General features: G+C 37.8%; 3 protein-coding genes and 1 long non-coding RNA gene across 4 annotated transcripts; 2 read left to right on the top strand and 2 right to left on the bottom strand.

Annotated features, from left to right (window-relative positions):
* Nucleotides 1-2,894: 2,894 nt before the first annotated feature.
* acvr1bb (activin A receptor type 1Bb) lies at nucleotides 2,895-44,267 on the top strand. Its single transcript, XM_067458854.1, has 9 exons — nucleotides 2,895-3,073; nucleotides 37,121-37,366; nucleotides 37,468-37,716; nucleotides 38,105-38,335; nucleotides 38,424-38,591; nucleotides 39,230-39,386; nucleotides 39,827-39,951; nucleotides 40,074-40,204; nucleotides 41,262-44,267. Exons 1-9 carry the CDS (start codon nucleotides 3,010-3,012, stop codon nucleotides 41,385-41,387), a joined length of 1,497 nt encoding a protein of 498 aa, XP_067314955.1. The 5' UTR covers nucleotides 2,895-3,009; the 3' UTR covers nucleotides 41,388-44,267.
* A 3,529-nt stretch (nucleotides 44,268-47,796) lies between these two features.
* prkag1 (protein kinase, AMP-activated, gamma 1 non-catalytic subunit) lies at nucleotides 47,797-57,255 on the bottom strand. The gene is made up of 13 exons (XM_067458855.1): nucleotides 57,068-57,255; nucleotides 55,999-56,050; nucleotides 55,608-55,708; nucleotides 54,910-54,991; nucleotides 54,078-54,136; nucleotides 53,919-53,964; nucleotides 53,789-53,843; nucleotides 53,579-53,705; nucleotides 53,193-53,358; nucleotides 53,044-53,081; nucleotides 52,562-52,708; nucleotides 49,848-49,947; nucleotides 47,797-49,027 (listed from the first exon to the last, which is right to left on the bottom strand). Exons 1-13 carry the CDS (start codon nucleotides 57,074-57,076, stop codon nucleotides 49,017-49,019), a joined length of 993 nt encoding a protein of 330 aa, XP_067314956.1. The 5' UTR covers nucleotides 57,077-57,255; the 3' UTR covers nucleotides 47,797-49,016.
* A 349-nt stretch (nucleotides 57,256-57,604) lies between these two features.
* Nucleotides 57,605-77,930, top strand: LOC137093762 (regulator of G-protein signaling protein-like). The gene is made up of 20 exons (XM_067458608.1): nucleotides 57,605-57,658; nucleotides 57,804-57,886; nucleotides 57,976-58,050; nucleotides 59,031-59,157; nucleotides 59,375-59,476; nucleotides 59,726-59,884; nucleotides 62,407-63,290; nucleotides 64,418-64,480; nucleotides 64,560-64,770; nucleotides 65,293-65,352; nucleotides 66,353-66,440; nucleotides 66,572-66,759; nucleotides 69,567-69,684; nucleotides 72,510-72,594; nucleotides 72,681-72,813; nucleotides 72,898-73,045; nucleotides 73,151-73,289; nucleotides 76,713-76,837; nucleotides 77,592-77,722; nucleotides 77,814-77,930. The coding sequence occupies exons 1-20, from the start codon at nucleotides 57,616-57,618 to the stop codon at nucleotides 77,909-77,911; spliced, it is 3,060 nt and encodes a 1,019-aa protein (XP_067314709.1). The 5' UTR covers nucleotides 57,605-57,615; the 3' UTR covers nucleotides 77,912-77,930.
* A 37,036-nt stretch (nucleotides 77,931-114,966) lies between these two features.
* Nucleotides 114,967-123,433, bottom strand: LOC137093432 (uncharacterized). Its single transcript, XR_010908451.1, has 3 exons — nucleotides 123,342-123,433; nucleotides 123,112-123,202; nucleotides 114,967-115,476 (listed from the first exon to the last, which is right to left on the bottom strand). It is a non-coding gene; the product is annotated as an uncharacterized lncRNA (long non-coding RNA).
* Between the last annotated feature and the right edge of the window lie 11,869 nt (nucleotides 123,434-135,302).

Genomic DNA, 135,302 nt, shown 5'->3' on the forward strand with positions numbered 1-135,302 from the left:
AATTTTTTGTTTGTTAAATTAAAGTTTATATAGGCAAGACAATTCAAGAGTTGTATTCAATGTAACTAAGAATTCAATGTAACTAATAAAGTAACTTGTAATCTAACTTAGTTACTTTTAAAATCAAGTAATCTGTAAAGTAACTAAGTTACTTTTTAAAGGAGTAATCAGTAATCAGTAATCAGATTACTTTTTCAAAGTAACTGTGGCAACACTGATAGTAACTTATGCTCCACGGCTAACCTGCTCTGGGGCAGGTTATGTTCTGGATAAGAGATCTCAAACTGAAACTGGACCAATCAGCTGTGAGTAAAGTAACACATCCCTGATGCAATAAAGCCACTCCCCCTGTTTCTGCTCCAAATTAAAGGTCACAACATAGCAATGCTTATTTATAAAAATTATAATTTTGAATGATTTAGAAAATGTATGTAATTATTATACCCTTAATCAATTACACATGTATCATTTTAGTTTAATCAATCATTAATAGGCACTTTGTTAAAATTAATATAAATAGCCTACATAAAATCATATAAATAAGCTTTAAAATCAATAAATAAAACTTTAAAAAAGAAGCTTAGCTTAAATGTTCAATTTTCTCTATATCAACTAAACTAACTAACATAACATAACTAACATAACTTTTACTTGCATACTATTTACTTGCATACAATTTTTTCTTTAAGTTGTCCTATTTCATAGACAACTTTTCTTCTTGCTGTGTTTTTTTAAAATTCTTAATATTTTTAAATCATGAAATATTCTACAGAAGAGAGAAATTAATCTCACTTCTTGTCTCGCGAGAAGTGAATCTCAGTTCCACAGCGTATGATTGGCTGTTCACTGCTGATGTCACAGCTAAACTCCTGAACTCAGGATCAAAGCCTGAGTTGACAGAGAAAGCTGATGATCAGCATCATGGGACCAACAAAGCCTGAATACAATGGTTTGGTTTTGTCAACTCAAAACTAATCCTGTAACCCTGAGATTGTTAAACTACCATCATGACAGGTCCCTGGAGGAAGACTGAGCTACTCCAGGATTAACGATCATGTTTTTAAATGTAATTTATTCCTGTGATCAAAGCTGCATTTTAAGCATTTCTCCAGTCTTCAGTGTCACATGATCCTTCAGAAATCATTCTGATATGATACTGCTCAAGAAACATTTATGATTATTATCAGTGTTGAAACAGTTGTCATATTTTTTAAGATTCTTTGATGAATAGAAAATTCAAAAGAACAGTATTTGTCTGATATAAAAAAGCTTTTTTTGATAGATTCTAATAACATAAATGCAGCCTTGGTGAGCAGGAGAGACTTCTTTAAAAACATTTAAAAATGTTCACCGTCTAAAACTCTCTCTCTCTCTCTCTCTCTCTCTCTCTCTCTCTCTCTCTCTCTCTCTCTCTCTCTCTCTCTCTCTCCTCTCTCTCTCTCTCTCTCTCTCTCTCTCTCTCTCTCTCTCTCTCTCTCTCTCTCTCTCTCTCTCTCTCTCTCTCTCTCTCTCTCTCTCTCTCTCTCTCTCTCTCCTCTCTCTCTCTCTCTATCTGACACTATAGAGACCCACAATATTTCTGTAAACGCAAAGTTTCTTGGGGGAATCATTTGTGAGAGAATCTATCTATCTATCTATCTATCTATCTATCTATCTATCTATCTATCTATCTATCTATCTATCTATCTATCTATCTATCTATCTATCTATCTATCTATCTATCTATCTATCTATCTATCTATCTATCTATCTGTCTGTCTGTCTGTCTGTCTGTCTGTCTGTCTGTCTGTCTATCTATCTATCTATCTATCTGCCAGGATTCTGAGCAGAACCAGAAAATATGACCATATCACACCAGTCCTCAGGTCTTTACACTGGTTTCCAGTTACATCTAGGATCGATTTTAAAGTTCTACTACTTGTTTATAAATCTCCCAATGACCTAGGACCTCAATACATCGCAGATATGCTGATTAAATACAACCCAACAGATCACTCAGATCAGCAGGATCAGGTCAGTTAGAAATACCAAGAGTTCACTCAAAGCAAGAGAGTCTGCCTTTAGCTATTATGCCAGCCGTAGTTGGAACCAGCTTCCTGACAGATCAGATGTGCTCCAACAGTCGCCACATTCAAATCCAGACTCAAAACACATCTGTTCAGCTGTGCATTTACTGAATGAGCACTGTGCCACTGTACGTCCGACTGATTGCACCTTATCTATGCATCATTTTTTAAATAATTTTTTATAACTGTTTTAGTTTACCTGTTCTTTTCTTTGGTATCATCTTTTTATTATTTTTAATTCTCTTTACATTGTATTCTTTTTCTTATGCATTTTTTAGCCCTATTTTAATTCCTTTCTATGTAAAGCACTTTGAATTGCCATTGTGTATGAAATGTGCTATATAAATAAACTTGCCTTGCCTATCTATCTATCTATCTATCTATCTATCTATCTATCTATCTATCTATCTATCTATCTATCTATCTATCTATCTTTCTATCTATCTATCTATCTATCTATCTATCTATCTATCTATCTATCTATCTATCTATCTATCTATCTGTCTTTCTGTCAAATGTCAAATTGCTTTAATGGCATCTACGGCACTATGTTTGTTGAGTCACACCTGTCATTCGGATGCTAACTTTTACATTTAGCTCACTCATGTTATAACTTTAGGCCTGTATTTGGTAGTCTTTCCATCCATCCATCATCCATCCATCCATCCATCCATCCATCCATCCATCCATCCATCCATCCATCCATCCATCCAGTAGCCTTCTAATAATTCTGAAGACACGATTAGCTGGTTCAGTGTGTTTTGATTAGGGTTGAGCTAAACTCTGCAGGACAGTGGGCAGTGGAACGCCCCTGATCTCTCTGACTGGGTATTGCGCGTGCTCTGTGGCGCTGGCCAGAGCGCGCGCTCTCTCGTCTAGTCATTGGCGCGCGAGCGACAGCAGAGTTCACGCGCATTCTCAGTGCAATGGGAGTCCTGTGAGGATGGACCCACGGCAAATACTGCGACTGTTGATCGTTTTATCGGGATTGAACAGAGCGTGTGATGGTAAGAATACACTGTTTGTGTATGCGAGCGTTGTTTTGTTTACAGGTGTGTGTCAGTTTGCTTCTTTTAATTGTGTTTTAGTCGCTGAACGTTTGGCGTTTAATACAACAACAACAACATGGCGCTGGGATTTAACGACTGGTCCCTTAAACTCTCAGTGCTTTCTTACTGGTTCATTAGCATTCTCTGTCAGTAACATGGATATATGAGGTTACATTTTATATATGTGAGCAGTTTAAAGGGCAATAATTCAGCTGGATGGCAGTGTTTATGGAATCTCATAAAGGTGAAGGGCTAGCATGCTAACCGGCTAACTTAGTACTTTACGTGGCTGTAACTTCAGATAAAAACTTTAGTAAAAATGTAAGATTTAAGTTCCATTTATTTAAGCTGATATGAGCCTGACTATGATTGTTGAACGACACAAAGTTAAAAGACTTCATACAATCTGAAGCTCCATATTTGGCACATTCAGTGGGGGTTAATTCTGTTTAAATTGTTTAAAAGTTTTTTTTTTTTTGTCTCGATTAGGTATTTATAGGTATTTATATTATATTTTATAATTAACATGACCACGAGTGTAACCAAGTCCTTCCAAATATTTGGTCTACGCTTTATATTGAGTTTTCATTGTAACAGTGTAACTATATTTATCTACCTAATATTAATTAAATGCAACATGCATTTACTGCATGATTAGGGTTATTTAATTATTTTTGGTTGAGGGTTAATTTATATGCATGTAATTAGGGCTGGGCGATATGGAGCAAAAAATATATCTTGATATATTTTGCTATATCTCAATACACAATATATATCTCGATATCTTTACAGGAAAAAGAACCCACTCCAAAAACTATTGCAAAAATGAATATGCCAAATATTATAAAGTCTTTTTTTTATTGAAGTGCAAAGAGGTAGTTAGTTCATGTAGGAAAAAGTGCTTTTGACATTAAAAAAACAAACTCCCTGATTACATAAATAATAACAATTTAACTGTAAAATAAAATAAATAATACATATAGCCTTCTTTTCATTCATTTCATGCTTTCAAAAGATGAATCAAAGACTCCTCTTTACTTTTTTACATTTAAAGTAAACAGTAAGCATTTTGCAGAAAGTTTGGGGCATGACTGAGATATAAATAAACTGATTTTGTCATAACACCAGTTCCTGTTAAATTTGTATCAAAATTCAAACAGTAGGCTATATGTCGTGCTCTTTACTAAAGCGTCACTGAGCGCCTCATCATGCGGATCATGTAGGCTACCCATGAGGCAAGCTTCCCTTCTTTTTCACTTACAGAACAAAATATGAACGTCAGAAGGTAGGCTATATGATACAGTACAACTTACAGAAGAGCACTGTGTCTCAGGATGTCGCGTTTTTCCCTCTTGGTTAAAACATGAATAGACCTATTCATCATAATCCCGTGATAAAGCTGACAAAATAATAATAATGATATTGCAATCATTTTTACATGTTTTCAAATAATATGCGATCAGTTAGACACGAATCATAAACTGACATGATTGCGAGTGCGTCTCTCACCAATAGTGTCATCACCTGACTGTGGGTGAAACTTGCGATTTGAACTATGATGAACATTAATATTTCATTATGAATTTTAGCAAGCAGTTGTGTTTAGAAGGAAAATCATGGTCTCTAAACTAAGTCTTAAACAACGCACACGCTTGTCAACATGATAACTAATCCTAACCTGGTTGTGGACGCCGCCGTGTTCAATGAGACGACACGCAAGGGGAGGGGGAACTAAAGCAAGGAGACGGGAGGCGCGTGAGCACAGCACAGAGAAGGCAAACATGCAAAGTGGCGGAATCAGAATTAAATATAAACAATATATCGATATATAAGATATGTCAAAATATCTTGATATATTTTAAATATCGAGATATCGCCCACCCCTACATGTAATTATGCATAATCTACTGTTGTTAGGATGGGAAACGTGTAATGTATAAACAATGAAAAAATGAAGGGTAATGTAATTTGTTTTTTAATAATGTAATATCACGTTTATTGTTTTTATGAAGTATAAGGACAGGAATAGACTGCATACATCTATTATATGTTGCTTATGTAGGCTAAGTAGTGGGGAGAGGCTCTTAGGGTCTGTACAGTGGAAAATCAAGTATTGAAATGACAGAAAGAAAGGTGTGTGTAGTCTGCAGCTTAAAGTATAGGTCTGCAGCTTTCCTTTGAATGATGATATGGTTTCAAGTAACAATAACCTCTGAGCACAGGTTATGATAATGGTTGGGTAATGGAGCCCCTTATGAACTCCTTCAGGAGATTGTGAGTTATATGAGTGGGTTAAATCATAGTTCATTGTGAAGAGGGACAAAATAAGGATATGACCGAACAGTGACCCCATTTCTCATGTCTGTGTGACTCTCTCCACGTCATATAGAAATAATACAGTTAGTCTTTGTCTCCGTTTGGTTTGATATGGGTAGCTCATAGCCTGAGGGATTTCTTTATTACTGTTAAAGTTTGTCCTTAACCCGCTGTAAAAAGGCCCTTAATGTTTTCTGCATATTAAAGGGATAGAAAGGGATAACTATCCCTTTAAAGGCTTGCAGGACACACACCGTTTTAAGAGCTCTGCTTCCCCTAAAGGTACAATAAAGTACATCTATCTCTCTGTTGATCAATAAGCCTGTTGAGAGAAGGATAAGCTCATTGGCCCTCATTTATCAAAAGTGCGTACACCAAATTTCCAGCGTACACCTTGCGTACACCCAAACCCACGGTGACTTTGAGATTTATCAATATGGACGTTGGCGTACGGCACGCTCAAATCCTACGCCAGCTCAGGAGGTGGTGTACGCACGTTTGAGTTAGTGGGAAAATGCGCAGAAAAACCATTCCTAACACCACAAAACGCACTGACAAGATATGCTATATGACCCACTGTTAAAAAACACAACAACAACATTTAGTGTTTATTTTTTGTGTAACATGAACGTCAATGTTTAATTTGTGTGACTTTACCAAAGTGTTTGGTAGGCATATGTATTCCTCCAGTCGCGAGCCTGTGCGCTTTATCTGACGTTTCAGGCCCACGCCTGGCCCAGCAGCTGCGCACGGACTGGGACTAAAATAATTCAGACTGACAAAATAATAAAAATGGCCTTCTTCTTTTAAATAATAATAAAATCTAAAAAAATATTATTATTATAAATATTAAAATTAATAAAAAAAATAAAAAAGAAGAATCTTACAAATTGTCATGTAATTATTAATGTGAATGAATCTTACTCCACATCACATCATCATCACTATTGTACACCCAATACATGTGCCGTGATACGAAATTAAATGCTAATTGTTTCAAAACGTGCTGTAAAATAATGCATTGTGATGGTAATTTATCATCCAAACAGCTATTTAAACTGCTGGAGTGCGCTTTCTCAACCCCCACACTAACAGTAGCTACTCGTAATTTGGGTCCATATTTTGTTTTTTGTGAGCGCCTTTAATCCCACTCTTTAAACTCCCAAAATAAAACAATTTCGTTTTTTTTTCCACTTCCCGGTGATGGTCTCGATGGGCGCATCTCAATCATCTCAATAGTTCAGTAGTCAGAGCACTGATCAGGGAGTCAGCCCGTTGACTTATGTCCTAATCAGTGCCCTGACTAAATAGACTATAGATGATTGAGCGCGCCCGATCTCCACGTCGGAGAAGTTTCGTTTCTTTGTCGTCTTCTGTTTGTCCATGGCGTAAAATGAGGGCGTGCGGGAGGCAGAGACTTGAATATATAGGGGCGTGTTATTCTAATGACGATCGTTTTCAGCCGCGGGATTTATCAAGGGCAAGTATTGCGTACACCTGAATTGCAGAGGTGCGCCACAGCTTCATAAATCAGGCGGTGAGAGGAGTGTAAGCATAATCTTACGCCAACATATACACCCGTTTCTACGCAAGATTGATAAATGAGGGCCATTGTGTTTGCTAGTTGCAATAAACTTTGCTGGGCATGTATAATACTTTTAATGTTGGTATATAGTGCTTTAAAATATGATGATGATAATGCTGATGCATAGCAACACTGTTTAGAAACTGTAGGGCTGTGCTGTATGACAATATATGTATATTGGATGGATGAAATAAAATGTCTGTTGTATCATTATATTATGATACACATCCAATGGTCTAAAATCGCTTGAATGTCTAAATCGGCAAGCCTTAAAACATACAGTTGACAAAGTTTAGTGAAGACACAAGTGAATGTGATCTGGCTTCAGGGCCCGTGGGTTGTCAGAGACGCGACTCGGCTCTCTGTATCACAGAAAAACAGCGTGCGAGCACTGAACTGAAGTGCCATGTTTTCCATACTGATGTTATTGAATGTTGTAAAATCACTTGAATGTTCGAACTGGCAAGCCTTTAAACGCATACGATTGACCCTTTCGTTAGGACGCTGTCTGCATGTATTGACTCTGTGTTTGAGTTTGCCTCTTGCTTCCTTGCCACTGAATGGACGGGGCCATTTAATAAAATGTTTTTAATGGGATATTAACCTTAATTAAAAGCCAAAACAACCGATATGGGGAAATTACATTGGTTAGAGGTTATGAATTTCGATTTTGATTACTTTGATTTAAATAAAAATTTCAAAAATGCTACAAATAAACCAGAGTAATACATTAGAGCAGTCTTTTGCCCACAGCAATACATATAACAGAGGTGAGTGAAGACGTCAATGTCTCATTCATCACGACTTGTTTAGTTATTGGATTGAATAAACTTTTGTGAATAAATATTTTATTGTTATATCAGTGATAAAAACTTCTAAATAAGGGAGAAAAATAATCACGTGAATGAGTACATTTGAGTATATCCTTTAAAAATTTAAAAATAGAAAATGGTCCATCCATGTGGTCTATATATATATATATATATATATATATATTATATATATATATATATATATATATATATATATATATATATATATATATATATATATAATATATGCCTATAAACTATTAATTGATTAAATTTACAGAAAATATACTATATCCTTATATATATTATCGGAATATGACATGACTTGCATAGTGATGAGATTTTGGTCATATCGCCCAGTCCTATTGTGATGAATTTTCAGTATATATATTTATATATATTTTTTTTATATTAATATTTGGTTGATTTATGTTTTGGTTTCTCTAAGAAATCCACAACAAACCCTTTATTCTGCACCTGCAGTTTGTTTCTGCAACATTTCCCTCTGCCTTTAATAAAGTTAATAAAGTCAGAGGGAACTTTGTTGCTCACCCAGTTTGCAGCAACATGGATTGGATAACATTAGAAATCCCCAGACAGCAGCTAATGCTTTTTAAATGTAACTTTTAACGGAGCAAACAGAGAATGTGTATCATATTTAATGAGAGAAGTGAAAATCATATCTTAAAACACAACTGAATCATGCAAGGGATTTCTCTGCTTGAAATAAATCAAGAATAATGAGCAAATAAAAAAAAAAAGTGTGGTACAGAATTAGTTTTGGTCTCATCTGCCAATGGCAGGCAAATATAATGTAAATATTTATAATATCAATTTGTAACAAAACGTCAAATATCACGGTATAAAAAATACAGCAATGTATCGTTATTGTAAACGATATGATTCGCAATTATAGATTTTGTTTTTTCCACAGCTAGCTTACTGTATTTAAGGTATAAAGGTATATAATTCTGTTATCTCCATGTTGTTTCAAACCTATACGATTTTCATTTAATTTCAAAACACAAATTAAGATATCTTTTAAGAAAGAAGAGAAAGATTTATGTCCATTCCCCTCAAACTTAAGATCCAAAAAATTATATAATCATTGGACTGGTCTAAACCAAATCCAAGTCTTCTGGAGAGACGCAATGGTTTCATATAATGAACAGATTTACAATGACCCACATGAGAGAGAGAGAGAGAGAGAGAGAGAGAGAGAGAGAGAGGAGAGAGAGAGAGAGAGAGAGAGAGAGAGAGAGAGAGAGAGAGAGAGAGAGAGAGAGAGAGAGAGAGAGAGAGAGAGAGAGAGAGAGAGAGAGAGAGAGAGAGAGAGAGAGAGAGAGAGAGAGAGAGAGAGAGAGAGAGAGAGAGAGAGAGAGAGAGAGAGAGAGAGGTAAGTAAATGCAGAACTAACCATTTTTAGTTTGGAAATAGTCATTTTGACATGCCTTCTGCGATCTGATTTTGACGTCTGAATAATCTCATATAAACGTATGCGCTAGACAAACAAGCATGCCGCTATCTTTTGAATTTTGTGTTTTGAATGTTTTTGCAGTAGCTCTGTATATTTCTATGGCATCACTGTCAAACAGTATTTAGCTGGTAAAGTTGATTTACTTACTGTGGAGTTAGTGTAAGTTGTCATGAGCATTGATATGTTTGATGCGGATGTCATAAATGTCAGTGGAACGGGAATATTTTAAAAGGAGTGGTTGTAGATTAAGACTCAGGCGTATTATTTACACCAAACAAAGTACGTATTACAGTTCGAAACTGTAATTGGCAGATACAGGAAGATGTGGTTGCATCTGAAAGTCATTTGAGTTTCCGTATCTTGCGTTATAAATAAGACATTCGCCGTCATTGATAGTGTAGCACTGCCAAAGTCATCTGTCATTTTATTTCAGATGGACAGGGAAAATAAAGTGGCCAGAGTTTTGCAAAAGGAAAAAAAAATCAGCAAAGGATGTCCATTAAATGAATGTGTGTCACACTGTGCTGCGCCAGGCACTTCCAGTGTAGAACACTTTGTTTTAGATCACTTATAACCCAACTGAGTTGTTTTCCTGACAAACCTTATCTAAGGACATTATCTGACCTCCACAGCAACTGGATTTAGCAGGTCCTGGTTGTAGATAAGCAAGTTTAAAGATGCCAGAGCAGAGACAATTTCACTGGGCCAGAACTGCCTTTTCTTTGGTGCAACTGGGCTAGTCTACCATAAAAACAGTATAGCTGGTGGTTGCTATAGGGAAAACACTTTTCTCCAAGAAAAGTAACATTACTGCATAACCATTTGCATAAGACCACCTGGATGTTTCACAGCACTGCTGATAACAACTTTCTTTATCTAGATGAGGCAATATGTCCTGGTTAATCAAACACTGCACCAAAATCTCAACAGTACAAGAGGAGTATGTTTAGGCGATTCCTGGGCAGCACTGCAGGCAGTGAATATCAATAAATACACAGTTTGATCATAACATTAAAAAGATTAAATATGTTGAAATTGAAATGTCTTTTGATATGATGCATTATGCACTGGTGCAATTTATTGACAATATCTGTCCTTTCAAATAATCTTTTTAGCAGCATGACAACTCATTTATTGTCAACAGAATTATAGGTTGACCACATGTGGCATATAATCAAATCACTGATGATGTGAATGGGGATTTGGACACATTTTTGTTTTAGTCATATGTTCTTCATGGTTGGCAAGTATACCGTGTGCTGAAAGGAGGACATTGTGAAAAGTCATAGCTGTTTTCTTCAGAGGAAAAGTGTAAACTTCAGATTTATGCCATGATAAAACAGTCATAAGACCGCATATGACATTTGTGTGAGTATAGTTTAGAAACCCGGCTTGCAGTGCAGCATGACTTCTCTTGCTCTACTTTTGGTTGTTACTGGACAATGTGAGGAACCCCATGGTCTTCTGTATTGTTGTTCTGGAGATATATATAGATATGTATGTATGTATATATATAATATAATATAGTTCTGTTGACTAGCAAGACGTAACTTTTGGTGCTGTGGCTGAACAGAACCGCATCAGAACCGCATGCGGACGAACATTGCAGCCGGATCTTCTTCTCTCTGTTTGTGTCTATGGGAGTCTCGCAGATATGGTGCTAATCCGCAGCGGGAAAATAAACACTTGATTCTGGATAAGACAAAAACACGGTTTGGAAAAAATCTTCATGATATACTTGCTCATTAAATACATTAAGTATTTTTTTAAATGGCATGTGTTAGGGCTGCACGTTTTCAAGTTTTTCATTAACCGTTAACCGAGGCCCTTAGCGGTTAATACTTGGTTAACCATAGTGTGCGCCAGGGTTATTATTTTTAGTTTATTAAAGGGTCATGAAACCCCCCTGCTGCAGCTGTGTTTTTTCACACCTTCGATTTGAAAAGGCTTGTTAAAAGGGGAGTGGTCGACTGTGAAAAGGTGGGATGGTATTGTGTGGAAAGAGGGAATGGTTTGCATAAATAGGGGAGTGTCAGTAGGTGCATTAAGATTAGTGATACCAACAGTTACAGCGGTTCTGAGACATGTTCTTGGTTCTCCTTGGCATACCACAGTGAGATTAAATGAGGGATGAGTACAGCGAATGAGAGAGCTATGAGTGGCGTGCAGCAGAGATCGCTAATCATGCAGCTCTTCAAACCAGCATAATTCAGTGAGAAATGAAAATAAATGTTATTCTGCATGACGAAATATTTTGCAAACGTGATAAAACTATATTTGTCCAAATATGCACGCTGTTTGGCAAGTTGAACAACGCGCCGACGTGATAAGAGAACGTGAACCACCCAACATGCGATGCGACAGAGATGTGTAATTCTAGATCGGGGTAAAAGCGAAGGGATTTGAGGCTTCATAGTCTCGACCGCGCATCTGAAGCACAGAGCGACGCGCGCTGGGTTGCCGTGACGATCCGCGCGGTCACTCGGCAGCTAAATCTATATTTGTCCAAATATGCATCACACTGTTTCACTAAGAGCCCGATCACATGCGGTTTAGTGCATGGCTGTGACCACAAATAAAACGGAGAGGAAGTGGCTTTTGTTCATTGGCCTACAGATTGGTTATTTTGCACTCCTGACATAAATTAGATAGTCAACACTTGCAGGTTCGGTGTGCGATTCCTCAGGTTCATTTTACTTTACCGAGCCTTTGTAGCAAAGGCTTCCACAGACGGCGCCGGTTACAGCTCGCTCGGCGCCCTTTACGTTATTTCGTATCAGCACAACGCCTAGCTTTCCTCCGTGACTTTTCCGCACGCTGCTTCCAAAACTTCCCCACCATGTCTCTACAATAATGATGGAAGACGAGCCTGACAGAAGTGACTGTCTCATGTATATTAACTAAATTATCTTGTATGCATACTACAGCGCAGGGATTGGACTGAATGAGCTTTATGTCATGAATATATATCGAGAATCGCTCTGAGCGGTCAACGTCAGCATGTGCCCAGCAGCCCATACTTGGGCCGAAAAGGCATTTGTGGCATTTGCGCCGCCGTCAGCATTTGTGACATTGCTTTGACTAAGCTTTTCAAACCGGAAGACAGAAATCGCTCTGAAAAATGCAAAAATAACTATTTTCACATATGAATACCATTAATGACTACCCTTAGTGTTTTCAATGATGTGCAGCCTATACATATCTGTTTACATCTCAAAAAAAGTGTTTTGGGGTTTCATGATCCTTTAAGTTGATGACGCCATCTCCGTAGTGAACGCGCATATAGAGAGAAATGCACATCATGGATTACATAATCAGAGAGTAGCCTATTTCTTTTCGTTTTAAATTGTTAAAAGACATTTCAAACTTTCTTAAGATATATTTCATGTCTGTGAGGCCTAAGCTGAGTTTCGTTAAATTAACTAGGATGAGATGCGCTCCAGTTCACGAGCAATGCAAGTGCAACGCCTCTCTAATGATGCCCGGGTGTTGGCTGTTTAGATGGGACTATCAGTCGCACTTTTTTCATAGTTTGGCTGGTCCTGCGACTTATAGTGAGGTGCGACTTATATATCAAATTTAATTCATACAAGAATAAACATATAGCCGCGAGAGAGGGCTCTATGCTGCTCCTGTAGCCTACCCTTGAAAAAGAAAATAACTGAAAACAGAAAAAAGCTCTTGTGACCGAGCGTTCGTGGAGTGTTCGCCTTAAATACTTTGTCATAAGAAAAACAATAAACGACAGCCGTCTGAACATTCCTTCCTTTATTCTCCGTCGCACATGTAAATCACCAACCTGAAAAACCCCAAAACCCGCGACACTCCAGTACCAAACAAGTGTGCATGCTCTAACCTATCTACGGCAAGCCCCAAGGGGAAAAGTACATTGCACACATACATAACGAGCACCAGTCCGTACCAAATGAATACATTATGCGAGATCAAATAAAGTCTGTTACACTCTAAACTGAAATATTAACTTAAAGACAACAACTTAGAAAGACTGAACACAAACAAAATGCCCCCATAAAGAAAATCCAATTCTGCAAATTACAAACTGCATGTAGTAAAATATGCAGCCGAGAACGATTCACACAGCGCGGCTGAGCCTCTCCCGGCAGAGTTCAAGCATCTGTGGACTCGTCCCTTCAGCTCTGTCCATCTTGCTTTCAGTCCGCAATTCGCTTTTTTTTTCTTTCTTCATTACAGTTAAAGTAATCTTCTGCCCTAATACGATTAATAATGCTAATTATTTATAGTCCAGTGCGACTTATAGGCCTATATGTTATTTTCCTCTTCATGACGCATTTTTTGACTGATGCGACTTATACTCCGGAGCGATTTAGAGCCTGAAAAATACAGTAAGCACTGCATTGCAATACTTGCATTTTGTCCCGTCACTCTCAATTTTAATGTTCTCCCAGGCTGTACTTTTCTTTGACTGCTTCATGTTAGAAAACTGGTCATGACTTCTTGTGGATATTACAAATGTCTGGGAGCGCTCTGGCGGTCTCTAGTAGTAATTAAATATATTACAACTAAATTCAAAGCACGTCATTGACGCCACTTAACCGAGCAAAATGTTTCACTCGGTTACACAATTTTTAACGGTTAATCGGATAACCATGGACACCCCTAGCATGTGTGATTTAAAGATTAAATTCAAGGGCTTTTTAAATGGATTATTAATAAATAATTTTTTGATGGCATTTATGCCTCAAGCATCCACTAATTTCTGAGCTTGTTTATGATAATCCAAATGTGATATTTCCATTTTGATATGGCCGTAAATCATCAGCGTGAGGTGTCTGGTAAAGTGCGCATGGCTGTGTCGTCACACCCGCTTCACCTCGTAAACAATCGTTGTTCAAGAAGTGTAGTCTGTTGATCGCACACGATTTTGCACTTATTATGCTGCCTGAAGGCATGAAAAGCAGTTGATTGCAGTAGGAAACGTAGCCTAACAGTTTCTCAGTGTTGATGCATTTTGGGAGTTGTAGTTTTTATTCCGATTGTATTACACATCCATTCATGAGAATCGATCGGGTCACTCGCACCTGTGCGCCTAAATATTTTTTCACAGTCGCACGCAGTAATTTTCAGGCGTAAATGCGCCCAAAATGGGTGCTATGTAGAGCCCTGAGTGGCCTTGCTCAGCTCCACAACACTCGTTCCTGCTCTTTTCATTCTCATTCATGAACATAATTTCTGCCCAAATCCTATCCCAATTATTTTCCACCGGCTGTGAAGTGAAGACCACATGTGCCAAGGTCTGAGCTCAAACTTGGCTTCATCAAACTATGCCTTTGTTTTGAATAGCGGACGGATAAGTTACATAATGCACCTTTAATTACATATAAAAAGGGGAAAATACACTAGTTTTACAATAGTTAAAGCTAATAATTGGATAATACTAATACTAAATACAATAGTTTTGCTCCCAATTGTGCAAAAATGTTACCAAAACAGTGTAGTTTTCGATTATTAGTATGAGCTGATTATATGAGTGAGTTAGTTGTTATTGTCATTTAGCATTCTGCCCCCGCAGTTCTTATCAGGACAGACCTGTGATTCATGGCTTATAAACCTCTGTCAGTGACTGTCATCAACTGCCACATCAACCACAATGGCAATGTCATAACATCTATTATGGTATATAAGTGGTTTCACTCAGTTATAGCCCAAGGGGAAGATACCAAAGTGATAGCATATCTTTTTGCATTTTCTGAAATATTATATTATAAATAACAGGAAATCCCGTTCACAAACCAATATGCCACTACACTTGCAATCTGATGTGATGAAACATCTTCAGTGGAAAGCCAAGCCAACATATGCTGAATTTAAAAACTTCTACAAAAACCTACATGCATGCTAACTTTGTCAAACTGTAAAGAATTGTTATTAAGCTCTTAGGTGCTAATAATACCCGGTGGCAACCACCAAAGATTGTCCGATCAGAACAATTAAATGATGTCCGTTTAGGATGAGTTAGATCCACACACCACTCATAGACCACTCATTCCAAAGCTGAACAGTGTTTAATTAAAGGTAGGGTAGGACGGTTTGATCTAAAACACTTTTGTCCAAATTTGTTTAAACTTTCTTTTTATATCAATACATAATTATAATGTAAGTACTCTGAAAAGGAGAGTATAAAAACCGAGTGACTCTAGACTTTTTAATCTGTAATAAACACCGCTCATTATTTTCGTTCAGGACGAAACAAATGATTGGCTTGGGCGACTGTCACTCTCTCTCGCTACCATGGCGACCACCGCTTTCGCTACACGATCCGCTCACATGCGCGCGCTCGTTTGATTTGCGCAGTTTAAGAGGCAAGAAACCTAGGCAAAATAAAGGCAGAGAAAGAGCTTTCAAAATTCACAGTGCAGGGTTCTGCAGTAAGCGAAGGCAAGCAATGCAAAAAAGGAAGACCGTACGAGAAAAGGCAATGCACAGAAAGTCTTTGGATAAACAAAGAAATCAAACGCGAGTAAATATCTGCGTGGCTTTTCAACGATGGTGAGAACTGAGGGACCTGAAAAACGCCTCATTGCTGCTGTATTTCTGCTGGACAGGTAATCTTTCGTTTTGATTATACATTTATTTGGTTTATGTTTTCATGAAGCATGTATCAAGAGCACATGAAACTGCCTAATATAGCTAACATAACATTACTTAGCATAAAGTTACAATATTATACACTTAGCCATTAGTAGAGATGATAAATACTCAATATGCTTAGCTCAAGTTGATTACTGTTGTGTTGAATTTCGCAAAATTAACTTTAGATGACAAAATGCATGTGTAAAAGCTAGTACACCGCATCCAGGAACTTTTTTTAGAGCTAAGTTAGCTTTAGCTACAGCTAATCAACAATGCTTTCATCATGGAAACTCTTACATGCAAAACACAGTATATGTTATAATTCTTACCCGAAATTCTTCATCACAGTATAACTGATGTTATTGGGAAAAACATGATGCTACCCGTTTTCTTTGCCTTATAAATATAACTAGCTCGTTACCAAATCAAACAAAAATATATTTTAAACTTTACCATTCTAGCTTGATAGTGAGTACTAAAAGACATCTTATTTGTTTATATTCATACTGATAGTTCGTTTTTTTTTTAAAAATTTTTTTTATTACATGTGATTGTGACATGTTGTCACTACATGCACACCGCTCGTCTGAGGTAAATAATGCGTCTTCCAGCTGAGCGGCCGGTGTAGCGCGTTCATGTATTTTGGGGGCGTGGCTTTGGAAAGAGCCCAGAAGGGAGAAGGTGGAGTGAATGGAAATAATGAGCTGTCTTTAAAACAGTCGTGAGAGGTCTACAGACACTAAATTTTTATACTTTCTTTTTCAGAGTACTTACATTTTAATTATGTATTGCTATATAAAGAAAGTTTAAACAAGCTTGGAAAAAAAAAGTTTTTTAACCAATTCCTACCTTTCCTACCGTTCCTCCTCTGGGTCCTAACAATAGACGCATGACTGACGCCTGACTAAATACTAACAATGAATTAACTATTGCTCGTATAAATTAACTGCATATGTATATGACTGTAAATGACTGGACCTTTAGTACACGTTTGGAACATTTATAAGCAAACTGGCTAATACTGCAAGACTATACTGTAAAACCAGATTCTCTTAAAGGGGGGGTGATCTTTTTACACTGTTAAAGACATGGAATCCCATACTAAACATGTACAAAGTTTCAAAAGTTAAGGTGGACGTTTGATGGGAGTATTTCTTTGTCAAAAATACTACTTCCGGTTAGTCATAAGTTTCGGCACGTTTTTTGCGATCATGCGTCCCCTTTGACGTTAATGGGGGCGGAATTTCCTTGTATGGGCCTTACGGACAATTCTACCGGAAGAGCGTGAGAGAGAGAGAGGGAGAGAGCGAAAGTAACAGGCTACGCCCATCAAAGCGCTGGCTGCCTGGCTCGTAGGCTGCGCTGCACAGGTGATGTGCACAATTAACAATGACATCAAAAAGTGCGTTTTTGGTTGCCAGACCAAGACAGTCCTGCACAGATTCCCCAAAAACTCGGTAAGGCAACAGTGGATGGAATTTGCTTTTCCGGATCAGCAACTGAGTTGCGCGAATGTTTATATCTGTTCGCTGCATTTCGGTGCCGACTGTTTCATAAACAAGGCCCAGCTCGACACAGGATTTTCCGATCGCCTAATGCTGAATGATGGAGCAGTCCCAACGATAAAGGTCCCAACATTAGTACCGCAGGCTGTGAGTAAGACTGCTTCAAATGTCTGTGTTTTTGCCTATGCTCATCAAGTAGCCCAAACATGATCACGTATAGTTACTATATATATTACTATATATAGAAATTGATCAATGGAGCATGCGATGTGTAGAGCGTGTACATTTGTTTAGCTGGCCACTATATGTGTAACTTTATGTTTGTGTATTGTAAAAGCACTCCAAACAACAATACACAAAGAGGGGGGAAATATGTTGAACTAAATAAGCGCGCTTCTTCATTCAAATGTGCTACTATTCCGTGTCTTTCTATGTAAACACTAGCCTGCGGTGCAAAACCAGTCCGCTTACTAACGTTACAATTGTCTACACAAACCACGCGTAAACACACACACACACACACACATGCACAACTGCACTTCTCACATGTACACCTTCAAAGACAAAAATACGACAATATAATTCAAGTATAAATATGTAAATAACACAAGCCGCTAAGCATATTATATAGTTAGTGTATAACTTGTACCACATACAGACGTCCTGCTCTAGTCGTTTTTGCTGCTGCTCCTGTTCAACTGCAGCCTCTGGGTCTGATTCCGGATCATAGATGTATGGCTGTATCTGATTAAAAGCCATATTTTTATTTTGAATAAAGTTTTTTCCCGCTGTTAGGGATGGCACAGCTTTACGACGCACTCGATTCAACACAATAGCAGCAGCGCGCACTCGTCATTATTTAGCTCCGCTCACACGATACGCCCCCACCCGCTCGGCTTTTTTCGGAAAGACTCGGAACAGCGCATCTTTCTTATATAATTATTAAAAAAATAAAGACTTTTCGGAGATATGCAGGATGCAATGCTACTCTATAGGTACTCAAGATTGACATGACACTGACTGAAACTGAGTGTTTCACCGCCCTTTTAATGTGAATTGATCAAGGCTTGATTTGTTTAATCCCTCCGTGCTTTGGCTTGAAATGAGTCCTGTTGGCATGAGCTGGAGCGGTGTTCAGTCACGCTATGAACGCAGCCTGCATTCAGCGCTGTCAAAACCAAGCTGTGCCAAGAAGACTTTTGACAAAAGCGCAGGAATTTATTTACAGGTTTTTTTGTGTCAAATTTCACTTCACACTTTCTAATTATCCATATATCATTTTTTTTTTTTATAATGACATTGTGTAAGAGCTTTACCACAAACTGAATCAAGTGCCAAATGATTGTTGCACATCAGCGATTTGCATAAAAGCTTTTCACATTTTTATTACATGACTTGTAGGACTGCTAGTAATTAGAGCAGCCCAGTTCTGTAGAATTTTTATTTTTCCCAAGGAAAACTAATGAAAGTCATGGTTTCCTGTTGCAAGACACTTACCGACCGTCTAACCCTTGTAATAGAACAGCCTGCAGTATTTTTTTAAAGTAAATCTGTTGTGATTTATAAAATGTGATTTTATAAATGTAATATTTTTTTATTTTTCAGTGCAGGACAGATATGCTGAAAATAAATAGGTGTTATGTAAATGTTGTGGTCGATTTAAAAAATAAAATAAAAAATAAATGTCCAATATATGTACAGTAACGGTGTTTCCCATACATTGATTTATTTGTGGCGCTCTGGCCCCACCACTACAATATCAACATTGAACGCAACCATGACTGTAGACCTCTATGAGGTAACCAAGGTCCGGACCTCTGTTTTTTTCCGAGATGTATATAATAAAGGTTGTGAAATAATTGCCTAATATAGTATTATTAACTATACTTTAGTGCTGCACGGATATTGCACCTCACCAAGATTGTCTTTTGCAGAGCTGTCTCAGTGGTCTGTCAGTGTCATAATATTTGAGATGCAGTGGTGGAGGAAGTACTGAATCTCAGTACTTAAGTTAAAGTACAAATAACCAGAGCCATATTTACTTAAGTAAAAGTAGAAGTACTACAACGACAATCCTACTTAAGTAAAATTGATTTTAAATGTACTTTTAGTATTAAAAGTAAAAGTAAGTGTTTAAAGGGGTACTTCAGTGCTGGGAAGATGAATCTGTATTTAAACTGGGTCATTAATGTAGTAATGTGAAATTATTTTTGAATTTGGTGCTTTCTAGACTGAGAAAAGACAGAAAATGTATTTTTGTCTCATTGGGATGAAAGACTACAATTCCCAGAATGCTTCGCTGCCCTGTGAGGCCATTCCCAAAGCCACCGCTACTGGATTACAGTGACTGAGTTCAGAAGTACAATTAAATACTGCACTTTATCTTGCTGGTGTTTATTGCTGTAAGTCGTGTTACTTTCTCCCGGGTGTCTGTTAGAGCACAACACTGGACTAGAGATTGTATTGTTCTTCACTAGGGCTGAACGATATTCTGTTTTAACATCGACATCGCGATGTGCGCGTGTGCGATAGTCACATCGCCGGAACATGCGATGTGAAGGGTAGTAGTATTTTTTTTTTTTACGGTCTATGGTAGTAGCCCATGGTGTATTAAGGAAGCACACAGTAAACACGAGTTTGTTGCTGGCACAGTGATTGGTTCGCTGTGCCGCTGCTTACCGCTCACGGCCAAACATTCACTGCTAAAATGCGCAACGAAGAGGATCCGAATAGGGGGAAAAAAGGTTCGTACCAGAAATAAGCTTTTTAGGACTATTTTGGCTACATAAAGGAGGATGTTGAACAAAAAGAGGTACTTTGCATGGAGTGTCTTGTGGCCACAAAACAAGAAAACACCACCAATTTGTCTGATCACTTAAAACGGCACCACAAAGCTCTATACGATGAATACAAAGCAGGGCTCGACATTAACGCTTGTCCAGGACATGTGGGTGTTTTGAAGGGACAAGTGAAAGAGAATTTTACTTGACTGACGGACAAGAGCCTGATTAAAACAAAAAATAACTAGCGAATCACCAAAATGCAAGAATGTTTGTGCATTTATTTAGTGTAAGTGGCGATCGATTGTGGATAATAATATATAATGAACTGATGATAATAAGGTCGCGCTGTTGACGCTCGTGCAGCCTCTCGAGGAGAAATCACAACACTAGAGCGTTTTCCTGAATACCATAACCACTGTAAATGACACTGATTTCATATGACAGCTCCATAAACAACTAATTAACATTCACTTAGTCACTTACGTTTTAGATGCAATATTTAGTGTTTTGTTCTATTTCAGCAGTGAAAATCGTTCATAGCAGACCCGTAACACGTCTCACTCATAGCAACAAGTGTGAACGATTCAGCGTTCGAATGAATCGTTTGAATGAACGACTCAGTGACTCACTTGTTAAGACGGTCACCTGCTGCTACCTACTGGAGGTTTAGTTTCATGTTTACACATTTTCCAACATTTCTTTTTGTCACTTGTAATGAAGCTTGCTTATTAGTGAAATTATTAATATCACAGAATGGTAATTATTGACTTTAGCCTGGATTGATGGCTCTCAATATCGCAATATATTTCGTTGAGGGGAAAAATATCGCAATGTAATTTTTTTCCAATATCGTGCAGGCCTATTCTTCACACACAGTAACTGAAATGTTAAACTGTTAAAAGAAACGGCCTATAAGAATACTGCACAGATATCTACGTGTTGATATATCTTGTTTTGAACTTCTCAATGCGGACGGAGCGTGGCGCGCTGAGAGCATGTGACTCCGTGTTGCTTCAAGCCCATCATCCTGTGCACGGGTTGCGCATATGCGCTTTGTGCCCCTCTGTATTATAATACTTTTGCGCTATGAAAGCCTTTTTTTAGCCTTAATAATTCCTTGTTCTGCCCTATCTATAATATGGTGCTGCCTCATTAAATAGATGTGCTGTGCATTTCAAATAAATGTAATTTCTTAGTGTATATATACGAAGTAAACATATTTAAATATGTATAAAAAAAACATATTTACTTGTTTTGCATTAATATATTTTGTAACATTTTACCAGATTTACAACCACACATTCACTTTTGTGGTTTACTTTTTTTTCCCACTGTTTATATTTTATACAATTGTGCACTCGTGATTTTGTAACTTTTGCTGCTGAATTATCCACTAATCTAATTTATACACTTATTAATTTATTATCTATAGTAGTATTTTTGTCATAGATTGTGATTATATATATTTTTTTAATTTAGTTGTTTTTCATTATAATGTTGTTTGTATTTAGTTGATTGTGTTTAACTCACAAAAGCAATTTATCAATTCAACACACTAAGAAAATTCGATATAGAATTTTTAAACATAACTGCATTGGTATCGGTTTGGTATCGGTTTCGACCTATACTCAGATTTTTTTATATCCGATCGGTTCTAAAAAAATGGTATCGGTGCATCCCTAGTATGTATATATGTATATATCAGTGGTTTTTTTTTTTTTTATCAATATGATCAAATAATTTAGCATGAATGTGAGTGGATGTTCCTTCATGTGTAATGTGCAAGTCTCTGTTTTATTTTAGCAATACACAGAAATGCCAAATTATTTAATTGTCCTTTGAATGGAAAATAATGACCTTAAAAGCTCTGCATGGGTCTGTAAGTGGGGATATACAACCTCAATCAAACCTGTTTATTTCCCTTTTGGAGAATGATACTGTGTGCAATAATCAAACTAATCCAATTTCACTACCTCTAAAGTTCCTAATTATCCCCCTAGGGCTGCATGATTAAAAAAGAACAGCTACAGATTACACTGGCTAATATTTCAATAGGGATTCGAATGGTTTCCTGTTACCAACCCGTAAAGTCCCATATTTCCTTGCCAACTGGTATTATATCATATTTAGTTAAAGCAATTTTCAAGCTGACTATGAGGACCAAAGACTATATCTGTTGCAGGTAATTTCAGATATCCTGTGCAAGATTAAATATAGTGTTCACGTTTTCTCATTTACTTCTCCTATCGTTCCAAATCTAAATGACATTCTTTGTAGCAATGGTATTTTATCTTGTGCTGTTTAAAGGTCACATATCAAGTCACAAGCCCTGGCCACATGACTTTAAATTAGTGTCTCATATTTACTAAACATGCTGTTTATGGTTGTTCAGTTATATCCGTCTTGTTAGCAGGTCTATTTGGACCGCATTGGTCCGTCAAAAAAAGATGTATTGGTCATTGAACATGCTTCAAGATTTTCAGTGTAGACCATTATAATAGACTATTATGTGTTTTGACGCAATTTTATGTTCTCGTTATTCCTTGTGGGGAAAAAAAACATGTTTTCAAAGAAGTAGCCTATTATGCAATATTTAATCATACTATTTAAAAAAAAATTTTTTTTATTACTGTTGAGTTGTCCAGTATTGATACATTTTAGTTGATCAGTGAGTAAAAATCTGGTTGTAATGGAAGACCAGTGTTGTGTGTACTAGAATACTGCACAATACAAACAACAGTATTTGTAGATTGCTTTCACTAGGGATGCACCGATACCGGTATCTGGTATCGGCCTCGATACCACATTTTCGAAAGTACTCGTACTCGTTAAAAGTCCCCCGATACCGGGGACGATACCATGGTCTGAGAAATGTCTATGCTTGAGCGGCGTGTAAGGGGTTAATCACAGGTGCCGAGTGCCCGCCCCCAGGCCCGGCTACAGCTCAGAGCGGGGAGAAGACGAGACGAGATACGTTAGCAGTGTGGAACTATTTCAAAGTGCATGAATACGACTAAACAAAGGCGGACTGCAAATTGTGCTCAGCGAAATTGTCCAGAGGAGGCTCAAAAGGTAGTGTATTTAGTACAAAGTAATGAGTACAAAGAGTTTACCCACGCTTCTAAACCAACACAACCCACACATCAGCAAACTCTTGCAAGACGAGAGAAAATGTCCAGAGACAATCCACGTGCTGTGAAAATAACACAGGCAATCATCGAGTAACCCGTGTCACTAATTAGCCCAACCTCCCAGTGGATAGACGAGAGTTTCACGCTGCAACAAGCCATATTACATGCGAAACAATTCCGCAGAATATATATACTTTTATGAAAAAAATACTTGAGTTGCACTGTCACTGTTTAATTTTTAAAAAATAATTATTTATTCTGTAATATGTTGCATACAACATGCTTTTCATTTTAAATAAATGTTCTTGATTCCAAACTAGTCCCTTGTTTTTAAAGTAAAGCCGTTACCTGTAAATTTAAATCATGCTTTTTTTTAAGTACTCTGTATCGGTATCGGTAAGTACTGAAATCCAAGTACTCGTACTTGTACTCGTTTTCCAAAAAAGTGGTATCGGTGCATCCCTAGCTTTCACTTGACTTTACCATTTTGCATGTTTAATTCAGCAAGTGACATCTATTCTGGAAAATAAAGGTTTATTGTTAACCTAATTTTGCTTAAACATCAGGGACTTTAGTTTGGAAATGTATTAGCATTTTACCTCTGTACATGTGCAAGTACAAACAAGTTCATGTCAGTTTGAGGATTTGGCATTGTGAAGCCAGAGTTAAGCAGTGAGATCATTCTCATGAGATTACACATCTGTTTTACTATCAGATTTACTGTACTTTTATTTACTAAATGGATTTGTTTTCTTTGTTCTTTGATGTGTTTTTTTGTTGTTTTGAAATTGGTCTAGAATGAATAGAAACATGAAAGGATTTTATGGCCTAATAGTGCTCAAATTAGCTTTCAGAAGCAAGCAAATTTCATTTATTACATTTGTAGAGGCATTTTTTTGACCATGCAAAATAATTAAAGGTGCACCATGTGACTGGCATAATAAAAGAGGAGTGTTGTGTTCATCTTATTAACAATCGGTCTAGTAGCCTTGTTTAGCTCCACAACACTCGTTCCTGCTCTTTCATATTACAGTAATGTTACTAATTGCATCCATGAACATAATTTCTGCCCAAATCCTATCCCAATTATTTTCCACCGGCTGTGAAGTGAAGACCACATGTGCCAAGGTCTGAGCTCAAACTTGGCTTCATCAAACTATGCCTTTGTTTTGAATAGCGGACGGATAAGTTACATAATGCACCTTTAATTACATATAAAAAGGGGAAGATACACTAGTTTTACAATAGTTAAAGCTAATAATTGGATAATACTAACACTAAATACAGTAGTTTTGCTCCCAATTGTGCAAAAATGTTACTTAAACAGTGTAGTTTTCGATTATTAGTATGAGCTGATTATATGAGTTAGTGAGTTAGTTGTTATTGGCATTTAGCATTCTGCCCCCGCAGTTCTTATCAGGACAGACCTGTGATTCATGGCTTATAAACCTCTGTCATAGACTGTCATCAACTGCCACATCAACCACAATGGCAATGTCATAACATCTATTATGGTATATAAGTGGTTTCACTCAGTTATAGCCCAAGGGGAAGATACCAAAGTGATAGCATACACTGTAAAACATTTCAAGTCTGTTAAACTTAGAAACGAAAGTTCACCTGCTGCCTTAAAAACGTGAGTCAACTGAACTTAAAGACATTCTTTGTTTCAGCTCAAAATGTTATGTTTAACAAGTTATATAACTAATGAAAATTTGTTGTTTCAACTTGATCCTCTGAGTTAAGACAACTTACTTTTATATGTTAATCAAACGTTGATAGTTGTTTCAACTTGATTCTCTGAGTTAAGACAACTTACTTTTATACGTTAATCAAACGTTGATAGTTGTTTCAACTTGATTCTCTGAGTTAAGACAACTTACTTTTATACATTAATCAAACGTTGATAGTTGTTTCAACTTGATTCTCTGAGTTAAGACAACTTACTTTGATACATTAATCAAACGTTGAGTTGTTTCAACTTGATTCCTTGAGTTAAAACAACTTTGTTAAATGATTGAAAACTCACATCAGCTCATAATGAATCAACATAACTGGTCTGCTCAAAAATAATTCAATTTTATTGAAACAAGTTCAATGTTGCACAAACTTTAACATTGTTTTAGAATACAATTCATGAAAAAATTGCTCATTAGAACCTGTTAAGAACAAAGGTGCTTCTATTTCATCAACATGAGTTTCTCCAATATGCAGAACAAAGATGAATGGTATAAAAGAGGTTTAGAAAAAGTACGGGAGGGGAGTAGAAAAAAGACATGAATTGTGGAAATATATATAGAGTGGTGGGCCATGTAATGACAAAATAACTGCTTGTCAATTATTTTTAAAGAATATGAGTGTACACTGTATGAACAAGTTGATACATTTTTGACCTTGGAATGATTTGAGCAATACTTGGTCATTGACTTAATTTACATTTTTGGGTGAACTAACCCTTTATGTCATTAAAGGACAACTCCGGTGAGAAATGACCCTAGGGGTAATTAACAGATGGTTACCGAGTAGATCGTTCTCTGGGATGCGTTTTCTTGAAAATCGAATGTAAAGAGTTTCATCTCTAAAAACAGATTAGCTTACAACACTAGTCTATGGGGCACAGTGTAGACACAGGGTGGTAAAATTAAACCGCTAGTTAATACCACTAACAAGGCTCAAAATAGCCTCACACTAACACGGCAGCATAATGATGGTCCCTATATGCAAACCGAAGCATTGAGAACTTTGTAAGTGTACAAACAGTTTAATAAGAAGATACGTTATAAACATAGTGCCTTACGCGTTCACGGACGGGCACCGTCTCGAAAAACAGTCTCGATGAATTGATCTACGAGCGCTGTTCTGAGCTGGTCGATAGGAATTAAGTTTGTGAAATGTAATAACATGGACATTTTTAATATGGACCCTGTCGCGTTCAGTGTTTTCTTCCGGAAACAACGGACCATATGAGATTCCAAGTCACAGTTCATCACTTAGCAGAGCTCTCGTCGCTCGATGAGTCGAGACTGTTTTCCAAGATGGCGCCTGTTCGTGAATGCGTAATGCGCTGTGTTTATAAAGTGTCTTCTTATTAAACTGTTTGTACTCTTACAAAGTTCTCAATGCTTCGGTTTGCATGTAGGGACCCTCATTATGCCACCGTGTTAGTGTGAGGCTATTTTTAGCCTTGTTAGTGGTATTAACTAGCGATTTAATTTCACTACTCTGTGCCCCATAGACTAGTGTTGTAAGCTAATCTGTTTTTAAAGATAAAACTCTTTACATTCGATTTCCATGAAAACGCATCCCAGAGAACGATCTACTCTGTGACCATCTGTTAATTACCCCTAGGTTCATTTCTCACCGGAGTTGTCCTTTAATGACTCACTCTAATGACGTTCCACACCGTTAAGACCTTCGTTCTCCATTGAAAACGTATGCACAGTATACTGTCCATGTCCAGAAACGAATAAAAACATTATCAAAGTAGTCCATATGAGACATCTGTGGGTTAGTTAGAATCTCTTGAAGCATCAAAAATACATTTTGGTCCCAAAATATCAAAAACTACATTTTTATTCAGCATTGTCTTCTCTTCCGTGTTTGTTTTCAATCCGCGTTTGCGACTCCACAGTCTCCCTCAGACTACAAACGAAGCTTGCGCGCACCAGATAACACATCAGCAGCGTCACTGCGCAGTCGCGAACACGGATTGAAAACAAACACGGGAGACAATGCAGATTAAAGTCAAAGGTTTTGTTACTTTGGGACCAAAATTTATTTTCGATGCTTCAGGAGACTCTAACTAACCCACTGATGTCAGATATGAACTACTTTGATGATGTTTTTATTACCTTTCTGGTCCTTCTGGAAAGGGACAGTATACTGTGCATACGTTTTCAATGAAGAGACAGAAAGCTCACAAACTAAATATAAAATATCTTAAACTGTGTTCCGAAGGTGAGCGGAGGTCTTACGTGTGTGGAACGACATCTTTATCCTTTTTACATCTTTGAGGTCATGAAGAACATCTTCTCCTCTACCCCCACAGCCACATTAAATACATCAGAAGGAAAAGCATCATGCAGGACACCTTCATGTCCAATAAGAAGTCCAACATGCACTCCCTTCATAATGACATCTAGGGTTTCACCATGAACCTAAAACAAAAAGCACAGTTTCAATCCTAATTTAAAAGACATGTAATAGATTTGGTCTATAAAATATGGAAGCCCGTTTCCGCCACTAAATAAAAAAAATAAAAAGAGTAATTACGACTTTTTATCTCACAATTCTGACTTTTTTCTCAGTCAAAATTCTGACTTTATATCACAGCAATTGCGAGTTTATATCCCAGAATTGTGACTTTATAACTTGCAATTGTGAGAAAAATAACGTCAGAATTCTGAGATAAAGTCGCAATTACCCTTTTTATTTATTTTTTATTTAGTGGAAACGGGCTTCCATAATAATAAAATGATAGAAACGGTCCAATAATACTTGATTCGAAAAAATGTCACTATGAAAAATGACAATAATAAGCAGCAGACAGTCTACAATCGACTGACGTTTTTGCAGTGCGCGCCAGACTAAAGGGGGTCGGCCGCGCCACGTCTTTAAAATTCAAAAACATTGTTTTCAAACCGCAGTAAAGATAGCTTGCGGTTCGATATTCAGATTTAGTTTGGCCATTAACCCCCCGTGCGCAGTCGTAGACATGCAAAATAATAGTTGTTGTCATAGTTCATGATTTGTGAATTCTAGTGATGCGGTCCTCCGGTCCGAAACTGCTTTTTTTTCCACAATGACTATTCATTCGTATATCTCCAAAAGTTGGTCACTTAGAAGACTGAAACCAGTGTCATCTTGATCTTCTTGGTTTGTGAATTTTTTCACAACAAAGCACTTGACCGTAAATACGTTGGCGAGTCTGCTATGCCGAATTTTCAATGCGTTTTCACACCGGCGGCGGCATTCGGCGCCTGTCCGCGGCGACTCAGCAAGTTGTTCAAAATCCTGCCGCACCACAGAGCTCCATTTCAGTTTAATATTAAATGTATATTATATTTTCCTCATATCGTCAATGTACATAACGTTACTGATTTCACCCTGTGCTACAAGATTCACCCATCGTGCAGCTCTCCTGTTAGAAGTCGATTCAAAATTGAGCTCGCGCGTATAACGTTATATAACGTTAATGTGCGAGTGTCTGAGACACGGGGCTGATCTTCGGTCCGGTGTGCGACCCACTTTAACTCAGACTGGCTGTGGAAGAGCAAGAGAATGAATAACGCGGCGAAACTAAAACAAATTAAGCGAGTGAAAGATGAGAAATAAACCCGTATTTTCGGATTGTTAATCCTTTTAAGTCCTACAATAACGTACAATTATCAAACACCCTGCAGATCATCACCGTGTGCTTTATAAACTTTGTTCAAAGGAAAACAGCGACTTTTCGCTCCAGTAACGTTATATACATTTATAATAACCATCAAACACTAAAATACTATGTATAAGCTGTGAACCAAAGCGATATATTAAATTTATTTTAGCATCTGGCAGTGAACTGGTGAGGGAAACCCAGGTGGTGTTAAATTCGCGGAGCACGATCAATGTGCTACTTACATGAATTAAATGGCAACATTATCAATTTATAATTACAGATAATGATAATAACTCACCTTCCAAGTATATTTTTCTGTTTCTCAACACGAATTCATGTAAGAACCCCAGCTGGCAGCTGGGTAACTCGAATGGCGATAACTGCTCTCTATTTCGCGGTCTTTGCTCTGTATCACCCCTCCCCCAATGTTTAACTTACAGACACGAGTTAAATGAACACTGACAAACCAGACAAAACTCACAAGGAGTCAACACAGTGGCGTAACTTACTAATGATGGGCCCCAGTGCAGGCTATGTAGTTAGCCAATGCCCCCCCCCCCCCCCCCCCCCCCCCCCCTAAACCAAGCATATGTAACACTTTAGGGTCAGGTTTCATTTCTATATCAGGATATCGGTTGTTTATTATTATTTACAAATCAAATATTAATGGCTTATTCTGTGTCACCGTAGGGCCTACATCCCTTAATCGTAAAAAAGACACTCTTTTATAATCAGTAAGATTCCAAATGTGAGTTATTTAGGGGGGTTCGGGGGCATGCTCCCCCGAGAAAATTTAGATTTCTAGGATCTACATATGTGTATTTTAAGATGTTCTGAAGGCCAAAAAAAGTAGATAACAATATTACTAGAGACTCATCAAGATGGACATGTTGACATAGGCTACTTTTTTTGTGAGTTTGTCCGTTCAAACGCAAGACTTGAAAGAGAACTCTATTTGCTCGCTGTGAGACTGCGCGCTTTCGGATGAGTGCACAGAGACAGATGTTCTCATTCGCGTCTTCTGGCACTACACGCGGGTGATGATGGTGAAAATCAGGGGCGTTTCTATGATTATCATTTTAGGGGGGCTCAGCCCCCAGTGAGGATAGGCCTGTAGAAAAAATGTTAACACTATTTAGTTTAGGGTCCAAATTGCGCTATTAACTAATAGCTTACAAACATGCATACCCCTAAGATATTGGCTGTTTATCATTATTTATAAAGCAAATATTAACACCTTACTGCATGGCCATACTGTACATGCATTAATCATACCCAATAATGTAGGCAGGTTTATAATCACCAAGATCCCAAATGTTAGGGGGTTCTAACATGCTCCCCCGAGAAAATTTTGATTTCTATGATCTACATATGAGCATTTTAAGATGTTCTTTTAAAATAATCTACTTACTTAATTTACTATTTATCAAAGTTTTAAGTTTATTAAAATCACAATATGAACACATTCAATACTAATCTTAAGCCCAATACAGGCTGAAAAAGCTGAGTTTAAAAAAATTAATAATTCTTATTTACTGAATGTTAAAAATAGAATTATATTTATTTACAATATATACACATTTATTATTAATCTTATGCCTAATCTGATGAAAATGGCTTTGTTAATATTTCTTGTTCGTTAATTAGGCCTACATTATGAATCACATAGGCATATTTCCAGTTAAAAATGTCTAAAAATTAGACACAACAAGTTTATTCATTCGCCTAAATATTTTTTTCTTTTGATTAACATTTCTGACTTAAAGCAGCAGCTGTCAAACATGAATGTTTAGTTTAGCTGCATTTATCTTACTTGACGTCGAGTTGCGCTCCTAAAAAAAAAATTGCCCTCAGCCTCAGCATTTTCTGTGTGCCCATAAAGCCCGCCTTCTCTGATTTGATTGGTTTTATCAAATATTTTGACATTGACGAGCGGTGACAGACCAATGACGCTCAGATTCACACACACACACACACACACACACCTCTGCTTCTGACGTGCGCTGCGCTCAGAGCCGCTACGGATTGGAGAGACAGGCTAAAAAACGGGACGAAGCCCACATTTCGGACGTATTGTTTCGGTGATGAAAGTCTTTCGGCCAAGAATGCACCGAGAGAATGCACATGGTCCATTTTCGCCCGAATATTTGATGCATCCCTAATTAAAATAATTAATAATAATAATAATAAATTATATTATGGGCTATTATTTAAACATAAATATGAAACTAAATAGGCTACGGTTTCTTTAACCCTCTGGCTGAAGAACGCACGTACCGGCTGTTTTTTCCCCCTCACGAGTCATGACAGGGGATAGCCTATAACTCGCAATACTCCGTAATTTTTGGCCATACAGATAAATGTGAGACATAATTATAAATATTAATTGTCCACTTTTATTTGTGTATACTCACATAACAACAAAACTTTGTGCTTTAGTAAAATAAATAAAAAAGGTGCGCTTTCTATCTGCGAGAATCTGAAACTCGGTGAATACATGACATAAACATAAACACATACGCCTAAAGAAAACTTGAAATCGCTAGATTTAAATCAAATAATTCACATTTTATAGTGAATTGTGGAGCTCACTGGCATAGAGCGGAATATCTAGCGGAGCGTCACGCAACTGTGCTCCGCTCACATGCTGAAAAAGGTGGTCATAGCCTATCCTAAGCGTGACGGTAGAGCGCGACAGCCGTGTGAAATCTGAAACCAGTGCTTTTCATTTGAAATGTGAGTGTCACAATATTCTGCGGAGTCACTTTGTCGCCATGGGCCCGTTTGCAATGTGGGCATGGGCCCGTGTGGGCTGCGGGCCCCCCTGCCGCACGGGCCCCAGTGCGGCTGCACTGCCTGCACTGTCTGTAGTTACGCCCCTGAGTCAACATAATGTATTACTGTAAGTTTAATTATTGAAAACTTATACACTTGAGTTAAATTTCCAAAACTTATCATGACAATTGGAGTTAAAGACAAAAAGTAAGTTCATATAACTTAACATGGCTATCATGTTTTACAGTGTATCTTTTTGCATTTTCTGAAATATTATATTATAAATAACAGGAAATCCTGTTCACAAACCAATATGCCACTACACTTGCAATTAGGGATGCACCGAAATGAAATTCTTGGCCGAAACCGAATAATAATGAAATGCTTGGCCGAAGGCCGAATACAGACCGCGGTGTTTCGCATTTTTTCCCCCCATTTATTTGGGAATTTTTTTTACCATTACAATAATTAAATAGCAAAAATGTGCTTTTTACTATGTTGTGTTGCTTTTCAGAAAAATAAATCAAATAACAAATACAATTTCAAAATATTTATTTAACATTGAACATTTTTTTAACATTCCAGCAGATATTATACAAACTAAGCACAACATAACTTTAAATAAGTTAGTAAAATAAAAAATATATTTTTATTTGGCCATCTTTGAAGCCCCCTTCTTGAATAGCCTATGTTAGGCCTATGACTGACTGCTGAAAGAATGCAACTCTTTATGTCTACAACAACAGATGTGCATTGACTAGTGCAAAAAATGTGGATGAACCCACAACAAATAAATAACTGTCCTTTACATAAGCCTACTTAGCCTACTTCTTCAGGAAAAGTGGAAGGTTCTTCATGAAAAGTAGCTTTTCTGCTTTCTTACATGAAAGTCGGTTCCTCTTCTCATCGATGACATGAGATGCAGCACTAAACAGTGCTTCCACACTGCTGACATGTTTGCTGCATAAAGCACGCGCCTCTCACTCTACGTGGGTTACTATTTGATCGCGTCATTAAAAACGTCACTGTTTGGCAAAAAATATTTCGGTTGCCGAACATTCGGTGCATCCCTACTTGCAATCTGATGTGATGAAACATCTTCAGTGGAAAACCACGCCAACATATGCTGAATTTAAAAACTTCTACAAAAACCTACATGCATGCTAACTTTGACAAACACTTTGATTCAATAAATTCGAAATCTTCCATACTGTGCTTATCTGTTGCTGAAATCGGAACATTTATAAACAACCTGGCTACTACTGCAAGAGTATACTGTAAAACCAGATTCTCTTAATGTGAATTGATCAAGGGTTAATTTGTTTAATCCCTCCGTGCTTTGGCTTGAAATGAGTCCTGTTGGCATGAGCTGGAGCGGTGTTCAGTCACGCTATGAACGCAGTCTGCATTCAGCGCTGTCAAAACCAAGCTGTGTCAAGAAGACTTTTGACAAAAGCGCAGGAATTTATTTACACTTCACACTTTCTAATTATCCATATATCATTTTTTTTTTTTTTTTATAATATTGTGTAAGAGCTTTACCACAAACTGAATCAAGTGCCAAATGATTGTTGCACATCAGCGATTTGCATAAAAGCTTTTCACATTTTTATTACATGACTTGTAGGACTGCCAGTAATTAGAGCAGCCCAGTTCTGTAGAATTTTTATTTTTCCCAAGGAAAACTCTAATGAAAGTCATGGTTTCCTGTTGCAAGACACTTACCGACCGTCTAACCCTTGTAATAGAACAGCCTGCAGTATTTTTTTTAAGTAAATCTGTTGTGAGTTTTATAAATGTAATATTTTTTGATTGTTCAGTGCAGGACAGATATGCTGAAAATAATGTAAATAAATGTAAATGTTGTGGTCGATATAAAAAATAAATAAATGTCCAATATATGTACAGTAACGGTGTTTCCCATACATTGATTTATTTGTGGCGCTCTGGCCCCACCACTACAATATCAACATTGAACGCAACCATGACTGTAGACCTCTATGAGGTAACCAAGGTCCGGACCTCTGTTTTTTTCCGAGATGTATATAATAAAGGTTGTGAAATAATTGCCTAATATAGTATTATTAACTATACTTTAGTGCTGCACCTCACCAAGATTGTCTTTTGCAGAGCTGTCTCAGTGGTCTGTCAGTGTCATAATATTTGAGATGCAGTGGTGGAGGAAGTACTGAATCTCAGTACTTAAGTAAAAGTACAAATAACCAGAGCCATATTTACTTAAGTAGGATTGTCGTTGTAGTACTTCTACTTTTACTTAAGTAAAATTGATTTTAAATGTACTTTTAGTATTAAAAGTAAAAGTACTTGTTTAACAATTTATTCTCTCGTCTATATTCTAATGATTAAAAAGAAGAAAACAGTATGGGCTGTGGCGTTTTAATTAAGTTAGTTTTGGGTTAATGTAGGCTATTTGTCCGTATCTGTTACCCAGTTTACATTCTGACTCACAATATCAGGGTGATCTGCAGAGTTAAATATCAATATTCAGAAGTAACATTTTCATGAGCTTTGATGTATTTAAATCTTCATATTTATGAGGATTACTCTTAAATATAGGATATGCTTCAGCTTTCCTTTAATATTCTTAAATTTAATCAATAAATTAAATTAGAATAACGCTATATGGTTGTCAAATTAAATATTTTACACTGACAAATTACAACTGCATTAAATAATGTTATGAGATTGTTTTAACTATATTTTTAATACAATAAGGAACGTTGGAAAAAATGTTTAAACATGAAACTAAACTACCAGTAGGTGTCGGCAGGTCTCAATGTGTGAGTCATTGAGTCGGTTCGTTCAAACGGCTGATTCGTTCATGAATGAGGCAGTCATTTACGAACAGGTCATTGAATCTTTAATTCAACCGATTCATTCATTAACACACTATTGCTGTGAGATGCGTTGTGGTTCTGATGTGGAAATATGATCTGATCTTGGAAATATTTTCGCTGCTGTAATGGAACAAAAGCAGTTTATATTGCATCTAAAATGTAAGTGACTAATTTTAATTAATTGTTTATGGAACTGTCATGAAATCAGTGTCACATTTTCAGTCGTGATGGTATTCAGGAAAACGGCACTCTTGGTCGTGTCGTGATGTTTTTTTACTGTATTATACGTTTTAAACCTTCACATTTTGAATATTTACTGCAGTATTACTGAGTTTCTCTGTACGAGCGGATGGTTTGTTTCCATTTCTCCTCCAGAGGCTGAGCGATTGTCAACAGCACAACTGTCAGTTCATACATTAGCCTATTATAATCCATTAATTATCCGAATAAACCTTAATCTCGAGCCCTGAAACTGATCCGAAAATGTAACGAAAATTTGTAGAAATGTAGTGGAGTAGAAAGTAAAATATTTGCTGCAAAATGTAACAAAGTAAAAAGTATGCACTATTGATTCTACTTAATTAAAGTACAGATACGTGAAAAATGTAGTTAAGTAAAGTAACGAAGTATTTGTACTTCGTTGCATTCCACCACTGTTGAGATGACCTATCAAGTTAAAGTAGACGGACTCGTGTTTACAGAAGCTGCTGAGCGCGAATTGCAGCGGGACTCTACTGCCCACTGACAAGGTTTCAAAGCTATTATCATCATCATCCAAATTTTAGCCTTCAAATGTCTTCATGCACATGTAGATCAGAGAAATCCACATGGCCCATGGGCGTGCTGATCTGAAAACGAGGTGTGTTCAGGCACATTGTTGGTGCATTGCTATTTTAAGGAAATGAAAATGACTGCGACATTGACAAACAAAACAATTCCGCCATGGTGCAAGCACAACTGGCTTTTAAAGGGAATGGGAGAATAGACTGATTGGTTTATTGTACGTTACACCCATTACTCATCACGAGACTAGGCACAGCCCTTTTAGACCTTGCGCTGGGCACTGTGGTTGTTTTTTTCCTTTGTTAAACTAGCAAAAGTGGATTCAGACATGCCTTAAGTGCACTTGCGCTATGCACTTTATACCATGTGCTCAGATCGTGAAAATAGGGCCCACAATCACAGCTAAAAGAGGGTTGAGGCATGGCCCCGGACGCCCCTAGAGGGACTAGAGTATCTTTAGCTGCAGTTTGGATACACTACTTCTTGGAAAGAAGTTTTTAGCATGCAACAGTAGCTTTTGGACTTGCATTAAAAACCATTTCTGAGAAGTTGGGTGTAAAAATTCTAGCCTGGATGCCAGCCGAACTCAACCCCGTCCACAACATTTGAGCTCGGGCGGTTCGGTCTGGACTCGATCCATAGAGGAGTAATTATGCCTGAACAGAAACTGTTCGGACCAATGAAATTATCAGGGCGGGCTTAAGACGATGACGGACAGATGATCAACAGAAACGTAATCATGCACGTCATTGCTTGGATTATATTTGTTCTAATCCTAAATGGAGAGCTTGTTCGAATATGCATTCACCTTCACTATTTCTCTCTGAAATGATCATGTTGGTAAGTATCTGTGTATCCTTGAAATCTGATTTTTTTTATTTTATTATTTTATTATTATAACACCAGCAAAGGTCGTTTATTCCAGCGCGTGTGCAGACAGTGTTGTCAAGTTTTTACGACACAACGCGCCAACTACTAGCCCTAAACAATAGCTTCTCAGGGGGGGTTCTCTGGAAAAAAAAAATGGTGTTTGGGGGGTAAAATGTGTGTTATTTTGGCAAGGTTGCCTGCTAAAGTTCGCATTCATGGGTCTATATATCACATAATAGTCACTTCAACAAGCGGACATGGAAAACAACCTGCAGGGGAAAAAACGCGGACTTGGCAACACAGTGCAGTTGAGTTTTGTTGACATTTGACAACTACCGGGATGCATCGCTCCCTTGCTCTGATTGGTTGTAGCTCTATTCAATTGATGTCTTTCCTGGTTGGGTTGAAACACGCCCCATAATCACAGCCCAATGGAGCAGTTTCAGACTTATATTCTGACTAGAATTGAGTATGACCACGTCAGGCTATAAAAATTCACCCTTCTTAATGCACATGTTTACAGATGGATGTATTTGTATGCTGGGGGTGTTTTCTTTTTCATCTTGCGCGATGAACGCAGAAAATGAAATGTCAAATTTAAAGTTCCAATTTGTAAAATCTTTGCATAAGGCAGCTCAGATGAGTAGAGTCTATGTGGACTGCAGTTGAGGGACGTCTGGGGTCACTTTGGTTAGTCTACATCCTCTATTTAAATGTTTTCTGGTTCCAGTGTGATTGAATCATCTCTGTCTGGCTGCTCTTAATGGACAGACCTGATGATTGGGTCTTTAACCATGAAAAATTGGGGATAAAGCAATGTGGCACTATATTACTTTGGAAACCTTCTCTTTTGCATCTTTCATTTTATTTGTCAAATTCCCATGCTCAACCAATGACAAATAATTCATATAAAAGTCAAGTGATGATAACGATTGTCTCTGTCTAGTCTGCCTCTGGTTTAAATCCTACATAAACAGACATGTTGCTCAAGTCACAGTATGTCACTGCTAATCTCTGTCACCCCCTGCTGTTGAAAAGATACATCTTCTGGTCCATTTACTGCAGTGCTCATAAATATGAAATGTCATGTAATATATTTGTTTTGATTCTCTCTGCAGCTTTGTTCTGTAACTGCACCACACCACACTGTGAGAAGGATGGTTTTAAGTGTGAGACCAACGGGGCGTGCGTGGCCTCCACCTCTATCATTGAAGGACAGGAGCAGCATGTGCGGCTCTGCATTCAGAAAGAGAAGCTGGTTCCTCCGGGCCAGCCGTTCTACTGCCTCAGCGCCGAGGGTCTGATGAACACGCACTGTTGCTACTCAGATTACTGTAACAGCATTGACCTCAGACTACCAACGGGTGAGCATCAATACATTACATCAGCTGTAATCAATGCCAACAACAAATAGCAAATTCCAGATCAGTCATCAGAGGAACTAATGCATTGTGTCCTCTGCCAGTGACAAACGACCCAGGCGCAGGGCAGGACTGGGGGCCGGTGGAGCTCACTGCGGTGGTGGCAGGTCCAGTCTTTGTGCTGTGCGTGCTGGTTCTGCTGGGTCTCTTCCTCTTTCAGCACCACCAGCGCGCCTACGGCCACCGGCAGAGGCTGGAAGTGGATGACCACAGTACTGAACACATGTTCCTGGCCAAGGACAAGACCTTACAAGACCTCATCTACGACCTCTCCACCTCAGGATCCGGGTCAGGTTAGTATCGCAGGAGATAAGGTGGTGCATGGTTTGTAAGGTTTATTTATGCATGTATGCCACAAGGTGAAACATGTCAGCATGACCTACTGCTTCCGAGATTCTGAAGTGCACATTCAATGGACACTTTACTATCCCATGAGGCCACAACTGACGCTGTAGGTCACATGACAGTGGCAACATGGCAGATGTAGTTGATTCGAATTGTATTAATATTACACACATTCATACTGTATAGAAAACACTTTTGTAATGTTCAAACTAAATGTAGTACCTATTATGTAATGTGCTAACCATGTGATGCTTTGTGTGAAGAACTGATTAACACTGATTTCACTGATAATCTTCAGTTGTTTTATAAAGCCTTTCTCTCTGTGTGTCTCTGCAGGTCTGCCGCTGTTTGTCCAGAGGACGGTGGCCCGTACCATAGTGCTGCAGGAGATCATCGGTAAAGGCCGCTTTGGGGAGGTGTGGAGGGGGAAGTGGAGAGGAGGAGACGTCGCGGTGAAGATCTTCTCCTCTCGGGAAGAACGCTCCTGGTTTCGTGAAGCTGAAATCTACCAGACCATAATGCTCCGCCACGAGAACATTCTGGGCTTCATTGCTGCAGACAACAAAGGTAAACAAATGAATATGTAGTGCATTTTCATACTCTTTATAACATGTATGATGTTCTAGGTATAATATTTGTTTTCTCTGTGTCACAGATAATGGCACATGGACTCAGTTGTGGTTGGTGTCAGACTATCATGAGAATGGATCCCTGTTTGACTATCTGAACCGATATTCCGTCACCATCGAGGGCATGATCAAACTGGCACTTACGGCAGCCAGCGGCCTAGCCCACCTGCATATGGAGATATTGGGCACTCAGGGTGAGTGTGTCAGGGTTATTAGGTGAAGTTTAAAGAAATGAAAGAACTGCAAGTGAGCTGCCTTGTTATCTGCAGCTAACGTCATTCAGCCTTTTTATGTATTATAACTTGTTCTTTGTCAATAGCTGTTGAAGTTGGCATTCTGTTAAATTACAAACATCAAACATGCAACACGTTGTGATGCGGTACAGTGCTTGACGTTTACTTTTTCCCAAGGAGCACATGTGGTTCTAAGTGGAAAAATTTAGGAGCACATTTGAAAAAAAAAAAAAACTTTAGGGGTGCAATGAAATTATCAAATAATGTGTGTATATATTTGCCAAAACTACTAATAGTGCCTACAATTTTACTGACACCTCACAGTTCATTCCAGGAGAGTTTGGCATGTTAATGACTTGAATAAGAATTAACAAACATATAGAGAGCCCAGAAAAATGTTACAATCTATATTTATACAGAATCAAATATAAAATCAAAGTTTCCCTGGACTCCATCTGTCATCTCTGCTATCCTGGGATGGTCAACTTAATATCTTGAGGGTGTGGAACAGTGATATTGCTATTGCTCGCTGACTCTGAGAAGAAAAGTGTGTGTGTGTGTGTGTGCATAAAGCTGTAAATGTTATGTTTGCTCTGCAGGTAAGCCTGGCATTGCTCACCGTGACCTGAAGTCCAAGAACATCCTGGTGAAGAAAAACTGCACATGTGCAATTGCTGATCTTGGCCTGGCAGTTCGTCACGAGTCCGTCTCTGACACCATCGATATTGCCCCCAACCAACGCGTCGGCACTAAGAGGTACACCTTACATTACGGTGCAAAAATAACAACCAGGAAAACCGCATGTATACAAACACTGTTTGTGGTTTCTACTTTATGTACTTTAAAGCCCAAAGCGAACAGTGCGTGTGATGCAAGTTTCGTAACCAGAATAGTTTTGTGCACTGTGCTTTTTGTAACCATGCGTACTTTGTATGCACAGGTCACATATGCGCATTTCATTCGTTTTGCACCAATCAGTTGTTCCATGAGGTGCTAACAATGGCCCGGGCTGTTGTTTAACAGTAGAAAACCAAACTGAAGAGATGGAAAAACAAACTACCGGAACAATAACAGACATATTGAAAAGCACTTGACAAGGGGTTATGAGAGAGCCATAACTTTAGTTTAAAAGAATACGAAGACATAATATGAGCTTAAGTAATCCTGCTTGTCTTTTTCTGTGGTGTGTGTTTCAGGTACATGGCACCTGAGGTTCTGGAAGAGAGTATAAACATGCGTCACTTCGACTCGTTTAAATGCGCTGATATCTACGCTCTAGGACTCGTGTACTGGGAGATCGCACGCCGCTGCAATGCTGGAGGTATTGAATGAGTCAAAGCCTTTACCAAAGGCACATTGCACAACAGAAGTCCTTGAAGGTGTTTATAATACCCATAAAATAATATTTGTTCTTATTAATGCTCCTCTACTGTCTTACTTCAGGTATTCATGAAGAGTACCAACTGCCCTACTATGACCTAGTGCCATCCGATCCATCCATAGAGGAAATGAGGAAAGTTGTGTGTGACCAGAGGTTACGACCCAACATACCAAACTGGTGGCAAAGCTATGAGGTGAGAGAGATCGCAACAACCCATGCTACTACTAGACTGTACTAGACTCTACTTACAGCGACCCTCATATGTCATTTTGATATTAATATCATGATTTTCCAATGATCTGTTTTTTGCTACTAAATTTATTTATGGTCTTTAACGGACTATAGAGAGATGATTGTCTTTTGTGGATTTTTCCACAAGGAAAGGTTGAAACTGTTAAATTAAACTGTTAAAAGTCCAGTGAAACAAGGTGTTTTTATCCACCTCAGAAATAATACAAAATAAAACAATGAGTATATACTTATATACTCTATTGATGTTATTTGTTTCTCTCATCAACTGCTTTTTATATTGCAATAAACATTATTTATATACAAAGATCCTTATACTACTTTTCAAAAGTTTGGGTTTTTAATTTTTTTTCTTAAGTCTTTTCTGCTCACCAGGACTGCATTTATTTCATTAAAAATACACTAAAAATACAAATGTGAAATATTATTACAAATTAAAATAGTGTATGTGAATATGTTGAAATGTAATTTATTCCTGTGACCAAAGCTGAATTTTCAGCACCATTACTCCAGTTTTCAGTGTCACATGACCCTTCAGAAATTATTCTAATATGAGGATTTGCTGCTCAAGAAACATTTCTAATTTCAGTTTCCAGAAAAATATAGTACAGCACAACTGAGATGCATTTTTATTAGGATTCTTTGATGAATAAAAAGTTAGTTTGAAATAGAAAACATTACATTATAAATGTCTTTACTGTCACTTTTTACAAAAATCTATTTAATGCATCCTTGCTGGATAAAAGTATTAATAAAAAAATAACCTGATCCCAAAATGTTATCTTTTTAATTATTTCACATAATTAAAAAAAGTTTAACAAAATAAACAGGGTTGCACGCGAATGATGATTATGAAAATTATTAAAATTTGCTAGTTAATTATTAAATTATTCATTTTGATGCTTCAAATTTGCTAGTTGTCATGCTGTGCGACGTTACAATAGTTAATCTATCTATATAAGAATGATGTGAATTCACTCATTGATGTGTTTCCTCTGCAGGCGTTGCGTGTGATGGGGAAGATCATGCGAGAGTGCTGGTACGCCAACGGCGCTGCGCGACTGACTGCTCTCCGCATCAAGAAAACCTTGTCTCAACTCAGCGTGGACGAAGACATGAAAATCTGAACGGAAACACTACCTTCTTCGAAAGAGAGAGCATAACACTCCTAGGAAAGATAATGTGTACAGACCTGATCCCACTCTTAACTATCCTGCCAGTTTAAAAAGTATTTCCGTCCACTGAAGTTGTGACGGGACCTACCTCACCCCATCGCCAAAACTACTGAACCTACGCTACCGTCTCTGAAACCACCTCGGGACTGCGAATACTGACACGCGTCTACTACTACCACCTACTCTGTAATGTGACACTCATGATTTCTGTTCAAATCAATTTTCCCCAAAGATCATTTTTCAAACCAGGACCGCTCATATTTAACCCTTTTAACTTGTGGTGAATACAGTCGTTTGCTGCTGTGAACTTTTGATGCGGGCTTGTTGCTTTCCCTTAGACCAGTCTAGTGGGCTACTTCAGTTAACCAGTTTTAAGCTCTACGCTGGGTGGAATACACAAACTCCAGCTCAGAGCTGGTAAACGGGGTGAATTGGTTGACTGATGGCTCTGCTAGTAGTCGTACTCCTCGTTTCCTTTTCTTAGCCAGTGTTTCATAACCACGTTAAAGCTGTTAGCAAAACAACCTTATTTGCACTTTATTACGGAGGTTTTTGTGAGCGTGGATTATAGCCATCTTGATTTTTGGAATCACACACTGGCACACACGTCTTTTCTTACTACTGAACGGTACGGATGTCTATTTATTTTAGCTTGTAGATCCTTCATATTGTCCTTATTTTTTTAATCGCGTTAGATTTCCTTCTCTCCTCCATGGGCAAATAAAGCTACTGTACATAGTATATTTTTTAAAAGTGTGGAAGTGTAAATAGCATACACGATTTTTCCATTTCTGAATCCTTCGACTAAGCTAAAGTGTTGGCATCTTGATCGTGTTTATACGTCCTGAGCGTTGGACAGGAGCAGGGTCGTCTGAGATGTGAAGCTGTGCGGGTCACCGGTCCGTTAAACCCAACCAGAACTCCGGGGTAAAGTACAGGCTTTTGTTAAACTTTGTTTTTCATAGCTAAACCCGTTTGTTGCTTCTCACTGTAGCATTAAATGACACTAAAAACGACTAGGACACTAATAACGCACATTTTATACGATGAGGAGGCTGCTTTGTTTAAGGAACACTTCATGCAAACATTAAAATGCCCATCATTTATTCACCCTCATATTGTTCCAAAACCGTATGAGTTTTTTTTCCATGCAACCCAAGACATTGAGAAGAATGCGAACGCTGCACTTTTCCATGAAATTAAGCTCCAAAAATAGACACTATTGTGCTATTTCAAGTCCCCTGAATTTATTTGGACTACATCTATGAAGCTTTTGACACTCCCAGAATTCATTCACTTTCATTGTAAAGAAAACCGCTGCATGAGCATTCCTGCTTTCCTTCCAACTCCAATGGAAGAAGGAAAGTCATACAGATTCAGATCAACATGAGGGCGAATTTTTGCATGAACTGTCCCTCAGAGGCACAGTGACTCAAGAGGAGGTAGATCTCAATCTTCTTCATGCACTGGGCATGTAATGAGAAAAAAAAGACTTGAAAATGTAAGTTGACTTGAAAAGTTGGGCGTTGAAGCCTCTTTACGCCTATTACACACTGTATTTATGACTCCAAATTTCCTCTCTCATACTCAATGGATACTACTGCCCTTCTGTCCCTCTCTGCTTCTGTATGAAATATGCAAGATGTAAATATAGTTTCTATAATGTATGACCTTTTTTAATAATCGACTTTGATTCTGTAGACGATTGTGTGGTTGTAGCTAGCTGTATTTTATTTAATCTGTTTTATGGTTGTTTTTTTTTTAATGTGACTCAGTTCAGGTTTGATTTGTATAGCGCTTTTAACAGTAGGAATTGTCTTGAAGCAGCTGTACAGGGGTTTTGGTCTGTGGTCTTTCATTTTATTATTATTATTATTTTTTAATAATCTCCCAATCGCTCACAGATGTTTCAGGATTAATGTCTAGAGCTGGGATGTCCAATCCTGCTCCTGGAGGGCCACTGTCTTGCAGAGTTTAGCTCCAACCCCAACTAAACACCTCTGTGCCAGCTAGTCAATGTCTTATTAGGCATACTAGAAAATTCCTGACAGGAGTTTGAGGCAAGCTGAAGCTAAACCCTGCAGGACAGTGGACCTCCAGGACTGACTTTGGACACCCCTTGTCTAGAGTATGTGTCTGATGTTTGACAATCGAAATAAGTACTGTTAAATCTCATTCGTCCATTTACAACAATTCAAAGTCACCTTACTCTGTTTAATGTTATTAAAATGTGTCCAGAGAAAGCCAAAAATAATTGCTTATAGTTGGAAGATGATTTCTTTAGAAACATTTTTTCATGTTATTTTTGTAATGTGGATCTAAAAAGATAAACTGTTAGCCTTTGTGAAATGTGTTTGTAACACTGGATTGAGTCTCAACACTACTGAGAACTGTTAGACGACACTGGCACACTAGCTGCTGACCGTCAGAGCTGTCGGTATCATAAGGAAAATCTTTAAGAATTTCGAATAAGCATTCTGGTTTGACCTGTATTTGTTTCTACTGTTAAACAAGAGTTTGAATTCAGAGTCTGTACATATATTTATAGCTTCCAGTAAGCGTTTCAGCTGCTGGCAGGATTTGGGCTTCATGAGCGATTAGTCCCCAGTGCAGACATCCGTCGCCTGGATGAACGATGGGAAGCAGCTTTATGATGTGCAAACAGTCCCAGTCCTGGTTTATCATAAGGAAGTTTCCTCTATCCTGACCTCACAGCCTACCTGTATAATCATTGAGTATTTCCCAAATCCACATGGACTTTTCAGGAATCTTAAGTTTCCAATCATGTACATGGCTAATTATTAAATGTTAATAAACACAGATTTTCCTACATTCATCGTCATGTTCATTTTTGCTTCCACATGACACTTCAGATCTGTATATATGTTGTGTGCTATTCAGGATTCCAGCAACCGTAATCATGTATTCATACAAGACTTTAGCTGAGATTGAGCGGATATAAAGCCTGAGGGAATATGAAGAGGTCATCAGATGATAATCCAGAACTAGTTCAGTTCAATCAATGGCCAATTACATATGACGTTTCAACCCCCTTGACCTTTTGCCGCCAAGAACATTTTATGAATAATTCAACAAAAGCGTCAGTAAACTATTATAGAAAGTTCTATAATACACATATTGTGTTCGTTCTGATTCTCCCCTCGACCTCAGTCTGATCTGCGTTTTGTCTTGCTTCCAAAGTTTGTACACTCGTCTGTGTATTCTGGCACTAAAAGATATGGTTCCGGGTTTTGGTTTGATGCCAAGTAAAAATCCTCTGACAATTCCTCAAAATCAGCCATGATCAACAGTCACGTTCGTCACTAGCTACAGTCACGCTGGTTTTGTTTACGGAAGGAACACCGCGGGGCTTCTCATGTGCTGCGAGCAAATCACTCCGCAGAAGTGGAGCAGTGCTGCGCCTTCTGAGAATATAGTCCACAGTATGTTTATGTTTATAAGATGGCTGTGTCTCATGTAACCTTCTTATTTGTACATGCTGTGACTATACACATCGCAACACGTAAATAGGAAAATGTTGGCGTTATGTTGTCACTTATTGAGCAGTAGGCTAGCTGAAGCCATATACCTCCAGTCTTTGTGCTAAGCTAGGCTAGCGGGGTGTGTGTGTCAGACTGAGTTATGTGATGCACGGAGAAGAGAATGAGATTCTCATATATATATATATATATATATATATATATATATATATATATATATATATATATATATATATATATATGGACTTATCTAATTCTGGGGGATACACTTAAGCCAAAGTCAGAGGTGGGTAGTAACGAATTACATTTACTTGAGTACATTTTTTGGGTAACTTGTACTTTTAGAGTATATTTAAAAATGGGTACTTTTACTTTTACTCAAGTACATTTCTTGTGAAAAAACTGTACTTTTACTTCGTTACATTCGGTGGCGTTCCTCCGCTACTGTCAATTGTGATAATTAGTTATATATTTTAAAATAAGTTATGCCTTGTTCGCAAGTCTCGCGAAACGTTGGAGAGGCTGCTTCACGAGAGGTGGATACGCATCACCCGCATAAAATTAGCGCGCGTTTAGTCAGAAGATGATGGCCGAACGAAGCAGAGGGAGATGTGTGTGAGCTACAGCAGATCACCCGTACGTGGCCTCAAGTTCAGCCTGTTTTCAGTCCAAGATGTCAAAAAGAACAGTTTCATAATTTAATGCATGCTGTGTGCACCAATATGAACTGACATCTCAGCATACAATAAATCCAGCTCCAACCTGAGAAAACAGCGGTAAGTGTAACAATGATGTTATATTTGAACACTATTAATGGTAATTTGGTAACTATGGGCACTTTTCCTTTATTGTAATACTATTTCACACACTGTCCGAGTGTTTTCCTCATATGCACTCTTGTGCAAGCATTGACAAATCGAATCCTCCGAACACACGTCCACAAACAAACGTTCACATCTGCACATTTACATATCTTTTTTTTCTCATAAAACGAGCAACCTCATTGGCAAAATTTACCTGTGGCAATGTTTTTGCAAACCACAAAATACGTACCAATACACACTGCAGGAATTCCAACAGAAATGAACACTACAGGCAGAAAAACTGAATTTTTTTAGTCTATGGTTTGTAAACTAAAACATTTTGAATTTTGCGTCACAGCTCCATGTTCTGCTTTTCTGATTCACCAGATTTGCTCGATAGCTCAGCTGATACAGATTTGTATTTGCAATGCGAAAAGCTTGAGAACGAACCCCATGAAGAACGAGTCATGATAAAAAAGCTCAAAGACGAGTTCTAAACACAAGCTAAAAATACATGGACACAATTTTATTTTTGTCACATTTGCTTTTGTTAACACTTTCGGGTAGGTTTAGTGTGGGTGTACGTTAAAAACACAACGTAACAAAACATATCAGATTCACGCAAATCTGTTCTGGAAAAAAATAAGATTTTAGCGCCACCCAGTGGACATTTCACTTTGAAACTGTCGCAATATGTACGTATTGGTACATATTTTGTGGTTTGCATAAACGTTGCCATAGGTACTGATGAGATCAGGCTAAAAACGAAACAAATTGAATAGCCTAATGTGACATCTTGCATTTATACACATATCCGGACAGACAACAGTCTGCAGTGTATATATACATTTAGAAATGGGACTGTATTTTTAAGAATGCATGTACTTATAAAAATATAAGAACAAAGTATGTTTTAAAAAGAGCTGTGGTTAGCCCAGCACACCATTAATTGACACTGTTTAACCATTAAACACACACACACACACACACACACACACACACACACACACACACACACACACACACACACACACACACACACACACACACACACACACACACATATATGTGTGAAAGCTCTCTAAGTAGTCTGAAATTCAGGGTTTTTGGATCTTATCAATCAGATCGAAAGTAACTAGTAACTAAGTACTTGAGTAGTTTTTTCATCTAATACTTTTTTACTTTTACTCAAGTAACTATTACGATTGTTACTTTTACTTTTACTTGAGTAAATATTTCCGTAAGTACTTGTACTTTTACTTGAGTAAAGATTTTGGCTACTCTACCCACCTCTGGCCAAAGTCCCAAAAAGTTGGCGTATTCCTTTAAGGGTCACACTTGTCCTCCCTCCTGGCCTAAAGTGACCAAAGCCTTAAAATGTTATGACCACTAGGATCCTATATAACTGTATAAAGTGGCTTATAAATTCTAGACATAAAATTTAGACATACTTATTTTTACTTAGACATTCTCAAAGACTACTTTTGTAAAGGTTTAATATTTAAAAAAATGTTTTGATTTGAATGTCAGTTTTTGCATTAATTTTCCTACATTCAAACCTGAGTGCAGAGGAGAACATAACATCAAAATTCAAGGTTGGTTGAGTCAATCATGTTCTTTTTGGTATATATATATATATATATATAGCATATTAGTTTTACTTTTTTGTTCAAGTATCACCTAGAAACAATGTTTTATTTATGAACATTTATTCTGAAATGCTAATCAGTGCCAATTGGATAAAGCCCGAGCCAGCCCTGCGAGACCCCACCCCTTTTTTGCGGTTCTGCCCTTATTTTGGAGATCTCCGGTCTGCAGTTATACCTACTTGCAAGTCAATGGCGGGGCAAGAGTCAATAACTACAGATGCTTTAAAAGAAAAGCTGCAACAGGCAAACATGCTGTTACTGATTTTATGCAGACATTTTTAGACATGGCGTATATAATATGTAATATTAGACGATACCAGCATCAGTTTAATCGTGTTGATCTCGGTGAGAATGTTTATAGTGGCATATCTCGTGCTTATTCTCCTTCTTACATAAGAACTACAACAACTTATAAACTGAATAAATTTTATTGTGCCTTCAATAAAACATATTTGACATGTGAGAATTAGAAAACAGTTCAGGTGTATTTACATATCCATTATATGTAGCATAAAAATGATTACAGAGAGAGAAATACCAGCAAACTATTACAATCAAATGATTTTCTGTAGCGAGATAAGCTACAATAAAAACAACTACAGTGTGAGTCATCGAGATGCAATCTGATATTCTCTTTTTTTTGGGGTTATGAAAAGTTTTTTTTGGGGGTGATGATAATTCTTTAAAAAATGTATGGACCTTAACTAAAGCAGAATAAAATCAGTAGCAACATTTTAAGATAAACCAGAAATGCATAAAAACAGGAGTCTGGCCCAGAACAACTGGGGGAAATGGATAAAGAACTACATTTATCTATGATAACATACATGATAATAATGAGCAGTAATTGTTTTTTTAATGATATAAATATTCAATGATTAATATCAAAAGCCTTTTCCTTTGCTCAGAGTTCACATTGTCAGATAAAGTGAATCAGAATAAAGCGATGAAACTTCCCCGAATACTGACGGAGTGACGGCTTGTGTCGCATCAGTGTGTAGTGTAGAAACAGTCCAATCAGATGACATTTTATCTGGCTTTAGAGGACAAACCTCTTTAATATCAAATGCCCATGAGTTAGAAAAACACGCTACATTACCCTGCAGAACCAGAACAATAACGGAATGTTTCAGTCTCTCAGTTTGAATTCATATACTCGGTTTCTTCTCCTGCCCAAAGCGTAAATGACTACTTCCCGGTTCAAGCTCTGGCCTTTAGGCCGAATTTCTGCGCTCCAGACGATCACATCTTCACCTCAATCTCCTCTGCATGAGACTCCTTCCGTGAGGACAGAAGCAGCGGGAAATAATGTGAAAGATGGATGTCTCATCGGCAGAAAGAGTGTGCTGAGCGGCATAACTAAAATAATTTGAAGGTAAAATGATATTTCCTTTACCACTCCCTGAAGTGGTACAGAGGGTTTAGGGCTCAATTATTAAAAGAGTTTCTTCTTAGAAAAGCAATTCTCTTTTGCTCATGTCTCTCTCTTCACTGGAGCAGCTGGATCTCTGTAAATAAATCTGTGGTGCTTCCTGTTTTTGAGATGGTTGCATATCATAGATGTCCTACTTTTTCTGGAGCACCATCCAGCTTACTGAGAGAGAAGGAAACTCTTTCACTCCTCTTCCATCAAGCAGTGCCTGAGGGGGAAAATAAGAAAAGTACAGGCTGTCAATACAGCAAAATAATCACAACCAAACATAAATCAATCGGTCTAACATTAGCTGTAGGGCTTTAAATAAAGGGTTACATTTGGAAATTATACCGTCAACTTAAAGGGACAGTTCTGTCTTTTTGGCACTTGACAAGAATTAATACTCAGTAATATCCCATGAGAGGCATTAAACTGAGCTAAATAATGACACTACTGTCTTCGGATGAGCTGATTTACACCCTAAACATTAACACAAGCCCCTTTCACACACATGGGGTGCTATTTTAACGCTCTGCTATTTTAACGGTGCACTTAGGCCGAGTCTGAATTCCCTTTTGAACACGCTGACATAAGAGCCTGTTTTAAACCAATAAACCAGTGAAACCGTTGTTAATTGTTGGTTTCAAACCAGTGATTCAGAGCATGTACCAAACTGCCACGCGATTTTTAGTAAACAAGGCAGTTACGTCATAACCGTTACGAAATTCAGGCATGTGATCGCTTTTGTTTGCTCCCTGCAACTCCCTGAGTTATCAAATCACATGAACATACGCACAGTTCATGTGATTTGAAGGAGGCGGTGGGATCTTATGCTTTCCATGCTAGCTCACTATAGCTAGCCTGACTATATTAGATAACATCACATCACATTTTGCGAACAAACGGATTTAATGGATTCAAACCTTCACTTCCCTCATCAATACTGTATTTTATTAAGCGCTGTATAAATAAATGTAAAAAGTGGCAAACTCATTTGGAAAGGTTGCATGAAGATTATTTTGTGTCAAAGGATGACCGGGTCTTACCGTCGTCTCCACTGGTGAGCACCAAAGCCTGCAGGATATCAGACAGAGAGACGATGCCTTTCACAACTTCCTGCTCATCAACGATCACTAACCTGTGAACCTGAAAATGAGAGCGATCAGTCAGTACGTCTACATGCAGTTCTTTATGAGATACTGTCGGTCCAAGTACTCCGAAATAAACTTTTCCATTAAGACGGAATTCATTTTCAGGGGACGTTTACCTTAGTAAAAGCAATTTTTAGAATGATCTTATTAAATGCATATGTGTTGCCTTAGGGCTGCAATATTATTAATGATGTATAAAGAACATATAAAAACAGTTGTGTTTGGGGAAAGTGCATGTCATATTCTGGCTACACAAACACAACATGTCACAACATGAGTTTAGTCTGATGCGAGTTTCGCAAATACTCCTGTAATAATCACTGAAGCTGTGTACACAGCGAAAATTTATCTCTTACATCATATCTGAACTTTTTCACATAAACAGGATGAACAGAAACATGCTTGCAATACTCAATGCTGCAAAAAAGCATGTAAAAAGGAATCTGATGCAACGATCTAAATGCTGCAAATTGACACTGTTCATTCATTTTCACATTTAGATTTAGTGTAACTGTGCAGGGACATTTTTGCCCACTTCATGAATTTGTAGGCATTTTTATTCTTCAGTTAACCATGCATATAATTAAAGGTTTTGGGTCTGTACGATTTTTTTTATAAAATAAATGAATACTTTCATTTAGCAAGAATGCATAAATATATTATTTATTTTTTATAAATAATTATAATATTTATTTAAAATAAATGCTGTAATTGTTTAAAGAACAAACATCACACTTTCCACAAAAATATTTAGCAGCACATCAGTTTTCAACATTGATAATAATAATAAATGTTTCTTGAGCATCAAACCATCATATTAGAATGATTTCTGAAGGATCATGTGACACTGAAGACTGGAGGAATGAGGATGAAAATACAGCTTTTCATCAATTAAATTGCAATGATGCTGTTCTAGAACATGAGACTTTTAAAAAACATTTAAAAAATCTTACTGCCCCCACACTTTTGAACGGTATATATTAGGGATGTCAACGATTAATCGATGATCGATTAATTGTCGATAAGACATTTGATCGATAAGACTTATCGATCATCGATTAAGCAGGGTTATGCGCGTGCGTGAGGAAACGGGAGGAAAAATGATGCGAGCGCGCCCGAGTTCTATTTGGAACCATTTTACAGCTGGAGTCACACCTTCATCATGACTGCAAGCTTGCATGTGCATTAGCAGCCTTTTGTTTTGTGCAAATGTAAGTTGTAATATTGTGTTTATTTTGTGCAGGCCTATCTTTAGCTGATTTATCTCATAAGGATGCATTTGGTTAATAATTAACGTTAGAGGTGAGCGGTAGTAAAAGCGTGGCTGTGATCAGCTTCAGCGTGCAGCTCCAACAGCACTAATAATGACTATGATTGGGACTGTCATATTACACAACATTAATGAGAACACTATTGTAGCCTAATAAAACATTGTGATTGTTAATTATTTGGGTTTATTTGCCGTGTTTCATTGCGTTGAGCCAGGAAGAGAGCGTGCACAACATGAGTCACGCATTCTGACTCACGCATGTAACTTAGTTCACTTGTGCATTCGCATCAGATTGTGCTGAAGTAATTTGTAATATTACATTTATTTTGTGACGTTATATATGTGATCAATCATATAGGATGCGTTTCTTTCAAGCGAAATAAAACGCACTAACAAATGGCTTCAGTCTACCGGTTTTCATTCAGTGCTTCGGCTTTAGCGCATACAGAGCAATGCATAATAACTATGATTGGGACTGTCATATTATATAACAGAAATGAGAACACTATTTTAATAAATGGTTGTAAAGTCATTGGGTTTAGGTGCCGTGTTCAGAGCGTTGTTCCTAGAGCGCGTGAACACCACGCGTCTCCCATTCTGAAGATGAATATCAGCAACTCAATTCAAGTTCACTTGTCCATTCGCATCATTTTGTGAAGATATATAATTTGTAATATTTTGTTAACTTTATATAAATCTGATTAATCTCATATAGGAAGCTTTTTGTTGAGTTAAATAACGTGCTAGCAAAGTTTCAGTGTAACTTACCAGTGTTGATTCAGCGCATCAGCTTCAGCTCGTGCAGTTCAAACAGCAACGCACGACTAATAATAACTATGATTGGGACTGTCACATTACATAACATTAATGAAAACAATATTTTAATAAATCGTTTTGAATTAACTGGGTTTAGGTGACGTTTCAGCACGTTGCTCTTGTAAGTACGTCCACAAATTCTGAATAATAGATCTGAGGCGGCGTTCGTGTTGTATTACATGTTATATTTGGTTATTAAAAAGTAATTTAATTAAATTATAAATAACATCGACTAATTTTACAATCCCATAGCCCTTTGTTTAGATAAAAATCCTTTTCATTCATTTGGTGAAGATGAAGAACATGGCGTTTTGAGCAGCATTTGCACATCCTGTCATGCTGTCGGCTATAAGCCACTGCTGTAGACGCATATTTCAGTATTATGGTTAACGATTAATTGATTAATTGATCGTTAATTTAAACGACGATCGATCATGGGAATTTGTGAAAATTGACATCCCTAGTATATATGCAATCATGAGCAAAAGGCTGATTGAGATTCTGTCACATGCGTGTTCCTCACCTCAGCCTCCACCAGTCTGTTGATAATGGCCTCTAGGGTCTCACTGGCTCGACAGGTGAGCACACCCTCAAAATACTGCGAGCGATGCTGGAGGGCTTTAGTCACAGTGATGTCCAGGTTATTGTACGTCTTCTCAGCTGCCAGATTCTGTGTGACGATATCGAAACAAGATTGAGAGACAAACGCACAGAGAGATGCAACAGTCTATAAACAGTGTGTGTGTGTGGTTTATATACTTTACTTTCAGATTTTAAATTAAATACATAATGGAAAAACCACAGCATCATGAGCATGAGATCATGCACCGCAGTGGCTGCATTCACTCAAGCTGATCAATAAGACAAAACCAGAGGCTTTAAACACACAGTGGCAGCTGTGAATCCAATCGAACATCACACACATTCAATAACTTAACCCCACTAGAGAAGCTCAATGTCTACTGTTCTATTTAGAAACAACATATATAAACCCACAAAACTTACTATAACATCAAACTTGGAATAGATGTCAACCACACGTCCTGTTGGCATAAACGAGAGGGAGAAATAATGATCATGTGAGAGGAGAAGGAAAAAACAGATCTGCAACACAGATATATATATATAAATTTAATACATTTATTACAACTCACCATTTTCATCCACCACAGGGAGGGCGGAAACTCTCTGATCCACGAAGATGCCCAGCGCGGAGTAGAGCGGCGTATCGGCGTGAACCACTGCGATGTTGTGGAACGTTCCGATGTTCAACTCCACCAGCGTTTGAGACAGAAATGCAGGTTTGGGGATTTCAGATATCTGAAAGAGAATAGAAACAATCATAAACAGGACCTCTGTGTTTGTAGAATGAAAGCACACATTTTTAAGTTGCGCTAGTAGATGAGTAATAGGTCATTTAGCAGTAGTTGCTTCATTGCAGTTGTGAAAGAAGTACAGAAACATCTCTGTGACAGAGCATTACAAAATAAATTAATATCTATACTTAATTTCATGCGAGCGATTATTAGGCAGGACATACAAAGAGTTTCAGGAATTTGAGGATCCTCTTGTGTGTCAGGATGTAGAGAGTGTTTCCTGTTAGAGGATCGATCACGGGTAATCTGTGGATCTTATGCTTCAGTAGAGAGGAAACTGCATCATATAGGCTGAAACAGAGAGAAAAACCTCAGACACATCACATCTCCCCAACAAAACCCATTCAATCTGCCTGCTCCAATAAAACTCTTACCTGGCATTGGGCGATATGCTCACGAGAGGCTTGAAGGAATCTTGCAAGTAGACCTCTACAAGAAAAAAACAACAGATCAGTCATAGGCTCACAATTACATCATGAACACACATATAAACACTATCCTCACCTCTCCATGTCTCTATTTTGTGCTCTTCTAATTCATATATCTGGACCTAAAACAGAGAAAAACACATGAGATCTTTAAAAATTCCTCACCATGACCTGAAGAATAATCTTCAAAAGGAGAATAACACTTTTAGCATGAGTAGGGAGGAGAGAATTTTACCAGAGGAGATTTGTAATAGCGATGAAGGATATTTATGAAATCTGTGATGGTCAGCATACCTACAAAAGGAAGAAAGTATGAAAGACATGCATACATTGAATCAGAGATACTTTTAAACTTTTATTACAATTAACTACTGTGAATGAATTATTCAATTGAGAGTAGGTTTTATCATAGTCATTTTTATTTAATTTTCTCTTGTCAAGTAGCATCGATTTCAAAAACTGTATTTATTAATAATAAAAAAAAAAATGTAATTACAAAAATTGCCAGAGGTTAAATACCCCTTTGAAATGTTGCTTTATGCAAGTTAAATGTATTGTGAAAGGCCTTTAACTCTCTGGTATTGTTCAAAAGTAACAGAACACAATATTTTTTTTATTTTGTATTTTAAGAGAATTTTATGTTACCAATTAACATTTAATAATATATGTTTATTTATTTATCTATGCAATAATTATGACATTATTATTAAATAATATTTTTTCCCCATTTAATTTTTTTTCTAAATTCTATTTTTTTTATATTTTTAAATTAAGGCTGAATTTTTATGTGAAAATAGAGACAATGCCTTTAAAATTCTAATTCTGAAGGCAGATTAGTTTCTAAAAATTGGAAATGCTTATTTAATTGAAAAAACTGATAATTTTCACTAGTGTGACTATTTTTACGACCACTTAATTTTTTTTAAAATCAAGAGCACAATTATTTCTCTGGTCACATCGAGACTGCCACAAGTGTCACTGAAGTTTTAAACTAAAATGACATCAATAAACCACAATAAATTGAACACAATTTTGGCACATTTGACATTTCCAAAAAGCTTACTTACCAACAAAGCACTGCTTCTTGCTGTCCCAGAGAGGCGCTGCTCTCACCCCATTAGACACAAGAGCAAAGAACGCCTTCTTCACCTGGTAACCATACAACCACAATTTAACCAGCAGGCAGTCTGACAGTTTAAATGTCATGGATTACATGACACAATTTACAGAGCAAATATAACCAATCCCTTTAGTCAACATCATGAAATCAATACTGACCCTTATTTCTTAATGCATGCGCCTAATAATAATAATTCTTTGGCGCACATTTTTCTATATATATATATATATATTTATATATATATATGAATAAGTTACTTTTTGATAGAAGGTTATTAACACACATATATATATATATATATATATATATATATATATATATATATATATATAGTGTTAATAACCTTCTATCAAAAAGTAACTTATTCTTCCTCTTAAACAACCTAGCTTTTCTGCTAACAACACTTATAATATAAATAATGTCATAAACAGCCAAAAGCCTATCAAGGCATAGTTTATTAAATGCACATTCAGTGTACTCTGGTATGGTAGGGCTACTTACATTATCAAATTAATTAATGATGTGTAAAATCTAGTGCTGCCCAACATTTTTTCTTGTTTCTCACAGAAATGTCACATATGGAAGTGAATTGGTTATAAACAAAGTTACAAGTTTGACAACATTTGACTTCTTCTGAGTTCCCACCTGGAGAGAAGTGTCAAACACCACTAACTTTGAGCTGGTGGGCACCAGGTCATAGCAGCGGTGGGATTTCATGAAGCGGGTGTACACATTATACTCCGGATCTGGTGTGATAGAGAGGGGAAAACGAAAAGGAATTTTTTTATTGCTCAAAACTACACTGGCTAAAACATCAAATAATGAAGAGGTATTAAAACATAACCAATGAAAATATGAGAGGAAAAGTGTCAGAGAACAAAATGTCACGATCATATTTCTGTTGTCACTTTAGTCTCAGATTTCACTGTAAGCACGCCAGAGTCAAACCCCTGCTCGGCTCTGCCTTCAGATCCTGCGCGTGAGCTGCAGGTGATCGCAGGACTACAGTCTCATTTTTATTTATTCACATTCTTACCCTCTATGTGCGCCTCCTTTTTACCATCCAACTCCTCAAGAACAGCAGGAACCTGAAAAACAGATGTCAATTTGTAAACATTCAAACCTTTTGCTTTTCCCGTATAAATGTGATCATTCTTCTGTTCTCGCTGAACTAGAGCTGTCATACTAAACTGAGCAAAAGGCTAAATGTGCCAAGAAAATACATATTAGCCAGAGAAGTTAACAGAAGGGCAGATCTGCTCGCTTCAGAGTATTCAAGTTCTTACACACTGATTAACTTTGGGTTTTGAACTGCAGAGCGTCAGACAACTAAGGGTTTAACTTTAAATCCTTAAATCTGTTCCTCTATGGACTAGTTTACAGCTTTGCCTGTTAACTGACCAATAAATAAGAAAGCTGACAGAGAACATTGAGGTGATATGGAAAATTTGTCAAATTACTAGCTCAAACAATAGGTTAAGACAAAAAACTGCAAATGTTAATATAAATTACATGCAAATTAGCTTTATACTGTACAAACAGTAGCAAACTAAAGCAACACTAGAGTAACAGTAACAGAAAATCAACAGGGTACGAGAGTGACAACAGAAACAGGAGTAAACTTGTTAACAGTCCTAGTGTAACAACAGCAGTTAAAATTGTTAACAGAAGGCGTGTTTACGTTACATAATACAGTACATGTTAGCAGCAGAAGACGTTAACATATCACTAGTGTAACAGCACTAAACTTAAAGTAATATTAGTGTAGTGTAACAGCAGTAGACGTGTTAACTTTCTGAAGCGAAACAGCAGAAAACTTGTTATCATACTAACGTTAGTGTAATGGCAGTAAACTAAACCGCAGGAGACGCAAGTTATAACCGGCTTCATATGAATAAGAAACGCTACAGTCGCCCCTAACAATAACACTTCACGCTCAATCTCAACATGTGAATCTATATTAGCCATTTTTTGAATATTGTAGCACAATTGAAGAAAACCCGCAGCTAGTTTAACTCTCTCGGTCTCGGTGTCATTCAAGGAGGCTGAATCTGTCAGATCAACTCCTGAATGTCTCCTGAACTGTTAAATCTTCCTCTACTTACACACTCCATGATCCATTCACAGCGCAAAGACAAGTGTTGATGTTTAAACCGATCTCTGAAATGCGAAGACGTATTTTAATAGCTGAAATGATGCTTAATTCGTTTGTGGTGCCGCTGCTCGCGTACAGACTTCTTCCAGGATGAGGAAGACCGCTCCGGAGGCCTCGACCGGATATGACGACACACACGTGTACGCGCTTCTCCTCCTCCTCTTCCATCATCTTTATCATCATAAATAAAAAGTACATGATAATTAATCCTGTAAACTAAACTGGTTATAAAATGTAGAATTACATAAATAGGATTGACATAACAGTATTTCAAAATATTTATGATTAGCACATACATAAAATATTATAATGATAAAACATGTCTCGACCACGTATTGACAAATAAACGTTGTATTTGTAATATTTGTATTTATTAGATTGGTATTTATTTTGGCAGTATATAAAATAAAAGTTATAAAAGTAAAACGGTTCAAGATAATAAGCGTTGTCAAGGCAACAAAAAGCTATCGTTTAAACATCATTTTGAACAGGGCAGAAATGAGACCAAAGCGCATAAGCAAAAAACATGATAATCAGCAGGGTAAGAACAGACAATAAGCACAATCAGCAGCTACATTAACAAGTCTAATTACTATTACAAAGTAGGCATACTTGTTGTAAACATGAATATGGTCTTGAAATGTATCAATGGCACTGTCATCAATCAATTGCATTCATATTTGCAGAGGAAAGCATCAACATGGAACTCAAGCTTCTCCTGAAAGATGAAGTGTTTGTGGATTTCTTCAACACATTTTTAAGTCTTCCAGTAAGATGAAATCTGTCTGCTCCTCCTGTATTTCCATGCCTTGAGTGTGCCGTTATCCTGGACTCATCCTTTATGTTGTCCTGTTTTAGGTGTTTGGACACACCCCTCTCTACATGCTCAAAGAAAACAAGTGGCTAATGTGGCCAAACGTGCCCTTTGCTCAGGTAGGATGTTATTTATAAGTATATGAACTAGACAACAATAACAGTTGTTTATGGAAGGCCATTTCTGCCACATGTAACTTAAATATTTTTTTGTAAATCATGCTTAATTATAATATTAAACGTAATAATTATGACACCCTAAACTATATTTTAAGATGAAATGTTGAAAATATGGCATACTAAGTCTTCATTTTGACAACGTCATAATTAAAAATATAAAATTATGATATTAAGTAATAATTTTGACTTTTTATGCCATACTAAGTCATAATTATGATTATATAATTTTGATCAAGTCATAATAAAAAAATATGACAGTCATAATTAAAAATATGAAATTATGACCGACTAAGTCACACTTATAAGATACTAAGTCATAATTATTAGATGAAAGTTAAAACCATGACATATTAATTACTAATTCATTATCAAAAGTATAAATTATGACATTAGTTCGAAATTTTGATCAATTATGGCATACTAAGTCATAATTTTGACTTTTTGGTCAACCACTAAGTCATAATTATGAGATAAAAAGTCATAATCATGATATACTAAACCATTTTGACTAATTTATAATAAAACATGAAAGCATGACTTACTAAGTCACAATTTAACTTTTTGGTCAATCATTATTATGAGATTAAAAAAATAAAAAAAACAAGTCAAAATTATAATTTTAACGTGATTATTTTGACTGTCATAATTATGACATTACTATAAGTCACCATTTTGAACTTTTATGTCTTAATTTGGACTTTTTTGTCATAGTTGACTTTTTAAATCATAATTTTATCATAATTTTACCTTCATAACTATGACTTAGTATGTCATAATTTCAACCTTTTCTGTTATCTTTAATTATCTTATTATACTAATATAATTATCTTACCCATAATTATCTTTCTTATGTGGCAGAAATGGGCTTTCATAGTTACTGGCCAAAAATGTTAATATCTAGAAACACATTTTACTGTCAGGTGAACACTGAAGCATTTCTGAAATGGTTAGAGACGCATCGGATGGTTTTCTTCAAACAAACTGAGCTCTATCACAACTTCATTCTCTGTGCTGAGATCCTTGACTTCACATCCTCTAAATCCACAGGTAATGTTATGGTCACATGACAGTGCAGATGTGTGTTTAGAGACACATGAACTCTTCTTCATGAAATGTCACTGGATGAAAGCGGCCTGGTGCCGTGTCACATTAATATGCCACGTTAGCTATTAAGTTTTGTTTTTGATGATGATGATGATGATGATGATGATGATGATGATGATGATGATGATGATGATGATGATGATGATGAGGATGTTTGCAGAGGATCTGAAATGGACTCCGGCAGATCGGTGGCTGTTAAGAAAGTGTCTCGGCAGCGTGAGGGGAATCCAGAGATTTCGTTCATTTCTCAAGGCCACTGCTGGTGTGAGGCTGCACTGGTTTACCTTCTTTCTTTGAAATGCATTTTGCATTCAAACTGATTTGAATTTTAAATGCCTCCAGTTCTTTCATTAGACCTTCGATATCAGATTTACATTCGGAATGAGTGGAGCTGTAGTGCTCTGAAGTTCTGACTATGCCAAAATAAATCATACAGGTATAGAAAGAAAAAAAAGAAAACCAATTTGTGCTAATGCATTATATATGCTGTGTGTAATGTGTTTTGGAGCAGAAGAGGAGCTTGTTTTGTTCTGTGTGAGAGTGTCCCTGTTGTTGGGTATGAAAGAAGAAGAAAATGAGTTTCAGACTTTGAATCAACAAACACTTCAGACAACGATCAGACTCTCTCACCTGAGCGAAGGCTCTGCCATCCTGTCTGTCTGCCACACAGGTGAGACGTGTGTTTGTGCTTCTCTCCTCTTGAGACACCGCACGATTTATGTTATTCTGTTTGTAAGATTGCATTACCATTCAAAAGTTTGGAGTCTCCTATGCTTAAGAAAGAGGTGAGGTGGATAGAAAACAGCCGTTGTATCTTTATTTTAAAAAAAACAAAGAAGGCAATCCACAGGAGAAACCAAAGCAACAGCTTTACCAAAGGAAATATAATACTGGACAATCAGTAGAACTAAACTAGGAGCTTAAAGGTGCACAATGTAAGTTTTCAGTCCGCTAGAGGTCGACTATTCAACATAAAGGCGTAGTTTGATGATGCCAAGTTTGAGCTCAGATTCTTGGGAAATGTGGTCTTCACCTCACAGCCGGTGGAAAAGAATCGGAATAGGACTCTGGGAGAAATCATGTTCATGAATGTGATTATTAACGTTAGTATGAAGTAGAGCAGGACCGAGTGTTGTGGAGCTGAGCAAGGCCGCTGGAGTGATTATTAATAAGATGAGCGCAACATAAGCCTCGTGAGCAGCGGGACTTTTATTCTGCCACAGTCGCCGCCGCCATTTCCTCTTCTCCGGTCATGAGTATGAGGTAACGCAGCACTGTTTATCATATTAGATACATTTAAGTGAGTTTAAAATGATGTTATGGCATTACTCTGTCTATTTGCTTAGCAGCTGCTGTGACACTTGTTCACACTGCTAAGAGTAAGGCACTTCTGCCCAAAAAAGCGGAAAACGAGGGTGACGAAGATATGACACAATTGACAGGCGACTCCCTCAGACGTAAATGGATGGACTGCATTTATATAGCGCTTTTATCCAAAGCGCTTTACATTTTTGCCTCACATTCACTCATTCATACACCGACGGCGATGTCAGCCATGTAAGGTGCCATCCAGCTTGTCGGGAGCAGTTGGGGTTAGGTGTCTTGCTCATGGACACTTCGACACTTGGTCAGGTGGAACCAGGGATTGAACCACCAACCTTTTGGTTTGTAGACAACCTACATGAACCACTGAGCCACTGCCGCCCCGGCTCCTTGTTAAAATAGCAATTTTTTCGCGATTTACAAATAGTTGGAAACATTTGGGATATTGTAAGTACTCAACTAAACAAAATATTTAACACTGACCTAGTGGTTTAATTTTTTTTAAAAAATTTTTTACATAGTGAACCTTTAAAGGGCTGTTTACACAACACCGTTTTCAGCTAAAAACATGCAATGCATTTTAGTTGTTGATGTACAGCATTTTGGGTGCCTGAAAATGCAAACTTTTGAAAAAGTGCAAGTTCAAAGAGCAAGTTTTTGAAAACAAAAATGTAAATCTGTGAAAATGGTGATGTCACGCACATGGGTATTACATGTTCAGTCTATAGTGTTTCATTGCCATCTAATGACCTGACAGAAGAATACAGCGTTTTATTGTTTTTGCAGATCCGTGTGAATGGGGATCGTTTTGACATGTGTACACGGAAAACTCAAAGGAAAAAGTTCTCCGTCTTAAGCATATCGTTTTTGTGTAAACGTACCATAAATACACAGGAGAAAACCAACTAAACAAGAAACAGGTGCCCAAAGCAAACCGTAACCATGACAACAGATAATCAATGAGAACTCAGAGAAAATAAAATGTAGGGTACATTTACACAACAATGATGTATTAAAAATGGGAAAGTTTGCGTTTTTGAAAAGTTTTACAGACAACAACGTTCCCCATTCACACAGATCCGGGAAAATGCCTAAAATCGCTGTATTCTGCTGCCAGGCCAGTAGAAACACTACACGCCTATAGAGTGAACATGTAATTGACTACACATGTGTATGACCTTTTTCTCAAAAGCGTGCACTTTGAAACCTCTTTTTAATAATGAGCATTTTCTAGCCTCCAAACACTGTCGTGTAAACGCCATAAAACACTAAACATAACCCTTACAGATATTCTAGTATTATTTATATACTATTATAGTTTGTATTAATAATTTGAATTAGCTTTTGTCTTTTTATTTTCAGTATTCATTTTAATTTTAGTTTACTTTTTTGTCATTTTTATTAGTTTTTGTTCTTTTTCAATATTATTTGTTTAATTTATTGTTAATTTTTAGTTTCCAGTTAGTCATTTTTGTGCCTCAACTTAAATTTATTTACCAAAGCAACATTTCTAATTTTTGTGCTGTTTAAATTTTTAATGTAATATTTAAATTGTATTTATTTCACCTGAATTTCAATTAACAATTCAATTCCATTTCAATTTTTATTATTAGTTTTAGTATAGTTGTAGTAATAACCGTTTGGTACTCAATAAACTTTTCTTATTATTATCAGCTGAAAACAGTTGCTTAATAATCTTGTGGAGACTGGGATTCTTTCTAATGCATCCTTGCTGAAAATTTTTCCCCAAACTTTTGAACAGTATTATAAATTATGTTTTGTTTGAATGTGCTTGTCTCAGTCTTAATGCCTTCCTTTCATGTACCAGTTATTGAATATTTTATCAGATTATATGTGTTTTTCTTTTAGATGACATGACTGAGCTCTTGTCCAAAGAATGCCCACTTATTTCCCAGGGATGTGTTTTGTCAGAGATGAGAAGGAAAGCTCTGAGCCGTCTGCAGTCGTACTGGCTGCCTCAGTTCTTACACTGCTGTAAATCCTGGTTGTGGCGTGTGCCTGAATGTCAACCCATTGTAGAGAAATACACATCCTTTTCCTCTCCTTCTGTTCAATGTCCCTCCCCACCAGACCAGAGCAAGACGAATCCCACGCTGAGCCCCGCTAAATCCTACTGCAGTAAGCGCAGCAAACGCCACCTGTGGAGTTCACACAAGCCCAACATAGAGCGCTTACAGGCAAACAGCATCTGCTTGTGGCTCCATCCAGCCAGTCAGGAAGATCCAAAGGGTTCCCAGTGTTCAAACCTAGCACATGTTTCCCAAGAACTGCACAGATATACAGACTGCGTCCAGCCCTCGGAGAATACAACAGCTGTTGTTCCTCACACATGTGCCCAAACACCAGCATGTCAGATTCCCTTCCGTGTGAACATTCATACTCCGCCATCCGATGTCCACTGCTATCTGCAGCCGGCCCTGTCTGCCGAGGGTCTAGCTGGAGGTCCTTTTAGGTCTTATCTGAGAGCCCAAGGCCTGGTGGAAAAGCAGCAGATGCTGGATCTGTTGGAGGACCTTGACTTTTTCCTCCTGCTGGTTCTGAAAGCACAAGGAGAAGATCCCTTCTGTGCACAGAGACAGACGGTGGCCCAGCGGATAACAGAGACGTACCTTGAAGAGAGCATGCCGTGCTGTGAACGTCTGGATCCGCACACCAGCCAGCAGCTGCGTTCTCTGTTACCGTCCAGCGCGGCTGTGCCGTGGATCTACACGGCAAAATATGAAATATGCAAGGTAAACATTATTTACACTTATTCATTTAGCAGATGCTTTTTATCTAAACAACCGAGGAATACAAAAAGCCAATTCATCTTAAATACAACAAGAATAAACAAGAAAAATATAAGCGATTTGTCTTCATCTGTCTTCATCAAGTCCACATAAAAACTAAATGGTTTATTAATACATATTCTTGGTCTTATTGTGCATGATTGATCACATTATTCCAAAATGTTTGTGTTAGTAATTATTCATCATCAGAATTAGTGATATATCAGCCAACATATCGGTATTGGCCGATATTTCAATGTTTAATGTCATCGTTATCAGCCCGATAAGAAAAGTTGGCTGATATTATTAAAGCCGATAAATAATGGATTATTTCCTTCAGCTGAGACGCTTCAGATGGGCACTGTCCGTCATGATGGTTTTAAATAGCTTGAACTTTGATTGAAATCACTTCAGAAAAGGAAACACAGTCCTATATAGGCTTACTAGGTCAGTCATATAGGCTACATAAAGTTATAATGAGCACATTATAATTGTGCTTGGAACATGGCTTTTAATGCTGAGACGTTTGGTTTTGTAATCAGGCTCTCAAATTATATATAAATTGGATTACGATTTATCTGTCAATATAACGGTTATTGTCTAATAAATGTGAAGAATTATTGGTTATTGGTGTTGGCCAAAATGTCGGTGCATCAAAAGGGTGTTCTTTAGAAGCTTGATAGCCACTGCTCACCATTTATTTTCGCTATATACACAATATTTTTTGCTAGAGAACTTGTGTCAAAGGTTTGGGGTCTATTTATTTTTGACGTTTTCCACAGAAAAATGAAGCACCTATATATATATATATATATATATAAAATCAGAAATATTTCTTGAGCAAAAATCATCATATTAGAATGATTTCTGAAGGATCATGTGACACTGAAGACTGAAGTAATGATGCTGAAATTTAGCTTTGATTACAGGAATAAATTACATTTTACAATATATTCACATGGGAAACAGTATTTTAAATTGTAATTAAACCAGACTTTTGAGCAATAGTTTATTTGATAAGTGCTAAGGAAGTGTGCAGGTTTTATGAGGCGTTTAGATGTGAGAAGATCTCTCATATGCTCTTTTCACAGGAACTACAAGACACTTATGACTCATTTTTAGATGCCGAGGACAAAGTTCTGGTGTCTCATCTGGTGAGTGACCTTAACCAATGACTCAAACCAGTGGACGCTTTCACTTCAGTTTTCAGTAACCTACTTCAATGTCTTTCAGAGTTCATGCAGTGTAGACTCTGTAGAGCTGCTGTTCTCTGGTTTCGAGACAGAAACAGAAGTTCATCTCACTCAGACGGAGGCGTTGGTTCTGTGTGAAGGATGCTGCAGCCGACTGGACCCCGCCGCTCTGTCTCAGGACAGCTGGGCTTTTGTGGCACTGCAAGACCTGCAGAAAGGAGGATCGCTTCTGCACAAGTACAGCATAATCAGTAAGAATACACAGGAACAAAACTCGAAACGAATTGAGCCGAATGATGATGACACCACTGATCTGCTTTACAGCTGATTCGACTTTGTTTCATAATTGATGAATTTTGCAACATGGACACTTATTAAACTGAATGGAATCAACAGTGAACTGGCTCAGTCAATAACGACACAATTATCTTCAGTAGAGCAGCTGCATATAGCTCAGTTTAAAGGTTCACAACTGCTGCGTCCCAATTCGCATACTTATACTATGTCCTAAAAGTAGTGTTTTTGTGAAGAAAAAGGGTAACACTTTATTTACAGTGTCCTTGTTACACATATATGTAACATGAAATGAACTTCACAGTTATTGAACTGAACGGAATCAACACACACTAAGGACACTATTGTCTTTTTTAGAGCATCATGGATCGTTATTTTCACGTTTATCACTGTAGCTTTGAAAAAATAGGTACTGTATGAAGAGCTATATAAATAAAGGTTACTTGGTGGCTTTTTTTTTTCTTGCTTGTGTTGGGCAGATGTATCCGAGGAGCCAAAGCTCATGACAGAGAGTGATATCATAACACCCCTTGCTCAAGGTACTGTAAATTATAATTATTTAACCTAAAATTCATCTTTGTTCACTGAATTTTTTTTGTGTGAAATTTCTAGTATGTTTAAAAAAACAATTACAAAGAAATGGCAAATAACACACTGAATTAAAGGGTTAGTACACCCAAAAATTAAAAATCTGTCATTAATGACTCACCCTCATGTCGCTCTAGGCACTAAAGACGTCGTTACAAAGCCCATCTCACTACAGTGGCTCTACAATCATTTTATGAAGCGACAAGAATAGTTTTTGTGCACAAAAAAAACGAAATAATGACTTATATAGTGATGGGCTGATTTCAAAACAAAGCTTCGTAAAGCCTCGGAGCTTTATGAATCAGTGTATCGAATACTGATTCGGCGTGATGCCACGTGATTTCAGCAGTTTGGCAGTTTGACACACGATCCGAATCATGAACCGATTCGCTGATTCAAAATGCTTCAAGACTTTACGAAGCCTTGTTTTGAAATCAGCCCATCACTATATAAGTCATTATTTCGGGGTTTTTTTGCGCACGAAAACTATTCTCGTCGCTTCATAAAATGATTGTAGAGCCGCTGTAGTGAGATGGGCTTTGTATCGACGTCTTTAGTGCCTTTATGGGTCTTGAGAGAGGAAATGACATTGGTGCCAATGAAGGCCTTTCTGAGCCATCGGATTTCAACAAAAGTATCTTAAACTGTGTTCTGAAGATGAACGGAGGTCTTACGGGTGTCGAACGACATTAGGGTAAGTAATTAATGACAGATTTTTCATTTTTGTGGGATCTAACCCCTTGAATGCGAAAATTTGAAGTAGAATATCTGAAATCATATTTAGTAAAAAGTACTCCAATAACCTTTGTTTGATATATTTGAGCATGGTTTAAGATGCTGTAAAGATCATCAATGAAAGCAAGACACTCATTTGCATTGATTTTGAAGTGAAAGCATGCCGCTGTTACTTTAAGGAGTTGAATTGTGTTTTATTGCATGCTTCACATGCAGATGTGCCCGTATCTAAACCCACTGTTCTCAAGATCAAAACTGTCAAGAAGGAAAACATTATTTTTGAAAAGCCATCTACAAAACCCAGGTACTTATTTGGAAAGATGAGTTAAAAGCTATATTTGTGGGAAGAATATTTCTTAAAGCATTTTAATTATCTCAGGCTAAGTGATTTCTTGAGCTGAGACTAAGTTGTCTGTGTTTTCTGATATATTCCAGATCATTTGAAGAGGCCATCACAACATCTCAGTACATGTATCACTTCAAACAGTTTCTGCGAGAGCACGGTGCGGATGGAGCGCTACTCTTCATTCAGGAAGCAGAAGCTCTGCGCTCCTGCGAACCCAAGCGACAGAAGGCTAAAATCCGCACCATCATAGACAAATTCTTTCACAGAGAAAATCCCAGTACTGCTTTAGTTCATGGATAGAATGACACTATTTTAAATTCAATGTCAAAAGAATAGTTCACCTACAAAAATAATAACCTGTCATCATTTACTCACCCTCGCATCATTCCAAGGCGAAATGGACTCGAGGCTATTAGTGCTTTTTAGCGTATCGTAGCATGGACGCGTCGAATTATATCGCCATTTTCATTTTGGGTGTCGGACATTTTAAATTTTGCAGGCATTAGCATATTATTATGAAACTATGATCTGACTGTCAGTCCAAATCAGATTTTTTTGCATACTCGCAAGTGCATGAAATGAGATTTCAAGCGAAATCCTATTCAAACACTTTTCTGGAAATCGGTTTCAGTGTGACTGCTCTGATTTTGCGTGGTTTATGTGACTTTCTCATGGCACGTAAAGCATAAATGTCAGACGTTGTTAACATGCTGAAAGCCGCTGCAGAAACTAGGTTGTTTTGTTGCAAAGTTTCAGACAAGCAGAAAATAGCGACATAACAGAAACACGACTCGTGACACACGAGTAGTCCAGCTAGCGCAATTTTACACATTGTCATGCTGTAAATAAGACAAAATCTCTATTGCAAACCCTTCCAAGTTGTGGTTTTTGTAACCAATGTAGATATTCCGGAAAAACTAAAGACATACAAAACAGTTGCGAGACACAGTTTGGACAGTCAATAATGTTAGGTCAGATTCCAATCCGATTTGGGCTGACAGTGTAAAAGTAGCCAAAAGTTTTCAGAACAGCACCCCCTTCTGGTCAAAATTTTATAATTCATTAAACACTTCTGATAAATGTTGCCTATTTTAAAGGTGCCATGTGTAAAAATTGAGGTAAAATATCCAAAAAATGACCTACACGCATCAAAAGAATGAGAAGAAATAAGGGCGATGATGCCATTAAAAAAATGTCAAGTTATAGTGCCGCAGAGATATCAACCTTAATTAGCAGTAGCATTACTAGCCCCGGCCCGACAGGTATCGCAATACCAGTCTCGGCCGTGGGAGGCGGTATGCGGGCAACATAACCACCAGCTAACCTGCCGTACTTGAACCTGATGTCAGTCGTGTGGAAAGTACAGCCCACTACTTCATTTCAGTTCAGGGAAGAGAGCGGACGGATGGCCGAAGCCCTTGGCCCCTTAAATGTATCTGATATGATAAAAATAGCTGTTTTTACCTGACCGGAAAAAGCGGAAGTGCGGGCGCCCGGCGACTGTGTCCCGTCCCGTCATAATAAAAGTCCCGGTACTCGCGAGCCGTTTAGAATAGGCGTCCTCCAGTGGACGAAAAGTTGCATAGTGCACCTTTAATGAAACTGGTCTTGATATTCTTACCAAGAACTATAATACCACTGGTTTAACCTGCTATTCGTCATTTAGAATTTCTTTAAAAAAGTACTTTTTGAACTCCTAGACCGTTGCTCTGATTTTCGCCAGAATCGACTCTTCAGACTATGCTGGGAAGAGTTATTAAAAGCTTTTTGATTGACACCATATTAACACCAAGCTTCCACACTGACCACACTCTCAATTTGGTAACAGCGCCACCTCTTGGTCAAAAGTGATAAGCTATTTAATCAAATTACGAGATGATTGTATTAGTGATTTTTCAGCCATTTTGACTAAAATAATCTATTAGTGCACAATTACCATCGCTAATAGATAGGTGCGTAGGACGAAGGATACCCAGATCCAAAAATCTCAATAAACAAACAAAAGGAAATCCCGCACACTATAAATACTTGCAAAAATCAGAAACTTTTTACCAGCAACGTTTCGGTCTCATTAAAATAATCAAAAAATGTCTTTACTTGTTGCAGACAGTTGCTCTGAAGCTCCCAACCATGCTTGCATAGCTTATTATGCCCTTTTTTGTGCTGGGGCCCTTTTTTGCTGTTCGCAGCTTAATTTTATTCTTAATTAATTTAACGTTCATTTTATTTCAAGTAATACGTTTTTTGTTTTGTTTTGCTTTGTTATGGTTTTGGTTTTAGTTAACTATAATAACCCAGCTTTAAATGACATGAGTGTGAATAAATGATTCCAGTCTTAAAAGGAAGTGTATGTAAGATTGTGGCCAAAACTGGAACTGCAATCACTATCCCCTCTTCCTCTCCCCCTTACTAGAGGTTGCCAGATAGGTTGCAGGATCCAGAAAGAGCGGTTTTAGCTGCAGCTGTGTTAACTAGATATATCCCAGATGCCCAAACACTGCTGACTTCATGATTGGTCAATAGGTGGAGGGCGGAGCTTCAGGCCAAAACACAACATGTCAACATCAACATCAGTTCAGGGCTGCAACAACAACTTTTAAATGACAATATCCTGGCCAGACTACTGTTGTCAGCAGTGTTGGGGAAATTTACTTTGAAAAGTAATGCATTACAATATTGCGTTACTCCCTTAAAGAGTAACTAATTACGTTACTTAGTTACTTTTTTTTTTAAAGTAATGCGTTACATTACTTTTGCGTTACTTTTTTTCACCTGGGCTAGGCTTGTTTTATATATAACAAAAAAAGTTTTATTTTTGAGCAAATGTCTAGACCGTTTCACACCAAAAGGGAAATAATAAGCCTCAGGTAACACTTAACTCAACAGGTTGTCAGTGATATAAGTATTTGAAATTAACATGATTTCTTAATGTCTAATGACATATCAGGGCCATTTTATGATTAATTGAAATACATTTCTTACATACAGTTCCTTTAAACATTAGTAATTGTTTTGCATGCTCCAAAGAAAGAAAAAAAAACGTAAAGAAATAAAAGTATGTTTTGGTGTCTGTCTCCCGTGCAGCGGATTACCTGCAGTGCAACGCTGACATCGTCACCAGTGTGGCGCAGATGGACACGGCTCCTCTGGACGTCATCTACACCGTCCAGCATCTGGTTGCCAAATCCCTGGAGGCCACATGGTATTGCGATAAACTTATGGGATAATGTATTTGCTCAGGTTGCTGTTTTATGGGGTTTTCATTTAGGTTTTATTTAACAATCAACTTTGTTCCAGATATTTCTCCCAAAATTCCATTCAGGGAAATAAGTAAGTAGGCTTGTTTCCACCTGTGAGATATAATCTCACATTTTATTGTGAGGGAAAAAAAAGTCAGAATTGTGAGATTAAAAAGTCACAATTACCAAGTTTATATCTCACATTCTAAGAAAAAAATATATTTGTAAGTTATAGAAAAATAAAGTCAGAATTGGAAGATTGGAAGAAACTCATGAAATTATTGGGTTTCCTCAGAAGAAACATCTGAGAAGCAAGATATTAATTTGCCAATTCAATATATACTATAAAGCAAACACCTGGTTTATTTTTGTTGCACAATGTAACTATATTATTCCCCCTCTCTTAATATACATTCAACATCATGAAAAAGTGTATGTTTTAGGTCAAAACTGCAACGCATATAGCAGAGAATAGACTGGGCACACAACTGTTACTTATGTGACTTGCTTGACATTACAAAGAGTTATTAAAGCAGCACTTGGCAACTTTTGCTCTCGGGGTCCCCCTACAGTTGGGAAAAAATAATGTCCTCAACTACTGTCGTAAGATCTGTCATCCTTCAACAGGGGATGCCATCGCGCGTGCATTTGTTGACATGACAACCCTGATAGCCCTGAACTAGTAATGCGCGGGTCGTCTCATAACCCGCGGACCCCGTATGTCTATGTAATGCACTCAAAAAATGGACTTATGATGCTGTTCACTTTATTTAAGTGATTCATCTTGATTTAACACCATTATTTCTGGTTCCAGTGTAATTGATTCATGTTAAACTGACTTAAAACCGTTACTCTTTGACATAACTTGATGTTTTTATTTTGAAATAACATGATTCAATCAAGTAACCCAATCAAACAGGACTTTCACTTCCCATCATGCTTTGCAAATGGGCTGAATTTGGAGATTAAATGTTTAAATAAAGTGCTATTTTATGCATTTCTTACGAGATGAGAAAATGGAGAGACTTTTTAATGTGTAATGTTTTGTTTTGTTGGTATTTAAAAGTTTGTGTTATGTTTGTGTTTTTGGACGTTACCATTGTGGTGAAGTGTAGAGCGTGCGCTTGGGGTAATGATCTGCTAATAACACTTAAAGTTATTTTATTAATAAAAAAACGACTTTGGGCATGCCATGGATGTAAAAAAAAAACAAAAATCGTCTAGCCAATACAATCTTGTAATGTAAAAGGTTTTGTAAATGTTGTAAAAAATAACATTTCACTAAATAAAAATAATCAATTAAACTGGATTACTTGTTTTATATATTCATTTCAGAGTAATTAAACGTAATAGCTTTGGGCAAAATTAAGATTGTTAACCTGATTTAACTAAATGTTATTGAATTAACTTTATGTAAAAAAAAAAAAAAAATTACATTTTCCAAAATAAACAATGTTAATTAAATTCAACATAACCCAATTACGTGGAACCCGTTGACATAAAAAAATTAAATTAATCCAACGTATCATTTTTTTGAGTGTGGTCGCGGGTGCGGGGCCGGTTGTAAAAATATATACAGTGGTGCGGGGCGGGCCAAATAACTTCATAAAAGCGGCCTGCGGGTTGGTGCAGCACTAACAGTTAACCTGAACACTGCAGGAGGAGTTCACATGCAGGTGTTCTTCTGGCGTCGCGTGTGAAATGTCTTCATCCCAGGTACAGTCAGTGGCATGTTTCAGCATGTCATATGAATATAATTTCATGGGTTTTATTTTTTTCAAACGCCAAATAATCACAATGCTCACGTTTACAAGCCAGCGTCATTATAGTAGTCTATTGGTTACCGTTTTACAGAATCTATATGATACTTCAGTTCAATGTTTGCGTGGCAGGTAATCACCATAACAAGCAGGACAGCATCGGTCGGACACGCCTCCTTCAGCTCACGCCGACGAGCAAACGCTGGTCACATGTTGATCCTCGTCCTGCCTTTAATCCCATCACTTTTTCGTTTCCTCTAATTGCTTTCCTCCAACAAAACCTTTTCTTTCTTATTTGTCTCTGCTGCTTCGGACATGACTAAATTATCCGACGAACAAAGTTGGGCTCGCACGTCCGAATGTAAGGAAGTGTGGGTGTTGGTGGAAGTGACGTATATGCCGTACAGCAGTCGAATTTTGTAGTTCTTTTTGTTCTCGGGTTACTACCCGAAACCCGAACTTTAAAAGTACGATTAAAAACGATACAGACCCCATCAGGCTATGGCAGACGTGTCATTCAACCTATTGTAAGTCGATGAATCATCACAAGAGTCTTAAAAAATATATTATGAAGGTTGAAAAGTTACCTAGTGCTTTAAACGTAATGACGAAAAACAACTCCTTGCAGTCTCGCGCTGTCTGACACAGACACCGAAACGTGCGCATAAGCCACCTTTCAGAAAGTGTGTGATCTCTTCAGTTCAGTTTCATGTCTGCATTACATTTGTGTTATATTTTTGTTTGTTTACATTGATGTTAAAATTATATCGTCAGATTGAAACACATAAATGGTATCATTATTAGTTTTTTATTTTATTTTTTAAATTTAAATAGATTTTACACACTAATTGCAATATCCTATTGCAATATCAAATATCGCATTATTTAACTAGTTATTGCATATGGCAAATCTCAACTACTTCATGAATCATCGAAAAATCTATATTATCACCCAGGTCTATGAGTGTGCTTGATGGTTTTAAATGTTTTACAATGGTTACATACAGTACAAATCTGATCTCAAACAGGTTCAAACTATATCAGGAATCTTTTTCTACTTGTTCTCCTGATACATCTGAACTGAGCCTGAAAGAACCCGTGCTGATGGACCTGGTAAAATATTTTAATGAATTAAAAAAGCACTTTTCAGACCATTTTGTCCCCTCGCTGAGCTCATTTCATTTGTTTGATTTCTTCAGAAGGCGACGGGGTGGAATGCTGTACGGAGGTTCATTCACAGTGTTTCGAAGTTTCTAGCCATCCTAGAGAAGCGTGATATCAGAGCTGAGTTTGAAGAGTATCTGATAAAGGACTACAAGCACTTCTCAGACCGTGAGTTCCTCCACGCTCCATCCGTTTACTTGAGATGTATCAGTGCTGTGCGAGCAGGTAAAAGACGTTGTTGTTTTTCTCCAGCTTGTGTGGTTCGCCACAAGGCCCAGCAGACCTCCGATTTCAACACAGACGGAGAAAAGTTTAAACCTAAAATACGAAACATTTTCAACAAAGCGGTGATAGTGGACTTCTTAGTCAATGATCTTTCCTTCTACATTGAGTGTGAGAGGTCAGGAGTCGTCCAGCAGAGGGCGCTCTACACTTGCAATTGAAGCCCTTGCTCTGTCTGGTATCTGGGATTGAGGTAGTTTACTGATCTTTTCTGAGTTTATAGGTTCAGGCATTTGGCAGATGCAGGCGATGTGATGGCATCAGACGGCTTGTATAGCGAGGTTGATTATGCCATGCTTCACCGCAAAGCTGAGCTCATCATCAACATATTTCTCCACTCAAATCTCTCACCAAAGATCTTGGTATGTTAATTATATAACATCTGTCCTATATTAATTAGAATAACTAAGCTGCTAGATGTGCTTACTAACTAATTGTATATCAGAAGTAACATAGTAAAGATGTAATACCCACAACTTGAACACAATTTTAATCACAGAAAATGTATTTCATTCTGACTAATGTGGTAATACTTTGTATGGCTGAATTGCCTCAATAAGCAGAAATAGTACAGTAAAAGTTTATAACTAATATTAAAAGCAGGGGTTTTCAATATTTTAGTAGGCACAGACCCCCATATGTGATCATCTTTGTGCAAGAGACCCCCATCCTAACATTTAAAAGGCAGTTACATATTTGCATATACACTATATTTCCAAAAGTATTGGGACACCCCTCCAAATCACAGAATCCAGGTGTTGCTATCACATCCATGGCCAAAGGTGTGTAAAATCAAGCACTAGGCATGCAGACGCTTCTACAAACATTTGTGAAAGAATTGCTCTCAGGAGCTCAGTGAACTCAAGCGTGGTACTGTGATACTGTAGGTTGCCATCTGTGCAATAAGTCCATTCGTGAAATTTCCTCACTACTAAAATTTTCCATGGTCAACTGTTTAGGGGTATTATAACAAAGTCGAAGCAATTGGGAACAACAGCAACTCAGCCACAAAGTGGTAGGCCACGTAAAATCTGAGAACAGCAGAGGGGTCAGCAGATGCTGAGGGTTACAGTGTGCAGAAGTCGCCAACTTTCTGAAGAGTCAACAGCTACAGACCTCTAGGGCTGTCACTTTTTATTCGATATTCGAATATGCATTCGAAAATGACGTGAAATATCCGTAATCGAACAATAAATGACACTGTCCCTAAACCTATGTAAGCAAACAATCAACTACTTCAACTGGTCTATCTATCTATCTATCTTTACAACAAATAAATAGCTTTTATAAAACCGTATAAGTCCTGGTGGCCGTTGAGAGTTGCTATGGCATCCGTAACATTCCAGCTGCTGGAGAGGACGGCGTCGACATCTAATGCAGACAAACTGAAAGCTGTGATGATTGTATAGTGGCACTTCTTATCGATTAAGTTGATAACCTGCTGTTTCAAACATTAAATTAACAATTTATTTTTCAATATAGACTGTGGCTTGAGTCCTGTTTATGACTGTCAGCAGTGCTTTAAGTGGCCCAAAAGAAGTGCCGGTACTCTAATATTATTTTATTTTTTGCTGAGTCCTCTCCTCCCCTGAGGTAACAACAACTATTGAAGGTGTTTTATACGTAGGGTTGCCAACTCCTGTAAATGAAAATAAGGGACAATCGTGGTTCTTTAAGAAAATAAGGGACATAATAAGGGACACTCAAAATATGTGTACTGTTACCACAGAGTGTAGTTATTAGAGTGTTAAGTGTGTGTATAAAGGCTCTCAGACAAACACATTTGAGTCATTCTGTGTCAAAATCTGCCAAATTTCTGAAAATTTCCCCGATTTTGTTAATTTTGTCATAAATTAAGAAAAACAGACAAAATATTTAATGTGATGGGTGTATATTTACTGAGTAATTCAATATTTTGTAGTGGGGGTGACAATTTTCACAGGGGTGTAAAAATGACTTTAGAAAGATGGCATCATTATTTTATTTTCACACAGAGATTGGTAGGTCTATTAGTGAAATCTGTTGACGTTAGAAATCTCTGTTGCATTATAAGCCAACGGTGACATTTAAAAAAGGGAAAAAGTTGTGTGTTTTTTTTAAAGTTTGCACGCCTGTAATTCATTTTGAAGATACCTTAATATCCCTTATAGATAGATATATGCTTAGATATTCGCATATATTCGAATGCATTGCTTGATATTTGATATCCGTTAGAATTAGATTTTTTTCAAAAATACAGCCCTTTGTGTGGCTTTCAGATTAGCTCAAGAACAGTGTGTAGAGAGCTTCCTGGGATGGGTTTCCATGGCCGAGCAGCTACATCCAAATCTTACATCACCAAGAGCAATGCAAAGCGTCGGATGCAGTGGTGTAAAGCATGTCGCCACTGGACTTTAGAGCAGTGGAGACGTGTTCTCTGGAGTGGCCAATCACGCTTCTCTATGTGGCAATCTGGTGGACAAGTTTGGGATTGGCTTTTGTCAGGAGAACGGTACTTGCCTGACTGCATTGTGCCTAGTGTAAAGTTTGGTGGAGGGGGGATTATGGTGTGGGGTAGTTTTTTTGGGCTTGGGCTTGGCCTCTTAGTTTCAGTGAAAAGGACTCCTGACATCATGTTGGACAATTTCATGCTCCCAACTTTGTGGGAACAGTTTGGGGATGTCCCCTTCCTGATATTCCTCCATACACTCTAAAAAATGCTGGGTTAAAAACAACCCAAGTTGGGTTGAAAATGCACCGACCCAACAATTGGGTTGTTTTAACCCAATGGTTGAGTTGTTCTTACCCAGCAATTGGGTTGTCTTAAGCAACATTTAACCCAACCACTGGGTTAAAACAACTCAACCACTGGGTTAAAACAACTGAACCATTGGGTTAAAACAACTCAATTGTTGGGTCGGTGCATTTTCAACCCAACTTGGGTTGTTTTTAACCCAGCATTTTTTAGAGTGTATTAAACCCTCTGGATTAAGAATGGGATGTCATTAAAGGTGCATGTATGTGCATGTAAAGGCAGGCTTCACAAAACTTTTGACAATTATAGTGTATGATGTGTACTGTGAAAAATTATAAATGTTAACACACATTATTTATGTACTACGTTATTATCCGTTTTTCCACTATTCCCATGGACCCCCTTCTTGTTGCCCCCAGGAAAAAATTATAATTAAAAACAGTAATAAATGTTTATGTTTATCCCGCTGATGTGACAGAGTTTTTTGTTACTTATTTAAGTGCAAAATGTTTTGTTGTTTTTTACAAAGGAAAGGTTACAGCACAAATAATCTGTGAATCATTATTTAGTGTGTGTGTGTGTGTGTGTGTGTGTGTGTGTGTGTGTGTGTGTGTGTGTGTGTGTGTGTGTGTGTGTGTGTGTGTGTGTGTGTGTGTGTGTGTCTGTGTGTGTGTGTGCCCTGATAAACCTTACATTATGAGTTAAAATGTCTCCACAAAGATGACAATATCCAAAATCCTTGTCCTTGTGGGCACATTTTTGTTCCCCATGAGGAAAACAGCTTATAAATCATACTAAGTGATGTTTCTTTGACAATGTAAAAATGCAGTTTTGTGTGATGGGTAGGTTAAGGAGTCTGAGTAGGGTTAGTGTAAGGGGAGAGTATAAAGTTTGTACAGTATAAAAACCATTACGTCTATGGAAAATCCCCATGTAACTGTGTGTGTGTGTGTGTGTGTGTGTGTGTGTGTGTGTGTGTGTGTGTGTGTGTGTGTGTGTGTGTGTGTGTGTGTGTGTGTGTGTGTGTGTGTGTGTGTGTGTGTTTACTCAGATCAACACCACTGAAGCTCAGAAAGATGCCATAATGCAGCGCTTTGCCTCTGGGAAGGTGGACCGCACACTCTTCTATCTAGTTATGGTGGAAGTGTTTCCAATTCTTGTCTGCTGCTGGAAAAAGTGATCAGACATTTTCATATCACACACACACAGACTGTAGTGTAACAGAAGCAAGCTCAAGGTCTCTTTACAAATAATTAACATTTGGTCGAAATAATAAAGTAATAATTTAAGGCAATAAAATGGGACAGAACACATCAAATTGCTAAAATAGTAAAGAAATTTTAAGTCTGCCTTATTCATACACAACTTTTCTGAAGTACAAGGTTGCTTTAAAAGATTTGTTTGCAATATGAATAAAATTGAAACCAAAAATAAATAGCCTAAATATGAATGAAAAGGCTTGCTATATTGGAATATTTTTACCACTGCACATCCGCAAATGGATTCAATTCCCCAATTTAAAGTTCAGATAACTTTTCAGATAGAAATCTGTTTAGCTTTTAATGATATGATTATTGATGTGTAAGTTTGTGTTTTGTATTCTTGTATTTTATTGCCTTGTTTTATATTGCACAGTGTCCTTGAAAGGTGCCTTTAAATAAAAGGTATCAATTATTATTAAGATTATCTTATATTAAGATTAGCATGTTTAAACATATACATATCTAATTAATTCTATTTATTTTAGCTTGCTATAATTTGAAAGGTTGCATTAAACAGGTATATTTTGTCAAATTATTATGAATAAACGTTCATGTAAATTGCATTTCAAATTAGGGAAAATCACAACACTAATTGTAAATAACTTGCTAGGTTTTTTATTTTTTCAGATTTAGGAGGTTTAGGTGTAACTGGGTGTTTCCTTTGCTAGGTTTTGTGAGCTAAAGATGATGAAGAAGTTCTACCCCAATAAAGCACTGAAGAATAATGCAGCTCGCTCTCGTCCTGCAGAGCAGCGTCCTTTAAACATCCAGCAGATCAAGACGGTCAGATCAAATGAAGGTGGGAAGTTTTTCAAACTACATGCATCAAATTATGAACAGCCATTGTGAGTGTTCAAACTTTTTAACCCTTTACCGATGTGTTTGACCAGTTAAAGATGCCATCCTGCGTTTCTCCGCCCAACACGGCCTCACACTGGTGCTGCCGCAGACCTCGCACAACAAGACCGCTTCTCCTTCTGCCAGATGAAGGACATTAAACCAGCTGCTTTACTTCAGACTGCTGCTCTTCATAGTGTGTGTGTGTGTGTGTGTGTGGGGGGGGGGGGGGGGGGGCATGTTTTTGTGACACATGAGGACTCAAATGTGTATAATGACATGGGTATGACATATCACAAGGAGAGGGTGAAATATGAGGACATTGGCCATGTCCCTACTTTTCAAAATGCCTATAAATCATATGGGATGAGTTTTTAGAGAAGGTAAAAATGCAGAATGTTTCCTGTGATGGGTAGGTTTAGGGGCAGGGGCAGTGTAGGGGGATAAAAATTACGGTTCGTACAGTATAAAAACCATTACGCCTATGGAATGCCCCATATGTCAAAAAAACAAACGCGTGTGTGTGTGTGTGAGTAAGAGAGTGACAGTTTCTCCATGTATGAACCTAACATTGCTATAATCCTGTTTCTCCATAACGTTATAATTGGTAACACTTTATTTTACAGTGTCATTGTTACATAATGTTACATGTATTTACTATAGTAATGACTATAAATAATGAATAATTGCATGCAAACCAAACCCTTATCCTAACCTTAAGTACTTAAAGCTGCTGTCCGTAACTTTTTTGTGTATTCAAGATTTACAAAAATGATATAATGAGAATGAGAACTTGAATGAATCCATTTTCCAAACCGTGCTTTTGTCTTACCCTGAATCATTATGGTACACTTATATTAAGTGTTTATTTTGGGATTATTTTAGACCGGTCTGGTAGGAACCGCTGCGGAGGAGCACAGTCCCTGCGTGACTCGCCATAGAAGTAGCTCCGACTGCAGTGTTCTTCTGCAAGATACATGAAGTTCTGTTTACTAACCGCTAGAGCGCAAAAACTTATGGACTGCAGCTTTAATATTACTCAAAACTTAAATAAAGTATAAAAAACAACAACCTTGAAATGAAATGTAACCCTTTTATTTTAAGGAAACATGATTACATTACTTACTCAAATACATACAAGTCAATTAACTACATAGAGTTACAGCTACGGTCAGTGTTTGGTTTATGGTTAGTTACTTGTAATTATGCATAATTTACTGTTATTACTATAGTTAATACATGTATTAACGTAAAACTACATCACCCTAAAATAAAGTGTTACCATATTAACTCAAACTTTAAAACAAAAATCATTACATTCATTAAAATGGTAGACAACATTTCTCATTTTCATTTAGTTTATCTGGAACTATAATAACTAAAACTGAAAAATGATGTAGACATAGAATAAAAATGTCCAAAGCATAACAAAATTACTAAAACGTTCATTTAATAATAAAAAAACAAACAGGTAAAACTCATTCAAAATATTAATAAAAATTATCCTAAAATAACATGTTTTATAATGAGAATGCCAGGTTTCCTCCGGTGTGCCGTGTGAAACAGAGGTCTTAACACTCATTCACACCGCTGCACCTTGGGAACGCGTTAATGACTGTGTCAAAATGTTCTGCGGTAAATAAAGACTTACTGTCAAAGCGGCAGAGCTCATTTTTCAGAGCTTATTAAAGAAGCAAAACCAAAAGAGAAAAGACAATTAAATTCCGTCATGTCATTAAAAAACTTTCTTTATTCTGTGGAACACAAAAGAATATGTTTTTTGGGGTTTCCGAACAACTCTGGACCTCATTTCCTTTCATTGAATAGACAGAGAGAATAACGACAGAATTATCTTTTGATTGAACTATCGACACTGTTGTCGTTCTGTCCGCTGCCTCTAGAGGACAGTGTCACATCAGATGAATCTCCCGTAGTTCATCTAAACTACACGTGTTTCGCATGATCACATGTGATTAAACAAACGCACAAATTCAACATGATGTGCACTGCGATTAGCGTGTTCATGAGTGAAACTAAATGTGAAGGACAAAAACGAGATAAACAACAGACAGAGCAGAAGTGCAAAATAAACACTTCCGTATCAAGTATTCCGTATGAAGGTGTGATAACCTTGGTGCCAGATACCACAGCTCACCTTCAGGGGCCTGTGGAGTTCATGCCTCGACGGATCACAATATTAGGAAGGTGGTCATAATCATATGCCTGATCAGAGCTGGTAGAAAGGAGAAATTGCGTGTGACTGAGCTAATTTGAAGATTTTCAGGTAAGAAAGTAAAATGTTTTCACCATGATTATTTTTTGCTTAGCAATCATTGAATTTATAGGTACGATGATTTAACTTACATGACCTGAAGTAGCCATTTCTCATATTTTTATTTATTTATGCTAACTTCAAACCCACATGCTAAAACATTAATGGCTGGGGTGGGGATCGTTGTAACAGTTTATTCAAAATGTTACATCCATCTTCTGATGATTCCAATTAGTCCATCCTATGTTTAGGCAAAATCACGTGAGGTTTGTGTGTGTGTGTGTGTGTGTGTGTGTGTGTGTGTGTGTGTGTGTGTTGAGGGTTTTATTCAGTAAATGTGTTTCTATCATAGTTTATGTGCATGTCTTCTTACCAGCTAAAAAAAATATTACGTTTTTTGTGCACATTATTGGAATTCATGCTAATCTTGATGTGTCCATCCAGCGTTTTGGAATCATGCAACATAGTGAATGAACCCGTATGTGACAAGAATACACACTCACACAAACACACAGCTTTTGCTCAACATTTAAAGGGATAGTTCACTTTAAAATGAAAATTCTGTCATCCTTTACTCACCCTCAAGTTGTTTCGAATCAAATCTGTATGAGTTTCTTTCTTCAGCTGAACACAAGGGAAGATATTTTGAAGAATGTCAGTAACCAAACGGTTAACTGGAGGAGCCATTGACCTCCATAGTATTTTGTTTTCCTACTATGGAAGTCAGTGGCTTTTTGAAGAAAGAAATTCATACAGGTTTGAAACAACTTGAGGGTGAGTAAAGGATGACAGAATTTTCATTTTAAAGTGAACTATCCCTTTAAAGATCTAAAAAAATACTTTTTTTTGTTCAGTTTAAATTGTTCAAAACAGGTTTTTCTTAGTTCTTCAATTATGTTTATGCAAGAAATTGGTTAGAGTGGGTGTTATTTCAGCAAATGACCTCTCAGTGTTACATTTGTCTCCAGCGAGTGTTACTACTCATATTCTAGCTAGAGTTATATTTGTAGGAGACAAATGTGGCTACCATGTATCTAAATTTGAGACATCTAGCACAAACAACCACTGAGTTACTGATGCTCAAACAAAAAGTGTTACAACCATCCCTGGTCTCCTGTATATTAAAAAAGGATGTAGCTCCATTTAATCACTGCGCCATGAACATTCTTTACTGTATAAATATAGTGCCTTATTAGTATGCAGGGAATTGTTTTACATATCAAAAAATTAATTTACACTGGTAATTTGAATTCAACTTTCTCTAACACAGGATAAGTAGGACAGGTCAGTGGAGGATGGTTTGTGGTTCATTCTCAAATTACTCTATTGTGACATTGCGAAAGCAATTAAAACGAAGGGAGAGAGTTTTCTGTCCTTCACCGTCAGTGACACTGCAGCTCTGGGAGGACGAGAAAAGAATTCAAGAAATGAACCGCCTGAAACCTGTCCAGGGTTTCATTCTCTCATTACTGTAATGTGTAAACCTCATCATTCTCATTACTGGAATGTGGAGAACTTGAAAATCATACATTATTTAAATTGTAAAGTATTTATATACTGTTTGTTTTAATATATGCTGATGAAGTACTTTCATTATTATAATTATTATTATTATTATATTATTATTCATATAGGCATGGCATTTAAATGGTGCACCAAAGTACTTCTGAGAATGGCATTACCATACAATACAAAAACATGGTCATATCATAGCAAAAGTAGCCTTAGTGAAGGGCTGCATCCAAAATCGCAGTGGGAAATATATATAGTGGAAAACAGTGACAAAAGAATTGTCTGAATTCACAGTACTTATAAAAGAGTAGGCAAAAAGTACCCAGATTACTACTTCCAGCGCAATTATGAAGTGTGCATATGATGGACACTTTACTATCCCCAAAATATTTTCCTCATATTTTGATGGGTTAAATCTACCTAGGGTCATTAAAACAAATACCCAAAGCTATCTCCTCCGGAAATCACTTTTGGCCACTTCTGTTTTTAGTAATTCTAGTAAAATTAAAAATAATAATAAAGTAATTCATTAATTTTAAAATGTACAACAAAATATGTTACTTTTTCAAATAAGTAACACAAGTTACTTTTTTCCCCATTTATTGACTGACAGCTCTCTTGTCCCAATGTTGAGAGAAATTGTAAGTGCGGGCATTGTGTGTAGTTATTGTAGTTTTAGAATAAATGCGAGCATGCATTCACATGTGAATTTGCATTTCCTTTACATTTCCCCCAAAATAGAACTTTTTTTTTTATTATTAAAACACAAACAAGCCCAGCACAGGTGAGAAAAAGGAATGTAATGCATTACTTTAAAAAGAAGAAAGTAATTCCCCAACACTCCTACTGTATACATAGTACTTTTAGGAACTTCAAAGAATATAGTTTTCATGCAGGTTTTCGGTTCTGTCAAAATCTAATTTTCGTGAATAATAATCATATTGAGATCTTAAACGGTCCCTGATCCTGGACATTAGCAGCACTGACGTCTCCTCTCACTGCAGAGTTGCTCTACACACACACACACACACACACACACACACACACACACACACACACACACACACACACACACACACACACACAGCCTTCAGCTGAATGTCATCACTGCACAGCCCATGTGAGAGTGGAGCCAGAGGCAGCAGCCGGCAATTAATTTCTCGAAAAAGTGCTCTTTTAATTAAACAAATGGTCCTGAAAAATGGTGAGCGAGAACTAGTGTCAGAATTCCCACATGTGAAGGAGTTCATTACTGTTCACAGAGCCGCGGGTTAACCGACCTCTTACACACACACAAAAGAGGTGTTTTACTCCGTTATACCAATAACAGAAGCCCACAATGGAAATCCCAGTGAATCATGGCATTTTCATTTACTGACTTTAACATAAATATAAAAGAGACACTTTCATGTCCCCATCATATATTGAATTAAATATTAAACATCTTAAATCAAATTAAAACAAAATATCATAAATGACTTCGGCTTGAGTATAGATGTTCATTTTTGGTGTTGAACTAACTCCTACAAAGACAATTTGTAAATCCATATTAGTCCTTTTATTTCCTCAATATCACTTTTCATCCTGTTAGTCTTCTTGCTTTACTTTTTAAATGTACAACCTTTATAATAAATATAAAGTACAACAGTGGAAAAAAAGTAAAATGGCCCTAACTAACAAAAGCCAGTTCCTCAATGTCATCATCCTCCACATCATGTTGGAGGGAAATAAACATGACAGCCATAAGCACTATATCATCACTTCTGTGATGTCAGGTGCTTTGTATCACTGCCATTGTATAAATAATCAAGTGTCTGAGCTGAGCTTGATCAAATACCTCACTCAAAGTCAGTCAGTTCACACGTGTCCTGGCAGAGCACTGATGCTGTTGAAACATGAAGTCACTATAATTTTACCTTTAAATGCAGCGACGGTAATGCAAAGTCCAGATTCAAACTATCATTTGTCCATGTGTCCAGCGCAGCCTGCTGAACCGCACCGTCTGCATCTGTCCTATAGCCAGACTTTCATCAGACATCTCCTCTGTCTGACACATGTGACGCTTTACATCACTATTCTCCAAGGACTCAAGACTTCTTCTCTCAAACAATGTCTTTGAATCTCACTGTGGAATATTTGTGAGACAACAAATGTGAGTTTTCCATGAAAGCATTCTGCCGGTTTGATCCATCCTGTTATATTTAAACCTAACACATGCAGAAATCCAACATCAAATGTCAAACATTTAAATCCAAACAATGAATAATAAATTGAGACGCATTTGTGTGAAAAATACACTTATTTTGCAAACAAATTCATGCATTTTGAATATCAACCAAATATTTTTGGGGTAAGCTCATTACATTACATTACATTACATTACATTACATTACATTACATTATATTATATTATATTTAGGGCTGTCAAACAATTAATCACCTCCAAAATAAAAGATTGTGTTAATATAATGTGTGTGTACACTGTATTCTACAAATATATATAAAATACAAACACACGTCTGGTTTACTATCTTTGTGTGGACTCTACATAGATAATGGTTTTTATACCATACAAACTGTAATGTATGTATTACACAATACACAAAATGTATTTCAAAAAACATCAACCTGTATGATTTCTAAGCCTTTTGAAAAGTGGGGACCGCTGGCTGGTTCCCAAAATGTAGGTGATCTCAGGTTTTACTACCCTTATTGGTCCCCACAATGTAATCTAAACAAGGGCACACACACACACACACACGTGTATTTATACACTACATAATAATTATAAACAGTACACACATATATTATGTAAACACAAACTTTTATTTTGGATGCAATTAATTGTTTGACAGTCCTAATTATATTATATTGCAAACAATAAAAAGCACATTTAGCTTAAATAAAATGAAGCCTATTGTACTACCTTTTTGTGCATTGTTACAATAATTCCCACATTCCCGTTAATGAAAAAAATTATTAACATGACTGTGTTAGCAAATATTTATATAAATTGTACTGTATTTTAAAATGTATTTAGCTGATGGTAGTAGCCTATTGGTTATAATGCCTTTAATTTAAAATTTTGGATGGATTAATGTATCTTAATCAGTATCATTATAGGCATACTATTTTGATCATTCGCAGGCATTTTGTTGTTTTAATTTAAGTTTTTTTTGTTGCTTTTTTTTTTTAGCTTATTTTATTTCAGTTTTCTTCATTTTCAACAAGTTAGTTCTGCTAATTAAGTTTAAGGTTTTTCATAAAGACTTGCGTTGTATTTTATTTCAATGAATGGCACTGATTTGAATAGTCTTAGCTCAGTGTTTTTCATAACTCTTCTCCGTTCTCTCACATTAGCAGTGTGTGAGGCCTAAGGTTTTGTCACATTTCAGGATAGTCTGTCACCCCCCCCCCCCCCCCAAAAAAAAAAAAAAAAAAAACACACACACGGTCACAAATACCCTACATTTACCCACAGCCACCAAACGAAACTACCGCGATTTACTCTAGAGATGATCAGTGCTAATGTTAGCGGCGAGAGAATCGCACGTGTTCGCGAGCGCGGGAAGCTGCTGGCCGTGTGAAGTCGTTGTTTGCGGCCGGTGCGGCTCTCCGAGCAGCTGTGGGTGACGAAGATGCTCAGATTTGCTTTCACACAGCCCGGAGCGCATCGGAGAGGAAGACGGCGATGTCAGACATGCCTTCGTCACGTCACCGCCCGCTAGCTGTCCTCATACCCTCTCATACGGACCCCCGCGCTCGCACGCACGCGGCTCGCGGAGAGAAGCGCCACAGGAGCGCGCGGTTAAGAATAGCAGAAGTCATGTCGCATCAGATGCAAGTGCTCGGCGTGTTTTGGGGGCTGTTTCGTTGCGGCGCAGAACTCGCGCGAGTCTCCCCTCCTGCAGTGATTATCTGCTGCCGTTTGCATGCTGTCACTCTTCCTTGGCGCTCTGCGCGGGAGCTCTGGCCCTCAGGTTGACATAATCCCGCGGAGGGGCCCGAGCGCGGACCCTTTATTAAAGTGATTCTGTTACAGCGCCGGCAATGCATTACAGCTGGCCTGTTCCCCGCAGACTGTATGGTTATTGTGCAGTCGAGACATCCCTTCTTGTTTCATATCTGTGTCGTTTCGAAAAAGGTGTTTTAGGGTTATTGACTAAATTAAAGTAAAAAACCATCTATGTGCATGTTCACGTGACGGCTGTTGCGGGAGGAAGACAACATGTTACCTTTTGGCTCATCAAGCTCATATCGCAAAACCGCATACTGTATTACTGTAAGAATTAGATCATCATTTACTCGCCTTCATGTCATTCCCAATATGACTACATGAAAAATGTTCATGCTGGATTTTGAGAGAGAGAGAGAGAGAGAGAGAGAGAGAGAGAGAGAGAGAGGGGCATGAAACATGAAGACTCTGACTGAATGAAGAGAACATTCAAAAGTAACACATTCCCATGTTTCCAGAATGTGAGATGATACAAAATCTCATCTCCATTTTTGATGAATGACTATATATATGCTTATTTTAATTTCATAATTTCATCTGAATATCAAAATTTTTGGGATTTAGTCAGTCGACGGTTTGGAGGTTAATTGATCAAATTTGATGTCCTATTAATTTAATTTAATTTAGTGATCTATCATCTATGACATTATGTTGAATATCAAAGTTTTTAGTATATTTGTTAATTATGTATTTGTGGACACATTAATGTTTTTAGATTTATAGAGTAATAGTTTTTGTTTTAAAGTAAAAAGATTAATTGAGACCCTTGGGGTAAGATGGACCACCTACAATTGTCATAGAAGGCCCTGAGTGGCATGTTATTACTAGTGTTATTTTTTTTTTAAATGGAATAATATTGTAATTAATGGGGTTATTATTTAGTATTTCCATTAATTATATGTACATTTCAGTCATCTTCACTTTAATTAAAGGGCACCTATTAAGCCCCTTTTTTTTTTACAAAATAATATAAGTCTCAGGTGTCCCCAGAGTCCCCTTTCTGTGAAGTTTCAGGCACAAAATTCCTGACATTTAATATATAATTTTTGGGTTTGAGAAAAATGAGCTGTTTTGTTGTGTCTCCTTTAAATGTAAATGAGCTGCTGCTCCCGCCCCCCAGAGGGCGGAGCCTTCACAGCTGTCACACAAATGAAAACTAAAAAATGAAACATCTGTTTGGTTATGATCATCTCTATCGCAGACACGCTCACGTGACATTATAGTTCTTACTCATGAAATATCATCTGCATGCGTCTTAAATCCTTATCAACTTTAGCACACACACCCAACGCATGCGCAGTTGCGTGCCGAGAGTGGTGTGTCGGTGCGTCGGTGAGTATTAAACTACTAGACTAACTTTAGCTCTCTTTCATGTGTTATTGTGATTAAACTGTCAAATGTACACAAGGTTCTGTCAGAAAAACGCAAAGTTCACAAGAAAACAGTTGGTTATGTCTGTGCACGTATGCAGCAAGTACAGAAATCCTGTGTGTATGTGTATTAAAGTGAAAGCAGTGTAATAGTACTGCTATATCTGCTGCTAATATGAGTCAAACAACAAAAGAGAAACAGAAAATCACTCACTGCTCTTTACTCTATAACTTTAGCAGTTTTAATCAGCCTGATCTCACGAAAATGCGTATATATAGTACGAGTTTGCAATCTCGTGGAATGTATACGCCAATATGAGTTTTGGTGTGTGTATGGTACGCGGTTTTTCGCGTGCATATGAGACGCACTTTATGGCATATTATACATACGGACCCCCCACCCCACCACCCTAAACCTACCCAAGAGCGTGTCATATGCACGCCATAAAGTGCGTATCATATGCACGCGAAAAAGCGCGTACCATACGCACCATTCCACGAGATTTCGCACTCGTACTGTTTATACGCATGACCATGATATCATGTTGGTTTTAATAGGAACACATTTCTTACTTGAATTCTGTTGTTAAAGGTGCCCTAGAATGATATGAAACAATATTTTAAATTGTTCTCTGATATTTAAATAGAGGGCATCCCTTCAGACCCATTTGAATAAATCTTGCATACAACATGACACAGACAAACTTCTTTTTTTCCACTATTTTCTGTAATTTAGTGGAAACAGCCCAAACTGTCTGCAGGGTTGTAGAGCACACAGGGCCTGAGTTACACACTTTCAAAAATGAATTTATAAAAAAATAATAATCAAAAGGCACCTACTTTTTTGGGGGATTATTACATCTTAGACAACATATACTTACATGTTTATCACTTTTAGCAGTGTTTTATGTACCTTCAAAGGGTTTCCTGTAAAATGACACCAACATTTTGAACCTAGACCACTGTATGTGTGTATGGGGATCGACATGCGTATCTACTGTTGTATTTTATGACAACACTGGCAGGAAATAATATTAACCTTTGTCATTTGACAAACTGTTATGTGTGCTACTTGGAGTTTCCAATACTAGCATCTTGCGTTGGATCTAGACAACACAGGGGATATTATCGTAATGTTGTCTTACTAAGAAACTTTCAGTTTAATCAGAAATGGGTTCGACAGTCAAGAAGTGGAAAAAATCACTACATACTGTTTGCAGGAATATGGTTGAATTGGCCCTTTCTTCAGTTTTAGACACTGAGCGACTCCTGCTTGATTTTGTCCCAACTTTGAATTCAATTGTTGCGGTATTTGATTGTAAAATCAAACATGACTTTTGCCTTTTTTTTATCTGTGAGAAGGTTATGAAAAGTCCTCACGTCCCCTGCACAGCCTGGAACATGACATTTGTGTCCGTGATCTGCTGTTTTCACTATCCTCCTTGTTTATCTGCTGAACTCCCAACATGCAAATGTTAGGGGTGTACATATTAATGATCCCAGCGATTGCGTCACATGTGCCGTTATGTTGAAAATAGCCTGTTTTTCCGTGGTGTTTTTTACAAACAAGATTTACATATGAAGGAGGAGGCAATGGTGTTTGAGACTCACTATGCCAATACGGCAGTGTCCTTCAACACTCGTGGGCGGGGCCTGTAAAATGTAATGTATGCAAACGGTTTGTTCTGAGGCTGCTTATGATTATGGGGATAAAAAAAAAAGTGGTTCGTTTTTTATTTTTTTTATTTTTACCATTATAGGGTGTTTGTGTGCACACAATGCCAACACATATTTATGTTCAAACACCATGTAAAAGTGAATTTTACACAATAGGTGCCCTTTAAAACCTATACAAGTTAAGTGAAATAATTAAATTTGCATTCACACAATCTGTAAAACTATGGACCAAATCTAACCAATGGATTTCAAATAAAATTAAACCAATGGTTGAGTTGTTCATATTTGACCCAGCCATGGGTTAAAACAACCCAGCATTTTTTGGAGTGTAGTGTTACTATTGAAATATCTTCAATTAAAATATAGGCAATTAAGGCAAAGATTAATATAATAATACAAAGTATTCTGCTTTCTCTGGTACTCAATTATTCAATTAAATGGTCAAAATACAATTTTAAATAGAATAGTTGATTTAGTATTTTACATTGACATTTTAAAAATATAAACAAATATTAATAAGAATTATATCAAAAGTTGTTTTTTCAGGACGTCTCCTTTTGAGCGCCGCTGCTGTTTAAATGTTTGACAGGCTCCGTCTGTCTTTCATATCCAATTAAACACAATAGATGGACACTTTCTGATTGTATAGCAATAGTAATTGTGCAGCTTGTTTGACACGTGTCGGCTCTTTATGTCACGTCTGTCCTATTTCTTCACGCAGGGATGTATATAAGAACGTTTTTGATGGGGGGAAAAGATATTCTTTCAATTAAAAGGCTCTGATTGAAAAAAAAGACCATTTCTACAAACTTCATTCTTCATCAAGAATCCAATTACCGTATGAAAGGGAAAGTGTAAAGAGTTTTTATTGAATGTAGTTGGTAATGATGGACTCTGAATGTAATAACTCTGCCAATTAACCGTTTTCATTTGATTTAGACTGACTTTATGATCTCTCTCAATATCAATTACACGGAAAGCTTTCAAAGCTCTTCTTCACCGTGAGACGGGCAGAGGAGAGTCTAATTAATGCATTCTAACCAGTTTTCATTTGCGGGTTAATTACCAATTCACAGTTTCTAGGTCAAGCACACCATGTCTACTGTCATGCAAAGTGACTCTTTGACAAAGTGCTATGGCTATTTTTATATTTAAAAAAACAAAAAAAACAATTCATAACCAATCTTGCAATGCTACACATAATTATTATTTTAATTGACAAGTTTTACAGAATGTATTCTACACGCCCACCACCACATTTGTTTTATCTATTGTCTGCTTTGCATTATTTGATCTTTTGTATTTTATCTTTATTGTCAAATGTTTTGCAGAATTCTAAAATGACATATGTGCTTGAGTATACCGTGATGCTGAAAATACATTACATTTTCTTCTTTCAGATCTCATAAGCAGTCATGTTCCTAAAGATCTGTAAGCTGATTGATTGATTGACAGCTGTCAGTTAATGTCAGCAAGTTTATTTAGTGCTGAATAAAGCCAAGACTTCTCTTTTTTCATTTACACATCCAATCTACAGTTTACCTTCAAAAGCACTGGAGAACTGTGGATATTGTTGGCTCCTGTGATCCAGGCTTATTATAAGGAAAAAATCGAACTAAAACCATGAATGCTCTCAACGTTTGCTGCTTTGCCCTGCCAGCAGGGGTCAGTGTTGCTGTGAAAACTGAATTTGAGAACAGTGGCCAACAGTACTAGATCAACCATGAGAATAATCCAGATCTATTCATCCAGCTGTCTGTCCAGTAACGGTGATTAAAAGTGCATATAAATATGTGATTTTGGTGGTGGTCAGTCTACACATTCACATTAATGTAATGCAGAGTTATTCCAGAGTCATTCTGTTCTCCTAACATCTAAAGTTTCTAATTGCTCTCTTTTGTGGTTGTGCTGCATTCAGTCGGTGAATGAAGAGTGCTGTGGAATGCGCATCATCTCTCTCTCTCTCTCTCTCTGTGTGTGTGTGTGTGTGTGTGTGTGTGTGTGTGTGTGTGTGTGTGTGTGTGTGTGTGTGTGTGTGCTGCTCTAGTGATTGATGTTGTTCTTCAGAGGAGTGTGTGTTCGCTGTGCTCAGGGAGCTGCAGTCCAGGTCTGTGTTTATTTGTGTTCAGTCAGGGGCCGCGGCCCTCAACCAACTCCATCCTCTCAGACCAACGCTGGGTCACTGTGTGTTCAGACAGCGGCATGATATGATTGAAGCAATAAAGAGTCTGATATGAACACACACATGAAAAACAGAGGAAACAGAGGTTTCACCCAGAGGAAAATGTTATTGCTCTTTTTCAGCTCAGGACATTTAAGGGACATCTCAACTTTGTTGTTGTTATTATTATTATTAGACCTTTATCCTAAAATTCCAGACAAAAAGTAAAAATAGACCTACGATAGCCATACACTTTTAAAAATAAAGTGTTTTTTTTTTTTTATAAAGTTTTTTTTTCTTTTCTTTTTTCACGGCGATGCCATAGAAGAACCATTTTGGGTTCCACAAAGAACCTTCAAGGAAACAATCTTAAAAGAACCATTTTTTGTATTAGTGTGAAGAACATTTTCCATTCTAAACCTTTTGTGGAAGGGAAAGGGTCCATAAGGTTCTCCATACACCAATAAGAACATTTTAAGAGTGCTCTGTAAGAATTTACACTTCGGTTCAAGTGTATTTTTAGAAGTTCACCAAGGTTGTATTTACATGATCAAAAATGTAGTTATATTGTGGACATATTCCTTACCATTTAAAATAATTGCTTTGTGTTTTAACACTGTGTTAAAAATATAGGTCAGAACACATGTACGTTTAAGCTTGTTTAACAGATATTATAAGTAAACATTTAGAAGTAATTCAGGTGTAATCGAGCCTTGTTTGTGGTCCTGTTTCCACCGTAGCTTGTCGTGTTCAGCGGGGGAACTTCTAACCTCAGACCGCCGGCCTGCGTTTCTCTCGTAGTTGAAATATGCTCTGACTGGCTCCGTAACCTGTCCATAAACAATCAGTGTACAGTTCTGAGGACATACTTTAAGTATTTCATGCATCATAAGTACATCATATTTATATTATGTATCTTTTTGAAAAAAATGATACAATTTTATACAAGGGTAAGGAATCATGCATTTCCATGACAATAAAAGAACATCGCGACACTCGTTTAGGTAACTCAAATCGTGACCCTGTGTGATGCTTTGCATAAAATTAAACCATATTCAGCACAATAATGAACTGATATAAAACCAAAGTTAAACAAACATGTATTTTACAGAAGACATGCACAAATTTGACTGTGTCCTGAAGAGGTTGCAAAAGATTAAAAGTCTGATAAATAATTAAACCCCTGGGTTGTCATGTCTGACCCAGAATCTGAGTAAAGCAAAAACTACCCAAACACTGACCCAGGATCTGGGTTACACATCTGTAACATCTGACCCAGGATCAGTGTAAAACAAAAACTACCCAAACACTGGGTTGTTATGTCTGACCAAGGATCTGGATTTCACAAAAACTACCCAAAAACTGACCCAGGATCTAGGTTACACAAAAACTACCCAAACACTGGGTTGTTATGTCTGACCCAGGATCTAGGTTACACAAAAACTACCCAAACACTGGGTTGTTATGTCTGACCCAGGATCTGGGTTTCACAAAAACTAGCCAAACACTGGGTTGTAACATCTGACCCAGGATCAGCGTAAAACAAAAACTACCCAAACACTGACCCAGGATCTGGGTTACACAAAAACTACCCAAACACTGACCCAGGATCTGGGTTACACAAAAACTTCCCAAACACTGACCCAGGATCTGGGTTACACAAAAACTTCCCAAACACTGACCCAGGATCTGGGTTACACAAAAACTACCCAAACACTGACCCAGGATCTGGGTTACACAAAAACTTCCCAAACACTGACCCAGGATCTGGGTTACACAAAAACTTCCCAAACACTGACCCAGGATCTGGGTTACACAAAAACTTCCCAAACACTGACCCAGGATCTGGGTTACACAAAAACTACCCAAACACTGACCCAGGATCTGGGTTTTACAAAAACTAGCCAAACACTGGGTTGTAACATCTGACCCAGGATCTGGATTTCACAAAAACTACCCAAAAACTGTAAGATTTTTTAGAGTGCAGTGACTGTCAGCATCTTTCATCCAGTCTTCAGTGTCACATGATCCTTCAGAAATCATTCTAATATGATGATTTTCTGCTCAAGAAACATTTTTTTGATTATTATCAATGCTGAAAAGTTATGCTACTTCATATTTTTGTGGAAACAAGGATCAATTTTATTTTTCAGGATTCTTTGATGAATAGAGAACAGAAAAAGAATAGCATTTACTTGAAATAAAAAGTAAATGCTAGATTGCCAGACAGATCCCCCCCCCCCCCCCCCCCCCCGCGTATCTTGAATTTTAAACTTTGTGTTGTGTTTTAGGGTCAAATGAAATGTCCATCAAATTTCATGTTATTTCATGGATTTATTCTGACAGTGATATAACGTTTTAAAAGGTGGTATAGAACTACAAAACTAACGTGACCATAATGAGACATGATTGAAATGACAGGTCTGAGTACAGTTTAAGGGATGGTGAAACTCACGTGGGTCATTTTCTCAGGAGAAAAGCTCCAAAAATATCCACTTGCTCTGCAATCTCATTACTGCCTATAGGAGAAACAACTATAGGAGATAGTAAAAAGATCTTTTGTGACTTTTGGGATTTTGATGTTTAAAAGAGAAAAATCTGTGGAATAGATAGATATAAACATAATGAAGATTTTTGTTGTTGTTGCACATCTAAATTTCAGATTACTAAAAGGAGTTTGCATGTGCTAGAAGTTGTGATCAGACTGGTGTTGAATGATGGCAGTGGGTGTTTTGCTTGTGGAGTCATTCGGTCACCGTCTCTCTCTGTGTTTTTCTCTCAGGTTCTGCTCGGCACAGCGAGTGACGAATGATGTGCTTTGCTCTGATGTAGGAAAATAAACCTTTCTAATGTGACATGCCGCTCTGGCCTGAGGAAGAGAAAGGCCAAACAGAAATCAACAGGGCCTCCGTGTAGCCCCTCAGCCAACTCCCCCAGGGGCTATATGGTTTACACCACTGGGCAAAAGGGCCCGGGACACCGGGGGAAAATCAGACCACATGCTCTCTGAAATGGGACGGAGAGGGAAATATTTATATTCTCAAAGAAACAAAGCAATGAGCCGGACTCTCTCTGAGAACAGTGTTTGCGGCCAAACCTTTCAGCAGCTATCATGATACTTATTCTGAAGGAAAAAAACCTTGATGTAGTGTTAAGACATCACATCGGGTGTTTGGGTTGAATACACTAGAACGGTCATTTTGATTAAAAACAAAACAAAAAAACATTTACAATGATGCACTTAATAAATGCTGTTCCTTTGAACTTTATTCATCAAAGAATCCAAAAATGTTTCACAGTTTCCACAAAGTCATGAAGCAGCACAACTGTTTTCAACATTAATAATAATCAGAAACGTTTCTTGAGCTGAAAATCAGCATATTAGAATGATTTCTGAAGTGTCCCTATAGTGAAAAATAAATATGCCACAATGTATGGGCGTCGGAAGCAAAAAAAAATGTGAGTGGGTCCCAAATTTTACTGGAGTAGACAAAATAAAGGAAAACACAATCATTTGCAGTAACAATAGTGTATAGGGTAAGACGCATAGCATCAAGTTTTGACGCGATCGACCCGAGATTCAAATCTGCCTTTTGCCGAACGTGCTCTACTCCCTTTTCCCATCACATATCACATCAGAAACACATTTATTTTCAATAAAAACTGAGAAAATATTGGAAAAGTGAAATAAAGCATCTAATGTGCTTAAAGGTGCACTATGCAGCTTTTGTCCACTGGAGGGCGCCTAAGCAAAACAAATGCGTAGTTTGATGACGCAAAGTGTGAGCGCAGCATCTTGGGAGATGTGGTCTTCTCATCACAGCCGGTGGAAAATAGGACTCGGGCAGAAATCACGTTCATGCATGCGGTTATTAACGTTACTGTAGTCTAAAGCACAGCAGCACCGAGTGTTATGGACCTGAGCAAAGCTGCTGGAGCGATTGTTATACAAATACCCGCCTTGCGAATACCGGGACTTTTATTATGACGGGACGGGACTCATTTGCCGGGCGCCTGCACAGATCCGCTCTTCCGGTTATGATTTTGAGGTAATGGAGCTCTGTTTATCATATTAGATACATTTAAGTGTGTTTAAAACGATGTTATGACGTTACTCTGTGCGTTCACTTGTTCACACTGCTAAGAATAAAGCGCTCCTGCCAAATAAAAGCCGAAACCGAGGGTAACGCAGATATGACGCAATTGACAGGCGACTCTCTCAAATGCAATGCTGCAACGTCCCTGTCCTTAGTTAAAATAGCAATTTTCTCAAAATTTACAAATAGTTGGAAACATCTGGGATATTGTAGGTACTCAACTGAACAAAATATATAACACCGGCCTAGTGGTTTTTGGATATTTTACTGCAAAAATACTACATAGTTCACCTTTAAGTGTTTCAGTTAGGAGTAAGTAAACACATGTGCTCAATTACAGATGATAAAAGTGGGTGGATCTTATTCCACACACATAAAATGGTTCCAACACCCATGCCAAAATATATTTGAAATCACTGTAAAAAAAAGTTGCTGCTTTCAATATTTAAGTACAATCAACTTTAATTCAAAGTGTTTAAGCTATTTCAAGTTAAATAATGACTTAAAAATGAGTTGAATCTTGTATCTTATATATTTTTTAATTGCTTAACTTATTTTGATGATTTAAAGCAGTGTAAACACATATGTTGTCATAACTTATGGATCATATAACATGATGCTGGATGTAGGCATAGCGTAAGCCTAGGTGAGACTCGACGCCTCTCGCGGTTCAAACAATAAAATGGATATTTTTCGAACAAAAATGCATCGTTTCACTTCAGAAGGGCTTTATTAACCCCCTGGATTCGAATGGATTACTTTTATGACGGGTGTGCCTCTTTGCGCTTCAAAATTCAAGTAACTATTCAGTCCCATAAAGCTTGGAAGAGCCAGAATATTTTTTTAACAATAATTTTCAATAAATGCGCTTGGCTTATAGAAGAAACTCATATACACCTAGGATGCTTGAGGGTAAATCGGGTAAATTTTCAACTTACTCTTTAGTTATAATATCGTTGTAAGACTGAAACCGCTGCATTTTTAATTATTTATAATATCCTTTACTAAGGCCACATCCACACGAAGCCAGAGCTTTTCCCTTTCCCTAGATCTCGAGCTGAGCGCAGCTCTATTTACAACTTAAACTAACAGGCTAGACCGAAATGGTTAAATAAAGTCATTATTTTAGTTTGTTTTTATGCACAAAAAGTATTCTCGTCGTCACTTCATAAAGGTTGAACCACTTAAGTCACATGGACTTTTTTAATAATGTATTTTCTACCTCTCTGGGCCTTGAAAGTGTTCATTAAGCTGTCTATGGAGGGATCAGACAGCTCTCGGAGTTCATCAAAAATATCTTAATTTGTATTCTGAAGATGATCAAAGGTCTTATGGGTTTGGAATGACATGAAGATGAGTAATTAATGACAGCATTTTCATTTTGGGGTGAACTATCCCTTTAAAGTTCAAACAATCCTTTTCTTCTTTAAAGGCACAATATGTAATGTTTCAGCATTAAAAATAGAAAAGATCACTATATCTATGTTATATATTTTTTAAAGTTGTGTGTTTACATTATCCCGACAGTTCCAATTAACTTCTAAATCCAGAGAAATTAATATTTTAATTCGAAGACACGGACCGTGTCTTTATTTCCGTTATGTCGCCCGTCTTTCACGTCATATCCACGTTTGCGTCTTGCTTCCTGCGGAACTCGGCGGAACCGCCAAACTCAAAGAGGAACACTGACAGTATAAGGGGAACACCCGTATAAAAAAGTCTGTATGATAATGGATCGTGACTACTCTTTGCCTGTACGTTTTGCCAGCTCAAAGCGCAAACGTACGGGTGAAAAAAAATGACCCGAGAAGATTTTGGGACAGTAGAAGAAGCAAGAGACGTGTAAACCTTGGAGAAGCCTTTGAAAGATGGCGAAATCTTCGTGACAAGCTCGGACTGCAGAGAGATATGCTGATCTCGCTTTCGTTTTAATAAACAGGTAATTTAAGTAACCATTCAGCTAACATAATAATCATATAATCATAACATGCTGTATGTTTGCATATTGCATAGCGATCTTGACCACATTGAGACGCGTTTAGCTGAATACGTATACATTTTGTATTGCATCGGCTTTTCAAACAGGCGGATTCTGTGTTTTTGGAGACTGAAACTGAGACTTTTTAAAACTGATTCAAAAGTATATTTCTATCCGTATATTTGGTGACACGATGATGTCATGTGTAAAACGCAGATGGACTAGCTATTATTGGTTTTATATGTAGCTGGAGAAAGTAACGTTAGCTTCATAAGGTAATATGCCACTATCTTGGTCAATTAATATAAGGTGACCGTCACTTTTATCATATGTTAATACTAGCTACATATAATATCGATTTAATAATGATCTACTTATTCATATATCTCTGAGTTCCAAAATAAATGTTTATTAGAATGATTGATGAACGTGGGGAGCGACACAGCGCGTGTTCCAATAAACAACGTATTGCTGGTCCTGGTTCTCTGATTTACTATGTTTTATGTTGGTAATGATAAACTAAATTGAAATTTATTTCCTTATTGAACAGTTGATATACAGAATGTTCGACAATCGCGGATGCCATGTCAACATATCTATAATTTGAGTAACTCAAATTATGAAGCACGGTTAATATGTCAACATAGCCTACCAACTTATAGGTGTGTTGACATAGCGACCGCCCGCACAACATTCTGTCTCACACATTAGCTAACGTTACTGATAAGTTTCTTAAGTAACGGTAGCTCGCTGCTATTTCATTAGATTGACATTATATAAAGTGAAAAGCTGTAACTAAACTTAACAATAATAGAGATGTAATATAACAATTACCTTGTCTGTGAACATGTTTTCTGCTGGAGATGCCAGATTCGCTGGTTGACAGTGGCAATAATGACAACAACTCCCATGAGCCTACGCACTTCCCCGACGTCATCAAAGTACGTCTGTTGTTATTATTTTGAATGAGTGACCCCTAGTGGCCAAAAGTTGCATACTGCACGTTTAAGCCAAGCTGTTCCAAATCTGTGTGTGTCTTTCTTCTGGCGAACACAAAAGAAGATATTTTGAACAATGTCAATAACCATTCCCCCATTGACGTCCATGGTATCCAGGGTTGAGAAACAATCCTGGTGAGAAAAATGATGACAATTTTCATCTTTGGGTGAACTATCCCTTTAAGATGACGCTAACATTGGTGGCCCAACATGCAAAACTATCAAATATTATCCTATATTATTGTAATTTAAGATGACAAGTTGTAATCACTGGCAGCTCATTGTGTCAACTTTATTCTGACTATTAATTTGAATTATTTACAAACCTGTTATATTTTATGTCTTTCGTTGAAAATGAGACATTTTAAACATTCAGTGATAATGTGCATGTTTTTTTGTTTTGTTTGTAGCCTACTGCTAAGCTCCAAAAAGCCCCACATTAGTTAGGCTTATTTGATTACAAGGGTTTTAGCCCTCTCTCTCTTACACACACACACACACACACACACACACAAAGCAGTCCTTTCCCCCTGTGGTCACATCTGCATGAGTTTGTTTTATAAAGGCTGGCCTCTCTGTCTGTCATTACCATCTCACCCCAGGTTAATGGCGCTCTTTTAAAATTAACGACCCCTAAAGATATACAAGCTCTCCAGGTTAAAGGCGTGATATATGATTTTTCTCTGGTAATTACCTTTAGCCGAGCAGCTTCCACCGTTCCCCTGCATGGCGAGAATAATGTGGGATTGTGTTTTTGTAGTCTAGTGTTTCTTACGATTTTACGAGGGCGCGCGCGTGCCGAAAGCTCATTCGCAGGATAGACAAAACGGTCGCTGTGCACTTTGTGCTGTGGAAAAAATGAATTATTCCCACAATTCAAGGGGCTTTTGAACAGAAGAGGTCCAATTATTCTGTCTCTCGTGGCATTGATTCACAATAGGCTACTGTCACAGTTAGCTGCGGTGTGATGATATTTAACGGTGTGTCAAGAGCAGCGCTCGCCTTCAAAGAGCGCCGCTAAAACGCTGATCACAGCTTCGGCGGAGCCATCGACGAATTTAACTGATTAACAATACGAAGGTCTCGAGGTCAGCCGCAGAAAAGACATCTGAATTTCCTTAGTGGGGTTCGATACTGTTTCACATAAGAGAAAGTCTCCACAAACTCCCTTTTCAAACCGCGACTGACAGCTACTCTCTTCCCCAGACGAGGGGCAGAGGCGCCCGGGCCCGCGTCTGCTCTCGAACAGAGGATGAGGATGAGAATGGAAAAATGTGCAACTAGCACTTTGCGCCGCCGACTATCTGATGCGAAGCCGGATTGATCTCCTATAATGCTTTGTCTTGATGAGACAATGAAAAATGCCCCCCCGCCACGGGCGTGTCAATATGAGCGCGGGAGATGCGGCGGGTTTTTATTTAACCCGTTTTTTCCGCAAGATGATGGCTCGTTACATTTTCACTGCCTGCCTGTCAGCCTGACAACGCAATATCGGCTTCTCCCGCTCTTCCTGGTCGGTTTCATTTATTTCAAAACACCATTTCACACACGAGTGACTTTAACAAGGCGTTATACAGTGTAGAGGGTGAGTCGAGGAGATAGAATTGTGACAGATACAACATTTTTTTACCGTGAAAATATAGAATATTGTAAATAGCAGACTCAGAGCTTTATGTCTTTTGTTGGGTGTTTCGATGTGCCGCTTTTTCTATATGTAGCATGAAATAATATCAGTTATTGGCTGTTTTTATGGTTTCTTTTGCCTCTTTGAAAGGAGCGCGTTACTGTCTGATGACTCGCACAAAGCATAAGACTTGATCTTTTTAGATGAGTTTGCAAACAGATATTTCAGTCGCGGATCATAGGTTGATAAATCTCTTGAAAGAAAAGCTTTTAGCCAAGTTTTCAGAACTCAAAACTTCCTACCAGTCCATTTATTGAAACTAAGCTAAAGTTCTGGCAAGGTTCTATCAAAGTTATGAACAAACATTCTTCCTGTAAAATCAATAGAATGCTCCCAGCAAACATTTGGATGTTTAATGACAGTTGAAAAGATGCCCCTCACACATCCCATCATGGTTGAAAAATGGTTCCAAAATTATAGTTGAACAGAATTAATTTTTAGGAAATTTATTATGTTAATCAAACTACGTTGCCAAAAGTTTTGGGACGTCTGCTTTTACATGCACATGTAGCCAGGGGCGTAGCACCAAATTTTGGGCCCTGGGTACAAACCATCTTGCTGGGCCCCCGTACCATGTATGTGTAGAAAACTGACTTCTAAGGCCTCCCCCTGCCTCGGGCCCTGGTTACTCAGTACCCTTTATCCCCCCAGTCCCACGCCCCTGCATGTAGCCTACTTTAAAGACATTCTTAATCCGCAGGGTTTAATATGGTGTTGCAGCTTAAACACCCTTTGCAGCTATAACAGCTTCAACTCTTCAGGAAAGGCTTTCCACAAGGTTTAGGAGTGTGCTTATGTGAATTTTTGACCATTCTTCTAGAAGCGCAATTGTGAGGTCAGGCACTAATGTTGGATAAGAAGGTCTGGCCGCAGTCTCCGCTGTTATTCATCCCAAAGGTGTTTTATCGGGTGGAGGTCAGGACTCTGCGCAGGCCAGTCAAGTTCCTCCACACCAAACTCGGTCATCCATGTCTTTATGGACCTTGCATTGTACACAGAAACACAGTCATACTGGAACAAGAAGGGTCCATCCCAAAACAGTTCCCACAAAGTTGGGAGGATAAAATTGTCTAAAATGTATTGGTATGCTGAAGCATTAGAAGTTCCTTTCACTGGAACTAAGGGGCCAGGCCCAACTCCTGAAAAACCAGTCCACACCACAATCCCCCCTCCACCAAACTTTACACTAGGCACAATGCAGTCAGGCAAGTACCATTCTCCTGGCAACAGCCAAACCCAAACTCGTCCATCAGATTGCCAGACAGGGAAGCATGTTTGGTCACTCCAGAGGACACGTCTCCGTCCAGTGGCGGCGTGCTTTACACCACTGCATCCCAACCTTTTCATTGCTCCTGGTGATGTAAGATTTGGATGCAGCTGCTCAACCATGGAAACCCATTCCAGGAAGCTCTCTACACACTGTTCTTGAGCTAATCTGAAAGCCACACAAAGTTTAGAGATTAGTAGCTGTTGACTCTGCAGAAAGTTGGCGACTTCTGCACACTGTGACCCTCAGCATCTGCTGACCCCGCTCTCTGATTTTAAGTGGCCTACCACTTTGTGGCTGAGTTGCTGTTTACGCCAATTGCTTTATAATACCACTAACAGTTGACTGTGGAATATTTAGTAGTGAGGGAATTTTAATTAAATAACTTAATAATTAAGAAAGGAATTGATATCCTACCTGAACGATATTATGCTATATCCATATTGGATCAGAAGCTTGGAAAACTGATGGCTGGAGGGATGATTCATCTGTGGGCGCCTCGATTCATTCGATGAATGACTCTTACAGTGTATATTCTAGCCGTTGAGCGTACATCATTACGCATTCATTATTGCGGTGCATGTGGGATTGAATAAGTTCATGTCCACAGTTTTCGGACACCAATACAAATGGTTGTCCCCTCAAATAGTGCCCTATTTAAGGGAAATGGGGGTGATTTTGGACACAGCCTATAAAGTGTTTCCATTTAAGTGTGCCATATGCATCAGACTTTCAGCCAGTGTTCTGTGTGCAGGACGTCTGAGGCTGAGGCTGTAAGCTAGTAGGCTGTAAGAAACTAAGTTCAATCTGATCTTCAACAGCTTAAAACACCAGATGACAGATGAATACATCAATACAAGATCGTGCACATTAACGGCGCCATTTGGTGATCAGAAACTTGGCCTATTCATTCAATGTGAGTAATAAGAAAGAAGAAGGAAGTACTATTGTTTCTTAAACAGCAGCAGAAGAAGATACTGCTAAAGCACCAAGGCAGCACTAGAAACAAGCAGCAGCTGACATTTATCTCTAACAAGGTCCCCTGATAATTTCAGCCTGATCCTATGAAATTGTTTCCTTTTTTATGTTGAAGTGTTTCCTATTGTAACCTATTGGAGTGGGACACCCCTCACACTTTTTTAAATATATTTTTTAAAGGCAACATATGTTGCATTAAAATATTAAAGACAATTGTATTGGTGGTATAAGCATCACAAGTCAGTTCATTTAGTCAGCAGCCAAAGGCTATTTGCAACATCTCTGCAGATACTTGGGAAGGATTATCAGCTTGTATATGTACTTGATAGAGGAATCTTGAATACTGAAATCTCACAAATGAAACCCACACTTAAACATTCAAAAGAGGCTGAATTTAGTGTAGCTTATGGAGGAGAGATGTGCTATTAGTTTATTCTATCAGGGTAAAAGTGTGTTTTTATATTATAAGTAACTTAATGGTTCTGATAATAACATTCTTCCTATATATCAAACACTCTGACTGAGGCTAATGGGGTTTTTAATTTGAATATTGATGTTGTGTCTAATGTACATGTGTGCAGCACATTGGGAATATCATGGTGCCTGAAACAGCCCCAGTAGGAGACTGGTGGGATTTTTCCTCTCTATTTGTCTCTCTCTCTTTTACTCAATTTATTGTTCTCTCTCGCCTGCATCGCAGCTTTGGGTGAAACACGGCGTGGCTGACATATCAGTGCTGTTTATTAAGAGACAAGTCTATCAGGTCTCATAAGCGGCTGCTCACGGGCGGCCGTCTTCTGCTGCTTCCGAGGAGTGTCATCAATCTTACACCGGCTGTCCTGGTGCATGATGGGAGATCACAGATACCTCTCCCTCTCCGTATGGGACTCGACGGGAGAGGCAGGTATGACGGCACTGCATGCTTCACTGAATGGAGAGAGAGAGAGAGAGAGAGAGAGAGAGAGAGAGAGAGAGAGAGAGAGAGAGAGAGAGATGGCTGCAAATGTTTAAGCACTTATGAGCCAATTTATTTATTTTTAATTTTGCAAGCTTTTTTTATCACAGACCTTATTCATTGTCATTGAAATGTTAAAGTATTTACTTTTAACGCAATATTAATGGTAACCTTGATTACATAAACATAACTTGCACTTAACTTTTATATAAGAGAGACATATGTGAGGTTTTATACTGGTTTAAAAATCTTTAAGAAAGCAATAAATTTGGGACAGCAAACACACGAAGATCCCGGGAAACATCCTGGAGCGTAAAACCCCTGTGAAATGAAGCAGAGATAAATTAGACAAAATGTTATGAAAAAATTAGTTCATATTTTTGACTTATAATGCAAGAGTTTATTCTCTGCAGGTACATTATCTCATAAAAATATAAAACAATCATGATGCACCCCAAATAATTTAAATAAGAAGTAATTCTGGATCGTATATTTAAAGGGTGAGTTCCCTGAAAAATGCTCACACTCGTGTCATTCATGATGTTTGCTCTTCTCTGAAACATAAGATATTTTAAACCAAAGCATTTTGGTTACCACTGACCTCCAATGCATGAACATTTTTCATAATATCTCCTTTTATGTTCCAAGAAGTCATAAAGGTTTGGAATGATATGATGGTGAGGATTGGATTGGTTATTCGCAATGTCAGCAGAGATGTGATTTGGCATTCAGATAAAGCATAGCAGCATATTATTGCCAGTCATTGTTTTTGCTCCAATAATGAGAGTAGGTCCAACTGAAGGCAAAGCAGATGTGTTCTGCATCTTTGAATAATGCACATTATGATGGTTTGTTCTTGAATAAATCAGTGTTTTTGAGCAAGTTAGTTGAATGAATTATTTAATGACTCACTCATAAAGAAAGCCACTTGTTTAATTCCTGAACAAATCTGTTGAATAAATGATTCAATGAATCACAGGCGCTGAATTCGAAACCACATAGTATACTATAGCATATCTTTCTATGGCAGAAATAGTTAGAGTAGTATGCTAGTATGTGGTTCTGAATTCAGCAAGTCACTTGTTCATTAATAAATCGGCCATTTTAAACTAGTCAGTGGAGTTAATGATTCAATGACTTACTCATAAAGACAGTTGCAGAATTCTGAACAACTCCGCATTCAGCAACTCCTGAATGAATCATTCTTTAAAAAAAGGAGTTAATGATTCATTGACTCACTCATAAAGATTGTCTGGATTCTGAATCATAGTATGGTAATATTCCATTCCGAATACAGCAAGTTTCTCTCGCTTTTTTCGAGTCTTTTTTTAAACAAATAAGGATGCATTTACACTGCAGGTCTTGATGCACAATTCCGATTTGGTGACTATATCCGATTTTTTTTGACGACCCGCTTACGTCATCTTTTAAAAGCGACCCATATCCAATATTTGCATTTACACTGTACACTGGCGAAACAGCCCAAGACGTTCTTAACTGGAAAAGGAAGTAAAACGGCGCGATATGCAATGGATGCAGACAAAATGATTATTCAATGTTTTGCTTTCCGCACTTTTCCACATATCTTTAAAGGTCAGCAAAACATTTGTCTCGTAAGCCGGAGAAAAAGAGGAGAGCCCTTGATTGCCGTTGTTGTGCCGAATTTTGACCCCCTGCCAAATTATTACCCCCCTCATTGAAGTCACTACCTGATTGCCTAATCCCAACCCCACCCTAATCCTAACCCCACCCCTAATCCTAACCCCTCCCCCACAACTAACCCTAAACCTACCAATAGTAGGGGGGTAATAATCTGGCAGGGTCAGAATTCGGCACTACATCGTTCGTGTCCACATGAGTTGACGTCATTCGCCCCGTCCCTTTTTCAATGACGTACGACTCGCATTTACTGGGAATCGCTGATTTGACCACTTACATGGCAGACACAAATGCAAGTATCATATTAATATCGGATTTATTATCATATGAGTGAGGCCTGAATCCGATCTGAGGATATCGAATCCAAGCGTTTTTTCCTGCTTACATGTTCACGTCATATCTGTTCTGTGCCACATGAGAGGAAAAATTGGAATTGGGTCACTTGAAGCATGCCGTGTAAATGGGTCTTAGTGGATCTGATGATTTAATGACTCACTCCAACAGTAACTGAATTCTGAACCGCAGTATGCTAGTATGCAGTTCTGCGTTCAGCAACTAATTTTTGTCCCTGAATGAATCAGTCTTTTTGAATAAATGATTCAAAAGGTTGAATAAATTAGTCAATGAATTACACTATAAGGTTGCCACCTCCTCACGCAACAATGTGACATGCAGAAAGAGTGTATTGTGAATATCGTCATGTTTGGAGGGACTGTACATCTTACGTTTACTAAAACGTGTTTAATTGTAAATATTACAAATATTTTGAAAAGATTTGCTATGAAGGGATGTGATTTGGGAGAGAAATAGACACGGTGAAGCTGATAAACCCATCCTGTTGAGGGAAGAATAAGTCGTCTGTATGGACAGATATGAGAGAGGGACAGATAACGCTTCTGGAGTGTCATAACCCTCGTGTAAATCTGGCTGCCTCAGTTGGTCTGGGGAAATTGAGCTTCATTAAGTGAGTCAGAGCAGATTTATGTAGTGATCCGAGCCACAGTCGTTTGCGTGGACACTGTACAGCGCACGGTAAGATCATGATGAATCTACTGCACTTCTCTCTGGCTGGACGCCTGCATACTGCTCTCTACCATTCAGGAGGGAGAGAGAGAGAGACGGAGAGAGAGAGAGACGGGGAGAGAGTGAGACAGGTTTAATTCTGTATAGTCCTTGCAAATGTTGTGGAAACTCACTGTACTGTTTGTCATGCCAAGCACAACTGAATGGAACTGACAGAGAAAAAGATGGGAGAACAGTGAGACAGCATGAGAGAGTCTATAATTTGTTTGAATTGTTTAACAGTGTGTTGAAGATTCACGATGATACATAATCAACATTAACATGCCAATAAACCCCTCAGCAAACACTTCTCACATGTACACGAGCAGCGAAATGTTTGAACTGTGTATCGCAGTCTGTAAATCGCTGCTTGATTTACATCTTTATCGTAACATCACATTCAGAGACGATCTCTGCTCGGTCTCAGGGGAAATAAACAGGGATGAAATAACGGCATGTGATTCAGATCCAATCGGCCTATTACCAGCAGTGGAGCCGTGAGAGAGACAAAACTGCTAGCTCTGGTCCAAAGCGAAAGCGAGAGAAAATTTGAATCAATATTTCCCATTAACGTGGCTGATGCTTAGACCAACAATAGAGCGAGCTCACTGCGGAGCCGCTTTGTGTGTTCAGGTGTCCGGGATAATTGAATCTGTCTGTGCCGTTCTGATTAAACTGCAGGAAAAACATGATCAGATGAAGGTTATGAAAGACAAAAATCGCACATGTTTGAAGCAGAGAGACTGTTGGATGTTAACTGTGTTGCTGTTCTACAGACTGGCTTAAATTATTTCAAATTTAATAGTGGCTTTTGCTAATGGATTAAAAAAAATCATATACCCAAGGCAATCACCTGCAATTCACTAGAAACCACTGGTAATTATAGTAACTTCCACAACACCCAAACGACTACTTAGCAATGCCTTAAAAAACAGCCACAATAGCAAACCATCTAGCAACACCCTAGTAACCACTCAGAAAAATGCAACCACAGAGTAACCACCTAGAAACAGTCTAGCAACCATCATGTAAAGCCCTAGACACAACCCAACCCCCCTGGCAACCACTCAGAACACCTTAGATACTACCTGCAATAGCAGCGTTTCAGAACACCATAGCAACACCTTAGCAACCAGCCACTGCACTATAGCAAACAATTCAGCAACAGCCTAGCAACCTCTCACAACCATTTAGCAAAGCCACAAACCAAAACAACCTGGCAATGGCAACCACCCAAAACGACCTACAATAGTAGCTTTCCAGAACAACCTAGCAACTACTTACTGACACCACATGAACCATCTTACAAAGTCCTGGCAAACACCAAAAACACCCTAGCACCTACCAGCACCCTTATAACCACTCACAACAATAAAGCAAACGCAGAGACCTAGCAACAGCTTAGCAACCACCCACAACACAGCAACTATACTAACCTACTTCCAGAACACCCCAGCAACTGCTTATCAAAGCCTTAGTAACCAACCTCAACACCATAGCAACCATATTGCAAAGACCTAGTCACCACCCAAAACACATTAGCAACAACCCAGAACACCTTAGCTACCAACTAGATAGGCAATAGTTACCGTCCAGAATACTCTAACAATTACTTAGCTATGCTTTTGCAACCAGCCACAACAGCACAGGAACACATCTAGCAAAGTCGGGAAAAAAACACATGAAAGACTCAAGTAAACACACTATTGTAACAGCACCCACAAGAACAATCTAGCAAACCCTTAGCAACCAGTCAAAACACCATAGAAACACCCTGATCTTCTATCATTAAATATTATATATTTTACTCACCCTTGTGTCATTTACCTATGGAAGATGATAGTTTGAAGAACATTGATGGTCCAAACAACATCGTATCTCATTGTGTGGACAAAAAACAAAAGACATATTTAGTTTCAAACGAACAAACTTGAAAACTACATGCGGGTGAGGAAATGACTATCCCAAAAACAAAAAACAAAACAAAAAAAATGTCTTTCATTGGTGCACTATGTATTATTTGGTGCACCGACATATGTCTGAAGAGCTTCTCCATGTGTAGAGTGTGTGGTGAAGGCTGTGTGTGTGTGTAGTTCTCCCAGGTGTTGTGTAGTGAAATGGAGAGTGAGATAAGGATCAGGCAGGAAATGGCCATGCGACGTTGACCTCTACTTTACCTTCCCTCGATCTGTCATACTGTCCTTCGTCTGACTTTTCACCCCTGCACTCTGAGAGTTAGAGGAAAGAGAAGTGCATTTCTGCTGCTTATTTTGGCCCTGTGAACACACACCCACATGCTGTGTTTTCATGTTTGATTTTTATACAGTAAAAACTGTATTTTTTTTATCCCCTTACACTAAACCTACCCATCACAGAAAAATTTCTGCATTTTTACATTTTTAAAAAACACTTGTATGATTTGTAAGCTTTTTTTTCCTCATCAGGACCAAAGAAAATGTCCCCACAAGTACAAGATACAAGTTCAGATATTGCTATCGTTGTGGGGGCATTTTGTCCCCATAGATTGAGAGAGAGAGAGAGAGAGAGAGAGAGAGAGAGAGAGAGAGAGAGAGAGAGAGAGAGAGAGAGAGAGAGATGGCTGCAAATGTTTAAGCACTTATGAGCCAATGAGAGATTCTTGTCTTTTTATTTATTCAACTTTAGTTAACTTTAAGTAGTATGTGATTTCTCAAGGAAAAAATTTAAGCGGTTTCCATTAATAAAGGCTAGAAATTATGGTGGAGGACTCATGGATATTGAAGCAATTTTTGTCTTGAAAGATGTTCAGATTTGTCAACTTACCCAAATGAAAACTTCACACCACAGGCTCAAAGAGATTCTACATGGTTCTCTTTGTTCAATAAACAATACAAAAAATAGAGCATAAAATATACTTTTTACCTGTTTGTAAAGTTAACATTTATAAAGCAACAAATTAAAATATACTATCAAAAGGTGTACAGAAAAAAAGAATGAAACAAAAACAGAATTAGTTCTTTTGTCAATGTGTTTCCTGTTGTTTTCCTCTGTATCCTGTGAGAGGAACCGGAACTACAACAGGAAGAATAATCCGTCTATAAAAGTTTGCATCTTGAGTTAAAGGAATAGGTTACCCAGAAATAAAAAAAATTATGTTATAATTTACTCACCCTCATATTTGTCATGTCAAGCACAGGAAACAAAGTGAAAACGAAACTATACCACATGTGAAAATATAATTTTCATATCATATCTTTATTTTTTTTAAACAAAATTTCATGCCAGTGTTATTTTTGTTTTTAATATTAGTTTATTAGCTTTATATATATATATATATATATATATATATATATATATATATATATATATATATATAATTTAAAGGTGCACTGTGTAAATTTTAGCCGCATCTAGTGGTGAGGTTGTCAATTGTAACCGCTCACCCCTCCCTTTCGGAGAACATAGAGAAGCTACGGTGGCCGACACAGGACAAAGATGTCGGTGGTTTCAGAGCGGAAGCAGCGAGTATTTTTTTCCGTGTCCATGTAAACAGATCAGAGCATTCACACCACACGTAGAGGCAGCACGTCACAGAGTAGAAGTGTCAGTTCATTAAAAGCGTCATTGCTTAGCTCTTCATCAAAATTCACCTGATTAACATGAAAAATAACACATTTCACCATCAACTTTAAAGGCCTGTTTACATGATTAAAACTAGAGGCATTTCTTAACTTTAAGGTTACTTGTATTATGCAAATTACCTATATACAGCATGTTATCATTGTGTGTGGGACAGAGGGGAACACATGCTGCCCATCATATCAAAGCATGAGACCTACAGGGGTCAGAGGAGAACACCGGAAAAGGTGATGGAGTGGACGATACTTGTCTGTATTTGCAGGACACAAGCTGCGGTTCAGGTCCGTGCAACAAACACTGCCGGTGTGAAAACACAAGGGGCGTGTGCTGCTCCCGCTCTCCATACACACAGCGTCTGCGCTTCTGCGATCAATGTGGGATAGCAGGGAGTAGATAGCAGCTAGCTATAGGGCTACTGTAGAAACATGGCGGCGCAAAATGGAGACTTTACTGTAAGGGGACCCGTGGTGTGTGTAGATAGAAATGGCTCATTCTAAGGTAATAAAAACATAACGGCTCCCTTTGTAACCTCTTACACTCCAGGGCCATTTTTTGGGATTTCCGCCTGGATTTGGCCTACCTAAATTGAAAAGCCTCCCATACACACATACAGTGGTCTAGGTTAAAAATGTTGATGTCATTTTACAGGAAACCCATTGAAGTTACATAAAACACTGCTAAAAGTGATAAACATGTAAGTATATGCTGTCTAAACTGTAATAACCCCCCAAAAAAGTAGGCGCTTTTTGATTTTTTTCCCCCATAAATTCATTTTTTTTCTTTTCATTTTCAGACAGTTTGGGCTGTTTCCACTAAATTACAGAAAATAGTGGAAAAAAGAAGTTTGTCTGTGTAATGTTGCATGCAAGATTTATTCAAATGGGTCTGAAGGGATGACCCCCCCCCCCCGACCCTACTACCCCCCTCCACCCCCCCCCCCCTCCCATCACCATATACAGTGATATAAATGCAATATCCCAGTATCATTAAATTAATTATACCTGCTGGAAACATCCCAAACTGTCTGCAGGGTCCTAGAGCACACAGGGCCTGAGTTACACATAAAAAAAATCAAAAAGCGCCTACTTTTTGGGGGGGGTTATTACAGCTTACACAGCATATACTTACATGTTTATCACTTTTAGCAGTGTTTTATGTAACTTCAAAGGGTTTCCTGTAAAATGACACCAACATTTTGAACCTAGACCACTGTATGTGTGTATGTGAGCTTTTCAATTAGGGTAGGCCAAATCCAGGCGGAAATGGCACCAGAATAATTTAGTGTAAATACATTACTTTGTGTTAAACAAATGCCAAAGTGATGCATATCTCTAAGCTTTCAAATGGTACCACATATGACATCAGAGCTCCTCCACAGACATTTAAAATGGAAAGTATATACATGACGATGTCATTCACGACCCTGTACAGGGTCCTCGGAGTTTAAGAGTGTAAGGTACACACCAATGAAAACACTTATGTATATTATATTCCATTTCTGTCAATAGATCCTCAAATATTACACACTGCACCTAAGTTTAATTTTAGTAATTTCGTTATGTGCTTTTGTCACATAACCTTTGTTTAATTTAATTACAATTTTAATTGATTAATTTCCAGTTAATAATTTTAATATCCATTGTGACCATGTCTGTCAAGCTCCAAACACACACCCACACACATTTTTATATCGAAATTAGTTCACTATTAACAATGACTTTTGCCTCATAATAAACTACTAATTTACTGTTTATTAATAGTTAGTAATGTAGTTATTAAATGTAGGTATTGGGGAGGATTGAGGGATGTAGAATATGGGCATGCAGAATTAGGCATTAATTGCTTTATAATACTAATAAACAGTCATACTTGTAATATGCACGCTAAAAAGCAACTAGTCAATAGCGAGAATTGAACCCTAAAATAAAGTGTTACCGAAATTTGTTGTTAATGTAAAATCTGATGAAATGCACAAAAATGCTTTAATTGGGCGCAGACAACAAGTTCACAAAAAGGATGATTCCTCACTCAAATGTATTATAATGATTTAAGAAAACTTGTATGGTGATTTTATCCAGAGTCTCAGTGGCTTAAAATAAAAGCTGTGTCCTTCTTTTGCTCCGTTTTACAATTCATATCTTAAAATATTCACACTAGATTTCAAAGGTGAATTTATTCAACAGTGGTGTGCATAATCTGCACGGCCTTGCCAATACGACAAACTTTGGCTGAATAGAATTTGAATAATGTGGCCGGAGCTGTTTTTAAATGAGTCGACCTTGTTTATGTGGGAGTTTGGTGTGAAGGTGGGCGACTCCACGGGGAGCAGCCAACTGCCACATTACCAAACCCCTCCGGTCCCAACACACAACACTTCCCTGATGTTAAAACTTAATCACACACTCTTTGCTGTTTCTTTACATGACTACTTGCTTCTGTTTACCCCCTGCCAGCTGTGTGGAGCAAGTTTAAGGCAGTTTGTTTTATGCATCAAGTCTTTTTTTCTGCAATTACAGCAGTTGCATTTATAACCAACTCAGAATGACTAAGGAGTTGCATCCCTATATTTGAATGTCACGCAGTGTAAGACAAGGACTCTGTTTGATAAATGCGAGCACAGCAAGCCCTTTCTCAAGTTTGTTGTCATTTTTTTTTTTTTCACAATCTTCCTGATGTCTTGTCAGCAGGGTGAGTGAAAAATATGCTTGACTATGCTTTTTTCGGCTGTATTTCTCTGCTATTTCTAGCTCCTGTCTCTGTATAGCAGATTATCAGTGGATTAGATGAAACTGACTGAGACTGCAGAAGGATTTTTTCCCCATATGTTGGACAAATGCATGTGAATGCATTTGTTTGTTTGTCAGTGATCAAGAAAAACCTCATATTTGTTTCATAGGTAGCCCGTCTGTCTGGTCTGGTTGTCTGCACTCTATTAACACCTGCAGACAAAAGAGAGCGCCTATCTGATAAAACTGATTGACAGCATGAAATCGAACTGGCTGTAAAAAAAAAAAAAAAAAAAAAAAATTCCAGGAGAAATAAATCAGTGCAAAGTGGATCAAGAACAGATAAAGGATAGAGGAAGAGAAGGACTGTACAAATTGTTTTAGAACCGCACTAAAAATATGGCGAACTCATGCTGTCAATTTCATGTTCATTTAGAGCAATTAAAGGGATAGTTTGTGCAAAAATGATCATACTCATTTATTCCCTCTCAAGTTGTTCCAAACCTGTATGAATTTCATTCTTTTGTTGAACACAAAAAGAAGATATTTGGAAGAATATGGGCAACTGAACAGTTTCTGGTCCCATTGACTTCTATGCAGACAGAAAAAAATACTATGGAAGTCATTGTGCCCCGTGAAATGTTTGTTTACTGACATTCATTAAAATGTGTTGTTTCGTGTTCAGCAGATGAAAGAAACTCATACAGATTTGGAACAACTTGAGAGAGAGTAAACAATGACAGAATTTTTGTTTTTTTGGGTTAACTATCCCTTTAATTGTTTTAAAAGCCATAAAAGGCACAGTATGTAAGTTTCACCACTCAAGGTCGCTTATTCAAAATAAAGGCGTAGCTTGATGACGTCATGAATGAGTGTGGAATCATGGGAGTTTTAGTCTTGACTCTTCACCTCCACAGCCGATGGAGAGGAATCTGACGGACTCATGTTTATGAATGAGCGAATGTATTGAAGTTTTAATAATGTTATGATGGTATAAAGCAGGGAGTGCTTGAGAGCGAATGCTAATGAGAGAGACATGCGGCAAACACCGGTCTCTCAGCTTTTATTATACTTAGGCTGCAGTCGCCGCTTCTACAAAGCCTACAGCGAACGGCCGGTATGGACTACAGCAGGAAGTGCAGGGATGTAATGACGTCACTAGAACCGTTTGTTGACTAACCCTCCGCCCACAAGAACACGCAAAATAGGGGGCGTGGTCTTGTTGCTCTCCCACATGGAGAAGAGCGCATTCAGCGCTTGCATCTCCCCGTTATGGCAAGAGGCGGGACCTTTCCAGACAAAATGCGCTAAGCTGCTGTCCAATCACAACACGGGAAGCGCTGGCCCAATCAGAACTCGTTACGTGTTTCTGAAGGAGGGACTTCATAGAACAAGGAAATCATCAGGCCGTTTTTAGGACAGAGGAAACAGCGCTGTACAGATAAGTCAATTGTGTGAAAATACTGTGTTTTTTTTACACGCGAAACATGAACTCATGTTATATTACACACTGTAAACATAATCAAAGCTTCGAAAACACGCGAAGAATGGGACCTTTAAAACAATCATACATCTGAGTGTGCAGAAAGGTATAACGTTACTCTGTGCGTTCACTCTGTGGCTGGTATGAGAGACTTGTTGCACTTTGCAGTAATCTAGATCTATATTAGAATATGCAGGAAACACTTTTCATTTTAGGTTCAATTCTTGCAATTAACTAATGCGTATTACTAGCAGGATATTGGCTGTTTATTAGTAGGCTACTTATAAAGCACATATTAATGCCTTATTCTGCATGACTTTATTCTACATCCCTTATACCCAATACCTAAACTTAAACGCTGCAAAAACAACCGTACTAAGGCCCAGGCCACACAAAGACGCGTTTAGCTGTACATAAAAATGGTGTATCGTATCAGCGTTTTGTCCAGACAGATCTTTTGGGAGCCTGCAATGTTTTGTTTTTTTTACCGGGTGCCACAGTGGATGAACACAATCTGGTATCAAATGTATTTATTTATTGGTATTTTATTGTGAGATTTTGCCTTACTTCTGACTGTTGCTGTACCCCTTAGCCACAAGTGTTCTTCTCCGTTTTTAGTGTAGGCTATGTGGCAGAATAACAGCGCCACATACTGGTCTGGCATGTATAACCTACTACATTGTTTTTTAGTCAGTTTCAGTAGTTTCATGTTTATGCAGTTATTTCTTAAAATGAGGGGGGAAAAGATTGGATAGGTGGATGTAGATGTGGACGTGTGGATGTGGCCTAACTATTAATAAGCAGTAAATTAGGTGTTTATTGAGTCAAAAGTCATAGTTAATGTGCTCCCCATACTAAAGTGTTAACGAATAATAATAAAAACAGGATGACTAAGTGACTGTTGCTAAATTACATGAAAATATTTTTTTAAATATATGGTATGATGGAGAAAGCTCTCTCTGAATATGCTACATTAGCCACTTGACAAAACAGTGTTGTTCTGAAGGATGGTAAAAGTGTTACTGTCGGTGAATCAAGAAAACAGGCGATTAAAAAAATAAGACTAGCCGTGTTGCGCTGTATAAAAATTATTCGTTTTCTGTTGATTAATACATATCCAAACAACTGCTCGCTTGTCTAATAAAATACTGACGTCATTGACAGGCAACGCAAACACACGGTCAAACATTGTTGGAAAAGTTTTGGATAATGTAAGTACACAGGTCAACACAATAAATAACACGGTTAGTGGTTTTTGGATATTTTAATCTAAATCCATACATATTGTGCCTTTAATTGTTTGTTAAACACTCAAAGGTTCAATAATATTTCACTGGAAAGCATGACATAGATACTATTCAATAAATTATTTTTGCAATAAAAATATGATAGCGGTCAGCTTTCAGCCCACTAATCTTATTTGCATATCGCCTAGCATAGGCTAATTTTAGTATGAATTTCATCAGAAAGCCCCAGCTGTGTAGCCCAAGTCATAATCCAGAGTAAAGCCTCATTAAAAACCATACTTCCCATAAATCTGTGCTGCTCACTCACTCACAGAGATCAGCTAATCTGACAGCAGAGGTGCTGACTGTCATGGCTGCATTATTCCAGAGACACGGTGTTGATATGAGTTCCCGAATCCTGTCAGTCCCTCCAAGACTCTCTCTCTCTCTCTCTCTCTCTCTCTCTCTCTCTCTCTCTCTCTCAACCTCTCAGCACCAGCGCCCCGAGAAGAATCCAACCATTCAATTATTCCTGGAGCCGAGCCATTCTGCACGGGGATCGTGTGTATGTGTGTGTGAGACCTGAACGACTCAGGGACACGGAGACATTCGCCGCGTCCCTGCGATCAGAGAGTATTACTGTGCAGCGGTGCAGGGCGGCAGTGGCGGTATTAACTCGACACGTGTACGCTCTCACAGTCATCAGCTCACACGCTGAAATGGAGAAATGCGTGTCTTATCAAACGCACCTGTCAGTCACGGAGATGTCAGCAGATGTGAAAGTGATGTATGTGTGTGTCGTGCTCGGCGAGGAGCAGTAAATAAAACACAAGAACATGACTGTGTCACGCCAGCGAGAGAGTTCGCCAGAGACTCTACTACGGTAGATCTGTGTAGCAGCGGCGCCTGTGCCGGTTGTCGCATCGCTGCCGTGGCATTTAGCTGGAACGGCGGGGCGGCTCTGCAAAATCGAAGTGCCTAAAACAATAAAGAAAGGAAAAATCACAAATGAAATCCCTTTAATACCTCGATTAATTCTCTTTGACAGCAATGGCAATGCAATCGTTCAGTGTGAAACGGCATTCGATGCACTGGGCTGGGGCCTACATTTACAAAGTAAGGATATTCAATTAGGAACTTCAATTCATTGATAATGAAATCAGGAAAAGTTGGTGGGGTTATTGGATGGAAGGCCTCCAAAGTGGGTGGGGTGAATGGATTTTTTTATGGAATATTGCAGTATTTATTATAAATAATCTATCCGTGCACGTCACTGTTTTAAATTCATGCGCCTCCTAATCCTCTTGAAGTGACGTCTCTGATGACGAGGGCGGGGCAACCTATCACTCACATGAGATCCACCAATAGCAAACCACAACCATCCAATCAGTTCCCCACAGTCAAACTCAAGCCCCGCCCTACATTTGTTCTTTTTCCAGAACTAGCAAAACTTCAGTTTCATGCTGACTTTAAAGGACAACTCCGGTGAGAAATGAACCTAGGGGTAATTAAAGAGATGGTTCCTGAGTAGATCGTTCTGTGGGATGCGTTTTCATGAAAATCGAATGTAAAGAGTTTTATCTCTAAAAACAGATTAGCTTACAACACTAGTCTATGGGGCACAGGGTAAGTGAAATGAAATCACTAGTTAATACCACTAACAAGGCTCAAAATAGCCTCACACTAACACAGTAGCATAATGAGGGTCCCTACATGCAAACCGAAACATTGAGAACTGTGTAAGTGTACAAACAGTTTAATAAGAAGATACTTTATAAACACAGTGCATTACGTGTTCACGGACAGGCACCATCTTGGATGACGAGTTGAGCCACGAGCGCTGTGCTAAGTGATGAACTGTGACTGAATCTCATATGGTCCGTTGTTTCCTGAAGAAAGTACTGAACGCGACAGAGAAAATAAATAAATAAAAATAAAACTGTCCATGTAATTAAACTTCACAAACTTAATTCCTATCAACCAGCTCACTTACCACAGCGTTCGTGGATCGACTCGTTGAGACTGTTTTCCAAGATGGCTGCTGTCTGTAAACGCGTAATGCACTGTGTTTATAAAGTATCTTCTTATTAAACAGTTTCTACACTTACAAAGTTCTCAATGCGTTGGTTTGCATGTAGGGACCCTCATTATGCTACCGTGTTAGTGTGAGGCTATTTTGAGCCTTTATTAACTAGCGATTTAATTTCACTTACCCTGTGCCCCATAGACGAGCGTTATAAGCTAATCTGTTTTTAGAGATAAAACTCTTTACATTCGATTTTCATGAAAACGCATCCCACAGAACGATCTACTCGGTAATCATCTGTTCTTAGGTTCAGTTCTCTTGTCTTTTAAGGTTCTCAATAAAGGAGAGTGTCTCAAGCTGTCCTTAGATTTTCCTTGAAATGATGCAAGATGTCAAAATGAACTCAAACATTTTTCATCCAATTATTCCAAGACCAAATGATCTGATCTGCTTTGCACATTCATTTAGACCTAGTTTAATTTGTTTAAAGAAACATCAGAGACAAAGTTTTCTCAGATTAAAGGGTTAGTTCACCCAAAAATGAAAATTATGTCATTATTTACTCACCCTCTTGTCATTCCAAACGCACAAGACCTTTGTTTGAATAGCATAAGAGAGTAACAGAGTCTTAGTTTGCGGATAAAGAGTATTATCGTCGCTTAAAATTACGATTGAACCACTGGAGGTTCATGGACTATTTTAACAATTTCTTTACCTTTCTGGACCTTGAAAGTGTTCATTAAATAGCTGTCTATGAAGGGGTCAGAGAGCTCTCGGATTTCATAAAAAATATCTTCACTTGTGGTCCGATGAGAAATAAAGGTCTTGCGGGTTTGGAACAACATGAGGGTGAGTAATTAATGACAGATTTTTTTCCATTTTTGAGCGAATAACCATTTAAGTGTGTCATGAACGGGAAAAAAATGTCTGGGAACTTTCACAGAACAGCATATATGGTTTTGTAGCTGTTGGGAAAGTATTTAATTGTGATGAAACTAAATAAGCGTGAAAAATCTCTGGATCTGACTTCTATATGATCAGTGATATGATGAAGCCTGAGGAAAAGGGAATGTGGCAAATTTCAATCCCTGACCTTTCTGATGTCCACTCGATTTCCAGAGCTACGGTTCCATTGCACATGAGCAGAGAGAGAATTTTCCATCACATCACATCAGTCTCATCTGGACATTTTTTTCACAACTTGGAAAAACCAAGTTGACAAAAATGTACGAAAACTTTGTCAGCCTTGCATTAGTTTTTGTCTATAATAATTTGACTCAATTGAAGAACAACAGCAGGGTTGCCAAGTTTGCAGTTTTCCCATGGAAAATGGCCTACGTTTGAACTGTGGCAGCAGGTAAATTTTTGTAAAGGTTTGACATAAGCTTTGCATAAACTGCATTTGACTGAAATGCTTGTATCAAATTTTTTACATTCCACCAATGATAAAACTAGTTTTGGGAGGGAGTTTGGAGCCTCTGAGCTCTTTTAAGAAAACAGACAGACAAGTTGAAATTGTGTATAATGCTTAACAGTGACTGTAAAATATATATTTTAGGTATGGGAGTGGCATATATTGAGTTCAATATTTGGAGAGGGTCACTGAGCTTGTTTTGAACTGTTTTTGATTGTTTGGGCTGATTTTTTTAATGCAAACCTGACAACCCTGAACAGTGTTCACTGATTGACCTGAACCATAATCTATGACATGATATGTTTAAATGAATCAGGTTTGGTTATCTTTGTTGGAACCAAATAAAAACACACCAATGAAAATATGAAATTTTTTAGGGGTAGGAAAACGCTAGCGTAGCTCAGTCAATGGGGTTTGTGTATGTGTACCGGTAATGAGACATTCTCTCACTCCACCATCTCCACTGTTAAACACTAACTGTGTGTGCCCGAGGACAGACCATGAGACTGAGAATGCAGCCCACCTAACTAGCTCAGCCTGAAGACATTGCTGTGTGTTTGTGTGTGTCAGTGGCACAGGTTTGAAAGATTCATGCCAACTAGAGTTGAGAAATCTCACTGCCCCAACAGTATCGATCGACAGTAGAAACAGGAAACAGCAGAAACTGCAGAAGCTGAATAACATTTAAATGAGATGCAACAGGAACTATTCTGTTTTGGGCTCTAAGTTCTAACTAGATTAGATATTATTGAAGAATAATTGATATGTGAACACCTGTGAACACACATCAGTTTAATTCTAAATTAAAGGGTTAGTTCACCCAAAATTGAAATTGATGTCATTAACTCCTCACCCTAATGTCGTTCCACACCCGTAAGACCTCCGTTCATCTTCAGAACACAGTTTAAGATATTTTATATTTAGCAAGTGTATGCACACTATACTGTCCATGTCCAGAAAGGGAATAAAAACATCATCAAAGTAGTCCCTGTGTGACATCAGTTAGTTCATTAGAATCTTTTTAAGCATCAAAAATACATTTTAGTCCAAAAATAACAAAAACTACGATTTTATTCAGCATTGTCCTCTCTTCCGGTTTTGTTTTCAATCCTCAAATAAAGATTTGAATGGCTGTGAATCAGCACATTGATTCATGATTCGGATCGCGTGTCAGACTGCCAAACTGCTGAAATCACGTGACATTGGTGATCCGAATCATGAATCAATGTTCTGATTCATAACTGTTCGAATCTTTGTTTGAGGAGTGTTAACAAACAAACATGGAAGAGAAGACAATCTTACTTGGGGTGTGGATCGACATTAGCGTGAGTCATTAATGACATCAATTTCATTTTTGGGTGAACTAACCCTTTAATGCACCAAGTTGCTATATGAGCCATTAACAGTGAAAAGCTTGCAGGACTATATTAATTAGCAGATTTAAAAATAAAAAATAAATTCAATACAATATTTTATTATCTATTCATACACCACTATTTTATGAAAGCAATAAACTGCACAAGGCAGTGGGTTATTTGACCATGTTTGAAGATGTCAACCACTTATCATACCTTTTATTACAGTTATTGTTAACTCACGCTCTAGACACAAGCGCACCCTTCTGGGAGAGGATCCCGTACGGCCCGTACAAGAAAACTCTTCCATATGTGACATCAAATAGACCCATACAACACAGATGAGAAACCGGAAGGAGTATTTTTGGCACAGAAATACTCCATCAAACATCTTTTAAAAAAAACTTTGTCCATGTTTAGGATGAGAATCCAAGTCTTTAACAGTGTAAAAAGCTTTAAGGTCACAAAACTCTGGGCTTTATGCTCACTTCAACAAATTACTTGAATGAGCTCATAACAGATCACTCTAAACTATAATGTAGTCACATGCATTTTCTGTAAAGCTGCTTTAAAACTATATTTATTGTGAAAACTGCTATACAAATAAATGTGAACTAAATTGAATTTATTGTTGACGCTAATACCCAGTCTCGATTAACTACAGACTCGATATAGTCTGGCTGTGGGTATTCCACTTCTAGACAAAATAACCTTGAATTTACATGTCGTTTTTTGCTAAAAAATAACTTGTATGTATGCATGATATTATATATGATATATAGATTTATGCTATTCAATCATGTAAGCAAAGTCAACAGTGATTACAAGGTGTTTGGTTTCATTTCTTTGACATGTTCATGTTCTAGATGACTAGTCTATTCTTGGGCTATGGTTTGATGTCTATTAAATTTGCACTGACAGCCCAAATGTTGCCTTGTTTTAGCCTAGATGTCAGGGCTGTGTTTAGACGGCTATTAGATGTCTTTTAAATGCAAAATAACCTGCTCATGGTGTAAGAGGGGCTGTGGAACATCCGACTAAGCTCCAGTCTCTTGTAAATGTGTCCAATGTATAAATGCAGGCATGCACGTAAATATGCAATTTTAGGGAGTTTTCTTTGTCGGAGCTCATATAGTAAGACACACACACACACACACACACACACACACACACACACTGCAGTCCAACTCACTTCACCTGTGCGCATGTCCCTTTTTTATCACATATAACAATAACTGCGCATATCAGCACATATTCCCCATATTCCCCATAACGTCACCATTGCAACACACATGAACCCCAAACCAAATTACTCAATTTTCATACTACAAAATAATCACAAATTAAGTCTCTCACCCACTAGAAAAATAAATATCCTCATTTCAGATATACAAAGAACAAATAAATCAAGTCCTTAAATATTTATGTGTATACCTGCATTAATAGGTACGTTGAACCCATTTAAAAGAGACTGGAGCTTACTCCCCTTCATTATATTTTGGACAAGTTTGTTCATGAGTTTTTCACAGCTGTGCCAATTCCCCATTCATATTAATAACGCCACCATTGCATCACACACGAACTGCAAAGCAAATTACTCAATTTACATAAAATAATCACAAAACAAATCTCACCCTGTGTATATAGTTATCGTTATAGTAACTGTCATGGGCGTAGGTTTAGGGGGGGACGCTAGGTACTAGTCCCAATCAATATTTTAAGATGGCAAAATTGTCCCCACCAATATTTTAGCAAACTCCTTCGTGCTGCTATATGGATCGATTCCGTATCTTCCCGTATTTACAAGCAAAATGACGCGTCCCGCCGTATCAAACCAATACGGGACGCGATGCACAAGATTGGGTTTTAGCGGCTTTGCTGCCATAGCGACGGAGTCTCGAGAACATGCGCTGTAAACTTGCGCGCTTTTTTAAAAACATGTCGAGCTCGCGTCCACCGTTTAAACGCAAGAGGATTTCCAGATATAGGGCTGAATAGAAAAAAAGGTATCAGTGAGTCTGTCCAGTAACTTACGATGAACCTAGGAAAAACTGCAACCTTTGCAGAGAAGCATATCAGTGTCTCAGACTGTCTGACTGAAAGCAGCAGCGATGATGACGGACACATCCGTGCTTCTAGGTAGGCCATTTAATGGATAATATATTAATATAATATTCCATACATTATCAAAGCTTGGCAGACTTATTTTTCTAGACATTAGACCGGTTAATTAATAGATTATAGCCTAATTAATGTTATTGATTTATAATTTAGCTATAGGCTATATTAATAATAAATAATCCTGTCATATAAAGTTTGACATTTAAAAAATATTTAGATAAAAATGTGACAAATAATTGCATAATAATATAGTCATAATAGTAAATTAATAAAGAAAATTTAATTTAATGTTTGAATTTCAGAACATTTTTTTTCAGTAAAGTGGTGACTGGTTCAAAATGACTGCTTAAAGAGACAGTGCACCCAAAAATGAAAAATCTGTCAATTTCCTTTTTAAACCTGTATAAATTTCTTTGTTATGTTGAATTCCTACCATGGAAGTAAATGGTGCCCCCAAAGCAGCCTGGTTACAAACTTCCTTTAAAATATCCTTTTTTGTGTTCAGCAGAACAAAGAAACTCGTACAGGTTTGGAACATCATGAGGGCGAGTAAATGATGACAGGATTTTTATTCTTGGGTGAGCCATCCCTTTAAAGTGCACCAATATAGGCTATTAAAGAGTTCTTTAGAAATAAATAAAATAATCAAATGTAAAATAATATAAAATGTGTTCTGTTGCAAGTTTGCATAGGCCTACTTGATTCCATGTTTATTGTTCAGCTGTTGTCATTGTTTAATTGTCACTCTTATCACTACTATCACTCTTTAAATGCCAAGTTCATAAATGATTTTCAAAACTGATTCAAAACTGGTTTGGAAAAAAAAAAAACTTACAAACAAAATAACTTATTTTCAATATAAAAAGTGATTGTGCATGATTATATAGCATTATGGCTTTAAAATAAAAAAATGTGGTTATAATGGAAGTCAATGGGGCAAAAACAGCCACGAACAGTAAATGAGGGAGAAACAAAAACTGATCCTGTACAAAAACTAACAATGCATCAAATCTAAAGTTGTTACTTATCTTTGACATGCTCAATAATGTGATAAGAGGTAAAAAAAAAAAAAAAAATCCAGTCCACAATCATTTTTTTATATTGAAAATAAGTAATTTTGTGTGCATGTTGTGTTTTTTTTTCCAAATCAGTTTTGAAAATCATTTATGAACTTGACAATTAAAGAGTATTTTGTCTTTTATTATTATTATGGTACTGGATTGGGCTGAAAAGCCTCATAAATTAATAATCGTTCATTCCCAAACTATGGTGCATTTCCATACTCAGTAATAAATAATAGACTATATAATCTGGGCAAACCTGGTGGGATGTCCCCACCAAAGCTGAGACCAAACCTACGCCCTTGGTAACTGTTACCATTCTTGGTGTGAACGGGTCATTAACCAGGTTAGTTTCTATATCTGTGTAGAGAGTGAAGTTGATAAACTTCATGAGTTTAATCAATCATTTGAAGAATGGCATATTTCAGTCTGGTGGCTAATTTCGGCGCAAATTAACGTGCGAAACAGGAGGAATTTCTCCCTACAGCATTTGGTGCATAGTATCAAGCTGTTCACATCTGCACACACACACACACACACACACACACACACACACACACACACACACACACACACGCTAAAGTAGAAGTCTTGCATGGCCTCAGGGGGGTTGAGTCGCATTCTGTCCATCCTTACCTCTCTCGCGTTCGCTCTCCTCTCTTCGGGGACTTCTCCTGTTAGTTTAGCGTTTTTCAGCGAGAGGCGCGTCTGCTTCTCCATATGTGCCCTGTTTGAGAGAGAGCTGAACTACACTCCATGTCACACAAGAAGTTGCTGAATTATTAAGATCTCCAGATTTTCTGTGTACTACACATCTTTGATCCATCTGTTGGAAAGACGCTCATAGCTGCTGAAGTGTACCGTACCTTTCCTCTGGCTCGCAAGCTGTCGTGGATCAAGTTTGGAAGACGTAAACTCATGTTGTCGTGATCTGAAAGTTTGACATGCTTGCATGACGCTTCTGCTTTGACCGAGTGTTTCTTCGACAATGTGGCCCAATGATTTTTTTTAGAAACTTAAATAAATTCCTTAAAACACTTCTCACACTATCACTGGTTTGTTTAATTTGTCTTGACATATCAATCAAATTTGAATTCTGTCCTTTTTGTCAGATTTATTATTTTTTTTCTTAGCGGAAGCATTATGAGGTAAGATTATAAGAAAGTTTCAACTTAAATCAGTATTATATGTCTATGTATTTTGAATATATTTAATATATATTAGACCATTAACATTTTGACTATTTAAACAACAACAAAAAAAATGTAAGAAAACGCTGTAAATTATGTAGGCTAGTGCTGCAAGGCTCCGTGAAAGGCCCTCTGTTATTTTCAATATACACTACATTGCCAAAGGTTTTGGGATGCCTACCTTTACATCCAAATGAACTTTAATTACATTCTCATTCTTAATTCGTTGGGTTTCATGTGAAATTGGACCATCCTTTGCAGCTATAACAGCTTCAAATCTTTTTTTCCACAAAGTTTAGGAGTGTGTTTATGTGAATCTTTGACCATTCTTCTTTATGAGAGCAGGAACTGATGTTGGACAAGAAGGCCTGGACCCAGTCTCTGCTCTAATTCATCCCAAAGGTGTTTTATCGGGTTAAGGTGAGGTAAGACTCTGTGAAGGCAGTCAAGTACCTCCACATCAAACTCGCTCAGCCATGTCTTTATGGACCTTGCATTGTGCATTGGTGTGCAGTCATGTTGGAACAGGAAGGGTTCATCCCCAAACTGTTCCCACAAAGTTGGGAGCATGAAATTATCCAAAATGTCTTGGTATGCTGAACCCATTAAGAGTTCCTTTTACTGGAACTAAGGGGCCAGGTTCAACCCCTGAAAAACAACCCCACACCATAATCCCTCCTCCACCAAACATTACACTTGGCAAAATGCAGTCAGGCAAGTATCGTTCTCCTGGCAACAGCCCAATGCACACTCGTCCATGGGATTGCTTGACAGAGAAGCGTGATTGGTCACTCCAGAGAACACGTCTCCACTGCTCTAGAGTCCAGTGGCGATGTGCTTTACACCACTGCATCTTATGCTTTGCATTGTACTTGAGCCCCTTTCACACTGCACGTCAGAAAATATTATTATATTAATATTGATATTATCAAATGTATATTTAATTTAATACTACTTATAATATAATACACTTTTCACACAATTGAAATCTTTATGTTTACAGGTGATATTTAGCTTAGACATTCTTCACATGTCATGTTTCAATTCAAGTTTGCACAAACATCTACACTACACTTTTCATTGATTGTGAAGAAAATTATACTTGTTTAGTTTGTGTGTAACATTCACATAAAACATGTATAATTATTCAAATGATTTATTTTACTTTTTGTTTAGATTATCATTATATTTTTTTATGATGAATTATGATATTTCGGGAATGAAAATGTGGGACAGGGTAGGCCAAGCAATAAAATCCAAACATAAAAGGCAAGACGATAAAAAGTTTACAAGATTTATTGTCACCTTCAGTTAAAATCTATAATTTGTTTTAAAACTGCCCTCTACCCTGAGACATAAAAGACCAAGAAACACCCACATACAAGCTCAAAGCTTATTACTGAATGGCAGTTCGCCACAAGCAAAACCTAGCAGGAGTTGTGGTTATAGATCGTGCAGCACAGCATGAACTCTCAATCGTTCACATCACAGCAGAGGGAGTTACAGATATTCACCGTGAAGCAACAAGCAGAAGATGTCTGCAGCGGTAGGTCTGGCTGTGTGAGTGTCAGAAGCCGTTCATCTCACCAGCAGTCATCACACCATCTCAACAGGAGCAGCAGTGTGTGATTTGGCTTATTTTATGACATGGGAGAACTCGTTCTGATGGCAAACCGCGGATGAAGATAATCATCTCTCAAATTGAGTGAATGCATGTTAGACTCAATAAGAGCTGTGATATTTTAGGCTGGGCTAAAGCGTTCTGGGTTTCTCTTCATCAAATGTCTGAAACAACATGTAGATCCCCACCGTTTAATTGCTTCAATTTTAAAATCTAGCTTGTTTTTGGTTTGTGCTATAAAAAAGTAGGATATTTTGATATATTATATATGGTATAAAAAAGTAGCTGATATTTATTTTGAATAAATTAATACTTTTATTCACCAAGGACACATTACATGACAGTAAACACTGAACATTGCAAATACCCAAATAAAAAAGTAATTAGTTACATCGCATTTTTTGAGATACGACTAACTCATACATTTTGATAGCAATAAACATAAAATATTGCAGTAATTAACTTTTTTATTGTGAGTTCTTGCAAATCAAATAAATTATTTTTCTTACTGTAAACCTATAAGTTGCCAGAACTCAAAAAAATTTAATGAGATTTTTGTTTGTTTTTTTGAATGAGAATTAGTAAGAAAATGGCAGAAAACTTGCTTATTTGCTAACAATAGCCTGCTATAGCACTTACTGAATAAGTACAGTAACTTAAAACATGGAACTTACATGTTCTCAAACCAAGCAGCATGCACCACTTGTCACCATGATGGTAACGTTCGAAAAACTGACATTAAAGGTGCGGTAAGTGCTTTCTGGTAGCCGTTGTTGATATTTCAAATCACCAAAACAAACACGCCCCTACCCCCTACCTATAGGGTCTCGCCCCTATTTTGATAGCTCCGCCCCACACATATGTAACCCAGGCAACGGAAAATCTGTGTGTAACTAATCCAGGTCAAATAATTCATTAAAAAGTCACCCCTTCCATCACAAAAACACAAACCGTTCTCATTAACAACTTGATAGTACACGAGCACGACAGTCCAACTAACGAACATATTACAATTATGACAAGATTAGAGTTATAGCGATCACAAAACACAAACCGTTCTCATGACAACTCGATAGTACCCTACACGAGCACGAGTCGAACTAACGACATATTACAATTATGATCGGATAAGGATTATATAGATCATGAAAAGAGGAAACAAACATATTTTAGGAGTATAGTTTCTTACTTGTCGGACACATTTTGTGAGCTGCCGCTTGAAGCACACGGTGAGGAGATTTAGATGCTCCATACGGTGTGGAAATGAACGGGTCTTTATCGTCGCTGAAGTGAGACACAATACGATCGTAAATGGACAAACAAGCGAACATGATACACGCGCATAGTGAAGCAAAAGCAGCATATTAGTTCTCGGCTAATGTCCGCCATGTGTGTCCTGTGTTTTGAATAATGACGTGCACTGAGCGCTCTCTTCTCACCATCATTAGTAGACTCGCCCCTTACCTGCTTATTGGCTACAAGTTTATTATTCCACTCGGCCCGAGCCCGTTTTGTAAAACAGTTTTGAAATAACACTTACCCCACCTTAAACAGAAACTCTTTTACATTAGCATAACAAAATATTATACTAAGTCTCCCTTACCATTAATCTTGCACAAAAACATTATATAACACATTTTAGCATTTTAGCTCCCTTTCAAGTGCAATGGGCAAAGCATTCTGGGAATAAAATAAAATATATATATATAAAATTGTATTAAATATATAATTATAAATATTAATATATTTGTATTACTTTGCAGTTCCTGAATTCAACCGCCAATTTGACATTTGGCGTTTGGCGAGGGTTATTTTTTTTGCCCCTGCTCAAACCTTTTCAACTGTCTCCATCTTTATAATATCTCCATATTAATTTCCTTCATATTTCTCTGAATTTGTGACAATGAGACCTGTCATTGATGCTCACAGATCTTCATCCAGAAGGCAAAGAGGGTTTAAGTGTGTCAGGGGTATAAAAATAGCAGGCCATTAACAGTAATTTAACACATCTTATATAGGGGCAGCTCACAATGGCTCCTCTGTGCGCATATAAGGGACAGTGGATCACAATAGCATAATGGGCTATATTAAATCTATTGTTATTATTAGGTGTCATTCTGTTATCTCCTGTGCGTTTAATTTAATTGCATCTGAGAATTGAATCCTGAAGTTATGATAAAGTGTGCAGACCTGGATTATCTATTCTGGATTGTATAAGGAATAGTCATAACTGGGGATTTTATTTGCTTGTCAGAGTAACTCTTAAATTATTAAATATTGTCTATTTTAAATATTTAAGTAGAGAAAATGAGCAAAATGGCCGCAGTCGGATATGCCTTTACCATGCGACGTGCATCTTCTTCTCATTCTGATGTTGTGTCCTTTAATCTTACTGGTGTCTGTTGTGTCGTCTCGGCCCTTTTGCCTTGATGACCTTTGCACTTGACATTCGCATGATTCACATGTGTAGAGTGACGGGCGGCCCGAGGGCCAGACGAGCCTTTAGAGAGACTCCATTATTTACTGCGCTTTCTGTGGAGCTGAATTTCAAATGCATTGTTTTTGTGCATTCTGTCTGAATCCTATTCAATATGCTACATCACAAAGTATGATTTTGTTTATAATAAAATGTTCCAGTATTTACAGGCAGAATTATTCAGGCAGTCAGTTACGATGCTGCATGGCATAAATAACAGAAATAAATTTAAAGAAACTACTGGCTGTTCTACATGTATGAGGCTGCGGCCAAGCTCGGTTCCTCTTTATAAATAATAGATAAATAGAGTGTATGGGAAGAGCAGAAAGCAGTGAAATACTGTGAGATTGTGAGAAGAGGGCTGGTAGAAGAGATGAGGGCCGGAATCAAAGCTAAATGTGTGTTTGTGACAGTATAGTGTGTTAACATGCACTTATGTGTGTGCATTTGCTTTTGAGTGCTTTTGCGTGGCTTTGTGTCTTTGAATAAATGAGAAAGGAAGACGCGGAGAGTGACAGAGATGAGACTTCAAACGCTGAGCAAAGCAAAGACTGGATTCTATAAGCATCGCTAAAGTTCTTTTTCTCAACTCTACTTCTCATTCTTACAGTTCTGGGTTTGTTTTGTGCAGCGCGGCTCTTGACTAGCTGGCCGCTGACATGAATATTTCTGCTAGATCTTGTAGCATTGTATACATATGATCAATGCTGTGCTCCACAAAGCGTTTCCTTTGACAGAATATAGCGTGGTGACCATAGCTCCTGCTAAAATGATCAATTGTATTTTATAAAAAGAAAACGAGAGTGCTGCTAAGCGCAAAATGTGTTGCTATGATGTCATTTTTTCTTTAAATTCATTTTTTTTTTGTAGTTCCAATATAATTAGCAGTTTTACTGTAGTCCCTACGAAAGGAAAATATATTTACCAATATATTACTTGAAATATATTTTAATATATTGTAAATATATGGAATAATATATTGATGGTATTATAAAATATATTATATATTCATGTAATATATTGCAAAATATACAAATGATTGCCGCGTTCAATATATTGAAAAATATAAATATTAATTCCCATACATGTGAATATATTGCCTGATGTATTGCATTAAATTTTCCAATATACTGCAATATATTTTTGTTTCATAAGGGGTAATTATGGTCATTTGGCAGTTAGCATGCATGTATACAGCTGCACTTATACAAATACACTGACCAGGCATAACATTATGAGGCTTTTGCTTCCTGAAACCATTCCTGAACCATTTCTGCTTTGTGTCAGGAGCATTATCCTGCTGGAAGAGCCACAGCCACCAGGGAATACCGTTTCTGGAATACTGAAAGGGTGTACATGGTCTGCAACAATGCTTAGGTAGGTGGTACGTGTCAAAGGAACATCCACATGGATGGAGGACCCAAGGTTTCTTAGCAGAACATTGCCCAAAGCATCACACTGCCTCCGCCGGCTCGCCTTCTTCCCATAGTGCATCCTGGTGCCATGTGTTCCCCAGGTAAGCGACGCACACGCACCCAGCCATCCATGTGATGTAAAAGAAAATGGGATTCATCAGACTTAGATTAATTTTGTTGCTCACACGTCCACTGTTGGCACTTTCAGCAGTGGACAGGTGTCAGGGGTCAGCATGGGCACCCTGACTGTTCTGCAGATATGCAGCCCCATTCGCAACAATATGCTCTGTGTATTCTGACACCTTTCTATCAGAACCAGCATTAACTTAGAAACTTAGCATTTTGAGCTACAGTAGTTTGTCTGTTTGATCAGACCACATGGCCAGCCTTCGCTCCTCACGTGCATCAATGAGCCTTGGCCGCTCATGACCCTGTCACCGGTTCACTGTTCCTTCCTTGGAGCTCTTTTGATAGATGCAGACCGGGAACACCCCACAAGAGCTGCAGTTTTAGTGATGATCTGACCCAGTCTTCTAGCCCTCACAATTTGGCCCTTGTCAAACTCTTTCAAATTTTTACGCGGACAAAATGTTCACTTGCTGTCTAATACATCATACTCACTAACAGGTGTCTTGATGAAGACATAAATCAATGTTATTCACTTCATTTTTTAAAACAAATAAATATATATATTTTTATTTAGCAAGGATGCATTCAATTGATATAAGTGACATTAAAGACCTTTATAATGTTAAATATTTCAAATTCTGTCATACCTGTCAGCCAGAGCTGATCACCAGAAGGCACTTCTCCCTAGTCCTTTGCCATTCCATCATGGACTACATTTCACCTAAACCTTTGCCTGGACTAATTGTAATGTGATTACATCCACGGGCGGTGTCTCATTATCTGTGTCTTATATGTTCAGTGTTACACTGCCCTTGTATCCTGGTTTCTAATGTCTTAGTTTCGATCTTCTGCCTGTTGTCCTGGATTTCCCTATTTGCCTGTGTTTTCTGCTCTGGTGTTTATTGTCTGGATTATCTGCACAGTGTTTTGAGCAATTGCCTGGTAAATTATGCATGGATTATGATTCCGGATTGCCCAATAAAATCTAGACGCACCCTAGCGGCAGCAAATCTAATCTGCCGCGAGTGTCGTCTAGCAACTCTCAATACACTTCTGAGCTGTAAACGCCAAACTCTGGTCGGGCCAATCACATCATGTATAGAGTCGGTGGGCGGGGCTTAACATAATGACGGCCGAGTTGCGTTTGTGTGCTTCTAGTAAACACAGAAACTGGCGAACGGCGGTCTTTCGAATCGGCTTTGACCGCGACTCTGGAAGACTTGGAGTTAAGCTTTTCTCTGAGAAAAGAACAAAGAACGGCACTGAAGTCATTCTTAAGAAGGGAAGATGTGTTCTGAGTTTTGCCGACCGGATACGGCGAATGTTTAATCTATCAACTAGATCTGGTTGGTTGTAGCGCAATCCAATTGCCTGCACGCCATGCAGAGGGAGTTTGATAGACAACCGTTTATCCCGCCCCTGGAGTAATGATGCTGAAAATTTAGCTTTGATCACTGGAATAAATTATAATTATATTCAGATGGGAAACCGTTATATTAAATGGTAATAATATTTAATATAATATTGTTTTGCTAAAATAAATGCAGCCTTGCCTTGGTGAGCCAGATAGACAGACCCAAACTATATAGTTTCTGCCAATAAAATTACTTTGCACTTTAAAATCACTTCCCCCTTTTTTTTCACACTAACACATTTGAAGGCAAACGCACACATACTGTTAGAAATGAGGACCTCTATGAACTCCTGCTGCTGCACAATTCCCATGAACACCAGCAAGGCTACTGTAACCCTCTTTTCCCGAGACAAAGGAACAGCTCTATGGAAACAGCAGACGAGATGGATGCCTGTCAGCACAGCACACATACGGTCCCCTCGGCCATTGTGTAATATCCTGGACCGAGTCCTTCAGGGCCTATTGACCCCTGCAGACGCTGTAAATCTGCGTGCCGACAGAACGTCAGGGAAAGAGCTAGCAAAAGCCTGTTTTAGAGGCCTGGATTATTCTGTTGTTGTGCTGCAGAACTGTGGAGATGTCTGTCGTTTGCCATTTAGCCCGTCAAGAACCCTCAGGGCTCTCGTTTAACCACTGCCATTTAGTCAGTGTCCAGTTGTTAACTCTAAGGGGGCTGAAATAGTTACAAGAATATAAAACTTGATGGCCCCCCTTAGAGGAGACAAAGGCCTACATGAAGCTCGTCCACCGCAGGATTAATGGCTTTGTGTTTCTCCTGCAATTTATATGACTATGGCTTTCTCTTTTTCTTAACAGAGATCCCCACAAGCTGTCATAAAGATGAGTCTCCTCACTCGAGAGAGATGTGAAGAGTGTTTTTATACTGCAAAGTCGTGACATTAAGTTTAATGGGGTGAAACAGGTGTTTATTGTGGCACGACTCCACACAAATGCTCTTTGTGTGCAAATAAAAAAGGAGCGTGCGAAACACTTGTGAAGAGATTTTGTTATAGAGTGTTTTGTCTGCCTTATGTTTTTAATTCTATATTTTTCTGGTCTATCTTGGGGGAAGATTATTGTGGTTTTTTTAAGATACAATTTCATGTAGTTTTGGTCATGTCAAGTAGTTCCTATAAATCTTTGCCTGGACTCATTTTAACATCCACCTGTGTCTCATCTGGTTAAACTCTGCCCATACGTCCTGTGTTTTCTGACATTCATTGCGAAGTCTTGTATGTTACACTGCCATTCAGTGATGTAATTGTGATCGAAACCCAATGATGTAATGTCAGATGCTTCAATTGATTTTTACCAAAATAATGATCAATTTAATGAGATTATTATATGCTATTTCTGTATCTCTCTTAAACTTGCCTAACCAAATTGATCATAAAATTACATGCTATTCTTCATCATTTAGATATTACATTTTTTTTTAATGAGGAAACTGTGATTGCATTATAGAAACATCAGAAAGTATACTACCTAATCCAACATTTTACAACAAATGACTTCTGTTTCACTGTGGTATGGTTGACGGGTTGTCTGACTTGAGGGGGTGTTCCAGTTAAAAGTTTGTACTGGGACAAATGGATGCTCCATATGTTCTCCAGCTAGAACTAGTAAAAGTTTGTTTATGAGTAGGCGGAACAGCCATTAGCTGTGATCACAGAAGCAGGTTGTTGTATGGGTGGGTCCATGTTAATGGGTTTATGTTGGCGAGGGGTGTTGGTAGGGTTAATAGCTCTCAGTTCATGACCGCGGCACGGGACTCTTTCTCAAGGTTAACCAAACCCAGCCCAGCCGCACGCCGCTGGGGTTTACGAGGCCCACGGCACGGCACACGGCACGCTAAAGAGCCCGTAATAATGACACCAATTACTGCATTCCGCTTAAACAAACGGCAGGCTACACAAACCTAATCACGCTCACATCTCATCGGCGCTAATGAGATAAAGACTCCAATTAATCCTGTGCTAATTGCTGTGGCTCATTTTCAGAAAGCATTCAGATGCAAGCGTGGTAATGAGAGGCAGACTGTGCTGAAGGCTGGAGGTGCGTCCCGTCGCCTAGAGCCGGATGGGCACAAATTACATTTATTACACAAATCACTGACTGCTTACAGTTACGTTCACGCCGCAGCTGCCGATAGAGAGCTACCATCCTTAAACAGATGCAGACAAACTGATGTAGGACAGATCAGAGCATTCTAGGCTATCTATCTATCTATCTATCTATCTATCTATCTATCTATCTATCTATCTATCTATCTATCTATCTATCTATCTATCTATCTGTCTGTCTGTCTGTCTGTCTGTCTGTCTGTCTGTCTGTCTGTCTGTCTGTCTGTCCGTCCGTCCGTCCGTCCGTCCGTCCGTCCGTCCGTCCGTCCGTCCATCCATCCATCCATCCATCCATCCATCCATCCATCCATCCATCCATCTATCTATCTATCTATCCAGATAGATAGATAGATCTAGAGTACACTGTTATATTGACAATATGACACAAGGACTTGTCATTCTGATGGCACTGATGTGTTTATTGCCATTAATTCTTCATTTTGAGAGATGAAATAAGGATTTTGAGCAAGTTACATGCTTTTGCAGGTAATCCATTGTGTGGTGCTGTTTGTACAAATTGTTTTGAGAAAAATTCACTGACTGGTTAGCAGGAAAGTTTCTATATTTCATATTTAAAACATTTTGTAGATCAGACTGGAAAAACACTTTATTTCTCAGAATGATTTACCTGTTGTGTTCACGCCATTTTAATTGAAAGTCCATTCCTGTGGAGTGTGGCCAAGATAGATAGTCTTGGTAGTCAAGATAGATCTTGATAGTCAAGATAGATCTATCTATCTATCTATCTATCTATCTATCTATCTATCTATCTATCTATCTATCTATCTATCTATCTATCTATCTATCTATCTATCTATCTATCTATCTATCTATCTATCTATCTATCTATCTATCTATCTATCTATCTATCTATCTATCTATCTATCTATTTTTTTCATATAGCGATAGCTAAGATAGAAACTATTAATAAAATATTATTTTTTGTGGAAAGTCCAGTCTGTATGTCTGCTTTGTCTCTTTATGTTCTTAATCTTTCCTGCTGTATTTATTCGCATCATTTTGCATCGTCCATCTTAGTTTCAGTAGTAAACGACCCCTCATTTTACAGTAACAGATTAACGCTTGTAATTGTGTAAAGTGTGCTTGATGATTAAAGGTTAGAGGTTAAGAGTTTTTCTTCTTCTGCTGGTCACTGTCACTGAGCAGGTCAGACTGTAATGGTCATGAACGTCTCCACTGACACAATGACATTCATGGCGACCTCATTAAGGTTAGCGAGGCCATTAACACCACACACGTGAACCTACGGCACGCGGCCGGTCCTTCATGAAATCACCCATAAATCCTGACGTAAGCCGTCCGCCTCGAGTCCTCCGCCCTCTTCGGTTCCTCTGCCGTCTTTCAGCCATTCCTCCAGCGCTCCTTAATTGTAGCACTCATAGTTTTCATCTTTTTCTTCCCTGTGTTGACATGCTGTAATGGTCTGTCCTTTCAGAGTGGACGTGCGTCGCCTCTGCCATTACAGAAGCCATTTTCATTCCCAGCGGCTGGACGTTGGCTCTCTCTAAATCACCTGCTCATGTAATTGCTCCATACTTAGCCAAACAGCTCTGCTCTCCACTCTTTGGCTGAGTGCATTAACTTGAGCAGATGCGTGGAGCCACAAACCCGCACAAATGAAAAATCACAAATGATTTCTTTAAATGAAAATTCCGTCATCATTTATTCTCATGCCATTTCAAGCATGATTGTGTATCTTCTTGCAAATGCAAACAAATAAAATGCAAATATTCATTGACAGGCAGTTGCGATTTTAATTTATATCTTCATCTCAAGAAAGATAATAACTTAGATAGACCACTATTTGAATTGATTTGGCCACACTCCACAGGAATGGACTTTCAATTAAAATGGCGTGAACACAACAGGTAAATCATTCTGAGAAATAAAGTGTTTTTCCAGTCTGATCTACAAAATGTATTAAATATGAAATATAGAATTCTTCTCAGTTGCTTTGGCACACTTTCCTGCTAACCAGTCAGTGTATTTTCCTCAAAACAATTTGTACAAACAGCACCACACAATGGATTACCTGCAAAAGCATGTAACTTGCTCAAAATCCTTATTTCATCTCTCAAAAATAAGAATTAATGGCAATAAACACATCAGTGTCATCAGAATGACAAGTCCTTGTCTCATATTGTCAATATAACAGTGTACTCTGTCAGTATATTCAGATGTAAACTATTTTGATGATAATGATTGAAAATTCACAAGACTGCACTCTATCGGTATGGCATATACATTTCCAGAGTATGAATTTACTGTATTATTTACTATTTACTGTATAATGTAAAATGCAAGTGGACTACAGTAATAAAGCATTCCAATAAGTGTACAGTATTAGAGCATTGTCTGATTACATGCCAAATTCTGTTTGTAAAGTTCGAATGATTGAGGAAATGGTTGTTCTCCTAACATTCGGCTGTACCTTTTGA

The sequence above is a fragment of the Pseudorasbora parva genome, chromosome 12 (genome assembly GCF_024679245.1).
Source record: "Pseudorasbora parva isolate DD20220531a chromosome 12, ASM2467924v1, whole genome shotgun sequence".
NCBI classification, from domain to species: Eukaryota; Metazoa; Chordata; class Actinopteri; order Cypriniformes; family Gobionidae; genus Pseudorasbora; species Pseudorasbora parva.

Excerpts from the sequence above, each read along its gene's own strand:
- LOC137093762 (XM_067458608.1), top strand. The coding sequence starts at position 57,616 with ATGAGACCAAAGCGCATAAGCAAAAAACATGATAATCAGCAGG. Across the intron at positions 59,885-62,406 it reads CCTGTCTGTCTGCCACACAG|ATGACATGACTGAGCTCTTG; the intron begins GTGAGACGTGTG and ends TTTTTCTTTTAG. Across the intron at positions 66,441-66,571 it reads AAGCCATCTACAAAACCCAG|ATCATTTGAAGAGGCCATCA; the intron begins GTACTTATTTGG and ends GATATATTCCAG.
- acvr1bb (XM_067458854.1), top strand. The coding sequence starts at position 3,010 with ATGGACCCACGGCAAATACTGCGACTGTTGATCGTTTTATCGGGATTG. Across the intron at positions 38,336-38,423 it reads CATTGCTGCAGACAACAAAG|ATAATGGCACATGGACTCAG; the intron begins GTAAACAAATGA and ends TCTGTGTCACAG. Across the intron at positions 39,952-40,073 it reads ACGCCGCTGCAATGCTGGAG|GTATTCATGAAGAGTACCAA; the intron begins GTATTGAATGAG and ends GTCTTACTTCAG.
- prkag1 (XM_067458855.1), bottom strand. Across the intron at positions 53,965-54,077 it reads GCTATTACAAATCTCCTCTG|GTCCAGATATATGAATTAGA; the intron begins GTAAAATTCTCT and ends TCTCTGTTTTAG. Across the intron at positions 53,359-53,578 it reads TCAAATTCCTGAAACTCTTT|ATATCTGAAATCCCCAAACC; the intron begins GTATGTCCTGCC and ends ATTCTCTTTCAG.